Raw genomic sequence first — 144,179 nt, 5'->3', positions numbered from 1 at the left:
ACGTCCTTTAACATATTGGCGAAGAGTGTGTCTCACAGAGGAGCTAAGATCTTATTGTCGTGACCTTAGCTCAATACTAGCATTATGCACTTTTAAGAAGTTTCCTTGGCTTGTCTATATCGAGGAAATGTGCTTCAAGATTGGTTTGCCTGAACTTTGGACTAATCCTGAGGCATTTTCTTTGATGCTTCCTCGTGTAAAATTGGTTCAGGCATATAGACAGTACAGGCTAAGCGTACTACAAGGAACTAAAACTCTTGGCAGCCTTTCAAGACAATTCTTAACAATCAAAGACCAGTACTCCTTTGAGCCATTCCTGAATGAATTGCACGCACCTTTGGCGAGGAAATTATATATTCAATTCAGGTTGGGTACCTTACCACTCAGGGATTTTACTAAGAACTGGTCAAAACACACAGAAATAACTTGCCCAGCTTGCGGAAGGTCGACTGAGTCATTAATTCATGTATTATTTCTTTGTGTCGCATATAGAGCCCCTAGGAAATATTGGCTTATCCCTTTATGTAAGAGCTTAGGATTTACAAGATGTACTGAAGCCTATCGCATTTTAGCTAGTGACACAAGTACTGTTGTAGTATTCGCTGTCTCACGTTTTTTACATGTAATGTGGATTAAGCATCTTAGTTTTAAATAATGTCTTGCTGCTATATATATTCTGTCCTGGTCCATTTTAAATTAATTGCTTTTTAATGTTTTTTTATTAGCTGTCCAAATGTATTTTTTAATGTCTTTTATTAACTGTTTAAATCTATTTTATGCGACTTTTAGGATCTTTTTGATCGAAATAAAGTTTACAAATGGTAATGGTAATTGCCGAAGAATGGGACAATACTTTGCCTGCACATTTTCTAGATTAGTAACAAGTACTTTTTGACACATTTACAGCATATATTTGAAATTTAAAGCACAGTGAGACAAAGTGATTTTACACAGAATAGCATGATTTTTAGCTATGTACCACACCCGTGCATTAACCCGAGGTCTTTTCATTAGTCAGAGTAGGCTATCATAATTAATATTGCCCAAGCAGGACTGGTTATCAATGCACAAAGGTACAAAGCTCGAGATATTTTTGGCATATTGAGTATTTTTGTTCATATGAATTCTTCTGCAGGGAATCTTGGGTGCTGGTGGAATGAGGATAGGTGAGGGCTAGTCCACAAAGCATATTGAAATCTCTCAGTTCTCAATAAAACACTAAAGGTGGAACACCTAAGCAAAATAAACAAGCATTGGCGATTCAAATTGGATTGACCTTAAAGGAACGTTGTATGGTAATGTACCTTGCCTGACTAACGCCGGCTCTCTGCACGCCACGGATTTTCCTGTGCCCGATTCATTCGTCTGATAATCAGTACCCATTGACTGGGTTCTGAGCCGCCCTTCGTTTCACATTCACCGATTGAACACACGGAACTCGCAAATCCTTCCGAGGCCGTGTCTATCTACCTCCCCCGTGTGGCAACAACACTGCCTTAAAATTGTATGTAACCAGTCCTGATGATGGCCTAGATTTCTACAGGCCGAAACGCCGTCGACTCCAACAGCGTTAATTTTGGCGCTCTTATGTTTTGGGCATCCTATTTATTGTTCTCCATAATCTTTCATCATTGATTGTTTGGATGCCCTAATTCTACAAGACTTATTGTATCGCTTTACTCCCTGTTGTGCCCTGTTTCACCGCTGTATATACCACTTCATGTGTCACTTGCGCCGTCACAACCTTCACGAGCACTTGTGCACAGTATTTTATCGGTTACATTTCCAGTAATGTAACGCAGTGCTTCCTATCCATGTGATTTGTACATATGATGCTTAATATGTCCAACATGCTTTAAGTGTTTCAATATACCAAAACTTCAACTGATTTTTGTCTCCCTGTGTCTCTCCCTACGTTGAATTACTCCTTAACAAACATTATTTTTGTTTACTATATTTGTTCCTTAAAATGAAACCCACATTGAGACATTGTTGTTTGATATAATGTACAGCCCCAGTCTCACTGTGGTTTACGGGCTACCTCCTGTGGTCTGATATTGTATTGTAATGTAAGGCATAACATGTAGATACCATGAGAATGGAGATGTATTTGTGTGGAGGCAAATGCATGTAGACTATTAACTAAAAATCCATGTAGGTTAATGTAGAGTAAGGATTCTAGAATGTGTGCTTCTTTGTTTACGCTTAGGTAGATTTTGGCTCTCATTGTGCCATCATGTACTATGTATTTCTAACTGTTTGTGTTACATGCTGTTAATGGTTTGGCTTATCTTCCTCTGTGGTTTAATTCTTCAGCGCCATCAAGAGGTATCTGCTCAGGGGCATTGTGTACCGCCTCACTTCAGCAACTTGAGCAGGAATGGGTGGCATTAAGCAGTTCTGATTAATATAAAACCTCTCCATATTTTTTACAGCTTCATAGACTTGCCTTCAGAGGCTGCTGGTCTCTGAACAGAAGCTCAATAATGAGATTTTACCATTGATAAAGAGATTTGCTAAAAAATAAATTCCAAGGGGGAGCCGACAAGGGAGGAATGTCCACCGGGCTGATTAGGCGAGGTACTAGGGAGAGGCAGTTCAGAAGGCACTTTAGGGGATAACTTGGGCTACCAGACACTATGTTGTCTTGAGGTGACACGGTGGCTGGTTGTTCAGTCAGGGGTCCAGGTCTTTTTTGCAAGGCTCCCTTGTGCTAGCATTAATGGACCATAGTGTACTGGAGGCGCTCCGACTGCTCCGGTAAGCAGGCTGGACAGATTTCCCATTATGGAGGTCAGCAAGCTTGGAGGGGGCAAGGCGCTGCCTGCATGCCATGTTTTGCATGGTGAATGGTGGAAGGACCATAGCCGTTTTGTAGTTTTTTACATTAGTGGTGGCTTTGACCCTATGGCGTGATGATTTGGCTAACAAGATAGTACTATTGAATGTGGATAATATGGTGGTTGGTCTACATAACCAACTGACAGTCAGCCAGAGATACACAGATACACACTTGTTGGAAATGGCCCTTTCTACATGGTCCTCCCCAAACGTTTTGCCTTCCTGCTCCATTTTTCTGATCTCATTTATTCTGGCATTAGGACTCTGCACACTTTTCCACTGCTAACCAGTGCTAAAGTGCATGTGCTCCCTCCTTAAAATATGATAGTACTGGCTTGTCCTCAATTGGAAACTTCAATTTACTTATAAGTCCCTAGTAAAGTAGTAATAGATGTAACCATGGCCTGTACATTTAATTCTACTAGTGGGCCTGCAGCACTGATTGTGACACCCACTTAAGTAGCCATTTAAACATGTCTCAGACCTGCCAAAGCAGAACCTATATGTGCAGTTTTAAACTGCCATGCTGACCTCGCACAATAAATCTTTTGCCAGGCCCAAACTTTCCTTTTTTGTAGATTTAAGTTAGCCTTAGGGTAGGCCCTGGACAACCCAGAGAGCAAGGTGTAGTGTATTTAAAAGGTAGAACATGTACTTTTAAGTTTGACATGCCCAGGTAGTGAAAAACTCCTAAATTCATTTTTCACTACTGCAAGGTGTATCTAGTGTAATTTCCAAGTGAGAAGATATCCCCGGTTCATGTTTGATGTCTCTGGAATCCTAATTTAAAATCCTAATTTATGGTGATATCAGATTTTAATTTACTATTCTGAAAATGCTACTTTTCAGAAGTTGGCATTTTCTTGCCTTAGCCATTTAGTGCCTGCAGCCTGTCACTGGTCACATGACTGGGTGCAGTTTGCAGTTGGGCTTTGTGTATTCCTCCTAGACAGCCACACACAATGGAAGGTTGGGTGTCACTGTATGGGCCACAACTGGCAGGATGGGTGGGAGGCGCTGAGGCCAGCTCCACTTATACCTGACTAGGCTGTGTCCTGTCTCCACAGAAAATGCCTATCAACCCTGCATTGTCATTTCAGCCAGCTTAATGCAAGGGCAGAGGATGTAGGGAATTCCCTGCATTTCAAAGACACTGTCTAGAAGCTTCTCCCACCTTCCAAAACCTGGACACTGATGAATAAAAGAAGTCTCCAACTTCAAGACACTTTTGGACCTATAGAAACTCTACCAGGAAAAATGACTGCTGCACGGCTGAAAGGACTGCCACTCTGTTGCACAGCTACTCTGAAGGAGCTTCTGTCTTGATGTGCTGACCTGCTGTCTTCTTGCCTGGAGAAGAAAAATTAGACCTGCAACTCCATCCTGAACCCAGGAGCCCAGAGTGACTCAATGGTCTAGTCTGCTGGCCTAACCTGAGCCTTCAGGGACATAACAGGCTCCCCTACAACTCCAAGATCCGTCTTCACTCAGTTTCTGACCCCCAAGAGGCACCTCTCTGGTCTCGGGCCTTTAGTGTGGCTCTCGAGCTCTTGTCTTTAAGCTTTTTAGACTCTTCACGACTGTAAATGGGTCAGTTTGCCCCAGAACAGCGCTGCTTGCATGAAAAATGAACATGAGCTGCTGCAAATCTGCCTCTTCACATCATTTGCATGGACAGCCAATGTGAAGTTCCAGCCTGCCCTTCCGGGATGCCTGGCCTGCTCTGCGGGTCACACCGACCAATTCCAGCGATGCTCTCTTTGCTCCCGGCGACCTTCTTCCACACCAGTGTGACTCTTGACAAAAAACTTGAGAAAGTAAATCTTTAAAGGGACTAATGTGGGACTGTTTCTAACCTGCGCTCCATCGAGGTTGGCCAGATGTTTTGAATTTGACCAAGTTCAGCCCGAGCAGATAGCCGTGGTTGGCGCTTCATGGTTTAAGGTGCTATTTTACTGTTTATTCTTTAAAATATGTATAGCCCCGGTTCTACTGATTGTATTTTTTTGGGTTTTTTCATTAAAGAAAGATCTATTTTCTAACCTGGTGTGCAATTCGTTGTGGGTGGTGTTTTCACTGTTTTAGTGTTTGAAGTGTTGCACAAATAGTTTACACATTGCCTCTATGTGAAACCCGACTGTTCTCGGCCAAGCTAGCAGGGGGTTGAGCACAGTTTAATTTGGGGTTTGCTTGTGCCTTACCCAGACTGGAATTGTGGTTGTTGCTTGACAGGGGCTCACACGCGAGTCAACCAGAACCCTAATTTCTAACAAAACTGTTAATGTTATTTGCACTAGGTTGCTTGAAAAAAAATTGTGTTCAAATCAAGACATTTCCCGGGCATTGAAAACAAAATTGCAGATGCTTTGTCTTGTTTTCAGTGGCAGAGGTTCTGTGGTCTAGCTTCAGGCATGGACAAGACAGAAACACTGATGCTGACAGAGATGTGTCAGATAGGAGAAAGAGGATGCTGTAGTTGGTAGTGGGCTCATTAGTACAGTCAACGAAGTTGGCAGGCATGGAGGGAAATGTTTATGAGTCAGTGTTAAGAGGAGAGCATCTGAGATGGAGGCTTGGCTGCAACATGAGGATGTGGTTAAGTTCATAATGGCCATGATTTCGAAAGGATGGTTAAAGTTGACAATTGCATGGAAATTGGCAGGTATTGCCAATGTCTGTAAGTTTTTGTGGGGGTACACCCTATTGGCAGGAGAGCCTAGCCAAAGGATTCTGGAAGGATGGGCACGGGAGAGAGGCACAGCAGAGAAAGCCATTGGTGTGGACAGTATTGTGGATGCTTGGACCTGACCCACCAGCATCCCCTGCTAAAGCAAAGGGAAGTGGTCACAGACAGCTCATCTGTCCTCAACAGCCTCGTACTACCAGTAATTGGTCTCCCCCCAGCTTGCTGCCATTATACTGTGGTTTTGGTAGGGGTGCCAGACCTCAAAGGGTCAAACCTACTGACCAACTTATCAATAAAGTTACACAATGACTAAGCAAATATGCCACATTTAAAGTGCAAGACCATAGGCATATCTTGATGGCAAGGAGGGTCACTTGGATAGGTCGGTCTGAGAAAATATTTGGGGGTGATAGCCGGATAGTTCCATTCAGATTCCCAGAACTAGCTCGAAACATCTTGCAACAGACTTCCCAGTCCCTTTATTTAGAGTTAGGTATTAAGTCATGACCTTTAGGCTTTGTTACAGGCTCCCTCAAAATATCATAACCAACAATTACCCCCCCATTTCAGGGAGGAGCTCCGTCTTCCCTCGGGGTATACAGACAACACACAATCCTTATGCTCCCCTGAGGGACCTTAATGACCCAGACTTACTGCAGGAGAGTGAGGGAAACAGTTTAGCCACTGTTATGTCTGTGGAATCTCCATCCCAGACATCGGAAATCAGGGAGACATATCCTGGTACTAAGGTTGACCATCATCTTAGTTGTATAAGTGGAATTGATGGAGGATATAAGAGTGGGGAAAACTGAATGGGGTGACATGGAGAAGAGCGAGGTCTCAGTAGAGATATCACTAAGGATGTTCAAAACAGATAAAAGTGCAAAGGGATCAAAGGTGATGGGGTTTTTCTGATGCAGAATTTCTGCCCTGTGTCTTTGTCCCTCAGACTTAGACAGCAAGTACAGAACAGATCATGCAAGGCATTCTTGCATATGGATGGGGAGAGGGTTATGCCTTTCCAGTTACTGACAAGTCATTGGTGCAACTGTCACTTCAAGCAGCAAAATACGGAACACATTCATTAAGAATAGTGGCAGCGACAGAAGCTGGGAGGATCGATTGGTCGGGGATAAGATTATGCGGCTGGGGAGGTGTCGAAAAATTGTAAATAAATCTTGAGTAATACTCTGCTAATCCCAGAAATGACCTTAATTGATCTTTATCACGTGCGACGGGGGCATTTTCTAAATCTTCAACAAGTTTGAACTTGGGTTTGACTCCTTCTGATGATAGTGTGTGTCCTAGATAATCTACCTCAGTTTTACAAAATTTACACTTTAGTAAACTTATTGTTAAACCGGATTGTTCTAATTTGTTTAACACATTCTCCAAGAATTTGTCGTGTTCACTTTTATTTTTACCCCAAACTAATATGTCGTCCTGAAAAACACATACATTAGCATCGTCACCGAGTATGTTTTGCATGACTCTTTGGAATACAGCCGATGCTGAGGCTAATCCAAAAGGCATATGGACAAATTGAAAGGCCCCCTCTGGTGTGATGAAGGATGTCAAATGTTTGGACTCAGATTGCAATAGTATTTGGTGATAAGCACTTGACAGATCTAAGGTGGAGAAAAATTTACCGTTATCTATGCTTGATAACATTTCATTTATGTGGAGTAAAGGGTAGCGGTCTACCCATATGCACTGGTTTAAATCTCTCAGGTCCACACACATGCGGATACTGCCGTTGGGTTTGCGTGCAATAACAATTGGACTTAACCATTCCGATGCTTCTATGGGTTCAATAATCCCTTCCTTGCACAACCTCTTCAACTCTTCTTTAAGGGGACTCCTTAACGCCAATGGAACATTCCTTACCTTGTGTACTTTGGCACCGTTCCTTCTTTCAGAATTATACGATGTCTGAACTTTTTCAAACAACCTAATTCTTTTCTAAATAGATTGGGGAATTTAGACCTCCAAACCTCAGTATCTAATGCTTCCTGTTTGTGCAGTGTGCTTGCCTGAATCCTTACCGTCAGCGTGGTGCAGAGATTGCTGTCCTTGGCGCTCCCGCCCTCCCGCTGCCGCGCTTCCTATCGTGTGGCCGCTGTGTGGAGTAAGGAGGGGGAAAGGACTACAGTACCCAGCCTCCCTGGCCCCCAACATCCCGGAAGCTGCGCCAGGAGGCGCTTTAAAAATTGGAATCACTCCCCGCGTCGCGGTCTCGCGCGCGGTCTCCGCCGGGCTAAGCCCGGGCAAAGGGCGGGCCCTCTGTGGCCCTCAGAGGCCAGAAGGAGGCTGGGCTGGGCCTACCCTCTTGACTCTGGACTCTTGGCGGCATTGTAGTGATTGCGAGATAGACACTATTTGAGGCTGCATTGGTTCAAGTAGGTTTTGTGTGTTTTGCTTAGTCACTGTTAGATACGTATCTTAGGGGGGCTGTGAATTAACAGTTATATCATCATGACTAGTAATTCGAATAAGGGTACTCTTGATGGTTATGTTTGGAAAGTTAATTCTGGAGTTGATAAAGAAACGACTTTAGCCGAATTAAGGGCGAGACGTCGTAGCTCTATAGAGCATATAAAAAGCTTATCTCACACTCCCAACGTGCCCCACGAAGATATTCTATCTGATAATAGTGCCCTTTCTTACCATGACACCATATTAAGTTCGGACACTACCATTATGTCTCCACCCCCTGGTAATCCAACCATGTACGAACCGTGTAAAGACCTGTCTTCTACTATCATATCTTGTCCCATTGAGGTAACCTGCCACCCAGCTGTATTGAATAACTTACAAATAGTGGCTCCCCCGTCTCAAATTACTATTTCTCCAGGGGCACCTAAATTAGCAGGCCCGCTACCTAAGAAAAGGAGAAAGTTGGATCTAGTAGTTCGCAAGAATAAAGGGAATTATACAGCCTGTAATAAACCCAATCTGGCTCACACTGGTACTGGCCCCGTTCATGATTCTAATGACATGCCCTCTCCTGGTACCTCGTTATCTTGCTCTATAAATGACATTACAATAGTGGAATTAATGGGCAAGATAGAGAAACTGTTTAAAACTCATCTGCTACCCATTGTCGACAGCCTACAAACTATTGAAATCAGGCTGGCGAAAGTTGAATCTTTAATGGGTAACAAAAGAGTCATATCCCCGAGTCCTGCGATGTCAACAGTGCAGTCTTCGACTGTGTCTGTCCCTCAGGTATCATTTCCTACTTTACCTTTACACCAGACAGTACGACAGGGTGAGAGTAGTGCGATTAATCCGACGAATAATTGTGTAGCGAGAACTACTACTTCTATGCCAACCCAGCTAAAAAAGGACATTTTATGTCAGGGAGGGATTATTCCACCAACTGGGGTTGACAATTCTGACAGAAAGAGTCGATGCTCGGCTCCAATGGCAAAGTTGCACGAATCTCTTTCTGTCAACATTCCACCAGAAGCTGTCCCTCTTGCAGTGGTGCTTGCTGGTGTCCCTATCTTGAAAGGCGAGGTTATAGAGGGATACTCCCAATTAAAAAATAAGGTTATTCACTGGTTAGGACAAAATCGTCCCCTTCCCTCCTACATCAATGGAGAAATTTTACATATCAGGCGTTTACCATGGTTGGGCAACACACCGAAAAATATCAGTGGAGATATCATTTTGGTTAATTTTAGGGATTCCAGGGCTGTTAACTACATTTTAAACTGGCATATTGACTCTGGGAGGTCCGCCATTAGTACTTGGGAACTAACTTATTTTTATCCTAGACCTAGGTTAGTTTCTACCTTCAATTCTGGGGCCCCAACAAGGGCTCAACCAAATGTACCGATCCCGATGAGAAATCGATTTGAGGTGTTAGCTAATCTTGAAGAGGTAGATTGACTTGATAATAATCAGGTCATGTCAGCAAGCGCTGCTGAGCCACCGTCTGATCCTTTCCCTCTTAGCAATATGACACCAAATCATGAAAAGGAGGTAATTATAGATATTTGTTCTAAACAAACCTATGATCCTCTATCAACTGATACCCGCCCCAATAATGCACAGGGAACCAGGGGGAGTTTATTGTCTTGGAATATTGCTGGCCTGAATTCCTAATGCTTCAGTTAACAAAACTTGAGCAGGGTGATTGGGATTAAAAATAATATCTAACTTTTGCTGCTCCCTCCATCCCAGCAAGGATTTTCCCTTTTCCACTACATATATTTTAGCTTCAGTTTCTCTGTCCTGAAATTTAATTATAGCTGAAAAATATCCTAAAACAGGCAACCTTTGACCACAATATCCTACTGGATTAATATCTGTAGGTAACAAAGTTTTCGAACCTAGGTTTTCCCAATTTTGTCAATAAGAGTGAAAGGGGAACATGAGTCTGCCCAAATAGGTATTGTCGTGTTATCTATAGTGAGATTACATTTTGGAGGATTATAACTGTTACTTGATATTGTACTGGATGGCAGCTGTTGGGGGTTGCTTCACATATCTACAAATAAACCTTTCCTACAATTATTTTGACGTTCTTCCTTTAAAATTGGCGACGAGGATGGGATGTGCTATCCAGAAGAAGGTAATCACACGAAATTAAAGAAGATATGGATGTGGCATTATGAGTTCTTGGTGAGCTCGTAGCAGACCCCCAACGGCAAGTAAAGAGTCTGAGATTCTGCTTTTATGCTGAGATTCTGCCTTTAATATACGGATATGTCAAGTGATGTTCCTCGGAGATTTTTACTATTTTCTATCAAGACTGTGTTACGAGACTGTGCATAGCGCATTTTTTTTTCCTTTCACCGTTTGGGAAAGTAATGTTTGGAATTCCAATAAAATTGGTGAGCGGTTAAAAAAAAAAAAAGGATTCAAGTCGGAGGAGGCTTGAGCGAAGCATGTAAAGAGTACGCATCTGAACAGCGAAGGATACGAAGTGTACGTGTTTGGACTTTGCTGTTTGGAGTGCTGTAGAGAGGAACATTGTGTCGGTGAAACACTATTCTGGAAACCTGTCAAGAAGAGGTTAGTCATCAGCGTAATTTGAGGAGACTTTGATATGAGTGAATTGGATACTCACTGTTGCCGTTGAACGCATTATTCGAAGGAGATACCAGTGAAACGGACACGCGACCATGTTTTTCCTCAAAGCTGGTCTGGAACAATATGACGCATAATTCAACATGCATGCGTACAGTACGCATGTAAACGCGACCTCGCGTAAGGTCACGCTATACGTGCCGCCATCTTTATTTTTAAATCACCATCAAAACGAACACAGAGCAACGTAAATTCAGCAGCGTTATATTTGTGGGGGAAAAAAACATACAGAGAAGATGACAATTAGGTGAGCCGCTATTACGAGGACATTGTATTTAACAACGTGCTCATAGACAATTCATGTCATAAAAAAAAATATAGCCAATTATAAATAGTCATTGCTGACAAGAATAAGCAGTATTAATAGGAGGGTACAAGAAGGTGGTGGTCTATTAATAAAATAGCATTACATATTACTGTTCCGAATAGTGTACCATCAACAAAATGTCAAATCAGACAATTGTACCTCCCCCCACTTTTCTTCAAGAACCTGGTGCACCTTGCATGTCTTGGGAGGATTGAAGAGAATCCTTCATCACATATCTTGAAGCAATTGGCGCTGAAGTTTACATTGCCAGTAGGAAATTGGCAATTTTGAAACACCATTTAGGTGTTGAAGGTAGGAATGTGTTGAAAACTCTTCCAAAACCTGTGGCAATTGGAAGAGGCGGCAATAATAGCAATAACTCTGATGATGATGATGATGATGAAGATGTGTATGAGGTTGCCATGGCTATGTTGGAGGAGAATTACGGGAAAAAGTTAAGCATCGTAGTTGAAATACATAAATTCTTTTTGCGGAAACAGTTACAAGGAGAGAAAATTGAGCAATATGTGGCAGCGTTAAGGAAATTATTAGCTATTACCTGTAAATGTAAAGACTTATGGACGAAATTATTAGAGATCAATTAATCAATGCCACATGCAACAAGAAAATACAAGAAAAACTGTTAGCCTTAACGGATCCCACATTAGACAAAGCCATACAAATAGCCAAACGTATAGAAAACACATCACAATATGTTTACGCATGCATGTTGAATTATGTTCCAGACCAGCTTCGAGGAAAAACATGGTCGCGTGTCCGTTTCACTGGTATCTCCTTCGAATAATGCATTCAACGGCAACAGCGAGTATCCAATTCACTCATATCAAAGTCTCCTCAAATTACGCTGATGACTGACCTCTTCTTGACAGGCTTCCAGAATAGTGTTTCACCGACACGATGTTCCTCTTTACAGCAATCCAAACAGCAAAGTCCAAACACGTACACTTCGTATCCTTCGCTGTTCAGATGCGTACTCTTTACATGCTTCGCTCAAGCCTCCTCCAACTTGAATCCTTTTTTTTTTTAACCGCTCACCAATTTTAATGGAATTCCAAACATTACTTTCCCAAACGGTGAAGGGAAAAAATAATGCGCTATGCACAGTCTCATAACACAGTCTTGATAGCAAATAGTAAAAATCTCCGAGGAACATCACTTGACATATCCGTATTTTAAAGACAGAATCTCAGCATAAAAGCAGAATCTCAGACTCTTTACTTGCCGTTGGGGGTCTGCTACGAGCTCACCAAGAACTCATAATGCCACATCCATATCTTCTTTAATTTCGTGCGATTACCTTCTTCTGGATAGCACATCCCATCATTGTCGCCAATTTTAAAGGAAGAACGTCGAAATAATTGTAGGAAAGGTTTATTTGTAGATATGTGAAGCAACCCCCAATAGCTGCCATCCAGTACAATATCAAGTAACAGTTATAATCTTCCAAAATGTAATCTCACGATAGATAACACAACAATACCTATTTGGGCAGACTCATGTTCCCCTTTCACTCTTATTGACAAACAAAATTGGGAAAACCTAGGTTCGAAAACTTTGTTACCTACAGATGTTAATCCAGTAGGATATTGTGGTCAAAGGTTGCCTGTTTTAGGATATTTTTCAGCTATATTTAAATTTCAGGACAGAGAAACTGAAGCTAAAATATATGTAGTGGAAAAGGGAAAATCCTTGCTGGGGTGGAGGGAGCAGAAAAAGTTCGATATTATTCTTAATCTCAATCACCCTGTTCAAGTTTTATTAACTGAAGCATTAGATACTGAGGTTTGGAGGTCTAAATTCCCCAATCTATTTAGAAAAGAATTAGGTTGTTTGAAAAAGTTCAGACATCGTATAATTCTGAAGGAAGGAACTGTGCCCAAAGTACACAAGGTAAGGAATGTTCCATTTGCGTTAAGGAGTCCCCTTAAAGAAGAGTTGAAGAGGTTGTGCAAGGAAGGGATTATTGAACCCATAGAAGCATCAGAATGGTTAAGTCCAATTGTTCTCGCACGCAAACCCAACGGCAGTATCCGCATGTGTGTGGACTTAAGAGATTTAAACCAGTGCATATGGGTAGACCGCTACCCTTTACCCCACATAAATGAAATGTTATCAAGCATAGATAACGGTAAATTTTTCTCCACCTTAGATCTGTCAAGTGCTTATCACCAAATACTATTGCAATCTGAGTCCAAATATTTGACATCCTTCATCACACCAGAGGGGGCCTTTCAATTTGTCCGTATGCCTTTTGGATTAGCCTCAGCATCGGCTGTATTCCAAAGAGTCATGCAAAACATACTCGGTGACGATGCTAATGTACGTGTTTTTCAGGACGACATATTAGTTTGGGGTAAAAATAAAAGTGAACACGACAAATTCTTGGAGAATGTGTTAAACAAATTAGAACAATCCGGTTTAACAATAAGTTTACTAAAGTGTAAATTTTGTAAAACTGAGGTAGATTATCTAGGACACTCACTATCATCAGAAGGAATCAAACCCAAGTTCAAACTTGTTGAAGATTTAGAAAATGCTCCCGTCCCACGTGATAAAGATCAATTAAGGTCATTTCTGGGATTAGCAGAGTATTACTCAAGATTTATTTACAATTTTTCGACTTGTGTCTCTCCATTACGAGAGCTCATGAAAAAAAAGCAACCTTTGAGTGGTCTAAAATATGTCAACGTGCATTTGAAGATGTCAAAAAAGCTGTCACAAAGGCGGTGGCTTTAATGCCATTTAATCCTAACGACAAGAGTGTAATTGTAACTGACACTAGTGGTTATGGGATTGGAGCAGTATTGATGCAAATGCATGATGGCAAGGAACGCGTGATAGCGTTTGCGTCACGCACACTCAAAGGTGCGGAAAGCACTTATTCTACAATTGAAAAAGAAGCGTTAGCATGTTGGTGGGGCGTGCAACACTTCCGAAATTTTGTCTGGGGAACAAAGTTCGATTTGCACACAGACCATAAACCACTAATTGATATATTTTCCACATCTGGTGCTGGAAAAGCTTCCCCTCGTATAGCAAAATGGATTTACCGATTGCAAGAGTTCAATTTCAATTTGAAATATATGTCTGGTGTGAGGAATATTAATGTTGATTGTTTGTCCCGTCTTCCTGTAATCAAACCAGACAATGATAATCTTGATCTTGACATAGATGATTGGGTGTTAGCCAATTTATCAGATGTGTGTCAAGCTATCAATGAGGGAGAATGGAAACAGGCCATGTTAGAGGATGTATGCATAAAAATTTGATTGAGTGTTTCCCCGTCAAGGAGGGATGGAAACTCCAAGAGAATTTGTTACAATATAAGGAGGTTTGGAACGAATTATCAGTTGTGAATGGGATTTTGAGGAGATGTGGCAGGTTAGTAGTTCCCAACTCCCTAAGGCCAAGACTGACTTGCTCCATGAAGGGTATGGCGGAATGACTGCACTGAAGAAGAAAGCAAGAAATGATTTCTGGTGGCCAGGAATGGATAGACAGATTGAAAGATTTGTAAGAGATTGTATAGCTTGCTCGTGCAGTGATAAAACCCATATTGTACAAGAAAGTCCCATTTATCATGCAAAGTGGCCAGAACGTGTCTGGGAAAGATTAGCCATGGATATATGTGGTCCGTTTGAAATTTTAGGAATTGGCAATAGATATGCTATTGTGTTAATGGATTATTTTTCTAAAATGGCCGGAAATAACATTTGTCAGAGAAGTTAAAGCCAGTAATGTGATTGAATTTTGTGAGGAAATATTTCGAAGAGAAGGTTGTCCCGCTGAGATCCTCACTGACAACGGTTCTCAATTCACATCTAGCGAGTTTAGTGTGTTTCTTAAAAAATGGGGCATAAAACACTCCAGGACTCCAGTATATCATCCAAGGGAAAATGGTTTAATCAAATGCTTCAACCGTGTGATTGGTGAATGTATTCAGATGACCGGAAGAGTGAAGTGAAAAATATGTTATGGAATTATAGAATAACTCCACATTCTGTAACTGGTGAAACTCCTTTTTGTTTATTGAAGGGTAGAGCACCATGCTCCATTGCCATTCCTGCATGGATGGGTAGGTGTGGCAGAAGAGCAATAAATGAGTGTGAGATTAGGACCAAAATTGAGAAATATCAAGATTCCTATGAACGGAAACATAATGAATGTCTGGTAAAGAAATCAAGATTGTTTAAGGTGGGTATGTATGTGAGAGTGAAAACCGATTCCTTCCATTGTAAAGGAAGTTCAAAGTTATCTGATCCAAAAAGAGTTTTATTTGTCAAAGGTGATTCATTGAAACTTTCAGATGGTAATTGGTGGAACGTAAATAGAGTAGCCATATGCAATGCGACTGAAGTTCATGAATGGCTCAAAGCTAATCCAATTGAAGGTGAAAGGAGCACATCTGTTCCTGGAGTTGGATTAGCTATGGGAGAAAATGTTGTGTCCAATCACAACAAGTACAATGATTATCCAAACAAAAGCATTAGGCAGAGTGTGCGCAAAGTAACACCTCCAAGGAAATTACAAGATTATGTTTGTTCATAATAATCCCAATGTTATGTATTAATAATTGTTTATGGAAAGAGGATATGTTGTAATCTTGACATGTTCTTTCAGTGAAGTCACCATGTTTGTATTCCAGCAGCTGTATCCTAGCAACTGTGTTCTGCTACGTGAGGCCAGTCTGTTGGAGTCACGGAGACAGGACAAGTGCACTGGATGGCAGCTGTTGGGGGTTGCTTCACATATCTACAAATAAACCTTTCTTACAATTATTTCGACGTTCTTCCTTTAAAAAGGTGGTCATCTGATTGTTACATGGGGTGTGTAGGAAATTGGGATGAAGCATGATGGGGTTAGCATGTGTCAGTTTTTGTTTCTTTTGTAGGTTCTGTTCCTGGCCCATACACGTTGGTTTGAACATCTGGATAGTAAAATGAGCAAATAAACAGGCAGCAAGGAGAGATTTTGGGGAACATTTTGGTTTTGGTGAACATGGGATGAAGTTAGAATGGCTTGGAAAGGGGGTATGCTGTCAAGAGAATTGTTGCTGTTGTTGAGCAGGCTTGTAGAGAGAAAAGAATGCCAGACGTGTTAGCCACTCACTTAGGTGAGAATGAGTGTATGAAAAACGTTCGGCATTGTTAAAAACGATGAAAGCCAACTTGCAAGAAATTAAGGGCCTTTTTACAAATACGGTGATTCGCAGGACAGCTGTACTCATGGTGGCGGTCCTGCCACTACCACCACTCCGGCTCCGCCCGCAGTATTCAGAGTGTGGCGGTCAGACAACCACAGGACCGACGGGGATCCAAGATTCTGTGGCAGTCGCACAGCAGAAGGGAGCAGCAATATGCTGGTGGTGCCCCTGCGGGACCACCATGCATATTACGCGTTGCCTGTCCACTGCCCCTATTATGGGGGTGAGCCCACCATGAAAAGGGTGGCGGGGTGGCAACTAAGGGGGCCCTAACAGGCCCTCTGCTGCTCTTGGTTCTGGGGTTAATTGCGGGGGGGCATGTTTTGCCACACCAGGCAAGAATGTGCTGTAGGTGCTGTCACAGCGGAGTCTGCAGCTAAGGCTCACCTATGAGCTTTATACCGCCGCAGTGGTGAGACCACTGCAGCACTACCCGCCCACCATAGATTACAGTTGTAATCTGGCAATCGGGCACTCGACTGACTTGGCGGTCTTCCTGGTGGTGGGCCAACAGGAGGACCGACACACTCGTAATAAAGCCCTAAGCGTTTTTGAGATGGAACGTTTATTCTGGGGATTGAGCTGATACCAAGGGAAGTGTGGTGGGGCAAAGTTCGCCCAGGAGCCATAGATTTAGCACAGAAGTAGTTGAAAAGGGAGCTGAGAAGGCTTTGCAGAGAAGAAGGGGTAAGGTGTATTGCACATCCTGATCTGAGGTTGTGTAACATTTTAGAAGAGACATGGTGCATTTATCGATGATGGGAAAGGACCTCTATTTGTTGCAGTTGAATGAGGCCTTTGCAGGTGCACTAGGTGTTAAGTTATGGAACGTGAGCTGAGCAGAAACAGTTGTTTGAAGGGAGAAGGAAGAGTGGGGCAGAAAAAGACTGGAATAGCATTTCTGGTTGATGGTTTGCCAATGGGTTCTCAGGGGTTAAATGAGTTTTTATTGCTGTTGGGGTGAGTGGGAAGGCAAGAAGTTAAGGTGTACAGTTGGACGAAGTAAAGTTGGGTCAGGATATAGAGTACAGGTATAGTGACAGATACTCGAGTTCGAGGGAATTGTGGGGGAGTAATTATGGGTTCAGGGTAGAAAATGATAGGCAGGTATTGATGTATAGTGAGGTTGTTAATTTTGTAAGGCAAATTGCATAGAAATTTTTAAGTTTGGAGATGCATCTGGTTTATGAAAGCAGTATTTTTCATGCTAAAAGTTGTCACTGTCTGTGCTTCACTTTCTCGCCCATTGGAGGTTTGGGGGGGCAGCCGACAAAGGAGGTATGCCCCCCGGCTGTTTGGGCAAGGTGGTGCAATTAAAGAGGACTGTACTGACCGCGAGCTATAGATGATAGGGAGGGGTGGTTCAGTAGACATTTTAGGAGATAAGTTGGGCTATCAGCCACCATTTTGTCTTGAGGTGATACAGTGGCTGGTAGCTCAGTCAGGGTGCCAGGTATTTTTTGTATTGACCCACCAACCCACCCTGCTTCTTTAGGGTACAGAAAGGTTTTCTTCCGTGGAAGCTTATGATGAAACAGATTCACAAAAAAGGGTTTAGATAGGATGTTGTCGCTGATGAACAGGTGCTTAGCTGGTGGTATGGCCACAGGTCTTCAGGGTTTGAACGTTTCTTGTGCTATTGGGTTGGGTGAACCATTTTGAAGTGGGGGGAGTACGTTTATACTTGCAGGAGGCAAGAAGTTAAGGTTTACAGTTGGACAAAGTAAGGTTGGGTCAAATTGTAGAGTACAAATATGGTGATAGGTATTCACATTGGGGGGCAATTAAAGGTAGGGGTAGAAAATGTTAAGGGGGCATTGATGTATAGTGAGGTTGTTAGTTTGTAAGGCAAATTGCAGCAGAATGTTTAACTTTGTGACGTGCATCTGTTTCATTAAAGTGGCCTTTTTCACCCTACAAGTTATCAGTGTCTGTGCTGTGCCCTCTCGCCCAAATTTAAATCAACTGATTTATCCGCGTCGCCAGTCAGGTGAAGCAGCAAACAATGGGGACACCGACAAACTTTTTCATATTCTCACGGTATGGATGAAACATTTGCAAGTAGTGTCCAACCTTGAATAACCTCAAAAATATGCTCTTATCTTGGTCAAGATGGAACACGCTTTCAGCATGGACACCATTGTGAGGGTGCAGATGGAGTGGTTTCCATATCTGAAAAATACTTTCTGCATTCACGCATTCGAGTTGAGATGGTTAAATTATCATTTAAGTAAAGCAGCATTTACCTTAGATGACAGTTTAAGAAAGATGATGTTAATAAAACACATTAATTGTTAGCGCTTTTAAATCATGTGAAATTGGGTTATTTGTGCTCGTAAATACTCTGCTGATATTATGCGGTGTGAAAAGGCAACAAGAAAAAAAAACAGTTAATTATCGTGGCTCGGGTGATGACATGAAAAATGCTATTATTTTTCAAGTATTCATCTGTCACTCCCCCACAGTAATCTATTTTAATGCATCCAGCCAAGCTCGGAAAATTTACAATTTCTATACAAATAAAAATGTCTGGGCTGTGAAGGCCAGCTTCTGCTCTGGAAATAAATATTCCTCTTTACTTGTCTGCTTGAAATGCAGAGATAGAAGTTCAGAATTCCGACCCATATTTTCCCAGAGGGCTCCTCCCATCCCATAACCTCGTCTCCCTTGTGTAATCACAATGTTACTTGCTAATTTGCCCTCTTTAGCTCCCCCCAACCTCCAGATTGTAAAGACTGCATATAACTCACACACGGCGGAATACATTAACTAAGGAATATTTTAAGGTGAAATTCAAAGATTCAATTAAAATGAAAAGGAAAAGGTATCGCAGGATATGTGTGGATACCATGTTTAAATATCCACCACATTTGACATATTTTTTAAATTGATTAACCACAACAACTGAAATGTTGCTGTAAAAATCCACCATTGCAGCATAAATGTATTAGACGGTGTATCCCATTATTAACCTCAACCCTTGTGTTTTGGTTCTTTCTGCAAGAGTGAAACAATCTGCTGGTAAACCAATAAAAAATGAGCTGCATCTCACCTGTCGGCTTTATCTTTCTCACCTTATGGGCCGTTCACAGCCGAAAACAGCGAGATTCACAAAAAGATAACTAGGACCTGTAAATCGATATACTTGTGCGCAACTTTATATCACAGCGATGTACAATTATGCGTGTGGAACCCCTGGCTCTTCCGCACCCTGGTAGTGGTTGGATATTTGCTTTGGCAAAGGGCTGGGGTCAATTCCTTACCATGGAGGGGATGGGAATGGAGCACCCCCAAACCTCTTGGAAGTGCAGCTAGAGGGGCTTCGTCAAGACGATGGTTTCCCAATGAACAAAAAGAAAACAAGCATTGGCAAAGCCTACTGGTCTCAGCTCTAAAAGACTGATCAGTTGCTTTTGCCAATGTTTTTTTCCCTTTGCAGGTTGTATGCGAATGTATGTCTCATGATGCGTGATTTGGAGCTACTGGTCCGAGGCTAGGTTGTAAAAGATGGAAAGGAGGTCAAGCCGTGAGAAAGGAACCGCGGTACAGGCAGAGTGGTCAGGAGTGGGTGAGTGAGGTTGGTTAGGGAGTGCCCGCCACAGGAATGGAGGCTGCTAGAAAGGAGTTAGAAAATGGGCTGGTTGGGATGGTGGGGTGAAGAGACAACATATTTTGAAAACAACTTGAACACGAGTTGGCAAGGTGGAAATGGGACCTAGATACAAAGGGTGGAAGCGAACAATGACTAGCACTGAAGGGCAGGGGGAGAGGGGAAGGAGGAGGTGAGAGCAAAGGGCAGATGGGGCCAGTGCTTCTAGCCCGCAAACACCAAACAGCAGTCTCAGTGCACACAACCAAACACCAGCCAAAGAAAGAAACTAAGAATGCACACATTTGTAAACAATCTTACAATACAACTAATCAATGAGGATATAACAAACAAGGAGCCAGTCGTTCTTTTAAGAGTACACTGGTCCCAAGCATTATTTTCACACATTATTGTGTCAGGACACTAACGAAACTGACATTGCACTGCCACCATATTGATGTATCATAGAATTTAACTCTCAAACGCCACTGCATAAAGGTTGCCTATCAAGGGAAAAAAAATCATAAACTAAATTTGTATGGCTGATGGAACCCGTGCGCCAGAAGGGGGAACTGTGGTTGTTGTCCTGATGAGAATATACTGCGATACTAAAACTTTGGCCAGATGCTAAATATAACTATTCACAAGAATGGGGCCATTGCAGAGCCATGAAGTAATTAATGCGCCACTGAGTAGTGTGTACCGTGCACAAAAAAGGAGGTGGCATGCAAAGGCCAGTCTCATGTGTTTATAAAGGAGCCAATTCAGCCCAAGAACACTTTGCCAAGGCCTCAGTACATTTAATTAACGTTGGTTGGGCAACATCAATCAATCAAACAGCACTTGCAAAGCATGACTCATGACTTTTTTCTCAAGATTAGTTAAAGAAAGTTTGAGTATTGAACATAGCACCTGGGCTGCTGTCAGTTTCTTCAAGAGCGCTGATGACTGTTTGCTGGTTCCTGCTTTTTCTCTTTGTGACAATTTTTCTGTCTTTCTCTTTCTCCTTCTTTACTCTTTGTGTGTTCTTCTAGCTTCTTCTCCTGGCATATGTCAGATGAGGAAAGATAAGTGCCGATCCCCTAAAATGAGTGCTGGTGGGAGCCACCAGCAATCATTGGCTCACATTGGGCACTGGTGGCAGGATAAAGTTTCACTGCGGTGAATCGTGATACATTATTTGGTTTCCATATCCAGATGTGTAATTGCTCTTTCTCATACAACAATAACGAAGGAGAAAGGCGATTGGAACGAGGGGGTTGAGGTGGTACGTGGTTGTAAAGGATAATGCATTCCAATGTTAATCATGGATTCATGTTTATTAGCTATTTCAGCCTCAAATGAGTTTATCAGATCTTTGTAAGGTTGCTGAGATGCGCTAGAAGAATTTTGCAGTCTTCAGAATTGCATATTTCTTTAGAAATATTGAAAATCTTTGATTCAGAGCCTCAATGGTATGTTTAGCTAGATGGGCTTTTTTTTACTCACTTTATTGCCTTGTAAGAGGCAATTCTTTAAAACAAAATGGGCAAGTTAATCAGATACAGTTCAAGGAGGCCACCATTTGTGTTTGTGGAATTTTATTTTCATTTTATCCAAGATACAATTATACCACTTGTTGATGGTTTTAAATTTAGGGCCTTATGGAAAGTTTGGCAGATAGGGTGTTACGTCAAAACATGACCTACATCCCGTCCGCTGGATAACAACTGCACAGGCTATAATGCACTTGTAGTACAGAAGATGGACCAGCCGCCATGTTTCTGTCGAAATATCTTATGTGCCAAGCTCTAAATAAGGCCCTAAGTCTTTAGCCTTCTCAGTCAGAGTGCCACTAAGATATTAACAGGAGCAAAATCATATACAAGCAAACAACAAGGATTGGAGGAGGTTGCAAGTTTTAGTCCTGCTGCTTTACAAAAATTGTTTAACTCTTCTTTACTTTTGTTGTTTAGTTGCCTTGAAGAGAGGGACAAAGACTTTGGTTTGGTATGAGATTAAGGTTAGTACGTTAGATTGTTGAGGGGGAAGGAGATTATAGAAAGATATGATCATGATTGTATGTGCAAGCGATGGAGATTCGTTTTCAATGCTGGGTGAACACAAGGTCCAGAGAATGTTCTACAACGTTGGTAGGAATATTCACCACTTGAGTGATTTTCATTTATTTATGTTCAAAGAAATTATTGAGAATTTACATTTAAAAAACAAAAAAGGAAAACGTAAGAAACAAGTGGGAAAATAGAGGTGAAAAACATATTTGAGTACAACCTATGTTCTATGTATAGGACAAGGTGTACAACTACATGAGAGGTAAGAAACAGGAGGAATCCTGTAGATGATAGAATGAGAGCCATGATGAAAAACAGCAATAACAGCTATTCTGTTAACAATGGGGAAAAAGAATAAAAAATAAAGTAAGTATTCAGAGCGATTCAAAAGACACTTCATAGGAGATCAATAAAAGGCGTGAACGTAATGAAGTCATATGGTGGCAGCAGAGCCTGGGTAGTTTTTTGGTTTTTTTTGCGTCCTCGCTGCACCACCCTCGGTACATGGCAGTCGCCACTTGGATGGATAGATAGACCGATAGACAATATGACCGAGGTTGTTCTCAAGATACAGGTTCATGCTCCATCTTACAGTAGACAAGGCTGCAGCATCATGACCTTGCTGTTCAGGTTAGACCCCTCCTTCTTATTCACTCAATGCGGATGCCTCATTATCCAGGTTTGAGGGCTGCATAAGTTGACCCATTGACATGAATGATCATCCATCCACCTTCTTTTTTAGGTGAGCAGAGATTCCTTTGCTTACATATCCGCTTTAAGGTTGCTATTAAATGTGGGACTTGTGGAAGGTAGGTGTCCATTTCTCACTCGTTTGACCCACTTATATCGAATAAAGAGCGCATGCCCAATATAGGGAACCACTATGACAGGAGCCCTTCTCCTGTTACCACAACTCTCCTTCACTGTATCCTGACGCTTCTATGACGGGTGTTGGAGACTCAGGATTACACATTTTTGGGAGGGTATGTGGAATTAAAACTGTCATAAGTAACAGTAGGTAAGACTGTTAAGCCCTGGACCATGAATTGTCGATACTTTTTAAACTATGATAGTCTTCTGAACCCTGAAGAACTTAGTGACGCTAGTGAGCAGTGCACCAGGTGATGGTCACCTAGGTGCGCGGGTGCATCTCATGCAAGCAGCGTGAAGGGACCACAACTTTAATAGTTGCTGTGGCCCGGGCTTCCCATCACAGGTGCTCACTCACCCTTTAGGAAGCACTAGTGGTGACAAGAGGGTGCATCGCTTTGCAGTTGACCTTCTTGGCACCCTACTTCTGAGGGGCGGGACGAAGGTCTACCGATAACTAGTGTATCTCAGTGTGAAGTGTTGCATCTCCTCGATATTTTAAGGTGTGATTTATACATGGAATGGTTCAAATGTATCTAGGAGACCAGGGACTGTATTTCTTCATCCGCTGTACATATTAAAAATGTAGCACGTCAAGACCCTTGTGAGGAAAAGGTTGACATTTTGCATTGCAGGTACAGTCTCAGCAATTACGTCAGGACACGTGGACAAAGGTGCGAGGGTGTCTCCACTCTTGCATTTGATCTAGAGCATGAGTTCCTCAATAACACCTCTGAAATGATAGAGATATATGGCAGGTCTTGATAAATGTTAGCTTTTCCTACCCCTGCCATAAATCTCTATCATTTTCAGAGGTGTGGGACTCCTCTCTTTTGCTCTAACAGAGAATTGTTCTCAGGATTTGGAGTACCATGGTTACATGAATTAGCTTTGTTTCTCAGCACAGCTCGGTGAAGCTTCGCTGCAGATGGACATCCCTGAGCCTCTCATCTTCAGACGTGCTGTCACCTGTAATATTTATTACAAGGTCATTTCGCTGTTCTGTAACAAGCCACTAATGTGCAATAACCTTTCAGCTTTAAGAGTACAAGGGTCATCAGGGCCTGGTTGTAAGGTTGTGATAGCTCAAGTTAGATGAGCAGAACTGTGACTGATGTTTAGTCATCTTTCAGTTTCAATCGAAAACTTTGCAAATAAATGGTGCGTGTTGAAATGTATAGTTTAGTAGGCTGTCTATCGCTCGGCCTCCTCTCTTTAGTATAGCTTTTTCACACCTCTGCATCATTTTGAAGTGCTTAATATTCATGAAATGAAGATACTTTGCCTTGGATCAGGCAATTTCCTTTTGTGATTTCAGAGAAGAGAGCTGCCTCTCTATGGATTAATCTCATAAAACGAGGCAGGTAATCAGTGCTTAATTTGTGGCAGTGGTTGCTGGTTGAGTTTAATCAGATAATGTAATATACTTCTAATGAATTCCAGCACTAAAGTCTGCAGGGTACAGAGTCATCCACGTACATGCTTTGCATGATGATGACATTATGTAAGGATCAATGTGTTTTATTTGGGTTTAGCAGCAAGGACTGACACTTTTTCTTTTTTGGTTTATGCTAAGCTTTGCATACGGGCCAGTACTCTCGCTAACTGCAGCATGTAGCTAGTAACATTTCTGTACTGTCCCTCTAATTCCAGTGTGTGAGAAAGTGGCTTTTATTTGGTTGGAATGGTGCCCACAATAAGTAATAAAGTCACACCTTGTTAGGGCCAGTCAAAGGTTTCAGTTATTTAACCCAAAGCTCAACCCTTGGTGGCTAGTAGAGAGCAGACAGGCTTAAATGTGTAAGGCTTCTAGTACCAAAACAGTTTAAAAGTTGAAAACACAACCTAATTAATGTACTCCAATACGCAAAATAAAATAAAAATTACAAAACTCCAGTAAGGGAACCAGAGATATGAATTTTTAAACTTTTTAGGAGATAACATCACCAAAAAGTGCAAAGCACCAATGGCAGTTAATGGTCACGGTAGAAAGGGACTTGAGGCCGACTGCGATGGAGCCCTGGTTAAAGGTACCAATTAGATTAGTCCCGCTAGGTCTCAAATTAGGGACGTTTGAAAAAGTTTCTAAGTCCCAGTCTGAAAAGGCACCTGGTCGATTCTTTCTGAGGAAAAACTCTTCTCTGTTGAAGAAAACCCTGACATTTAGTCCAATGTCGTACAATGCCTGTCAGATATATTTTTCACATTTGGGGCCTTATGTAGGTGGCCTGGCATTTACCACTTCATAAATACCGAATCATACCAATTCGGTATTTATGAAGTGGTAAATGCTATGTAGGTATTCAATCGGTAAAAATTACCGATTCGTAGAAATTCGGTAATTACCGAATCGGTATTTACCGATTCGGTAATGAGGCATACCTTCCCATTGATTGAATCAATGGGAAGGTATGCCTCATTACCGATTCGGTAAATACCGATTCAGTAATGGGGGGAGCACAATCAAGGGTGGCAGGGTGTCACAGTGACACCCTGTTGCACCCCTGATTCCCACATGTGTGCATATGTGGCACACATGCATGCCCTAAGGGCATGTATGTCTGCCACATTGCATACTTCAAAGTGCATAAAAATGCTTTTTTGCAGCTATTCGTTATTTACCACCAACTATTAGTTGGTGGTAAATAACGAATCCACCCAACACCCACACACTCACCCTACATCTCATTTCATGATTCGGTATTTACCGAACAGGTAATATTACCGATTCGGTAAATTTACCGATTCGGTAAATACCGAATCATGAAATTCTCCCCCTACATCTCAAAAGCCTAAATACCGGTTGGTAACGGTATATTTACCGAAAATCGGCCGTTACCGACCGGTATTAGGCTTCCTACATGAGGCCCTTGGTCCCCTAAAAAAGCTCTGAGGAAACAGTTTTTAAAAAAGTTCCCAAATTTCGGGGGCATGGCTTGGCACGCAGCTAAAATGGCTGCTTTCTTCTAAGCTCCATTACACAGCCAGTGCAGCTCGCCGTCCCCGGGACCCCTGTCACGCATGATGCGGCAAAAAGATCTCCGCGGGTAGGGGAACCTTCTTAGACCCCAGAGGTGGGACAAGCAACTGATGTTCTTCATTGGAACAACGCTTTTTGAACCCTTACCTTTCGCATCGTCCATATCAAAATGGCGGCGCCAGTCCTTGGGTCAGACACTATGGACTACGACGCTCTTTGAAGCAGCTTGACCAGCTCTTTTCTGGTTGTGCCCCTGCCTGGTAAACTCTCAAAACGCAGACAGATACAGTAAGTTTGAACTTTTTTATGGTCCCCGGCATTATTGCTCTCCCACCTTGACACACTGCTTCCTCAGAATGGCAGAATGGTGGCCTTGTGATTTTTCCTTACCCTGTCTTGCGCTCATGGTCTGCCTTACCTGGGGAGTTCCTTACTGCCAGAACCGATCTTGTGCAGAGTGCAGAATGCCTGTAGGATACAGCATTGTTTCTGTCATCCACGTTGTTGACGTTGTGGTGCTGGAGCAGGGTTTTCTATTAACCCCTTCGCTGCTAGGCCTTTTCCCCTCCTGTGCTAAGCCCTTTTTGGGCTATTTGAGGTAGTGCGCGCTTAGGCCCCTGTAACTTTTTGACCACATTAGGTATCCGCGCCAAATTTGCGTCCTTTTCTTCCAACATCTTGGGGATTCTAAAGGTACCCAGGGTTTGTGGATTCTCCTAGAGGGTTCCCAGAAATTAGTCAAAATACAGCAATTTTTTTTTTTTTTGTGAAAAATGTGAAAAACGGGCTGCAAATGAAAGCTTCTGGGTTTTTCTCTGCAAATGGTATCAAAAAAGGGTTTGTGGGGCTGAAATCACAATTTCTCCAGCTTTTAGGGAATGACAGACTTTTGTTAGAAAACCAACATTTTTTAGACAGTTTTGGCATTTTTCTGGGACATACCCTATTTTTGCTATTTTTTGTGCTTTCAACCTCCTTCCAGTTAACGGTAGAAAAGGGTAGCAAAACAATAATGGATCCTGGAAAGCTATACATTTTTGAAAAGTAGACAAAATTCTGAATTCAGCAAGGGGTCATTTGCGTAGATCCATCAAGGTTTCTTTATAGAAATTTACAGGCAAATATAGGAAAAATTAAAAATTTGTTGAAAAAAGCAGCCTCTTGAGTCAACGTTTTTACCTGTAACTTCTTCGAATTATGACATCTCTTTGAAAGCAATGTACCGTTACATCCGGTAGACCTTCCTGGTTGTGGGGACATATAGGACTTGTAGGTTCACCAAGAGCCCAACGAACCCAGAGTAGAAAAATGAGCAGCATTTTGTAATGTTTTTTTTTTTTGGTCCGGGTATATAGCAATTATTGTGGGAAAATGTATACTTGGAAAAATCGGTATGAAAGTCACCTATGTATTTCTGAAATGGGAACAAATTACAGAGTTCAGAAACAGTGCATATTTGCACATTTTCGAAATTGGGAATACTCATATTTGCATGACAATTATTGGTCATTTTTCAAAATGACTTTTTTTTTACACAATGTCTTTCATTTGGAAGGGAGAAATGCATCAAAAATCAATAGGTAATAACAGTTGCTTTACAAATTTGAACTACCCTAAGTCTCCCGAGAAAAATGGTACCTCACTTGTGTGGGTAGGCATAGTGCCCACGACAGGAAGTGGCTCAAAACCTAAGGTGAACACACCACATTTTCACACTGAAAATTTACACTTTTTTTGCAAAGAGTCTAGCTGTAGTTTTTGAACCCTAGCCCTGCCGGCACCTAGGGAAACCTAGCAAACCTATACATTTTTGAAAACTAGACACCCAGGGGAATCCAGGATGGGGTGACTTGACTGCCTCCCACCATGGTCTGTTACCCAGAATCCCTTGCAAACGTAAAAAAGTGACAAAAAAAACACATTTTCCCCACATTTCTGTGATGGAAAGTTCTGGAATCTGCGTGGATCCACAAATTTCCACCCACCCCGCGTTCCCCAAAGTCCTACGAGAAAAATGGTACCTCACTTGTGCGGGTCGGCCTAGTGCCCGCGGCAGGAAACGGCGCAAAACGCAACGTGGTTTTGCAGTGAAAAAGGACCCTTTTTTTGGCAAAGTGACTAGCTGTAGATTTTGTACCCTAGCCCTGCCGGCACCTAGGGAAACCTAGCAAACCTATACATTTCTGAAAACTAGACACCCAGGGGAATCCAGGATGGGGTGACTTGACTGCCTCCCACCATGGTCTGTTACCCAGAATCCCTTGCAAACGTAAAAAATTGACAAAAAAAACACATTTTCCCCACATTTCTGTGATGGAAAGTTCTGGAATCTGCGTGGATCCACAAATTTCCACCCACCCCGCGTTCCCCAAAGTCCTACGAGAAAAATGGTACCTCACTTGTGCGGGTCGGCCTAGTGCCCGCGACAGGAAACGGCGCAAAACGCAACGTGGTTTTGGAGTGAAAAATGACCCTTTTTTTGGCAAAGTGACTAGCTGTAGATTTTGTACCCTAGCCCTGGCGGCACCTAGGGAAACCTAGCAAACCTATACATTTTTGAAAACTAGACACCCAGGGGAATCCAGGATGGGGTGACTTGACTGCCTCCCACCATGGTCTGTTACCCAGAATCCCTTGCAAACGTAAAAAATTTACAAAAAAAACACATTTTCCCCACATTTCTGTGATGGAAAGTTCTGGAACCTGCGTGGATCCACAAATTTCCACCCACCCCACGATCCCCAAAGTCCTACGAGAAAAATGGTACCTCACTTGTGCGGGTCGGCCTAGTGCCCGCGACAGGAAACAGCGCAAAACGCAACGTGGTTTTGGAGTGAAAAATGACCCTTTTTTTGGCAAAGTGACTAGCTGTAGATTTTGTACCCTAGCCCTGCCGGCACCTAGGGAAACCTAGCAAACCTATACATTTTTGAAAACTAGACACCCAGGGGAATCCAGGATGGGGTGACTTGACTGCCTCCCACCATGGTCTGTTACCCAGAATCCCTTTCAAACATAAAAAATTGAGAAAAAAAACACATTTTCCCCACATTTCTGTGATGGAAAGTTCTGGAACCTGCGTGGATCCACAAATTTCCACCCACCCCGCGTTCCCCAAAGTCCTACGAGAAAAATGGTACCTCACTTGTGCGGGTCGGCCTAGTGCCCGCGACAGGAAACGGCGCAAAACGCAACGTGGTTTTGGAGTGAAAAATGACCCTTTTTTTGGCAAAGTGACTAGCTGTAGATTTTGTACCCTAGCCCTGGCGGCACCTAGGGAAACCTAGCAAACCTATACATTTTTAAAAACTAGACACCCAGGGGAATCCAGGATGGGGTGACTTGACTGCCTCCCACCATGGTCTGTTACCCAGAATCCCTTGCAAACGTAAAAAATTGACAAAAAAAACACATTTTCCCCACATTTCTGTGATGGAAAGTTCTGGAATCTGCGTGGATCCACAAATTTCCACCCACCCCGCGTTCCCCAAAGTCCTACGAGAAAAATGGTACCTCACTTGTGCGGGTCGGCCTAGTGCCCGCGACAGGAAACGTCGCAAAACGCAACGTGGTTTTGGAGTGAAAAATGACCCTTTTTTTGGAAAAGTGACTAGCTGTAGATTTTGTACCCTAGCCCTGGCGGCACCTAGGGAAACCTAGCAAACCTATACATTTTTGAAAACTAGACACCCAGGGGAATCCAGGATGGGGTGACTTGACTGCCTCCCACCATGGTCTGTTACCCAGAATCCCTTGCAAACGTAAAAAATTGACAAAAAAAACACATTTTCCCCACATTTCTGTGATGGAAAGTTCTGGAATCTGCGTGGATCCACAAATTTCCACCCACCCCGCGTTCCCCAACGTCCTACGAGAAAAATGGTACCTCACTTGTGCGGGTCGGCCTAGTGCCCGCGACAGGAAACGGCGCAAAACGCAACGTGGTTTTGGAGTGAAAAATGACCCTTTTTTTGGCAAAGTGACTAGCTGTAGATTTTGTACCCTAGCCCTGCCGGCACCTAGGGAAACCTAGCAAACCTATACATTTCTGAAAAATAGACACCCAGGGGAATCCAGGATGGGGTGACTTGACTGCCTCCCACCATAGTCTGTTACCCAGAATCCCTTGCAAACGTAAAAAATTGACAAAAAAAACACATTTTCCCCACATTTCTGTGATGGAAAGTTCTGGAATCTGCGTGGATCCACAAATTTCCACCCACCCCGCGTTCCCCAAAGTCCTATGAGAAAAATGGTACCTCACTTGTGCGGGTCGGCCTAGTGCCCGCGACAGGAAACGGCGCAAAACGCAACGTGGTTTTGGAGTGAAAAATGACCCTTTTTTTGGCAAAGTGACTAGCTGTAGATTTTGTACCCTAGCCCTGCCGGCACCTAGGGAAACCTAGCAAACCTATACATTTTTGAAAACTAGACACCAAGGGGAATCCAGGATGGGGTGACTTGACTGCCTCCCACCATGGTCTGTTACCCAGAATCCCTTGCAAACGTAACAAATTGACAAAAAAAACACATTTTCCCCACATTTCTGTGATGGAAAGTTCTGGAATCTGCGTGGATCCACAAATTTCCACCCACCCCGCGTTCCCCAAAGTCCTACGAGAAAAATGGTACCTCACTTGTGCGGGTCGGCCTAGTGCCCGCGACAGGAAACGGCGCAAAACGCAACGTGGTTTTGGAGTGAAAAATGACCCTTTTTTTGGCAAAGTGACTAGCTGTAGATTTTGTACCCTAGCCCTGCCGGCACCTAGGGAAACCTAGCAAACCTATACATTTTTGAAAACTAGACACCCAGGGGAATCCAGGATGGGGTGACTTGACTGCCTCCCACCATGGTCTGTTACCCAGAATCCCTTGCAAACGTAAAAAATTGACAAAAAAAACACATTTTCCCCACATTTCTGTGATGGAAAGTTCTGGAATCTGCGTGGATCCACAAATTTCCACCCACCCCGCGTTCCCCAAAGTCCTACGAGAAAAATGGTACCTCACTTGTGCGGGTCGGCCTAGTGCCCGCGACAGGAAACGGCGCAAAACGCAACGTGGTTTTGGAGTGAAAAATGACCCTTTTTTTGGCAAAGTGACTAGCTGTAGATTTTGTACCCTAGCCCTGCCGGCACCTAGGGAAACCTAGCAAACCTATACATTTTTGAAAACTAGACACCCAGGGGAATCCAGGATGGGGTGACTTGACTGCCTCCCACCATGGTCTGTTACCCAGAATCCCTTGCAAACGTAAAAAATTGACAAAAAAAACACATTTTCCCCACATTTCTGTGATGGAAAGTTCTGGAATCTGCGTGGATCCACAAATTTCCACCCACCCCGCGTTCCCCAAAGTCCTACGAGAAAAATGGTACCTCACTTGTGCGGGTCGGCCTGGTGCCCGCGACAGGAAACGGCGCAAAACGCAACGTGGTTTTGGAGTGAAAAATGACCCTTTTTTTGGCAAAGTGACTAGCTGTAGATTTTGTACCCTAGCCCTGCCGGCACCTAGGGAAACCTAGCAAACCTATACATTTTTGAAAACTAGACACCCAGGGGAATCCAGGATGGGGTGACTTGACTGCCTCCCACCATGGTCTGTTACCCAGAATCCCTTGCAAACGTAAAAAATTGACAAAAAAAACACATTTTCCCCACATTTCTGTGATGGAAAGTTCTGGAACCTGCGTGGATCCACAAATTTCCACCCACTCCGCGTTCCCCAAAGTCCTACGAGAAAAATGGTACCTCACTTGTGCGGGTCGGCCTGGTGCCCGCAACAGGAAACGGCGCAAAACGCAACGTGGTTTTGGAGTGAAAAATGACCCTTTTTTTGGCAAAGTGACTAGCTGTAGATTTTGTACCCTAGCCCTGCCGGCACCTAGGGAAACCTAGCAAACCTATACATTTCTGAAAACTAGACACCCAGGGGAATCCAGGATGGGGTGACTTGACTGCCTCCCACCAGGGTCTGTTACCCAGAATCCCTTGCAAACGTAAAAAATTGACAAAAAAAACACATTTTCCCCACATTTCTGTGATGGAAAGTTCTGGAATCTGCGTGGATCCACAAATTTCCACCCACCCCGCGTTCCCCAAAGTCCTACGAGAAAAATGGTACCTCACTTGTGCGGGTCGGCCTAGTGCCTGCGACAGGAAACCGCGCAAAACGCAACGTGGTTTTGGAGTGAAAAATGACCCTTTTTTTGGCAAAGTGACTAGCTGTAGATTTTGTACCCTAGCCCTGCCGGCAACTAGGGAAACCTAGCAAACCTATACATTTTTGAAAACTAGACACCCAGGGGAATCCAGGATGGGGTGACTTGACTGCCTCCCACCATGGTCTGTTACCCAGAATCCCTTGCAAACGTAAAAAATTGACAAAAAAAACACATTTTCCCCACATTTCTGTGATGGAAAGTTCTGGAACCTGCGTGGATCCACAAATTTCCACCCACCCCGCGTTCCCCAAAGTCCTACGAGAAAAATGGTACCTCACTTGTGCGGGTCGGCCTAGTGCCCGCAACAGGAAATGGCGCAAAACGCAAAGTGGTTTTGGAGTGAAAAATGACCCTTTTTTTGGCAAAGTGACTAGCTGTAGATTTTGTACCCTAGCCCTGCCGGCACCTAGGGAAACCTAGCAAACCTATACATTTCTGAAAACTAGACACCCGGCGGCTTCCAGGGAGGTATGGCTTGCATGGATCCCCCAACGTTTCCTTACCCAGAATCCCCTGCAAACCTCAATTTTTGCCCAAAAAATCACTTTTTTCACACATTTTGGGGTGGGAAAGTAGTGGCATCACCGGGCTCACACAAATTTACCACCACCCAGCGTTCCTCCAGGTCTCCCGGTAAAAATGGTGCCTCACTTGTGTGGGAGGCCCAAGTACCTGCGGCAGGCAAGGGCCCCAAACGTAGTGAGGCGACATCAAGATGGCCTATCGCCAAACCACCTGGTTTTGCAAGGGGGGTCACTTTGGTTTTTGGCCCGGTGCGCGGCGGCCATCTAGGGAAACCTACCAAACCCAGGCATTTTTGAAAACTAGATACCCGGCGGCTTCCAGGGAGGTATGGCTTGCGTGGATCCCCCAACGTTTCCTTACCCAGAATCCCCTGCAAACCTCAAATTTTGCTCAAAAAATCACTTTTTTCACACATTTTGGGGTGGGAAAGTAGTGGCATCACCGGGCTCACACAAATTTACCACCACCCAGCGTTCCCCCAGGTCTCCCGGTAAAAATGGTGCCTCACTTGTGTGGGAGGCCCAAGTACCCGCGGCAGGCAAGGGCCCCAAACGTAGTGAGGCGACATCAAGATGGCCTATCGCCAAACCACCTGGTTTTGCAAGGGGGGTCACTTTGGTTTTTGGCCCGGTGCGCGGCGGCCATCTAGGGAAACCTACCAAACCCAGGCATTTTTGAAAACTAGACATCCGGCGGCTTCCAGGGAGGTATGGCTTGCGTGGATCCCCCAACGTTTCCTTACCCAGAATCCCCTGCAAACCTAAAATTTTGCTCAAAAAATCACTTTTTTCACACATTTTGGGGTGGGAAAGTAGTGGCATCACCGGGCTCACACAAATTTACCACCACCCAGCGTTCCCCCAGGTCTCCCGGTAAAAATGGTGCCTCACTTGTGTGGGAGGCCCAAGTACCCGCGGCAGGCAAGGGCCCCAAACGTAGTGAGGCGACATCAAGATGGCCTATCGCCAAACCACCAGGTTTTGCAAGGGGGGTCACTTTGGTTTTTGGCCCGGTGCGCGGGGCCATCTAGGGAAACCTACCAAACCCAGGCATTTTGAAAACTAGACACCCGGTGGCTTCCAGGGAGGTATGGCTTGCGTGGATCCCCCAACGTTTCCTTACCCAGAATCCCCTGCAAACCTCAAATTTTGCTCAAAAAATCACTTTTTTTACACATTTTGGGGTGGGAAAGTAGTGGCATCACCGGGCTCACACAAATTTACCACCACCCAGCGTTCCCCCAGGTCTCCCGGTAAAAATGGTGCCTCACTTGTGTGGGAGGCCCAAGTACCCGCGGCAGGCAAGGGCCCCAAACGTAGTGAGGCGACATCAAGATGGCCTATCGCCAAACCACCTGGTTTTGCAAGGGGGGTCACTTTGGTTTTTGGCCCGGTGCGCGGCGGCCATCTAGGGAAACCTACCAAACCCAGGCATTTTTGAAAACTAGACACCCGGCGGCTTCCAGGGAGGTATGGCTTGCGTGGATCCCCCAACGTTTCCTTACCCAGAATCCCCTGCAAACCTCATTTTTTGCTCAAAAAATCACTTTTTTCACACATTTTGGGGTGGGAAACTAGTGGCATCACCGGGCTCACACAAATTTACCACCACCCAGCGTTCCCCCAGGTCTCCCGGTAAAAATGGTGCCTCACTTGTGTGGGAGGCCCAAGTACCCGCGGCAGGCAAGGGCCCCAAACGTAGTGAGGCGACATCAAGATGGCCTATCGCCAAACCACCAGGTTTTGCAAGGGGGGTCACTTTGGTTTTTGGCCCGGTGCGCGGCGGCCATCTAGGGAAACCTAGCAAACCCAGGCATTTTTGAAAACTAGAAACCCGGCGGCTTCCAGGGAGGTATGGCTTGCGTGGATCCCCCAACGTTTCCTTACCCAGAATCCCCTGCAAACCTCAATTTTTGCTCAAAAAATCACTTTTTTCACACATTTTGGGGTGGGAAAGTAGTGGCATCACCGGGCTCACACAAATTTACCACCACCCAGCGTTCCCCCAGGTCTCCCGGTAAAAATGGTGCCTCACTTGTGTGGGAGGCCCAAGTACCCGCGGCAGGCAAGGGCCCCAAACGTAGTGAGGCGACATCAAGATGGCCTATCGCCAAACCACCAGGTTTTGCAAGGGGGGTCACTTTGGTTTTTGGCCCGGTGCGCGGCGGCCATCTAGGGAAACCTAGCAAACCCAGGCATTTTTGAAAACTAGACACCCGGCGGCTTCCAGGGAGGTATGGCTTGCGTGGATCCCCCAACGTTTCCTTACCCAGAATCCCCTGCAAACCTCAATTGTTGCTCAAAAAATCACTTTTTTCACACATTTTGGGGTGGGAAAGTAGTGGCATCACCGGGCTCACACAAATTTACCACCACCCAGCGTTCCCCCAGGTCTCCCGGTAAAAATGGTGCCTCACTTGTGTGGGAGGCCCAAGTACCCGCGGCAGGCAAGGGCCCCAAACGTAGTGAGGCGACATCAAGATGGCCTATCGCCAAACCACCAGGTTTTGCAAGGGGGGTCACTTTGGTTTTTGGCCCGGTGCGCGGCGGCCATCTAGGGAAACCTAGCAAACCCAGGCATTTTTGAAAACTAGACACCCGGCGGCTTCCAGGGAGGTATGGCTTGCGTGGATCCCCCAACGTTTCCTTACCCAGAATCCCCTGCAAACCTCAATTTTTGCTCAAAAAATCACTTTTTTCACACATTTTGGGGTGGGAAAGTAGTGGCATCACCGGGCTCACACAAATTTACCACCACCCAGCGTTCCCCCAGGTCTCCCGGTAAAAATGGTGCCTCACTTGTGTGGGAGGCCCAAGTACCCGCGGCAGGCAAGGGCCCCAAACGTAGTGAGGCGACATCAAGATGGCCTATCGCCAAACCACCATGTTTTGCAAGGGGGGTCACTTTGGTTTTTGGCCCGGTGCGCGGCGGCCATCTAGGGAAACCTAGCAAACCCAGGCATTTTTGAAAACTAGACACCCGGCGGCTTCTAGGGAGGTATGGCTTGCGTGGATCCCCCAACGTTTCCTTACCCAGAATCCCCTGCAAACCTCAATTTTTGCTCAAAAAATCACTTTTTTCACACATTTTGGGGTGGGAAAGTAGTGGCATCACCGGGCTCACACAAATTTACCACCACCCAGCGTTCCCCCAGGTCTCCCGGTAAAAATGGTGCCTCACTTGTGTGGGAGGCCCAAGTACCCGCGGCAGGCAAGGGCCCCAAACGTAGTGAGGCGACATCAAGATGGCCTATCGCCAAACCACCTGGTTTTGCAAGGGGGGTCACTTTGGTTTTTGGCCCGGTGCGCGGCGGCCATATAGGGAAACCTACCAAACCCAGGCATTTTTGAAAACTAGACACCCGGCGGCTTCCAGGGAGGTATGGCTTGCGTGGATCCCCCAACGTTTCCTTACCCAGAATCCCCTGCAAACCTCATTTTTTGCTCAAAAAATCACTTTTTTCACACATTTTGGGGTGGGAAAGTAGTGGCATCACCGGGCTCACACAAATTTACCACCACCCAGCGTTCCCCCAGGTCTCCCGGTAAAAATGGTGCCTCACTTGTGTGGGAGGCCCAAGTACCCGCGGCAGGCAAGGGCCCCAAACGTAGTGAGGCGACATCAAGATGGCCTATCGCCAAACCACCAGGTTTTGCAAGGGGGGTCACTTTGGTTTTTGGCCCGGTGTGCGGCGGCCATCTAGGGAAACCTAGCAAACCCAGGCATTTTTGAAAACTAGACACCCGGCGGCTTCCAGGGAGGTATGGCTTGCGTGGATCCCCCAACGTTTCCTTACCCAGAATCCCCTGCAAACCTCAATTTTTGCTCAAAAAATCACTTTTTTCACACATTTTGGGGTGGGAAAGTAGTGGCATCACCGGGCTCACACAAATTTACCACCACCCAGCGTTCCCCCAGGTCTCCCGGTAAAAATGGTGCCTCACTTGTGTGGGAGGCCCAAGTACCCGCGGCAGGCAAGGGCCCCAAACGTAGTGAGGCGACATCAAGATGGCCTATCGCCAAACCACCAGGTTTTGCAAGGGGTTTCACTTTGGTTTTTGGCCCGGTGTGCGGCGGCCATCAAGGGAAACCTAGCAAACCCAGGCATTTTTGAAAACTAGACACCCGGCGGCTTCCAGGGAGGTATGGCTTGCGTGGATCCCCCAACGTTTCCTTACCCAGAATCCCCTGCAAACCTCAATTTTTGTTCAAAAAATCCCTTTTTTCACACATTTTGGGGTGGGAAAGTAGTGGCATCACCGGGCTCACACAAATTTACCACCACCCAGCGTTCCCCCAGGTCTCCCGGTAAAAATGGTGCCTCACTTGTGTGGGAGGCCCAAGTACCCGCGGCAGGCAAGGGCCCCAAACGTAGTGAGGCGACATCAAGATGGCCTATCGCCAAACCACCAGGTTTTGCAAGGGGGGTCACTTTGGTTTTTGGCCCGGTGCGCGGCGGCCATCTAGGGAAACCTAGCAAACCCAGGCATTTTTGAAAACTAGACACCCGGCGGCTTCCAGGGAGGTATGGCTTGCGTGGATCCCCCAACGTTTCCTTACCCAGAATCCCCTGCAAACCTCAATTTTTGCTCAAAAAATCACTTTTTTCACACATTTTGGGGTGGGAAAGTAGTGGCATCACCGGGCTCACACAAATTTACCACCACCCAGCGTTCCCCCAGGTCTCCCGGTAAAAATGGTGCCTCACTTGTGTGGGAGGCCCAAGTACCCGCGGCAGGCAAGGACAACAAACGTAGTGAGGCAACATCAACATTGCCTATCCCAAATGTCGCCTCACTACGTTTGTTGTCCTTGCCTGCCGCGGGTACTTGGGCCTCCCACACAAGTGAGGCACCATTTTTACCGGGAGACCTGGGGGAACGCTGGGTGGTGGTAAATTTGTGTGAGCCCGGTGATGCCACTACTTTCCCACCCCAAAATGTGTGAAAAAAGTGATTTTTTGAGCAAAATTTGAGGTTTGCAGGGGATTCTGGGTAAGGAAACGTTGGGGGATCCACGCAAGCCATACCTCCCTGGAAGCCGCCGGGTGCCTAGTTTTCAAAAAGGCCTGGGTTTGCTAGGTTTCCCTAGATGGCCGCCGCGCATCGTGCCAAAAACCAAAGTGACCCCCCTTGCAAAACCAGGTGGTTTGGCGATAGGCCATCTTGATGTCGCCTCACTACGTTTGGGGCCCTTGCCTGCCGCGGGTACTTGGGCCTCCCACACAAGTGAGGCACCATTTTTACCGGGAGACCTGGGGGAACGCTGGGTGGTGGTAAATTTGTGTGAGCCCGGTGATGCCACTACTTTCCCACCCCAAAATGTGTGAAAAAAGTGATTTTTTGAGCAAAATTTGAGGTTTGCAGGGGATTCTGGGTAAGGAAACGTTGGGGGATCCACGCAAGCCATACCTCCCTGGAAGCCGCCGGGTGTCTAGTTTTCAAAAATGCCTGGGTTTGCTAGGTTTCCCTAGATGGCCGCCGCGCACCGGGCCAAAAACCAAAGTGACCCCCCTTGCAAAACCTGGTGGTTTGGCGATAGGCCATCTTGATGTCGCCTCACTACGTTTGGGGCCCTTGCCTGCCGCGGGTACTTGGGCCTCCCACACAAGTGAGGCACCATTTTTACCGGGAGACCTGGGGGAACGCTGGGTGGTGGTAAATTTGTGTGAGCCCGGTGATGCCACTACTTTCCCACCCCAAAATGTGTGAAAAAAGTGATTTTTTGAGCAAAATTTGAGGTTTGCAGGGGATTCTGGGTAAGGAAACGTTGGGGGATCCACGCAAGCCATACCTCCCTGGAAGCCGCCGGGTGTCTAGTTTTCAAAAATGCCTGGGTTTGCTAGGTTTCCCTAGATGGCCGCCGCGCACCGGGCCAAAAACCAAAGTGACCCCCCTTGCAAAACCTGGTGGTTTGGCGATAGGCCATCTTGATGTCGCCTCACTACGTTTGGGGCCCTTGCCTGCCGCGGGTACTTGGGCCTCCCACACAAGTGAGGCACCATTTTTACCGGGAGACCTGGGGGAACGCTGGGTGGTGGTAAATTTGTGTGAGCCCGGTGATGCCACTACTTTCCCACCCCAAAATGTGTGAAAAAAGTGATTTTTTGAGCAAAATTTGAGGTTTGCAGGGGATTCTGGGTAAGGAAACGTTGGGGGATCCACGCAAGCCATACCTCCCTGGAAGCCGCCGGGTGTCTAGTTTTCAAAAATGCCTGGGTTTGCTAGGTTTCCCTAGATGGCCGCCGCGCACCGGGCCAAAAACCAAAGTGACCCCCCTTGCAAAACCAGGTGGTTTGGCGATAGGCCATCTTGATGTCGCCTCACTACGTTTGGGGCCCTTGCCTGCCGCGGGTACTTGGGCCTCCCACACAAGTGAGGCACAATTTTTACCGGGAGACCTGGGGGAACGCTGGGTGGTGGTAAATTTGTGTGAGCCCGGTGATGCCACTACTTTCACACCCCAAAATGTGTGAAAAAAGTGATTTTTTGAGCAAAAATTGAGGTTTGCAGGGGATTCTGGGTAAGGAAACGTTGGGGGATCCACGCAAGCCATACCTCCCTGGAAGCCGCCGGGTGTCTAGTTTTCAAAAATGCCTGGGTTTGCTAGGTTTCTCTAGATGGCCGCCGCGCACCGGGCCAAAAACCAAAGTGACCCCCCTTGCAAAACCAGGTGGTTTGGCGATAGGCCATCTTGATGTCGCCTCACTACGTTTGGGGCCCTTGCCTGCCGCGGGTACTTGGGCCTCCCACACAAGTGAGGCACCATTTTTACCGGGAGACCTGGGGGAACGCTGGGTGGTGGTAAATTTGTGTGAGCCCGGTGATGCCACTACTTTCCCACCCCAAAATGTGTGAAAAAAGTGATTTTTTGAGCAAAATTTGAGGTTTGCAGGGGATTCTGGGTAAGGAAACGTTGGGGGATCCACGCAAGCCATACCTCCCTGGAAGCCGCCGGGTGTCTAGTTTTCAAAAATGCCTTGGTTTTCTAGGTTTCCCTAGATGGCCGCCGCGCACCGGGCCAAAAACCAAAGTGACCCCCCTTGCAAAACCAGGTGGTTTGGCGATAGGCCATCTTGATGTCGCCTCACTACGTTTGGGGCCCTTGCCTGCCGCGGGTACTTGGGCCTCCCACACAAGTGAGGCACCATTTTTACCGGGAGACCTGGGGGAACGCTGGGTGGTGGTAAATTTGTGTGAGCCCGGTGATGCCACTACTTTCACACCCCAAAATGTGTGAAAAAAGTGATTTTTTGAGCAAAATTTGAGGTTTGCAGGGGATTCTGGGTAAGGAAACGTTAGGGGATCCACGCAAGCCATACCTCCCTGGAAGCCGCCGGGTGTCTAGTTTTCAAAAATGCCTGGGTTTGGTAGGTTTCCCTAGATGGCCGCCGCGCACCGGGCCAAAAACCAAAGTGACCCCCCTTGCAAAACCAGGTGGTTTGGCGATAGGCCATCTTGATGTCGCCTCACTACGTTTGGGGCCCTTGCCTGCCGCGGGTACTTGGGCCTCCCACACAAGTGAGGCACCATTTTTACCGGGAGACCTGGGGGAACGCTGGGTGGGGGTAAATTTGTGTGAGCCCGGTGATGCCACTACTTTCCCACCCCAAAATGTGTGAAAAAAGTGATTTTTTGAGCAAAATTTGAGGTTTGCAGGGGATTCTGGGTAAGGAAACGTTGGGGGATCCACGCAAGCCATACCTCCCTGGAAGCCGCCGGGTGTCTAGTTTTCAGAAATGCCTGGGTTTGCTAGGTTTCCCTAGATGGCCGCCGCGCACCGGGCCAAAAACCAAAGTGACCCCCCTTGCAAAACCAGGTGGTTTGGCGATAGGCCATCTTGATGTCGCCTCACTACGTTTGGGGCCCTTGCCTGCCGCGGGAACTTGGGCCTCCCACACAAGTGAGGCACCATTTTTACCGGGAGACCTGGGGGAACGCTGGGTGGTGGTAAATTTGTGTGAGCCCGGTGATGCCGCTACTTTCCCACCCCAAAATTTGTGAAAAAAGTGATTTTTTGAGCAAAATTTGAGGTTTGCAGGGGATTCTGGGTAAGGAAACCTTGGGGGATCCACGCAAGCCATACCTCCCTGGAAGCCGCCGGGTGTCTAGTTTTCAAAAATGCCTGGGTTTGCTAGGTTTCCCTAGATGGCCGCCGCGCACCGGGCCAAAAACCAAAGTGACCCCCCTTGCAAAACCAGGTGGTTTGGCGATAGGCCATCTTGATGTCGCCTCACTACGTTTGGGGCCCTTGCCTGCCGCGGGTACTTGGGCCTCCCACACAAGTGAGGCACCATTTTTACCGGGAGACCTGGGGGAACGCTGGGTGGTGGTAAATTTGTGTGAGCCCGGTGATGCCACTACTTTCCCACCCCAAAATGTGTGAAAAAAGTGATTTTTTGAGCAAAATTTGAGGTTTGCAGGGGATTCTGGGTAAGGAAACGTTGGGGGATCCACGCAAGCCATACCTCCCTGGAAGCCGCCGGGTGTCTAGTTTTCAAAAATGCCTGGGTTTGGTAGGTTTCCCTAGATGGCCGCCGCGCACCGGGCCAAAAACCAAAGTGACCCCCCTTGCAAAACCAGGTGGTTTGGCGATGGGCCATCTTGATGTCGCCTCACTACGTTTGGGGCCCTTGCCTGCCGCGGGTACTTGGGCCTCCCACACAAGTGAGGCACCATTTTTACCGGGAGACCTGGGGGAACGCTGGGTGGTGGTAAATTTGTGTGAGCCCGGTGATGCCACTACTTTCCCACCCCAAAATGTGTGAAAAAAGTGATTTTTTGAGCAAAATTTGAGGTTTGCAGGGGATTCTGGGTAAGGAAACGTTGGGGGATCCACGCAAGCCATACCTCCCTGGAAGCCGCCGGGTGTGTAGTTTTCAAAAATGCCTGGGTTTGGTAGGTTTCCCTAGATGGCCGCAGCGCACCGGGCCAAAAACCAAAGTGACCCCCCTTGCAAAACCAGGTGGTTTGGCGATAGGCCATCTTGATGTCGCCTCACTACGTTTGGGGCCCTTGCCTGCCGCGGGTACTTGGGCCTCCCACACAAGTGAGGCACCATTTTTACCGGGAGACCTGGGGGAACGCTGGGTGGTGGTAAATTTGTGTGAGCCCGGTGATGCCACTACTTTCCCACCCCAAAATGTGTGAAAAAAGTGATTTTTTGAGCACAATTTGAGGTTTGCAGGGGATTCTGGGTAAGGAAACGTTGGGGGATCCACGCAAGCCATACCTCCCTGGAAGCCGCCGGGTGTCTAGTTTTCAAAAATGCCTGGGTTTGGTAGGTTTCCCTAGATGGCCGCCGCGCACCGGGCCAAAAACCAAAGTGACCCCCCTTGCAAAACCAGGTGGTTTGGCGATAGGCCATCTTGATGTCGCCTCACTACGTTTGGGGCCCTTGCCTGCCGCGGGTACTTGGGCCTCCCACACAAGTGAGGCACCATTTTTACCGGGAGACCTGGGGGAACGCTGGGTGGTGGTAAATTTGTGTGAGCCCGGTGATGCCACTACTTTCCCACCCCAAAATGTGTGAAAAAAGTGATTTTTTGGGCAAAAAATGAGGATTGCAGGGGATTCTGGGTAAGGAAACGTTGGGGGATCCACGCAAGCCATACCTCCCTGGAAGCCGCCGGGTGTCTAGTTTTCAGAAATGCGTGGGTTGGAAAGGTTTCCCTAGATGGCCGCCGAGCCCTGGGCAAAAAACCAAAGTAACCCCCCTTGCAAAACCAGATTACCTATTGTTACTACAGCGTGAGAATTTAGGAATAATACTGCAAAGAAAATGTGGCAGACAATTTGAGGTTTACAGGACAATGGGGATAAAAAATATTTTTCAAATCACTAGAGAGACATCACCATGAACTCCCAAGGGTTTTCGACAATATCTACAGTTGGTGGGTTATTCTTACATGGAAAGTGTACCTTGGCAGAGAAACAAAAGACAAAGATTCCTGCACAACCATCTATTCCTCAAACACACACACATACTGGTTGGATTTGGCACGAGGGCAAGTCATGGTTCAGTGTATTAAATTTTATTAACAAGAGATTTCACAAAAATGAAATGCACTGTCAATAATTAAATTCACAAAAAACCAAACCAATGACTTGCAGCTCGTGAGCTGTAAAGCCACGTCAAGGCACCAACCGCTTTACAGGCCATTCACACACCTTTCATACGTGATACAAACAAGACCATTCGCACCACCAGGTACAAAAGCAACACAGTACAAAAATCACCAAAAAGGGACAAGGTACACCCTGCTTCAGAAAGACAAATATTACTGCACAGTCATCTAACCTGCAAGCACACACACATACTGGTTGGATTTGGCACGAGGGTGAGTGATGGTTCAGTAGATAAAATTGTATTACCAAGTGATTTCACAAAACATGAAATGCACTGGTAATAATTGAAAGGGCAAGAAACTGAACCATTGACTCACAGCTCGTGAGCTGTAAAGCCACGACAAGGCACCAACCTCTTTACAGGCCATTCATACACCTTTCATACGTGTGAGACATACAAAACCATTCACACCGCCAGCCGCGGGCCCATCACATAACAAAACTCACACCAGCACACAGCGCCATTCAAGGGCCCATCACTTTCACACGCCCACAATCCAGACACAGCAACTACACAGGCTGAAGGATTGCGTGGAGTGGCACTCAGCTAGCAGTGTGTGTAGTGACCAGCAGAAAGTCACTACTCACACACAGCCAGCCAAGCACCAGTCGACACACACCGCTAGCCAAACGCCAGTCCACGCACACCGCTAGCCAAGCGCCAGTCCAGGCACACCGCCATCCAATCGCCAGTCCAGGCACACCGGCAGCCAATCGCCAATCCACCTACACCGCCAGCCAAGCTCCAGTCCACGGACACCACCAGCCAAGCACCAGTCCGCACACACCACCAGTCCACGCACACCGCCAGCCAAGTACCAGTCCACGCACACCGCCAGCCAAGCACCATTCCACGCACACCGCCAGCCAAGCTCCAGTCCACGCACACCACCAGCCAAGCTCCAGTCCACAGACACCACCAGCCAAGCTCCAGTCCACGGACACCACCAGCCAAACACCAGTCCGCACACACCACCAGTCCACACACACCGCCAGCCAAGTAACAGTCCACGCACACCGCCAGCTAAGCACCATTCCACGCACACCGCCAGCCAAGCACCATTCCACGCACACCGCCAGCCAAGCACCATTCCACGCACACCACCAGCCACGCACCAGTCCACGCACACCGCCAGTCCATGCACACCGCCAGTCCACGCACACCGTCAGCCAAGCACCATTCCACGCACACCACCAACCAAGTGCCAGTCCACACACACCAACAGCCAAGCGCAAGCCTACACACACCGCCATCACATTTTGGATTTTTTTAGAAAAAAATAAAAACACAAACAAATTGCAAATAGATACAAATCTTCTAACAGAAAATCAGCAACTAAATACATTGCACTAACACCAACCTTGAAACAGAATCATATTTTCCAAAGAATACAGACCAGGCAGTTCACTTTACCACTCATGAATGTTCCCAGAAATTTTTACGCGTGTGGTACGCTCTGAAACAAGCAGAGAGACACAGTGCAGGATGAGAGGGACAATCGGGGCAGTACATACGACTCTCCTTCCGCAAACCTCTTCGCCAACAGACTCTACATCTCCTACTGGGAAAATCTTTTGCGGGTGTGGGAGGAATGTGATCTGGAAAGTGGCGTTCTTTCAATCTAGCAACATCCTCCACCAGTCCAACTCTAGGAACACTTGCCTGTTCCACTACAACAAGGCTGCCTATTACAGACTCCTGAAACTTAGCAAAAGTCATCTTTGACTCAGGGCAAGAATCCTGGAACACAACAAAAGCATTAAACATTGCCATGTGGAAAAGATGGATAGCCAACTTCTTGTACCAAATGTAAGCCTTACGAAGAGCAGTGTAAGGTTCCAACCTCTGATCTACTCTGTCAACACCACCCATGTGCCTATTATAGTCTAAAATGCACACAGGTTTGCGCGCTTCAGCGACCTGACCCCAAACAGTCACAGGTGCAGTGCTTTCATCATGGATGGAAGTCAGCATGTATACATCTCTCCTGTCTGTAAACTTCACAGCAAGAAGCTCCTGGCAACGCAACGCACTGCACTGTCCCCGCACAAGCTTTTGACACACAAGTTCTTTCGGGAAACCTTTACGGTTAGAGCGGATTGTGCCACAAGCAAGAGTGTCCACTTTGGCCAATTCCCTGAACAACCGCACACCAGTGTAGAAGTTATCTACATATAAATGGTGGCCTTTGTTAAAAAATCCTCTACCAAGTTCCCAAACAATTTTCTCAGTCACTCCAAAAGTGGACGGACAACCAGGGAGGTTAAACCTAGATTCCTTACCGGTGTACACCCTGAAATTAGAGACATATCCAGTCCTACTGTCACACAGCATATACAGCTTTATTCCATAGCGTGCCCTCTTACTAGGAATGTATTGCCTAAAAACCAAGCGGCCCTTGAACAACACCAAAGACTCATCCACTGCAATTTCTCTACCAGGGGCATAAATCTCAGAAAATCGATCAACAAAGTGATCAAGGACAGGCCTAATCTTAAAAAGACGGTCACAATCAGGGTGATCTCGTGGCAACGCTAAACCATTATCAACAAAGTGCATCATCCGAAGCAGAAGCAAATACCTGTCACGAGTCATGACTGCCGGAAAAATAGACGTTGCCATCAAGGGACTGCTAGACCAATATGAAGCCAATGATGGCTTCCTTAGCAAGCCCATCAAAAAAGTTAAACCCAAGAACTTCTTCATCTCTTCAACATTTGTGGGAGTCCACCGGGTAGCTCTAGAGTGTGGCTTAAGACTGGCACTGTTGTCCCTCAAAAACTGTTCGGCATACAAATTAGTCTGCTCAACAATCTCTGCCAAAAACACATCGTCCATAAACAACTGAAAAAAATTTACAGGCAAAAAGTTCTCAGTATTCACTCTAGACCCTGGAACACCAGTAAACTCTGGAAATTCCGGCTGCACCATGCCAGGGGCAACCCAGAGGTCATCACTTTCAACGGGAAGACTTGCAGCCCCAGCCTGCAGCCCAGATGCCTCTTGCCGCACTACACCAACGGGAAGTCTTGCAGCCCCAGGCTGCAGCCCAGATGCCTCTTGCCGCACTATCGGCACATCAATCTCCTCCTCTAACACAGGCACTTCATCCGCACTAAGAGTATCTTCATCATCCGATGACTCCATACGGAGAGACAACTCACTGCCAGAATCGTCCCCTGCCTCCTCTCCCTCAGATGCAGAGTCAGTCTCTGAACCAATATCAGAGGAAGACTCAAACAGCAAACCAACAACCTGCTGAGCAGTCATCCTGCGGCTAGCCATTATACTTACTAAGATAGAAGACTGCACAAACAAGTCAACAACAACCAACAATGTGCAAACAAAGTAAGTAAAGAAATGTGTACCTTTATCACAAAGATCAATGTACTCAAAAACTATACAATCCAATTACAAGAGACAGCTGCACTCACCAGAAACCAACTCTGCAGTGACACAGCAAAAACCAACGATATCAAACTAGAAAGAAGAAAAAAAAACAAATTACTCACAAGACAACAAAATACACATCGAGCACCAATGCAAAAAGTTTTTGACACTCAAAAACCAAACATACTGCTATTATTACACCATTTGCAAAACAGGCAGAGAAATCAAACACATTTACATTGTACAAAAATAAGTCTCTTACCAAACTACACAAACAGCAGAACCACCAGTCACAACACTGCAACGTGAAATGAAGAAAAGCCTTCACCTAGAACAAAAAAGTAAACAAAAAAAAAACATTACAATTGGAATTCACAAAAAATATAACAATAAACATTATAACATGCTATGTCACTACCCAAATGGTCAATCGGGTTGTGTGCCAGAAAACAAATTACACCCTGGAAGCGAGGGGTCACTTCTATTTTTATTTGAACTAATTCCCTGGTGTCTAGTGGCCTTTTCTGCCCCCCCCTGGGAGCAGACACGGCGAAAAAATAAAACCTATCTGCCCCCAGAGGAGGCAGAAAAATCTACAAAATAATTAGGGGCCCAAGGAAGCGACCCTTGCCCAAGGGGTCGCTTCCTACAACAAAAATTAGATCCCTGGTGTCTAGTGGGCTTTTCTGCCCCCCCCCCCCTGGGAGCAGAAACGGCAAAAAAATAACACCGATCTGCCCCCAGAGGGGGCAGAAAAGTCTTCAAAAAATTTAGGGGGCCAAGGAAGCGACCCTTGCCCAAGGGGTCGCTTCCTACAATAATAATAAGATCCCTGGTGTCTAGTGGGCTTTTCTGCCCCCCCCAGGAGCAGAAACGGCAAAATAATGACACCGATCTGCCCCCAGAGGGGGCAGAAAAGTCTTTCAAAAATTTGTGGGCCCAAGGAAGCGACCCTTGCCCAAGGGGTCGCTTCCTACAATAATAATAAGATCCCTGGTGTCTAGTGGGCTTTTCTGCCCCCCCTGGGAGCAGAAACGGCAAAACAAACGACACCGATCTGTACCCAGAGGGGGCAGAAAAGTCTTCAAACAATTTAGGGCCCCAAGGAAGCGACCCTTGCTCAAGGGGTCGCTTCCTACATAAATAATGATATCCCTGGTGTCTAGAGGGCTTTTCTGCCCCCCCTGGGAGCAGAAACGGCGAAAAAAAACCACCGATCTGCCCCCAGAGGGGGCAGAAAAGTCTTATAATAATATATGGCCCCCAGGAAGCGACCCTTACCCAAGGGGTCGCTTCCAAAATAAAATAAAACACATCCCTGGTGTCTAGTGGGGCATCCCTGCTCCACGATCGCGACGCTGTGCGCGATCGTGGAGCAGGAATGCCCTGTATTGAGACATCGGGGGAGAGGAAATACTCTTTCCTCTCCCCCGATGCCTCAATACTACAAATTTCACCGCCGCGGCCCCCACCGGACTACAAAACCTACCTCTGCTCCCTTGGACGCGCTGGAAGAAATGGATTCCAGCGCGTCCAACGCTTCCTGGTGACGCCGGTGCGCGCTGACGTCATCAGAAAGCGTGGGGGGGCTCGGGGGGGCTCGGGGGTGGCAGCGGAAGCTCTTCCGCTGCCACCCCCGTAAAGGGGGTGAAGATCGCTGCACAAGGGGGGGAGCGCCAGCGCTTCCCCCGGGGGCTGTCCTCATGACGGAACGGTTCCGTCATGAGCACAGCCCAACCGATGCTCATGACGGAACCGTTCCGTCATGAGCATCGAAGGGGTTAAAACCCAAACATCAGTTTATATTTTTGTATGTCATAATTAAAATTACTAATGATTAATTATTAAGTACTAAGTTTTGTTGAGTTTTTTATTAACCAACCTTACTAATGAAAGAATTATACGTGGGAATGCAATTGCATGGCTAAATTAATAAGTGAACTAAGTTGGTGAGCAAATTAATTAAATAAGTGTGGCTTATGTAATATTTGTTATGTGATTGCGCTTTAAAATAATATGCTTTAATGCTTCTTTATGTTGCAAATGGCTAGATAAATACATACACATAAGGGTATTAGTGGGAATTAACACTGTATAATTAATACAATATAGTAACGTTGTTTTGTGGTTTTTTTTAAATTAAGTTGTCCATTATGGCCTGCTAAGAAAATGGCCGACATCTACAGCCTGCATTTGAGTAGATGAAATATGAAGAGAGGCTTCGCTGATTGTGACCTCGGCCTCTGCCTGAATTAAAAGTTATGAAAAAGATGACAACTCTGGGATGACCGCCAGTTATCCTTGGAAGAGAACATTTGTCACAAATGAACATTTTGATAAACTTGTGGTGGCTTCACTGCAAATGATACAATTCCGGAGAAGGGCATCCATGGATGTTACAAATTAGTTTTGGACTTCCTATTTCCTTATTTTCAATTTTGAGATATCCGAGAGCGGAGATTTTTCTAATGTTGCAAGCTGACATCCTTTCCTGCTCAATGGACGTTTTAGAGTTTGTTTGTAACTTTTAGTATGTAAATTTTAGTATAAATATTACTAGACTAGTGAGGGTCTAAGGCCGCTTCTTCCTGAACTTATGCTCAAGAGGACCGATGCTGACTGAGAGGACGGTGACTCTACATGACAGCTGAGAGACTTTAATTCTTTACCGAGAGACCTGTCCTGACTTAGAGTATGACATTTAGACAGAATAGGTAAATATGAGAATAATGATCTTGCAAGTTGAATGGCTTTTCATATGAATTAATTTAGATAAATAATTCTTGTTTGAATCACAGTGTCGGGTGGTTATTTCTTTGTCATGTTATTGAGATCTCAGATGTGTTTACTTGTTTTTATCAAGACTCAAGATAATTCAATTTGGTCGCATTGACCTCCAATTAGGTGCAGATTGATTAAAGAGTTCTCTCTTATATTCAGTGTGGATAGAGTAATAGAATGAATGTTGGTGTAATGGGCCCCACCAGCGAATGATGAGTGTATGTGCGCATGACTGAGAAATTACTCTGTCCGTGGAAGTAGGGGGAATTTATAAGATTTGATCTGCAGCAGTTTCCTGGTAGCAGTATGATGGTTTTGATTATTGTCTTGATCTGATAGATTGCTTGTACATAGGCTTTTGGATTTATTGATTGATGTTGATACATGTACTAACACTATATGTTGAAGTTGTATTGAGTTATATGTAGTGTGTACGGCTTCTGGGACGTAGGGAGTCGGTGACAGTTCCGTAGTAGGGCAGAGGGAAGTGAGTGCTGCTCTCGGGAAAGGCGGAATTGTTGGCCCTGTACGAATGCAGGGAAAAGCGTGTGACAATTGAAGTTGCGCCTCGCATTGTCTGGGTTCGATTCAGTGACATCGTCGTGTGTTACTACTAGAGACATATTTTCTGTATAAGAGAAGCGTGTATGGTTGCGAAGGTTATCTGTGAAGTTCTGGTCTTAGGTATCAGGGATCCTTTTTGAGATTGCCGTTAACGCTTATCACTGGGAAGGTAATAGGTATTCTCTGAGCTTGTTTGAAGGACAGAGCAGAGGTAAGCGCTGCTTGGTTAGCGTATGTTATAATTCTGTAGTAGGACAGATTGTTCGCTGTTCTCGGGAAAGACAGGATTCTGTGTAAATGTGCTACATTTTCTGGTGTGAAAGTGCGTGAATGTATGGGCATTTAGTTGATTGTGAAGCTCTTAGGAACATTCCGGGAGGAAACAGTTAATGAATGCATGTTAGAAGGGCAGAGTAGAGGGATGTGCTACTGTGTCAACGAAAGTAACAATTCCGTAGTAGAGCAGAGGTAAGCGCTGTTCTAGAGAGAAACGGGATTCTCGTGGGAAAGGTCTTTACTATTCTGTGGTTAGCGGAGCAGACAATGGAGATTTTTATATGTTGTAACTAATAGATTTGTAGAATCTGAAACAAAGTCTACCAAGAAGATTTTGTAAAGGAGGGGTAGACGAGTGACAGGAGACAGAAGTAGAAGCGACTGCAGCGACTGCTGACGTCAGAAAAGACCACGCTGTGACTGGACAGTGGGTTAGAACAGTGAAAGCACTGTGATTGGTGCGTTGGTGTGAGCCGCGCAGGGATTGGAAGAAGTACAGGGTGACGTAGACGCTCCGGGATTGGTGCGTTAGTGTAGGTCGCGCTGTTATTGGACAAAAGATCGTACAGTTGTAGAAAGGACTAGAGGGTTGTGGTAAACGCAAGAATGTATTACCAAACAGAGGAAAAGAAAAAGAAATCCTTGTTCAGTAAAATTAAAAAATGGTTTGACAAGGATAAGAATATAGTAACTAGAGAAGGTGAGTTACTACCTCCGACAAGAACCCCTGCATCCTTCATGGTTGCGAAATATGGGTATCATACCTGTATTTGGTTAGACAATTGGGCTAAGTATACTAGAGAAGATGGTGTTCTAGCATTCCTGGAACATGGTTCATTTAATCTGGCCGTGTTGAGAAATTTACGGGAGAGAATGATGAGTCTAGAGCCCAGACCAAGGCCGACACAGTTCGAGGCATTGGTAGAATGGGAAGATGAGGTGCATGAGCGAGAAAAACAAAGGAGTGGAGGTAATTATAGGTATATGTTCGGGAGGAAATATGATCGTGAAACTCATCATGATCGAATGAGGAGATGGCGAGATGCTAGTATGACAGAGGGACTATATGCTGTGAGAACTGTTGAGGAAACAGGAGAGAGGGAAGGTACGGAAAAGGTAAATAATGCAGAATTGAGAAGGTATGGGGCTAATGAATATGAGGACGAAGTCTTGGATGACATGATCTACAAGAGACCACCTCCATATAGACAAGAACCAGAAGTGAGAACACCAGTTGCCACCCCAATGAGAGATACTTTGAAAATAATAAAAACAGAAGTTGTGACACCTGATCTGAAAAGTAGTAGCTCTTTCGCGGAAAGGGAAAGAGAGAGAGAGCGAGAGAGAGAAAGAGAGAATGAAATCGAGGATGAAAAAACAAGAGAATTAGCAAGAACAACATTTGAGTTGACAGAGAAAATAAGGGAATTGACTAAGAATCTGGAAGCTGTTACAGTGCCTGTAACCATAGGTCCGGTTATGCCTATTTTTGATAAGCAAAGAATGGGTGAAAGTGGTTTAACAGTTCCATATGTAGGAAATGGACTAGTAAGTTCTCCAGAACAGTCAGGAATGAGGACGGGAGAGAATCAGTTGAGACATACCATATGTGGTGGAGAGTTAAATATACAGCCTAATTCAGGATTGAATACTGGTGTGTGGAAAGAAATGTTATGATGGGAGGATCAATTTTGGAACCACAGAGGATGACAGAACAAGTGAGTACAGAAAAATCTACAGGAATAACGGCTGAGGATTTGAATGATTGGTTGAAAGCTCTTCAAAGGAAGGATAAAGATTCTCAGGCAATTGATGTAGCCAGGTTGCGTATGGAATTAGAGGAGCTTATAGTGGGAACAATTCCTACAGAAACGTTAAAAAATCATCATGAAGGAGAGTTGTTATTCATGTGCAAGAGTATCACATGGAGGGCTAAGAATACACATGACAGGTTAAAAGGAATAGCGAGTGAAATGGGAATTGACATGGACAAGGTGAAAGCTTTACAGAAGCCTTACCGAGTGGATTTTACGGATAAGGATATTGAGAATCTAAATGATGTTGGCCGAACAGGGCAGATTAAAGAAATGATTGGATTATTGCGAAAATGGGGAGATGTGGAAAAGTGGAAGGATAGATGGTATAAGAAAAGAGAAGATACAGTGGACAGAACTTACTCAGCATTCCCCATGAGAGAAAAGGAAAAAACAGTTGAAGCTTATACTATGAGAGAGATTCCTGGAGGAGGATATGTACATGTCCCATGGACTAGGCAGGATATTTTGTCATTTACAAATGATTTCCCTCGACTGAGAGAGAAGCCTGTGGAGTGGTATAGGCAGGTTGATAGGTTTGTGAAATTGTCAAAAGTGCTGTGGATTGACCTGAATAGTCTGTTTGATATAATTGTTCCAGCAGACTTGTGGGCAGAGTGTAAAATAGTCATAGATTGGCCCACTAAAGAATACCCGAGAGATCAAAGAACAGGAGCTCCGGATCAGGATGTTATGAAGAAATACGAACAGGTCATAGTATTCTTGAAGAATAAGGTACCTCCTAAAGAGACAGATTGGGTTAAGATAGATCGAACACATCAGGAAGTAAAAGAATCAGTTCATGCCTTTTATGAAAGGTTAAAACTGGCTTTTAAACAGTTCAGTGGAGATGAACATCTGGGTGATAAGGATTTGAGTCATTTTGTATACAGATTTGTATATGGCTTGCGACCCGAAATCAGTGAAATGATACGTGAGTACACAGTTGATTGGCAGAGTAAGAAGATTGATGAGATCTTGAGACATGCGAAGTACTTCAGTGATGAAATTGAGGCGAAACAAAGAAAGCTGAAGGAAAAAGCGATGTGGGCACAGGTGAAGGTTGCAGATAGACAAGAAGCACAGCTGGTTGAACAAGCAAATAATCCAGGAAATAGGCCCAGATATGGTACAGGAAAAGGAAAGGGGAACATAGAGGAGGCGAAGAACAAATTTCCGTGCCACAACTGTGGAAAATTAGGGCACTGGAGATCCGAGTGTACAAATCCACCATTAGTGAATAATGACAATCAATCCTTGAATCAACAGGTGCAGAACGAGGGGTGTAATCATCCGCAGCAACTGCGAAAACAACAATTGATGGACAGAATGCAGAACAATGTCATACATTCACCCCAGTACAAAGATCTGGGCCTAAATCCATCGTTTTTTTGCTCACCATGCCGTTCCAGTTTGAACCCAGCCATATGCAAATCAGTCTTGACCCTGTGCCTCATGGGAACAGTCCAGCCCGAACTGCCAAGCCAGGTCCTCCCTGGACAGGAAACAAGCATCCTAGGACCGGTTTCGGGGTTTCACCCCTCTTCAGCCAGGATAGCTTGATTCCAGTGGCATGGAGAGCAAGGGACCCACGTCTGGGCATACCCTTCCCACTCGGGGTGACAAATGCGAAAACAACAATTGATGGACAGAATGCAGAACAATGTCATACATTCACCCCAGTACAGAGATCTGGGCCTAAATCCATCGTTTTTTTGCTCACCATGCCGTTCCAGTTTGAACCCAGCCTTATGCAAATCAGTCTTGACCCTGTGCCTCATGGGAACAGTCCAGCCCGAACTGCCAAGCCAGGTCCTCCATGGACAGGAAACAAGCATCCTAGGACCGGTTTCGGGGTTTCACCCCTCTTTAGCCAGGATAGCTTGATTCCAGTGGCATGGAGAGCAAGGGACCCACGTCTGGACATACCCTTCCCACTCGGGGTGACAAATGCGAAAACAACAATTGATGGACAGAATGCAGAACAATGTCATACATTCACCCCAGTACAGAGATCTGGGCCTAAATCCATCGTTTTTTTGGTCACCATGCCGTTCCAGTTTGAACCCAGCCATATGCAAATCAGTCTTGACCCTGTGCCTCATGGGAACAGTCCAGCCCGAACTGCCAAGCCAGGTCCTCCCTGGACAGGAAACAAGCATCCTAGGACCGGTTTCGGGGTTTCACCCCTCTTCAGCCAGGATAGCTTGATTCCAGTGGCATGGAGAGCAAGGGACCCACGTCTGGGCATACCCTTCCCACTCGGGGTGACAAATGCGAAAACAACAATTGATGGACAGAATGCAAAACAATGTCATACATTCACCCCAGTACAGAGATCTGGGCCTAAATCCATCGTTTTTTTGGTCACCATGCCGTTCCAGTTTGAACCCCGCCATATGCAAATCAGCCTTGACCCTGTGCCTCATGGGAACAGTCCAGCCCAAACTGCCAAGCCAGGTCCTCCCTGGACAGGAAACAAGCATCCTAGGACCGGTTTCGGGGTTTCACCCCTCTTCAGCCAGGATAGCTTGATTCCAGTGGCATGGAGAGCAAGGGACCCACGTCTGGGCATACCCTTCCCACTCGGGGTGACAAATGCGAAAACAACAATTGATGGACAGAATGCAGAACAATGTCATACATTCACCCCAGTACAGAGATCTGGGCCTAAATCCATCGTTTTTTTGCTCACCATGCCGTTCCAGTTTGAACCCAGCCATATGCAAATCAGTCTTGACCCTGTGCCTCATGGGAACAGTCCAGCCCGAACTGCCAAGCCAGGTCCTCCCTGGACAGGAAACAAGCATCCTAGGACCGGTTTCGGGGTTTCACCCCTCTTCAGCCAGGATAGCTTGATTCCAGTGGCATGGAGAGCAAGGGACCCACGTCTGGGCATACCCTTCCCACTCGGGGTGACAAATGCGAAAACAACAATTGATGGACAGAATGCAGAACAATGTCATACATTCACCCCAGTACAGAGATCTGGGCCTAAATCCATCGTTTTTTTGCTCACCATGCCGTTCCAGTTTGAACCCAGCCATATGCAAATCAGTCTTGACCCTGTGCCTCATGGGAACAGTCCAGCCCGAACTGCCAAGCCAGGTCCTCCCTGGACAGGAAACAAGCATCCTAGGACCGGTTTCGGGGTTTCACCCCTCTTCAGCCAGGATAGCTTGATTCCAGTGGCATGGAGAGCAAGGGACCCACGTCTGGGCATACCCTTCCCACTCGGGGTGACAAATGCGAAAACAACAATTGATGGACAGAATGCAGAACAATGTCATACATTCACCCCAGTACAGAGATCTGGGCCTTAATCCATCGTTTTTTTGCTCACCATGCCTTTTCCAGTTTGAACCCAGCCATATGCAAATCAGTCTTGACCCTGTGCCTCATGGGAACAGTCCAGCCCGAACTGCCAAGCCAGGTCCTCCCTGGACAGGAAACAAGCATCCTAGGACCGGTTTCGGGGTTTTACCCCTTTTCAGCCAGGATAGTTTGATTCCAGTGGCATGGAGAGCAAGGGACCCACGTCTGGGCATACCCTTCCCACTCGGGGTGACAAATGCGAAAACAACAATTGATGGACAGAATGCAGAACAATTTTCATACATTCACCCCAGTACAGAGATCTGGGCCTAAATCCATCGTTTTTTGCTCACCATGCCGTTCCAGTTTGAACCCCGCCATATGCAAATCAGTCTTGACCCTGTGCCTCATGGGAACAGTCCAGCCCGAACTGCCAAGCCAGGTCCTCCCTGGACAGGAAACAAGCATCCTAGGACCGGTTTCGGGGTTTCACCCCTCTTCAGCCAGGATAGCTTGATTCCAGTGGCATGGAGAGCAAGGGACCCACGTCTGGGCATACCCTTCCCACTCGGGGTGACAAATGCGAAAACAACAATTGATGGACAGAATGCAGAACAATGTCATACATTCACCCCAGTACAGAGATCTGGGCCTAAACCCATTGTTTTTTTGCTCACCATGCCGTTCCAGTTTGAACCCAGCCATATGCAAATCAGTCTTGACCCTGTGCCTCATGGGAACAGTCCAGCCCGAACTGCCAAGCCAGGTCCTCCCTGGACAGGAAACAAGCATCCTAGGACCGGTTTCGGGGTTTCACCCCTCTTCAGCCAGGATAGCTTGATTCCAGTGGCATGGAGAGCAAGGGACCCACGTCTGGGCATACCCTTCCCACTCGGGGTGACAAATGCGAAAACAACAATTGATGGACAGAATGCAGAACAATGTCATACATTCACCCCAGTACAGAGATCTGGGCCTAAATCCATCGTTTTTTTGCTCACCATGCCATTCCAGTTTGAACCCAGCCATTTGCAAATCAGTCTTGACCCTGTGCCTCAACAGCAGAAGGTTGTCAAGCAGCAGAATCAAGAGCCAAAACCGCCTTTGCCACAGAACAGAGGATCCCAGAAATACAATCAAGACTCGGGATTCTGCAATGAGGAACAGGTAAACAAACCGAGACGTACAAATCCAGTACAACAATACTGGCTAAAGAATGAGGGGAGTGAGTCTGAAGGGGACTTCTGACGGTGCCGAAGAGAGGAGGAAGAGTGCATACTTGGAGCAACTCTAGAAATAGACCAGGCAGGACCATTTGTAGATGGGAAAATAAATGGGGAAAGTGTTACTTTTTTAGTAGACACAGGAGCGACGAGATCAACTGTCAGGTCAGCAGATATAAGAAATCTTCCTCTCTCGGACGAAGCAATCCAAGTGGTTGGTGTGTCTAATACACAGATTAGGACTCGTCTTACTGAACCAGTAAGGGTAAGGATAGGGAAATTTTCAGATATGCACAGGTTCGTAGTGTGTGACACTAGTCCAGTGAACTTGTTAAGTAGGGATTTGTTGTGTAAAATGAATTGCACCATTTTTTGTACTCCGGATGGAATAGCCTTTGAGACACCGGATGAGGATGTCTTATACAGAGTAACTCTAGATAATAGAGAAAATGAGATTGTTGGAACATATGCTGTATTTAATCCAGATGACTTGCCTCAAGAGTTGAGACACACAGTAAAAGCTGCAGTTTGGGATTTTACTGGAGAGGATGTGGGATTGATGAATAATGTAGATCCAGTAAAGATTACAGTGAAAGAGGGAATCTCTTATCCTAATATCCCACAGTACAGATTGACACCAGAGATAATTGAAGGAATAACACCTATAATTGACAAAATGATTCAGCAAGGAGTCTTGAGGGAGTTACTGAGTAGCCCATGTAATTCACCTATAATGGGACTGAAGAAACCTAATGGGAAGTTCAGAATAGTACAAGATTTGAGAAAGGTTAACAAAATTGTGGTATCATGCTGTCCTATTGTGCCAAATCCATCAGTGATTTTGTATCAGATTCCCCATGATGCTGAATGGTACACAGTAATTGATTTATGCCATGCTTTCTTTTCAATTCCATTGCATCATGACAGCCAGCCGATTTTTGCATTTCGGTTTGGACAGCGTATTTTGGCATGGTGCCGAATCCCACAGGGGTATACAGAGAGCTCTTCAATATTCAATCAGTTGCTAAAGAAATCTTTGGAAAGTCTGACTATGCCTGAAAACTCAGTACTAGTACAATATATCGATGACCTACTTGTGGCATCGAAGACACGGGAAGCTTGTGAAGTAGATACCATAGCTTTATTGAATCATCTGGCTGATGGAGGATTAAAGGTATCTCCAGCCAAATTGCAATTCTGCAGAAAAGAAGTACATTATCTTGGTCACAATATTGAAAAAGGTCTAAGAAAAGTGACCATTGACAGGATCAAAATTATCAGAGGAATGAGAGCCCCAATGACCCAGAGAGAAGTGAGAATGTTTCTGGGAATGGTAGGTTATTGTCGTCAGTGGATAAGTAACTTTTCCCTGATAGCAAAGCCACTGATTAAATTGACTAAAAGTGAAGTAAAAGACCCATTGGAATTGAATGCAGAACAAATGACAGCATTCGAAGGATTAAAGAACAGATTATGTGAAGCCCCTGCTTTAGGAATGCCAGACTATGAGAAGGAGTTTGAGCTGTACTGTAGTGAGAGGAATGGATGTGCACTTTCAGTGTTAATCCAGAAACATGGACGTCTGAGGAGGCCAATTGCGTACTTCTCATCAACACTTGACCCAGTAGCTGTGGGTTTACCAGGTTGCCTGAAAGCAGTAGCTGCTACATGCAGAAGCTTGGAACAGAGTGAGGGTATAATAATGGGAAATACTGTACGGGTGTTTGTACCTCATGATGTGGCAATTCTTTTGACAAGAAGCAGAACTCAATATATGTCACATAGTCGGCTGACTAAATATGAGAAAATCATTCTGGGAGCATCAAATGTGACTCTTGAGAGATGTATGAATGTGAATCCAGCAACACTTTTGCCAGATGCTGAAAATGTGAGTGTGAGAGATGATGTTGATCATGATTGCTTGGATGTGCTTGATTACTGTACAAAACCGAGACCAGACATAGGAGATCTGCCACTGCCTGAGAGTGATCATGTGCTGTTTGTGGATGGATCATGTCTGAGAACAGAAGAAGGTGTGCTGAGTGCTGCATATGCGGTGTGTAAAGTTTCAGAAGTTATGGAAGCTTCACCTTTGAAAGGAGTTAAATCTGCTCAGGTAGCGGAATTGGTGGCACTGACAAAAGCTTGCAAGATTGGAAGAAATGTGAGAGTGACTGTAATGACTGATAGTCAGTACGGATTTGGAGTTGTTCATGATTTTGGCCAACTTTGGCTACAGAGAGGTTTCCTGACCTCGAGTGGAACTCCTATAAAGAATGCTGAAGTGATTGGGAAATTGCTTGAGGCGATACAGCTGCCTAAAGAGCTGGCAGTTGTAAAATGTGCTGCTCATGGACAGGGTAATGATTTTGTTACTCTCGGAAACAAGTTTGCAAATGACATAGCACAGTATTGTGCAAGGAACAATCATTCCATTAATAGGGGAAAAGAGAAAGAAATGTCTTTTTGTTCTGTGATGTTTACTAATGTGATGGAAACATGGGAGGAGGTGAGGCAGTTGCAGGATGAAGCAGGAGATGAGGAAATGAAAGATTGGATCAAGGCAGGTTGTGCACCAAGAGAAAAGGATCATGTATGGATCTATAGGGATGGAAGACCAGTCATGCCAAATGCTATGTTGTCAACAATGGCAAGAATGTATCATGGCCAGGGACACCTGGGGAGGGATGCTATGATTAGATCCTTTAAACAGACTTGGTACAATGCAAAGTTCAGGCTGATAGCAGAGAGCATCTGTCAAAGATGTTAGATTTGTCAGCAATTCAATCCTGGAAAGAAAACAGTGGTGAGCCTAGGAACAATAGGCAGAGAAGGAGGTCCTTTTACCAGAATGCAAATAGATTTCATTGAAATGCCCCAAGTCAATAGATTGAGGTATGTTCTAGTGGTAGTCTGTTTGTTCTCAAGGTGGGTGGAAGCATATCCAACTAGGAGAAATGATGGCATAACAGTGGCTAAGTTGCTGTTAAGAGAATTGATTCCTAGGTACGGGTTCCCAGTGACAATTGAGTCAGACAGAGGAGGACACTTCTATAATGAACTCATGAGTTTAATTTGTGAAGCATTGAGTATACAGCAGAAGTTACATTGTGCATACAGACCAGAGGCTTCTGGCGTTGTTGAGCAGATGAACGGTACAATCAAAAACAGAATTGGCAAGATGTGTTTAGCCACTGGAATGAAATGGCCTGATGTCTTGCCTCTAGTGCTGATGACTATTAGATCTACTCCAGACAGAACTACGGGGTTGAGTCCACATGAAATAATAATGGGACGTGCAATGAGACATGCATTCGTGCCTGTCAACAAGCTGATAACTATAACTGATGACATGATTTTGGATTACTGTAAAGGCCTGGCTGACGCAGTTCATTCTGTGTTTCACCAGGTTGGAGAAGACGCCACCACACTTGAAAAGAAGGCAGCCCATGATCTGAGCCCAGGGGACTGGGTGAGAATAAAAGTGCACAGAAGAAGAAATTGCTTGGTTCCAAGGTGGGGAAGGCCAAGACAAGTTATTCTGACTACGACGACTGCTGTAAAGTGTGCTAGAGTGAAGAACTGGATCCATGCATGCCATACTCTGAGAGTTCCAAATCCAAAGGATGGGACAGGGAAAGAGTACTTTGAAGAGTCAGATTCCAGTGATGATGCAGACACTGAAACAGTGAGAAGAAAAAAGAATCCTGAAAGGGGGGAAAGAGAGTCAGAAAAAGAGTCAGGTGATTCTTTTTTCTTACCAGAAGAAGTTTCAAGAGGAACATTGCGAACCTCAGAAGAGAGTTCAGATTCTGGAAAAGTGCCTGAAGTTCTAACGAGCAGTGGAAAAGATAAAGAGAAAGAAAGTAAGAAAAGAGCGATTCCACAGAGACTATACCTGAGTCAAATGAGGAAGTTGAGAGGAATCCATCTGAGATAATTCCTGAAGAAGTAGGGTCAGGAGAAGATAGAGAGGGACAGATTGCGGAAGAACCCCGAGGAGGTGTAGGGAACATTCATGATAAGCTAGGTGGAGGGACAAGTAGACAGCAAGAAGATTGCGTGTCGGAGACCCGAGGAGGGACAGTAGTAGGGAAATATCAATCGGTGGAGAAGAAGATTGTGGAAAAAGAGAGAATTGTTGATGAACAAGAGGCAAATGAGACAGAATCGGATGAGAGTGAGAATGAGATACCAGAGGGTCGAGTTCTGAGAAAGAGAACTTGGATTGGAGAAAGGAACAATAAAGAAGTAAAACAGAAAAGAAATGTAAAAGGAGATCTTTGGCCTAACAAGATAAAGAGGCTGAGATATCGACTAACACAAGTGAATTCATCGAAAGCTGAACAGGGGAATGAGGTGTCAAGCCAAAATCAAGCGAAAGAAGAAGAATGAAAAGAACCAAAGGAACCAGAGGAGATCAAGAGAATCAGAAAGCTCAACCAAAAGTATAGGTCACCAGAATGGACGTATGTGGCAGTGTCTGAAGAAGAAGAAGAGGCAGAGAGTCAAGGAAATCCAGAGGGGACCTTACTGAAAGTGGTTGAGGAGGAGGAAACTGTTGGAATCCTGAAAGTTATCTTGTCTGACATTGGAGAAGAGACAGATGTACAGGATCTGATACAATTTGATGTTGATGAAGAAGAAGTGAAAAGTGATGAAAATCCAAATTGAGTGAACTGAAGGAGTCACTTGGAGAAGAGTGAAGAAGAAGAAATCTAAAAAAAATTAACAAATTGTAATGATCTAGTGTTCTAGAGATTCAGTAGTGGAGTAGTAGAGGCTAAGTCAAAAGACACAGTCAAAGTAATAAGATGGCTAACACAGAAAGTAATCAAAGTAGATGTACCTTCCTGAAAAGATGGTGCAAAATGTGCTGCTGCTGTACAGGACTATTGATGTTACTATGGAGTGTGCTTGCTTTATTAGTTACTTTTAGAGTTACAGTAGACACTTTGGGAATACATACCGAGAATATGACTAACATAGAAAAAAGTTCACAGAAAGTAGTACCAACTAGAATTAGTAATATATACATACACAAGGATAGGTCAATTAATGATTTTTCTAGTAATGTTTTTTCAAAATTATTGTATGAATATTTAAAGACAATGGAGGTAAGGGATTGCTACGTCTGTATGCAGTTACCTGCATCCGTTTCAGAGGGAGTTACTTATCATCATCTCCCAGCTACGTATGGAATTTCATGTAGTGTGCTGATTAGTATTTTTTATTTATTAGGGAAATTAGATTATGATATGTCTAATAAAGATAATATTTTTGGGCAATTGCCTATGAATAAAAAACTAAATCCTGCTAAAGAAGCTAACATTTTAGGTGAGATTTTTATTGAAACAGAAGAATTAACATTAGATTACATTTTTAGAAACAATTTAACTTGTAGTTTGAAGGAAGAAGAAGAAGCTTTCTTAGACATGGTAAAGAAAAGGAGAATGGGTATGCATGAAAAGGCAGGAGGATATAAAATGAGTGAGACAATGTGGGACATTGAGATGGGAAAGGAGTTGAAGAATGGGGCCAGTCCAACTTTGGCTTTAGATGCACCACAGAAGGGTAAACTATGCATTACCAGAAGGAAATCCCAATATGATTATTATTTTGTTGGGACTAGTGAGTGCCATGATTGGATTGGATGTCGATTTGTAAAGCGCGAATTGTTGCCCTATACATACTTTATTGCAACAGGATGGGGATTCAAAGGAGGAGAGGATCCAGTTTTCCCGGGATTGTATTATATTTGTGGGAATAAGGCTTATTATATGTTGCCTGACCATTGGTATGGCACATGTTATGTTGGCCTGGTCTTTCCAAAGATTTTCCATATGGATAGAATAGAAGATGCAGAACAAATTAATTTACTAACACGCTTTAAAAGAGAAACTTGGACAGAAATTGTAGGAGATATTTTTGGAGCTTTGATACCAGCAGTGGGAATTTCACTAAATGCATATGGAATTCGGAAACTGTCAACAGTGGTGGATCGCTTATCGACAAGCACCACCGGAGGGTTTCTATTGGTAAATACAGAGATGGTTGCCTTACGCGTTATGTCTATGCAAAATAGACTTGCCCTTGATATTCTATTGGCAAAAGAGGGTGGAGTCTGTGGAATGCTGAAAGTTCAACATTGTTGCACTTACATTCCTGATGAAAGCAAAGATCTAAAAGTCTATATCAAAAATATTACTGATTTGCATGAAGAATTAGTACCACTGGAAGCTGAAAGTATCTGGACTAAAATGGCTAATAAGATGATTGCTGTTAAGAATTTTATAGCTAAGATAGGTAGTACCATTTTTGGTAAGATATTATTTCCATTGACATGTGTGATTGTTACTTTATTGATTTTAGATTAGGGTGTTTATGTTGTAGATATAGGAGGAATAAAAAGAAAATAATAAAAGAAAATGTTGAAAAGAGACAAAAGAGGTCAAAAAGAGACCCACAAGAAATAGAATTGGAAGAATTTAGGGAGAGCATGTACTTAGAAACAAAAAGAGATGATGAAAGAGAAACTGGAGTTTAACGAATGAACAAAAAGACATTTGGATTTTTCCTAAAAAGGGGAACTACATTTTTTGGGTTGGATTTTTGTGGTGATGATATATCACCAAAGGGGGGATTGCTGGAGCAGGGTTTTCTATTAAAACCCAAACATCAGTTTATATTTTTGTATGTCATAATTAAAATGACTAATGATTAATTATTAAGTACTAAGTTTTGTTGAGTTTTTTATTAACCAACCTTACTAATGAAAGAATTATACGTGGGAATGCAATTGCATGGCTAAATTAATAAGTGAACTAAGTTGGTGAGCAAATTAATTAAATAAGTGTGGCTTATGTAATATTTGTTATGTGATTGCGCTTTAAAATAATATGCTTTAATGCTTCTCTATGTTGCAAATGGCTAGATAAATACATACACATAAGGGTATTAGTGGGAATTAACACTGTATAATCAATACAATGTAGTGACGTTGTTTTGTGTGTTTTTTTTTAATTAAGCTGTCCGTTATGGCCTGCTAAGAAAATGGCCGACATCTACAGCCTGCATTTGAGTAGATGAAATATGAAGAGAGGCTTCGCTGATTGTGACCTCGGCCTCTGCCTGAATTAAAAGTTATGAAAAAGATGACAACTCTGGGATGACCACCAGTTATCCTTGGAAGAGAACATTTGTCACAAATGAACATTTTGATAAACTTGTGGTGGCTTCACTGCGAGTGATACAATTCCGGAGAAGGGCATCCATGGATGTTACAAATTAGTTTTGGACTTCCTATTTCCTTATTTTCAATTTTGAGATATCCGAGAGCGGAGATTTTTCTAATGTTGCAAGCTGACATCCTTTCCTGCTCAATGGACGTTTTAGAGTTTGTTTGTAACTTTTAGTATGTAAATTTTAGTATAAATATTACTAGACTAGTGAGGGTCTAAGGCCGCTTCTTCCTGAACTTATGCTCAAGAGGACCGATGCTGACTGAGAGGACGGTGACTCTACATGACAGCTGAGAGACTTTAATTCTTTGCCGAGAGACCTGTCCTGACTTAGAGTACGACATTTAGACAGAATAGGTAAATATGAGAATAATGATCTTGCAAGTTGAATGGCTTTTCATATGAATTAATTTAGATAAATAATTCTTGTTTGAATCACAGTGTCGGGTGGTTATTTCTTTGTCATGTTATTGAGATCTCAGATGTGTTTAATTGTTTTTATCAAGACTCAAGATAATTCAATTTGGTCGCATTGACCTCCAATTAGGTGCAGATTGATTAAAGAGTTCTCTCTTATATTCAGTGTGGATAGAGTAATAGAATGAATGTTGGTGTAATGGGCCCCACCAGCGAATGATGAGTGTATGTGCGCATGACTGTGAAATTACTCTGTCCGTGGAAGTAGGGGGAATTTATAAGCTTTGATCTGCAGCAGTGGAAGATACCGGGGGAGTTATAAAGCTCTTGTGAGTCACCTTGTTGCGCACTACATCCTCTGTCTGAGACGCGGCACGGCATTCAAGCATTCAGGTGATACATTCTCTCTACTTCAACACGAACAGGATTTTCTAGTGCCCACAGTGTGTTTTGCACACCGAGTGGTTTGGGCTAGATTACAGCCTGGGCTTTCTCTTAAAAGGAGCAATTACACTAGTGTGCTAGACGTCATAGATACAATACTGCGAATATACTGCACATAGAATTGAGGGATCAAGAACTTACAGTGTGAGCTGTTGTTTCCTCACGGTGTGTTTTCGCTATTCCCTGCTGTATTCTACTTTTTGGTCCTTGACAGTGCTGTGACGTAGCTGTGTGACTTTGTTAAACTTGTAACATCTGAAGCATTCATAACTACATCACACAACCAACGTCTGTCATCCTCGCTAGGACAGTGGGGGAAAGTACTAGTGGCCGTGCCAAAGACAAGGGTACTAAGGCAAATTTGAAACACTCAAAACAATCTCCTCCAATCCCGGAGTCTCCAGTCACAGGCAGCTGGGACTCTGCCTCCACTCTTGAGGCCATTCTGCTTCAACTGAGTACCATACATGATATCGCCCAAGGTACCAAAACCAACACAGACCTCCTTCAGGTGGAAGTGGCGGGAAGTCGTAAGGTTTTTAAGGAACTAACAATAAGACTTTCAAACACAGAAACGAGAATCAATACGGTGGAAGACTTCACAAACTCCCAGGCTAAACAAATTAAGAAATTGGAATGGTCTATTTCCTCTCTAACGGAGCAGGAGGACCACAATAGAAGAAGTAACCTGCACGTCTTTGGGGTACCAGAAAACATTGAAAGCTCTGCCCCTCCGGTTGCTGACCTTTTGGTAGCCTGGATCCCAGAAGTATTACAAGCATCCTTTATGGAACAAATCTTTTTATTCATTTTAAAAGGCACATCACCGAATGTACACAGCCAATCGCCTACAACCACAGGGGCCGGCGGCTAGGGAAAGATGCCCGGAATATATATGTACACACATAGCTACAATGCCTACATCCTGGAGGCCGGCAGCACTAATGATCAGCTGAAGGACTTGCAAGAGTTTGGGGCAAGTGACTTAACGGAAGGCTTTTGATAATAACTCAACGAACGGAGCACCAGAGAAAGACGTTCCATAGCTAGGGTCGCCCACAGTCTATGACGCCATCTCGTATGTTCCGGGACGGTGACAGTGCACTAGTGTACCAGAATCGCTTGACGTGCTGCGAGTAGCACTAATGCCATCTGTCAACCTTGCAACAACTGCATTGGGAAAGTTATTGTATTCAAGAGTCCTAGGAGAGTGTAGGCCAGGAAGCGAGGAATCTCAGTCTCGAATACCGCGTCAATATCATTGAGCACCTGCTCCCAGAATCTCTCCAGTCTCGGACAATGCCAGAGAAGATGTGCAAGGGAGCCTGTCAGGCCGCAGCCTCACCAACATTCCTCTGTATGGTTCTTGTCCCATTGATGGATACGAGCAGGCATGAGGCACCAATAAGATGCTACCTTATACACAGACTCGGCCCCAGCAGTATTGTAGGCTGTATGATGGGCTCTGTAATGGATGTTGTCCCACTCCTTATCCGTAAGAGCTCACCCTAGTTCCGCCTCCGACCGGATTCGGCATCTCGAGCGAATTCCTTTCTGGTTCGGCACAAGGAGAACATAGAGTTCTGCTATAAGATTCTTATCGTCGTTCTTGTTCGCTATCCATTTCTCAAAAGGGGTCAGTTTTCGCGAAACATGTGGTAAGTACACCCCTGATGTAGCCCAGTGCTGTAGTTGTAGGTAATAGAACTCGTCTATACGGGGAAGGCTGAGGTCCTGACACACCCTATTGAAGGGAATGATGCCGTGAATGTCAATTAGGTGGCCCAAGCGCTTACAGCCCGCTTCGCGCCAACGCTGAGCAATATCAGACCTTTGCAACGGCTAAGCTGGAGAGACACACTCCAGCGTCTTATCTGGCCGCCATCTTGGCCATGCCCAAATATCCTGTAAAAATGACTTTAAGATTTAAAGTTATGCGCTAGACTGCATTGAGGAGGTGGTCTATGTGTGGACTATGGGCATTCCTGCGCATCGACTCATGGCTTTTATTGCAAACCCTGAATTCCTACAGTTAGTAAACCTGCCTTGGTACTGTTGGACTTGGCCCTTTTTACTGGGTCATCCCTGAACTTTTTGCCTTCCTCCTGGTATTTTGACTGACCTGGTGTTGGTGGTTTTAGGACTCTATAATAAACATGGAAAGATTGGTCTACACCTGTTTGGCATATTTAATTTACCTATCAGTCCCTTGTAAAGTGGTATCTCAGATACCCAGGGCCATTAAATTAAATGCTACTAGTGTGCTTGCAGTGCTGCTTGCATCACCCACCAAAGTAGCCTTACAAACATGTCTCAGGCCTCTGCCATTGCTGGGCCTGCGCGTGGAGTTTACTGCCATTGTGATGTGGCACATAACGTGGTTGCCACGTCTGTGACTCCCCTTTTACTACATAACATTCACATCTAAGGTAGGCCCTAGCTAGCCCTATGGGCAGGGTACAATGTAAGTTAAAGGTCGGACATGTGCCTTAACTGTGTGGCATGTCCTGGTAGTGACAAACAGCCATTCTGGTTTCTCACTACTGTGAGGCTGCCTTCTCTTAGGAATGCATTGGGGGTTCCCTGATATGTGCTTCAGTGGTAATTCCTGACCTGACAGCAGTTGAGTGGTCAAGTTTGGTATGTTTGGAATAGTGGTAATAAATGCTGTGTAATGGTGTTTCCAGATTTATTATCACTATTTTAGAAATGCCACTTTTAGAAGTGGGCATTTCTATGTCGTATGTATCTGGCTCTGGAGTGACAGGGGCTGGGGAGTTGCAGTGGCTCCAGAGGAGCTGGGTGAGTCAGCGCTAGGCTGAATAGGCCGCTCTGTATTTGGAATAGTGGGAGGAGTAGCACCTGACCCTGAATAGGACTGCCTTCCACAATGCTCACTCTGGAATCCCCCTGCGGTGGGTCTGGGGCCAGAGCCTACACTAACAATAGGGACTGTTGTGCACTTGTTAAGTGCCCCCCAGAACTGGTTTGGACTAGGTCCAGTGCCCTGTGCCAAAGCATGACAAAGATATTATGGGTATAAGTATTGGGGCTGTGACCCCATTTGAAAAGGAAGGACTTGCTTGGAACAGAAGACTGCGTGGGACCAGGAGGAACCACCATTGACCTGGGCTGCAGGAAGTGCTGACTTGCTGCCTCTCTAGGGCTATGGGAGACCTATCACTCTGCTTGAGGGAATCCTTGTGCTGGCCTCCCTGGGGTCCCTCTGCTGGGGTGCCCCGTGTGGTTTTGGTGCAGCGCAGTGGGGAGTGCTGTGCTTTCATACCCTGTTGTTGGGGGGTGCGTGAGAAGCACTGGGGAGGGTTTGGAGAACGCTGATTCAGATAGCAGCTGCTGGTTCTTGTCTGCTGGCATCAGCGTGTGCTGAGAGCACCTGGATTTGCCCTGCCAGCTATTTCTTGTGTTGGGATGGCAGCAGGTACTACTGGGAATCAAGTGGAGTGCGTGAAAGCACTCTGATTCCATTCTTTTCCTTACTGCATCAGTGCCCCCTGAGAGCTGCGGGCTGCCTAGTCGCCCTCGGCACAAGCAGGCACCTGCCGGGTGATCTCCAAGATTTATGCTGCCGCATGTGGTGCGTTCTGCTTCACGGTCCTGTGGTCCCGTTCTTTGTGGCGGACTGCCACGCTGGGCTGGAGTAGTCTGGACCAAGCAGTAGAGGGGGCGTGGACACAGGAAGGAGTTGCCGACATCGCCCCGTGGGGCACCATAAGGTGTGAGATACGGCCAGAATTGTATGCGTCCTGAAGCCGCCTGCCCGCAGCTTCGGTGGTGAGTAGGGCGAGATCAAACCTCAGCGGAGGTCCCGCTCAGGTCCCTTTTTCCCGGCTGCCAGTTGCTTTCCTCATGTGCGGGAAAGGCCCCTTGTGTGGTGAGCAAGCTGGCGCACTCCTGATCAGTAGGTACACTGCTGGTCTGCAGGGCTGTCCGTGACCCTCTCTCAGGTGGAGGGGGACGGAGCGAGGTATGTTCGCCTCTGGGGGCATGCCTTTGGGATAAAGAACCATGTTCCCCAGTTGAGGCACACAAGGTAGGTGCCCCAGCGCCTAGTGGCGGCTGTAGTGCTTCTGCCTTCCGAAGACATTGGGACTACAGCGTTTTGGCATATGGTGGGCTATGTTCATTGCTGGTGTGTACGCAGAAGGCTCGAGACTGCATATGGCTGATTAGGTTCAGTGATGAGGATGTTTACGCCTACTGTCTTGGGTGGTGAAGTGACATATTGTGAAGTGTTTACCCTGAGGCACACATGCATTTGGTGTTATATTGCCAAAGTTGGCACCCTACGTACAGTGCAGTAAGGGTGGTGGGCCTACTGCTGGCATGATGTTTACTAATGGAGGCACCCTACTAGTACTTCCTATGGTGCCCTGCTGATGATGGTTATGCCTCCTAATTTTTTGTGCTAAGTACAGTGTCTACCAGTAGTTGTTGGTCGCCCTAAATGTGATATGTTATGACAGTGGCTCGATTGGCCTAGGAATGTATATAATCCCCTGTAAAGTAATGCCTAGTGCCAGTTGGCACAGTGTATATATGTGATTATGCTCTAATGTGTTTTATGGATAATACAAAGGCTATTTTTACATAACCTTGTGTGGAGTTTCTTTTGTGGGGTGCCTAGTGTCTCGCTGCTGTGTGAGTGTGTTGCGCAAACACTTCACACATTGCATCTAGGTTAAGCCTAACTGTTCTGCCAAGCTACCAAGGAGGTGAGCAGGGGTGATCTTCACCGTGTAACTCCCTTGCCCTGACTAGAGTGGTGGTGTTTGCCTGGCTTAGGCACTTGCCCTAGCCAACCAAAAATCCGATTTCTAGGCTGTTCTAATGAGGATAACTTTATTTATTTCTCCTTGTTACTTACTATTTCTATGAATGAAGAGTATGCCTACTTGGATTTATTTTGTGCAGTAAGGTGTTCCTTCCTGCACAAAAGGTATCCTGCCTATAACACAGGAACACTTGCACTGTGAAAACAGAGGTGCATGCATATGCACTTGGCAGCACAAATTGCACAAGTGCAAGAAGACACCTGAACTGCACCATATATTATCATATATTGTGCTGCTCAGCTTCTCTAGCCAGTTGAGGGAACACAGAACATTAAGTTGCAAAGGAGAGGATATGGCCTAACGGCTAGAGGGGTCAACCACGAATCTGGGGAACCATGTTCGAGTATCGGCAGGGACGCTCAACATCCTGTGATTCTGGGCAAATCACGTAATATCCCCGTGCCGAACAAAATGAATATGTTCTTCTGTAATGCAACTGGTGCTCATGTAAAGCACTCTGATACCTTCGGGTCGAGTTCGCACTACGAGTTTGCACTATATAAAATCCCCCCTCCCAAAAAAAGTTGCGCTGCTTAAAGTCAAATGTTATTGCATTTATCCCTCTTTGTCTGTATAGCCATAAACCCAAAACCATACACCTTTTATTCTCATACTTTTTAGTTAACAATAATCTTATAATAACAGTAATTTTTATAATTTGTAACATCCATTTAAATGTAATTTAATTTAAAACATTATTAATTCACACATCTATATTTTAGATTAATCAGATAGTGTCTTTTTGAAGTTGTGATGTCAAGGAAAGCCACATCCATTGCTGATATGCTCAGTGTTTATTCTAACGATGTCTATCAGCATCTCCATTGGGCAGCAGCAGAAGGGGAGAAGAATAGCAATTGCAGGTGAGCCTGTTCTGCCATACAAAAAGAATATCTTTCCAGGTGTCCCGACTCCTGTTTATTACTGGTTAGACCTTCTCAGAACAGAGTATCTACCACTAATTCCAGCATGAAGTGGGAATCACTTGGGCCATCCTAACCAGTGAACATATTATATATTTCAATCTGTCCAATCAACAGCACCCTTGCCTTAATATGTGAAGGCAAAGACAACACTGTTTTACAGTTATGTTAAATGATCGAGTTTGGCTAGGTGTTTAGTCATCTTCCTAGATGTTAACTTCTCCACATTTGAAAGTGATAATATTGAAAACTTTGCCATTAACAAAAGATATACTTAATGTTTAGATCATGTTGGAAAATACATTTTCTCATGATCAGCTGCTGATGTCTATGTGTGCATAAACATTATTCTTTGCCAGTATGGCAGTGGATCATCAAAAGAGTCTAATAAGAATCATTCCATTGGGTACCTTGATAAAAAATCAGAAAAGCTACATTAATTGCTGCTTCTAAATATTGCTGTTCATACTCCCCAGAGAACTTTGGGGAGTAAGGACTAAGAGAGCTTACATTAGCATCACTCATTGAGTCTTGTCTTGGAAGATCTGTACCAGAGCTATCTGCACTACAGCCCCTGGTGTTTTGTTTGGCCAACATTTGTTGTTTTGTTATTGCACTGACCTTCAGACACCCAAAGTTTTTTTGGCAAAGCCAGAGCGTTAAATCTAAGTAGTAATTTACCATCCAGTGAAGGGTAGATTTGCGTTGCCTGTGTGGTTGTGGCTTTAAAAAAAATATATATAAAAAAACCTTACCCTGTGTTACACTGCAGTGAGGATGTACCCACCCATGCATCCTTACACGCATCTACAAAATGTTTTGATGAATCATCTTTACTGCCCCATTTTCTCACTCTCATGCATTGTTGTTTCAACATTCCTTTTCTTTCCTAAAATCATTGTATCTGTAAAAAATTGATTTGTTGTTTTTTTACAATTATATTTATTACTATTATCAATAAAAAATAATTTGATAAATATTCTATAACTCTACACTATTCTGACTTCTAAACTAAACTAACTTAACTAACCTTACAATACTAAATAATACACTTATACTAAGAAATCCTACCAAATAACTATTATCCCACAACATAATCCTTCTCTATTAACATCTAAACAAAAATTATTCTTATACACATTCTAATATCTATAACTTATCTAATCAAAATAAGCATTCACTTAAGCATATATCCTATAACATACACTAAAACATGTACCACCTTATGTTTGTCTTATCCAAAATGTATATACTTACATATAAACATGTATAGTATATTAATGCCCAATCTAGTTAACTAATAAACTTATACTAAGCTAGTTGTAAGTACCTCAACTATTAAATTTACAAACAAGTAATTAGTTATGAAATACAATGTTAACAAAAAGATAAAAAATGGATTATATATATATCCCACCAATGTCCTTCCAGTCAAACATCCATGTACAATGAAGCTACAAAACCGGGGTTTCGTTTGATTCAATTAATTATTGTGCTACTGCTCGATGCGTTTTGGCCGCCATGCAGCCTTGTTCACAACAATGGGTGCCATTTTATCCTTCTTTTTAAAGTGTATATGTGCTCAAAAGTGCTACTCGTGGAAGACATATTGGCATTGTAGAATAACGTTAGTCTTTTTTCTGGTACTTGTTTTCATTTGCATTTTTAAATATCAAATTGCATTTTAGTTCACATTATTTGGTCAAATAATTCCTTTAAATCTTGCTTCATGCCAGAGTGGGCAAATATCTCTTCTCATACTCCAAGGAAAGTAACATTATACTTGTTGCAACTCTTAGACCAATGTAACTATATTCTTCAGATCTTATTCTTAAAATTCGTACAAATTATATTACATTACACAGGGAATTAAAATTATGCATCTGAAATTCAAGGGTAAATACACATCCACTTTTTGCGAATAATAAATGTCCACAGGAGTTACGCCCAAGTGGGTCATTGCTCATTTCCTATTCCCATTAGCTGAAATGTACACAAATTCATTTCCACCTATAATGTAAATGTGTCTTAAATATGTAAGCATCCCTTTAAACAATTTTTTGTAATACTACATAAAATGCTCGAACTACAGTGTTTGTTAAGTGCTTCTGAAAAGTGTATTGTGCATTAAAATTATTAAAATTCTTAGCATCACCCTAACATTTCTATTATAAAAGGAAAGGAACTCGGCATAAATCCTTTTATAGATGTGTGTGCAAGTCTTCTTCTACATTCAGTCCTGCTAGCATTTTTGTATTAAGCACTATTAAGTACCTAGATTCTAAACACCGTGGAGCTTTTACCTATCCCGCCTCTCTTTTTCCATTGCGTTGTATCTATAACATAGTAAGATAGCATTTCTGTGTTACTTCCATGATACTTGTCAAACTGTCTCATATTTCTGTTTGTCCTGATGTGTTGCAAAATTCCATTACCATTAAGTTCATTACTAGTGTATTTTTTACAGACTTCGATTTGCATATGAAGAGATTCGATTTGTAAATATTACCCAAAACATAATATGCCATTGAATGTATCACAATGTAGGACTTTATCAAATGTCCATGTAAATACCTACTTCTAAGACAAACAACTGTTTTGCACTACTGTGAGAACCCCCCAATTTACAACGCGCCAGGGGGCGTGTTTGCACACTTGTCATATCAGGCCCTTCCCCCTCCCTGCACCACTGTGCAAATGAGCCCCCTGGTGCGTTGTAATTTGGGGGATTAAATTCCCTTGAATCCTAAGGGTCCGTGGGGGGCCAACTAGCCCACCAGGTACCTCTCCAGTAAGCGCCACAGAGTTGTGTTGAAGAGAGGTGGAAAAAAGGGCGTGGCCTCGAACCACCTCTCTGCAACGCAGCTCTGTGGCCCTTACTGGAGGTACCTGGTGAGCTGGTTGGCCCCCAGGGACTCTCAGGATTGAAGGGGACTTAACCCCCCAATTTACAACACGCCTGGGGGCACATTTGCACATTTGTTATGTCAGGGCCTGCCCCCTCCCCACACCACTGTCCAAATGTGCCTCCTGGTGCATTGTTAGTTGGGGGATTAAGTCCCCTTGAATCATGAGGGTCCCTGGGGGCAACTAGCTCCACCATCGCTGCATTGCAGAGATGTGTAAAAAGGGGCATACCACAGACCAGCTCTCTGCAACACATCCCCTGGGGCCCACCCATTTTGTTTTTTTAATTAACGCAGAGGGGGGCTGCCTGGCCCCCCTCCCGGGCCACTCCTGGCCCCGGGGACCCCATCCCCCGGGGCCGACCCTTTGCATTGGGGACAGTGGGGGGAGCCCCAATGCCCCCATGGTCCTGCCGGCTCCCCGCCTCCTGCAGGAGCCGGCACTGCTTTTGAGCAAGGAGAGCTGCTGACATGCAGCTCCCCTTGCTCAAAAGCAAGCATCTGCTTTGCTGAAGCAAGTGTAGGTTTTCCTGTTCTCGCATCAACGAAGCAAAGCAGAGTTTGCTATGGCAGGGTGGGAGCCTGCAGGAGCCAGCCCTCGGGGTTGGCGGTCCCCAGGGCCATCAAGGGCTCCTGATGGGGGCCGCGTGGCCCCCCTTCCAACATTTTCAAAGCCTTGGGGAGTTGGTGGTCCCCGGGGCTGCGGGGGAGCCACGTGCCCACCCACATTAAAATGAATAAGCCCCGGGAAGGTGGCAGTCCCCGGGGCTGCGGGGGCCCCCACAGGCCCCCAAAAATTAATCAATGATTGCCCCCGGGACCAGGCCCACGCGGGGGCTTTTAGAAAACAAAGCGCGGGAGCCCGTGCTTTGTTTTTTTTTATTTTCACAGTAGGATTTGTGACCCCAATGCAAATTCTGCCATTTAAAAAGAAAAAATATGCTTTTTTTGGCCATGTATTGTGGGACCCCCTGAGCAGGCCTTTTCATGTTTTTCAACTTTTTTTCCACTCTTTTCTTGTGACTGGGTTACCGAGTCACAAGATGGCTGCCAACACTTCCTGGTTTGGAGTGTTGGCAGCCAATAAGAGTAAAGCACGTGCCCGGGAGGGTTCGCGAACCCTCCTCGGGGCTCAGATATCGATATTTTTCTTTTTTACATTTCACAGGAACTACTGAACGGATTTACACCATTTTACAAAAAGGGTGCAGTGTAAACTAAGACCTACCTTTTTGCCAAATTTTGTGTAATTCCATTCAGCAGTTTGGGCTATAGCCTGTAATAAAGTTCCTATGGAAAATAACATGGAGAAAATGCGCTTTAGGACCCCCCTTTTTTCTTGGCTCCCACTTGACAAATCACACCGAAACTTTCAACACACAAACTGAGTGGTCCAACCCTATTTTATGGAACATTTCGTGAATATTCGTCAAACGGCGCCAAAGATATTGGCAAATCAAAAAACGCTTTTCCTATGGAAACTAGTCCTAACTATAACTACCTACTGGCGACCGCCAGTAGGTAATATATATATATAGGATGAAGGGCGCAAAAGCCCGAAACGTGTCGGCGAGGAAAGAATGAGGTGATGTGTGTCCGTGCAGGAGCCGCCTGCACAAACAGCATACCAAGTTGGAGTGCGACTCAATACAAGGCAACCTTCTTTTTTCATATAATGTGGTCCTGCCTGGGCCACGAGCCGCACCATCACGAGATCCCCACGTGAGTCCGTTCCTGCTTATTGGGGCATGGTGCATTACGGAGCAACTTGGAGCTGTTTTGGAATTCAGGCGGGGGCTGTGACAGAACATATTTGAGCCTCCAAGAACTTTTTATTGACAATACTGTGGCAGCAACCCACAAGGGTGATATAATGACTACCAGTCCCAGAAATCAGTGCGTGATACTCACCTGTACGCAATGTTGATGAAAATAAAGGGGATATATCTGTTGGTCCTGCTTGCCATGGTTTTGCCTTAACCACGCCCAATGATGAAGGGCGCAAAAGCCCGAAACGCGTCGGCGAGGAAAGAATGAGGTGATGTGTGTCCGCGCAGGAGCCGCCTGCACAAACAGCGTACCAAGTTGGAGTGCGAAATAATACAACTGCAACCTTCTTTTTTCATATAATGTGGTCCTGCCTGGGCCACGAGCCGCACCATCACGAGATCCCCACATGAGTCCGTTCCTGCTTATTGGGGCATGGTGCATTACGGAGCAACTTGGAGCTGTTTTGGAATTCAGGCGGGGGCTGTGACAGAACATATTTGAGCCTCCAAGAACTTTTTATTGACAATACTGTGGCAGCAACCCACAAGGGTGATATAATGACTACCAGTCCCAAAAATCAGTGCGTAATACTCACCTGTACGCAATGTTGATGAAAATAAAGGGGATATATCTGTTGGTCCTGCTTGCCATGGTTTTGCCTTAACCACGCCCAATGATGAAGGGCGCAAAAGCCTGAAACGCGTCAGCGAGGAAAGAATGAGGTGATGTGTGTCCGCGCAGGAGCCGCCTGCACAAACAGCGTACCAAGTTGGAGTGCGACTCAATACAACGGCAACCTTCTTTTTTCATATAATGTGGTCCTGCCTGGGCCACGAGCCGCACCATCACGAGATCCCCACGTGAGTCCGTTCCTGCTTATTGGGGCATGGTGCATTACGGAGCAACTTGGAGCTGTTTTGGAATTCAGGCGGGGGCTGTGACAGAACATATTTGAGCCTCCAAGAACTTTTTATTGACAATACTGTGGCAGCAACCCACAAGGGTGATATAATGACTACCAGTCTCAGAAATCAGTGCGTGATACTCACCTGTACGCAATGTTGATGAAAATAAAGGGGATATATCTGTTGGTCCTGCTTGCCATGGTTTTGCCTTAACCACGCCCAATGATGAAGGGCGCAAAAGTCCGAAACGCGTCGGCGAGGAAAGAATGAGGTGATGTGTGTCCGCGCAGGAGCCGCCTGCACAAACAGCGTACCAAGTTGGAGTGCGACTCAATACAACGGCAACCTTCTTTTTTCATATAATGTGGTCCTGCCTGGGCCACGAGCCGCACCATCACGAGATCCCCACGTGAGTCCGTTCCTGCTTATTGGGGCATGGTGCATTACGGAGGAACTTGGAGCTGTTTTGGAATTCAGGCGGGGGCTGTGACAGAACATATTTGAGCCTCCAAGAACTTTTTATTGACAATACTGTGGCAGCAACCCACAAGGGTGATATAATGACTACCAGTCCCAGAAATCAGTGCGTGATACTCACCTGTACGCAATGTTGATGAAAATAAAGGGGATATATCTGTTGGTCCTGCTTGCCATGGTTTTGCCTTAACCACGCCCAATGATGAAGGGTGCAAAAGCCCGAAACGCGTCGGCGAGGAAAGAATGAGGTGATGTGTGTCCGCGCAGGAGCCGCCTGCACAAACAGCGTACCAAGTTGGAGTGGGACTCAATACAACGGCAACCTTCTTTTTTCATATATATATATATAGATAGATATTATCTACTGCTGGTCGCCAGTAGATAGTTATAGTTAGGACCTATTTTCCATAGGAAATCCGCAACATTCTATTCCCAATAAGTCTGGCGCCGATTGACGAAGCTTCGCAAAATTTTCCAAACTGTTGGCCAGCTCCACTCCGCTCCTACCCTGAAAGTTTCCTGGTGATACGTCAAGCGGGGGCTGAGAAAAAAGGGGGGTCCCAAAACGCGTTTCCCTATGCAATTTCCTATAGGATCTGTTGTCGCAGCTACAGCCCGAACTGCTAAACGGAATTACACCAAATTTGGCAAAGAGGTAGTCCTCAGTTCAGACTCGTGCCTTTTGCATAAATGGTGTGAATCTGTTCAGCAGTTCCTGAGAAAAATAGGGTAAAAAAGTTAATGATATCTATGGCCGGGGAGGATCCGCGCACCCTACCCGCACCGTAAGCGCACCCTCCCTGAACCGAGCACGCACCCTGATGATCACGAGCTGAATGCTAATTGGCTGTCGAGTGTCTGTCTACATTCGAAACCAGGAACTGTTGGCGGCCATTTTCTGCCTCGGTAGAAGCGAGGCTGAAGAAGCATGGGGAATAAGTGTGTAAAACATATAAAGGGGGCAGAGTGGAAATACTCTGACCCTCTAGATCTGCTTGGGGGTCCCAGAAGGACCCCCTGGGGCCCCCTTTAAGAAAAAAAAACCCGGCAAAATGCGCGCAGGTGCGTGCATCCTATCGCGTTGGGTGTACGGATTCTCTCGCGTTGGTTGAGCGGTTCCTAACGCGTTGGGTGCGCTGATCCAAGGAATTTATTTTTTACATTTTTGGGAGATAAACATCAAGCTTAAGTGTTTTATTCTTGAGTGGCTCTAAAAAGAGCCGTTGTGTTCATTGAGAGTTTTTGGTACTTATAAGTAAGTACCTATACAGAGTCTAAAGTTGTTGAGGAAGACTCTCTTTCCTTCATCAGTAAAGTGAACTCCATCTCTCCTATACATCTCTTGCATATGAAAGCGCAGATTGTTATTGAAAATGGACCCCATTCTATAGTCTCGGAGAAAAGCAGAAACAGATTTATTCACATGTTTCCTAGCTTTCTCAAGTTTGTGGACAAAAATGATCGGACCAGTTCCATTTCTGCCTTTGGCATATGTTAGAATACACAAAGGCAGTTTTGGGGAAAAGTGAAATCAGTTCTGCAAAGGTGTCCTTCATGAGCATTTCCAGACCTACCCCAGTCAAAGTACCTAGGTCATTGCCACCACAGTGCACTATTATGAGGTCAGGGTGTTGGATAGGCATGAAGGATTTCACCAATGGCATCAATTGGTGCCACTTTAACCCTCTCTGTCCAATCCATTTAATGTCTACATTTGGCAAACCTAGGTCTTTGTGAATGCCTTTGTTTTCTGCATACCTTTGGCTCCAGAAAATATAGCTGTGTCCCACAATCCACACTCTAAGCATCTTGAAAGGAGGTCTGGATGCACTCAGATGGTCTCTGTAAATGAAATGGCAGTTTGGAAAGTAAGATCTTTCTAAAATGGTGGCTAAGATGCAGTTTTGAAAAAAGACAAGAAATCATTGGTTGTTTGACAACCTTCTACACTGAAAGGTAGGGTGCATGTTTCTGTTTTTTAAACACATGATTCTTATTGGTTAACAAAAACTGATTGTAAGGAACATTATATATGATAAGCTGATATGTTGAAAAGTCAAGCACACTTGTTGTCTTGATTAGCAACATTGTGTGCTGAACTTGGGACCTGTGTGCTCAGTACAGTGTTCCATGACCTGTTTCTATGGTAACAGGCAGAAGGCAGATTGAGGGAAGGGTTCAAATTTATGTCATTTGGAAAGGGTTGAAATGTTTAACCAATAGAAATGTGTGTTTGCTTTTGAATTTATGTGGGAAGGAATGTGATTTGATGTTTACATGTATATGTGTGGAAAATGAGAGGGGAACTTTGCCATTCTTTGGTTTTGCTGAGAGGTGCACAGTGCAGAGATTCTGTATAAGAAAATCTGGTGTGTGACTGATATCTGGTGTGTGACTGATATACTTCTTAATCTACAAAACAACTTGAAAGGTGAGTTATTTAATTGTGAGGGGATGTATGTAGACTATTTTGATTTTAATCTGACTAGTGTATTTCTCCTGCTATAGTGTCGGGAGTACTTTTTTTGTCTACAATCTTATTGACAGCGTGTGTGCATGTAGAAACCATTATGTGATAAGCATTTGTGTTTTTCATGTGTTTGCAGACAGATTACTGTGCTGTTTTTATATTTTGGTAGAATTAGAAACCAGTCATTGTTTATGAATTTGTGAAATGAGTTATGTTTCTACACTAAAATGTAGTACTCCTTCTAGATAAAGAAATGTGTTTTGGTATAGTGCAAGGGATAGTGTTGTTTGTCTAGAATCACACAGTGAGTCTGTGTGCATTTGGGAACCACTGTGAGAGAAGCATTTGGTAACATCGTGTATTTGCTGACAGATAACTGTTTTAAAATCTGTCTTGTTGTCAAGTTTTAGTAGCATTAGAAGCCAGTCTTTGCTTATGCATTGATAAAATGAGTCATGCTTTGACACTAATGTGCTGTACTTTAATATGTAGATTGTGTGTAGTCCCCTTACCCCTTGCACAGTAGTGAATGAGGTTTGGTAAGCTGCTAGGGATAGTGTTGCTTGTCTAGAATCACACTGTGAGTCTGTGTGCATTTGGGTAAGGATTGTGAGAGAACCATTTGGTAACATTGTGTATTTGCTGACAGATTACTGTTTTAAAATATGTCTTGTTGTGAAGTTTTAGTAGCATTAGAAGGCAGTTTTTACTTGTGCTTTGATTAAATGAGTCAGGCTTTGATACTAAAGTGCAGTTCTGAAATATGTAGATTGTGTGCAGTTCCCTTACCACTTCCACAGTAGTGAATGAGATTTGGTAAACTCCTAGGGATAGTGGTTGCTGTCTAGAATCACACTGTGAGTCTGTGTGCATTTGGGAACCACTGTGAGAGAAGCATTTTGTAACATCGTGTATTTGCTGACAGATAACTGTTTTAAAACCTGTCTTGTTGTCAAGTTTTAGTAGCATTGGAAGGCAGGTTTTGCTTATGCTTTGATTAAATGAGTCAGGCTTTGACACTAAAGTGCAGTTCTGAAATATGTAGTTTGTGTGCAGTCCCCTTACCTCTTCTACTGTAGTGAATGAGTTGTGGTAAACGCCTAGGGATAGTGGTGCTTGTCTAGAATCACACTGTGAGTGTGTGTGCTTTTGGGAAGCACTGTGAGAGAAGCATTTGGTAACATCATGTATTTTCTGACAGATAACTCTTTTAAAACCTGTCATGTTGTCAAGTTTTAGTAGCATTAGAAGCCAGTTTTTGCTTATGCTTTGATTAAATGAGTCAGGCTTTGACACAAAAGTGCAGTCCTGAAATATGTAGATTGTGTGCAGTTCCCTTACCACTTCCACAGTAGTGAATGAGTTTTGGTAAACTCCTAGGGATAGTGGTTGTTGTCTAGAATCACACTGTGAGTCTGTGTGCATTTGTGTAACCACTGTGAGAGAAGCATTTGAGTAGTTAATTTCTTTGAATATGCATAACTGCTTAAAAAATGTCCTATTCCCAAGTCTAGGTAGAATTAAAAGGTAGTCATTCCTTATGTATTCACCGAGGAACTGTCCTTGCAATACTGTAAACATTCAGTTAATATTCAAGTAGTAATGGAGTGAGGCAGGCCTTTGCACTTGCATTGATTCAAATGCTTATCTACTATGCATGCAGTTCTCTAACCATCTACATAGTTCTCTTTCATACCTTTAATTCCACAGTCAGTATCCATACACTTCAAGCAAACACCCTGTCACTCCCCATGTACTCCTCTAGTGACCCGTTGAGCACCATGTACTAATCCATTCACTGCGCAAAAAACCAAACACTTATAAATTCTCCCAGGCACTCTCTTTGCAGTACTTTAATCATTCAGTCAGTGTCTAAGTACTCATGGTGTGAGCAAGGCCTTTCATCATGGACTGCTTTAAACCCTATACAGTATGCATACAGGCTTCTAGTCACATACACACTTGTCTTTCACTTCTTTAATTAACTAGTCAGTATCTATATATTTCAATAAACATCTTGGCAGTCATCTTACACTCATCCAGTGACTGATTCAGTACCATGTACTATTCTCTTCACTGCGACAGAACTGAAAATTTAAACGTTTTACTCAGGCACTGTCCTAGCAGTAGTCTGATGATTTAGTTAGTTTCCAAGTACTCATGTTGTGAACCATACATTACCACATAGACTGCTTCAAATGTCTGTGCAGTATGCATGCAGTCTTCTAACATACTATACACTTGTCTTTAACAGCTTCAATTCCCCAGTCACTATCCATGTACTTCCAGCAAACATTCTGTCACTTCCCTTGCACAGTTCCAGTGACCCATTCAGCACCATGTAGTAATGCATTCAGTGCGCCAAAACTGAAACACTTTTAAATTCACCCAGGCACTCTTCTTGCAATAGTATAATCATTCAGTCAGTACCCAAGTACTAATGTAGTGAGACAGGCATTTGCACATAGATTGATTCAAACTTGTTTCCACTATGCATGGAGGCCTCTAACTACCAACACAATTGTCTTTAACACCTTCAATTCCCCAGTCAGTATATATACACTCCAGCAAACACCCTGTCACTCCACTTGCACTTCTCTAGTGACCCATTCAGTACCATGTACTAATCCATTCACTGGCCAAAACCCAAACACTTATAAATTCACCAAGGCACTTTCCCTGCAGTAATGTAATCATTCAGTCACTACCCAAGTACACATTCAGCGACCCAGGCCTTGGCACATGGACTGCTTCAAACCCCTATCCACTATGCATGCAGTCCTCTAACCACTTACACACTTGTCTTTCACACCGTCAATTCCCTAGTCAGTATCCATACAGTCCAGCAAACATCCTGCCACTCCCTTTGTTGCACTCCTCTAGTGACCCATTCAGTACCAAGTACTAATCCATTCACTGTGCCAAAAGCCAATCACTTATAAATTCACTCAGGCACTCTTCTTGCTGTACCCTAATCATTCAGTAAGTACCCAAGTACTCATGCAGCGACACAGGCCTTAGCACATAGACTGCTTCAAACGCCTATTCACTATGCATGCAGTCCTCTAACCCCCTACACAGTTGTTTTTCACACCTTCAATTCCCCAGTCAGTATTCATTCACTTCCAGCAAACACCCTTTCACTCACCACTGAAATGTGAGGAAAATGTGTTATTTTGGACACATTTTTAGGTTTGCAATGGATTCTGGGTAACAGAACCTGGTGAAAGCCAGTGAAGTCACCCCCTCCAGGATTCCCCTCGGTGTCTAGTTTTAAAAAATGTACAGGTTTGCTAGGTTTGCCTACGTGCCAACTGCGCTAGGGCCCAAAATCCACAGGTATGCACATTGCTAAAAATAATTCGGAGCCCAGTGGGCTTTCTGCCGCCCTGGGGGGGAATCGGGGAAGGGGGTTTCATCCTGATATGCCCCTAGAGGGGCAGAAAGGCTATTTTTTGTGGGGGTGGGGGCATTGGTATGACCATTTTGGGCAGCCCCCACCCCCACGCATAAAAAAAGTCTGCGTACTCGCTGGCGCCTAGTGAGCTTTCTGCCCCCCCAGGGGGCAGATCAGGGGCCACTGCCACCATCTGCCCTCCCGGGGGGGCATAAAGACTGGAATTTCTCTGGGGGTGGGGTATTGTCATGCCCATTTTGGGGAGCCCCTACCCCTACACTAATAAAACAAAAAAATCCATGGTTTCTAGTGGGCATTCTGCACCCCCAGGGGGGGCCAGATTGGGGGCTACAGCTCCCATCTGCTTCCTGGGGGGCAGAAAGACTGTCATTTTTGTGGGGGGGAGGGTGGGGGCATTGGCGTGCCCGTTTCGGGCAGCCCACACCCTAAAAACAATTGCGCCAAAAAAAATCCCTGATGTTTAGTGGGCTTTCTGCCCCCCCAAAGGGGCATATTAGGGGCCAATGCCCCATCTACCCCCCAGGGGGGCAGAAAGACTATGATAATTGGGGGGTGTGGTGGGGGCATGGGCCTGCCCGTTTTGGGCAGCCCCCACCCCTATTTTTATTTTTTTTCCAAATCCCTGGTGTCTAGTGGTCTTTTTGGCCCCCCGGGGGGGGCAGATTGGGGGCCAATGCCCCATCTGCCCCCCAGGGGGGGCAGAAAGGCTGTAATGGTGGTGGGTGGGTGGGGGCATTGGCGTGCCCGTTTTGGGCAGCCCCCACCCTAAAAAAAAATGAAAAGAAATCCCTGGTGTATAGTGGGCTTTCTGCCCCCCCAAAGGGGCAGACTAGGGGCCAATGCCCCATCTGCCCCCCGGGGGGGGCAGAAAGACTGTGATAATTGGGGGGTGTGGTGGGGCATGGGCCTGCCCGTTTTGGGCAGCCCCCACCCCTATTTTTATTTTTTTTCCAATTCCCTGGTGTCTAGTGGTCTTTTTGGCCCCCGGGGGGGCAGATTGGGGGCCAATGCCCCATCTGCCCCCCAGGGGGGCAGAAAGGCTGTAATGGTGGCGGGTGGGTGGGGGCATTGGCGTGCCCGTTTTGGGCAGCCCCCACCCTAAAAAAAAAATGAAAAGAAATCCCTGGTGTATAGTGGGCTTTCTGCCCCCCCCAAAGGGGCAGACTAGGGGCCAATGCCCCATCTGCCCCCCAGGGGGGGCAGTAAGACTGTGATAATTGGGGGGTGGGGTGGGGGCATGGGCCTGCCCGTTTTGGGCAGCCCCCAACCCTATTTTTATTTTTTTTCCAATTCCCTGGTGTCTAGTGGTCTTTTTGCCCCCCCGGGGGGGCAGATTGGGGGCCAATGCCGCATCTGCCCCCAGGGGGGGCAGAAAGGCTGTAATGGTGGCGGGTGGGTGGGGGCATTGGCGTGCCCGTTTTGGGCAGCCCCCACCCTAAAAAAAAAAAATGAAAAGAAATCCCTGGTGTATAGTGGGCTTTCTGCCCCCCCCAAAGGGGCAGACTAGGGGCCAATGCCCCATCTGCCCCCCGGGGGGGCAGAAAGACTGTGATAATTGGGGGGTGTGGTGGGGCATGGGCCTGCCCGTTTGAGGCAGCCCCCAACCCTATTTTTATTTTTTTTCCTATTCCCTGGTGTCTAGTGGTCTTTTAGGCCCCCCGGGGGGGCAGATTGGGGGCCAATGCCCCATCTGCCCCCCAGGGGGGGCAGAAAGGCTGTAATGGTGGCGGGTGGGTGGGGGCATTGGCGTGCCTGTTTTGGGCAGCCCCCACCCTAAAAAAAAATGAAAAGAAATCCCTGGTGTATAGTGGGCTTTCTGCCCCCCCCAAAGGGGCAGACTAGGGGCCAATGCCCCATCTGCCCCCCAGGGGGGGCAGTAAGACTGTGATAATTGGGGGGTGGGGTGGGGGCATGGGCCTGCCCGTTTTGGGCAGCCCCCAACCCTATTTTTATTTTTTTTCCAATTCCCTGGTGTCTAGTGGTCTTTTTGCCCCCCCCGGGGGGCTGATTCGGGGCCAATGCCCCATCTGCCCCAGGCTGTAATGGTGGTGGGTGGGTGGGGGCATTGGCGTGCCCGTTTCGGGCAGCCCCCACCCTAAAAAAAAATGAAAAGAAATCCCTGGTGTATAGTGGGCTTTCTGCCCCCCCGAAGGGGCAGATTAGGGGCCAATGCCCAATCTGCCCCACGGGGGGCAGAAAGACTATGATAATTGGGGGTGGGGGCATGGGCCTACCCGTTTTGGGCAGCCCCCACCCCTATTTTTTTTATTTTTTTTATTTCCTGGTGTCTAGTGGGCTTTTTGCCCCCCCCGGGGGGTATATTGGCAGCTACTGCCCCCATCTGCCCCCCATGGGGGGCAAAAAGACTAACTGAAGCCAAAATTATTTGGGGGGAGCAAAGGCCCTTGCCCAAGGTGCCGCTCCCCCCTCCCTGGTGTCTAGTGGGTGGATCCCTGCTTGGGGATCGCCCTCCTGTGGCGATCCCCAAACAGGGATCCACTGGGGAGATTCTCCCCTTTCCAACGATACCTCTCCCGTCTTTCTATGTGCTCAGGGGGCTGAGATAGCCCCCTGAGCACGTACAAAGTGAAACTGAAATGAGCCTCTTGGCTCATTTCAGTTTCATTTTCAATGTATTGACGTCGGCGCGACGTGCGTGCCGATCGTCATTACACTGAAAGCAGGGGGGGGGGCCTCGGGAGCTGGGGAAGCTCTTCCCCAGCTCCCGAGGCTATTTTGGTTAAAAGGGAATCCCTCATGACGAGCTGGACTCGTCATGGGCACAGCGCGACTGTGCTCCATGACGAGTCCAGCTCGTCATGGGCACAGAAGGGGTTAAACAGAATTCGATCACTAGATAAACCAATCCATGTAATGAAGGCCAAAAGTAGGAGGAAAAGAGTTATTAATAAAAAAAATGTTGTGATGTTTTTTTGGGAGAATAGAAACACAGTTCCAGTTCAGAGCCTTTTTTTAACGAAGAGAGTTATTCGCTGAGCGAAAAATTATTGTATGCAGTTGACACCACTGGTAGAGGTTATGAGGTTAGCGACGGTTGTCCAATTGAGAAAGAGAAAATGGTTGAAAGAAATGCAGAAGAAGTGATAGCTGATGAAGTTTTAGGGAGACGTGCTAAAAACCCTGTGTACACTTGGGATTGCAGTAGTATTTGCAGTGTACGAAAGGAATCTATTGAAAAATTATGTAGTTTTTTACGAGCCTATACTAAAAAAAGTGTAAAACAAAAGATAAACCTGTTGCAAGGACTAGACCCTTGCAGAGTGAGAAAACATACTGGTTTGCAAGGTCATTCTCTGGCTTGTCTTTGTAGGAAAGTTTGTCAAAGTGTTTTTCACCATTTCAGAATGCTGGCAGTACATCATACTCAAATGCGGAAGTTAGTGAGAAGGTTGTATTATGCAAAAAGTCCAGCACTAAAGTTAAGTGAGTTGAACAGTGCTCTTTTGCGTGGGTCAGTATCAGATGTGAAGCAGGTCTGTGATGATATTGAGTTTTGTTACTTTGGTCCTCAGCAAGAGAGTGAAGAAACTGACACATTAGTAGAACAAAATGTTGAAGACAATGTACAACCCGTAATTACAGAAAAATTTGAGGATGAAATCACAAAGTTTAAGGTAATTTCAGGTGAAAGACCAAATGTTTCTTGTATTTGTTGTCGGCGAAGTCACTATAAAAATCAGACTAGGGGAGTCAATCTGTATTTAAAAAGTGAAATAGAAGATAATGATAAGTGGATGGAATTTGCAACTTATTTGTTGGTAGAGGATTGTTTTGATTTGGGATCTGAGCAGCGTATTTTCAAATATTGTTATAACAAATTAGATGAGAATAAAATGCCTGCTAGAGCTGTTCATAATAATCTAGAGTTGGTTGCTATTCCACCAGAGCTGATAGATTTAAATACGTATGAGTCTATTCTCATACAATGTGTTCGTGTGGAGCCCAAAACAGGTAAATTACCTCCATCTGAGTTGCAAAGAGGATTGAAAGGAAGAGTTGTGTATTTACCATTAGATTTAAGGAAAAATATTGAAACTATTGGTGTAGACCATGCAGAAAATGAGCCACTAGTCATTCTAGTTAATGGTGTTCCTACTAAGAATAAGAACATTTGGCAAGAGTTAGTGGATGTTAGAAAAGTGCAAAAGGCATCATTGTATCTGTTAAAAAATAATGAGTACTATAGAAATGTGTTTGTAGGAGAAAAAGAAATAGATTTAGCAGAAGATACTGAAACATTAAGTGGACAAAGAGAAAAAGTGGACATGTCCAGATGTGAAGAAATCTATGAACATTACAGTGTACATCCACTTCATTCCAAAGAGGTGATGGGGAATACAATTGAGTTGTTTCAAATGAAAAAAGCAACAGAAAGTCCCATGAGTGTATGGGAAGAGAGCTTGGAAGTTCGTTGTTTCCCGCAGTTGTTTTCAACAGGAAAAGTTGAACGATATGATGAACATACTGTGCAGATTCCTGCATCTGAATATCGGACAACAAGATTATATGCAGAAGATCCAAGATTTCGACAATGTATCCCTTATATGTTTCATCTTCTGTTTGAAAGTGACTTGTCTGGACTTTCATACGCAGTAAATCACATTTTAAAAACTGGACTGCATCTTCAAAATGTAAAGTGCATCAGAGAGATGATCATTTAGAATCTCAGTTGATTAATCTGATGGCATGTCAGCGTGGGACTAATGAATATTGGTACCATCGACATGGAGAACTGAATTGTATGCTACGGAACTTGAGAACTCCTACATGGTTTGTTACACTAAGCTGTGCTGAGCATGCTTGGGATGATTTACTTGAATTTCTTCGAGAGGTAAATTCCAATATAAAAAATATTGAATACAAGACACCTGGAGAGTTGTGCTCTTTGGATCCTGTCAATGTATGCAGATATTTCAATCATAGATTTGAAGCTATGATGTCTTTCATCTGCAATAAAAAGAATCCTCCTCTTGGAGAAGTTGTGGATTTCTTTTGGAGAAAGGAGTATCAAGCAAGAGGTGCTCCTCACATACATATGTTGTTATAGATCAAGGACGCCCCCAAATTTGGAACAGATTCAGATGAAACTGTTTTGTCTTTCATTGAAGATTATGCTACATGTGCTCTTCCCAATAGCAGAGAAGATAAAAACTTAAAACAACAAGTCTTACGATTTCAAAGCCACAGGTGTGGAAAATACTGTAAACGAAAGTACAAGTCAAAGGATAAGTTCTATACCAAATGTCGTTTTGGATTTCCACGTCCTGTATTATCCAAAGAAAGGGTGAACAGTTTTATGTTAGCTATGCGACATACCATCACAAGAAAGTCTATGAAAAACACCTACAACTTAAGAAGAAGCGAAGAATCGAAATACATAAATGACTACAATCCAGTTATTTTATCCATGTGGAACGCTAACATGGATATTCAGTATGTTGCGGACAATTCCATTGCTGTTGCTCGATATGTAACGTCTTACATTACTAAATCAGAAAAGACTGAATTGAAAGAAATGTGGAAAGAGATTTCTCACGAGAAGACTCTAAGTAAGAAATTATACAGTTTCAGTTTGAAGATGTTATCGCATCGTGAAATTGGAGCATATGAATGTTCAGATCGGTTATCATCTGCAAGTCTATATTCCAAAAGTAGAAGAATTGTTTGGGTGAGTCTCGGTCTTGCAGGAATGCGAAATCGGGGACTGAAATCTGTTCAAGAAATTGAATATTTAGCAGAAAATGAACCAGAAAGTACAGATATTTTGAAAACGAAAATGTTGGACACATACTACCCAAATAGAATTCATCATCTTGAGAACATGTGACTCTATGAAGTGCTGCAAAACTACATTTTTAAACGGAATATTACAGAGAATATCAACAATGGAAAATATGCAGTGATTGGATCCGAAGGATGTCTGGTGAAACAAAGGAAAGGAATTTTAATTAATCACAGGAAACTGAGTTGCGACGCTGCTGACAAAAGGGAATTTTACTATTTAGCCCTTTTGCAAATGTTCAAACCATGGCGTTCAGAACTGGAATTACTTGGAGATTTTCCCAACTATAAAGATTCATTTAATGCTTCTAAAGATAGCATACAATGCAGTGCTTTCGCAAATTATGTCAAAATGTTGAATGATGAAATTGATCAAGAAGCTACAATTGCAGCTGAGATTGCTAGAGACAGTTCTCAAGACAGTCAAAGTTCTGCTGCACTGAGTCAAGATCCACTAGGACAACCAATTGTTGAAAATGAAGCAGCGATTGCAATGAATGAGGTGGAAACAGCAATGTATCAAGCTCAAGAAGATGCAATACAGTTAGGAAACTTGGAAGAACAACGAAATGTTGAACAGAAACAAATATATCAGCAAGTGAAAGAGCAGATTGACCATGGATTACTTCATGAAAAGAGAGGGTGCTCATGTACATCATTTCAACCTATCCGAATGTATGTGAGTGGTCAAGCTGGAACAGGAAAAAGTTTCTTAATTAAAGTAATTACAAGTTATCTGCAGAAAACAACTGATTCGCATTTGTCTTGTGTTGTCACTGCTCCAACTGGGTTGGCAGCACATAACATTAAAGAAATTACTTTACATCGTTTACTAATGCTGCCAGTAGAGCATGAGAACAAATTGGAATACCACAAGCTATCTGGAGAAGCTTGTTGTGAAGTTTCAAGAGTTCTGAAGAAAATGAAACTTCTCATCATTGATGAGGTGAGCATGGTCTCAAACTTGATGCTTGCCTTTGTGCATTTAAGAATGCAGCAAATTCTTAAAACAGAGTATGACGTGTTATTTGGAGGAAAACACGTCATAGTTTTGGAGATCTACTGCAACTGACTCCGGTAAAAGGACAACCGGTATTTAAAACACTATCCCATGAAGATACCAGAAAGTCTCTTGGCAGTGTTGGTAATGTGAACATTTGGACTCATTTTGAATACAAAGAACTGACAAGAAATATGCGACAGGCAAATGATGCTGAATATGGAAGTATTCTTCAAGATATGGGAATTGGAATTCTTTCAAAACAAGGCAAACAAGCTTTGGAGAGTTGATTACTTTGTAATGTCTTTCCAAATGAAGATGCAGTTCCTGCAAAAGTGTACGTGGAAATTGCTAAAAATAAATCAGTGATTTGTTTAATGCCAACACTGCGCGAGTGTTCCATATTCAACGAAGAACTATTGAAACTGGAAAATGAAGAAATTGTAAAAATGGAAGCCATCGATAAAATACAGCATGAAGGAATCACTATTATTTTGACGGGAAAGTTGAGATCAAAACTGGATTGTTTAAAAAAAAAAAATATCTAAAACTGCTGGTTTAGAAAAGACACTATGGTGCCGATCACGATCCGGTAAAAACCGGGTACGAACCGTCGGACGGAGCATATTCTCCGTCCGACGCGTACCCGGTCGTCAAAACTTACAAACATGGAATTACGATTCGCACGGAAACTCCATTTCGTACGAATCGTACAAAACCCCGACCGACGAAAAAAAACATACAAATGCGATCCGGGAAAGCGCCGACGTGACGTCGGGACGCACGCAGCCTGCCATTCACGAACCAGGAATTACGATTCGCACCGACGTCATCCCGCACGGACAATATTTTCCAGCTGCCAAAAACTGCCGGGAAATCAGGACGACGCGAACAATGAGGACCTGTACGCGCCGGACAGACATGGACCCGAACCTACGTGTCATCCCGGCCCTCATAGCAGTCGACCTCCTCTACAGGTTCCGCCACAGACGCCGCAGAAGGTCAGAACAACTAAGGGAGGGGGGGAAAGGGGGGGGCAAGACCAGGGGCAGGCCACAAAACCACCACCAAAGTCACACAGCACACATGCCCTGGACATACCTGACCCCCATACCCTGGTCACCACGAGGGGGTGGGGGCGTGTCCAGCAAAGCCAGCGTCCGCCACAACGGAAGTGCCTGACGACGCGAACCGGCAACACAACTATACAGGTACGTCCCGTACCCACGCCTTAAGAGCGTGGGTACGAGTCGTACCATGCCCACACCTACGTCACCCCAACAATGGCGGGACGGCTCGTACCCACGTGGCAAAGGCCTGGGTACGGCCCGCACAAGCATTCCACAGCATGGGTACGGATATGTACGGACCGTACCCCCACCCGCGTATGCATGGAGCGTACCCCCCATGCCAACAGTGTTTGTACGGACCGTAACCCCACCCGGGTATGCATGGAGCGTACCCCCCATGCCAACAGTGTACGTACGGACCGTAACCCCACCCGCGTATGCATGGAGCGTACCCCCACCCCAACAGTGTAAGTACGACCCATACCCCAACCCGCGTACGTATGGAGCGTACCCCCACCCCAACAGTGTAAGTACGACCCATACCCCCACCCGCGTACGTATGGAGCGTACCCCCACCCCAACAGTGTAAGTACGACCCGCACCCCCACCTCGTATGCATGGAGCATACCCCAACCCCAACAGTGTATGTACGTACCGTACCCCCACCCCAACAGTGTAAGTACGACCCGTACCCTCACCCGCGTACGTATGGAGCGTACCCCCTACCCCAACAGTGTAAGTACGACCCGTACCCCCCACCCGCGTACGTATGGATCGTACCCCCACCCCAACAGTGTAAGTACGACCCGTACCCCCCACCCGCGTACGTATGGAGCGTACCCCCACTCCAACAGTGTAAGTACGACCCGTACCCCCCACCCGCGTACGTATGGAGCGTACCCCCACCCCAACAGTGTAAATATGACCCATACCCCCACCCGCGTACGTATGGAGCGTACTCCCACCCCAACAGTGTAAGTATGACCCGTACCCCCACCTCGTATGCATGGAGCGTACCCCAACCCCAACAGTGTATGTACGTACCGTACCCCCACCCCAACAGTGTAAGTACGACCCGTACCCCACCCGCGTATGTATGGAGCGTACTCCCACCCCAACAGTGTAAGTACAACCCGTACCCCACCCGCGTACGTATGGAGCCTACTCCCACCCCAATAGTGTAAGTACGAACCGTACCCCCATGGAGCGAACCCACACACGTGTATGTGCTAAGCGTACATATTGTTAAATAGGAGGGGTGTGTGCCTATCACTCCCAGCAGTGCCCAGACATAAGAGGGGTTGGTGCCTAACACTCCCAGCAGTGCCCAGACATAAGAGGGGTGTGTGCAGAGTCCTCCCAGCAGTGCCCAGAGACAGGAGGGGTGGGTGCCTAACACTCCCAGCAGTGCCCAGAGACAGGAGGGGTGGGTGCCTAACACTCCCAGCAGTGTCCAGAGATAGGAGGGGTGGGTGCAGAGTCCTCCCAGCAGTGCCCAGAGACAGGAGGGGTGGGTGCCTAACACTCCCAGCAGTGCCCAGACATAAGAGGGGTGTGTGCAGAGTCTTCCCAGCAGTGCCCAGAGACAGGAGGGCTGGGTGCAGAGTCCTCCCAGCAGTGTCCAGAGTCAGGAGGGGTGGGTGCCTAACACTCCCAGCAGTGCCCAGACATAAGAGGGGTGTGAGCAGAGTCCTCCCAGCAGTGCCCAGAGACAGGAGGGGTGGGTGCAGAGTCCTCCCAGCAGTGCCCAGAGACAGGAGGGGTGGGTGCCTAACACTCCCAGCAGTGCCCAGAGACAGGAGGGGTGGGTGCAGAGTCCTCCCAGCAGTGCCCAGAGACAGGAGGGGTGGGTGCAGAGTCCTCCCAGCAGTGCCCAGAGACAGGAGGGGTGGGTGCCTAACACTCCCAGCAGTGCCCAGACATAAGAGGGGTGTGTGCAGAGTCCTCCCAGCAGTGCCCAGAGACAGGAGGGGTGGGTGCAGAGTCCTCCCAGCAGTGTCCAGAGTCAGGAGGGGTGGGTGCCTAACACTCCCAGCAGTGCCCAGAGACAGGAGGGGTGGGTGCCTAACACTCCCAGCAGTGCCCAGACATAAGAGGGGTGTGTGCAGAGTCCTCCCAGCAGTGCCCAGAGACAGGAGGGGTGGGTGCAGAGTCCTCCCAGCAGTGTCCAGAGTCAGGAGGGGTGGGTGCCTAACACTCCCAGCAGTGCCCAGAGACAGGAGGGGTGGGTGCCTAACACTCCCAGCAGTGCCCAGAGACAGGAGGGGTGGGTGCAGAGTCCTCCCAGCAGTGTCCAGACACAGGAGGGGTGGGTGCCTAACACTCCCAGCAGTGCCCAGAGACAGGAGGGGTGGGTGCAGAGTCCTCCCAGCAGTGCCCAGAGACAGGAGGGGTGGGTGCAGAGTCCTCCCAGCAGTGTCCAGAGACAGGAGGGGTGGGTGCCTAACACTCCCAGCAGTGCCCAGACATAAGAGGGGTGTGTGCAGAGTCCTCCCAGCAGTGCCCAGAGACAGGAGGGGTGGGTGCAGAGTCCTCCCAGCAGTGTCAAGAGTCAGGAGGGGTGGGTGCCTAACACTCCCAGCAGTGCCCAGACATAAGAGGGGTGTGTGCAGAGTCCTCCCATCAGTGCCAAGAGACAGGAGGGGAGGGTGCAGAGTCCTCCCAGCAGTGCCCAGAGTCAGGAGGGGTGGGTGCAGAGTCCTCCCAGCAGTGCCCAGAGACAGGAGGGGTGGGTGCAGAGTCCTCCCAGCAGTGTCCAGAGTCAGGAGGGGTGGGTGCAGAGTCCTCCCAGCAGTGCCCAGACACAGGAGGGGTGGGTGCCTAACACTCCCAGCAGTGCCCAGAGACAGGAGGGGTGGGTGCAGAGTCCTCCCAGCAGTGCCCAGAGACAGGAGGGGTGGGTGCAGAGTCCTCCCAGCAGTGCCCAGAGTCAGGAGGGGTGGGTGCAGAGTCCTCCCAGCAGTGCCCAGACACAGGAGGGGTGGGTGCCTAACACTCCCAGCAGTGCCCAGAGACAGGAGGGGTGGGTGCAGAGTCCTCCCAGCAGTGCCCAGAGACAGGAGGGGTGGGTGCAGAGTCCTCCCAGCAGTGCCCAGAGTCAGGAGGGGTGGGTGCAGAGTCCTCCCAGCAGTGCCCAGACATAAGAGGGGTGTGTGGCTAAAACTCACAGCAGTGCCCATGGAACGCAAAGGGTGGAGTAGCCACAGATACCATGCCCACAAATTTCAGTCAGGTGCACAAATACCCTGCAGTACATGTACCACATGTGCGCGAGGCTGGGAGTATACGAATGCATAGCGCAGAAAAGAAACCATTTCCACATGAAGTCATGGCAATAGTCCACATACACAAGTACAATGACTACCAAGGATGCCACGAATGATGCAGGTGGAGACATCGCTCTGCATGCATGTGCAAAGTTGAAGGACTCCGTCACACACCCAGCTAATGTACACACAGCTCAGCGCTAAATATTGGGAACACCCTGCAGGGAAGATGTCAGGGTACACAGAGGAAGGAATACACCTTGGGACAAATTCACCATGCAGCAACTGCTTACATGAACACAGAATCCTAGCTAACACCGTGTGATGGCACACAGATCCCAGGGTCCCCCCTATGACCAGCACACTACTACATTTCCCACACACCCAACACATGAACACCACCCAAAACCATGTAGCAGCCCCACCAACAGCAATACCAGCAAAGCAGTAGTGTTCCAAGGGAAAAAAATAAATTGCTTTATTCAGCATGAACCAAAAAATCTTGTTTGTAGGAAGTTCAATATTTACAAAGCCCATAGGGCAGTCCAGAAGTCACAGCTGGATGGGGGACACAGTAGGATGCGTGTCCCCTAGCTTGCCTGCACAGTTACATTCCGTCGTCTTCCACAGGGGTGAGGGCATCATGTGGGGGGGAAGAACCAGGCACCGCAGGGACAGGAGGGTGAAGGGTAGGCGTCGTGGGTGCAGGGATGGAGGACTCCACCACAGGGGGTGGGGCAGGGCCAAAGGCGGAGGCCAGGATCTCGCTGCACACCTTAGCAAGGTCCTCCAGGGAATCCCCTGCACCCGAAGGAACCACAGGCCCCAAGGAGGGGGAGGGGTCAGAGGGATGGGTCGCAGCGCCACTGGGGGAGGGTGTGGACAGGGGGGGAATCAACCACCCTGACCGGGGACTTCCTTGACCGCTTACGTGGTGGTGTCACTGTGGGGCTCAGGGACAGAGCGGCCATGAAGGAGTCTTTGGGGGAGATGTGGCCAGGAGAGCTGAGGGGAGGGGATTTGGAGGGAGTGGATTTGGTGGAATGCGGACTCCCACTCTGGCTGCGTGTCACACGTTTGCCCCCCGACCCAGTGGGTGTGCCTACTTCACCCTGTGTGTGCGTGTCAGGAGGTGTGCGGTGGACCTTCCCTGCTGGTGTGGTGCCTGTGTGTGTTGTGGTGGGTGCATGCTGACGTCTGGGTGTACGTGGGACAGGCATGGGAGTGGGAAGTGTGGATGAAGCAGGGGTAGGGGGTGGGACGTAGCGCTGCAGGAGACCCACTGCTGCAGTCAGTGTCGAGTCTATCGACCTCAGCAAGCTGCGTTGGTCAGCCTGCGATGAGTGAATGCCCTCCAAGTATGCCTCCATGTTGTTGAGGACCTGGCTGTGGCAATGGAGAACATTAAGGATCGCAGCCTGACCAATCTGCAACTGCCGCTGGATGTCCACAGACTCGGCATTAGCGGCAGCAGTGGAGACCGGGGCAGGGGGTGCGGTGCCTGGCAGGAAGGAGACATGTAGTGACCGGGCACGTTGGGAAGGGACACGAGCAAGTGGGAGGCGGCTGATGGCAATGGAGGGGGCGGGGTGCGATGTTGTGCCGCTGTCAGATGGTGGTGCAGCCTCCGCCCACTCGGAGAGATCATCCTCGGACCAGTCAGCTTCATACTCTGTTGTGCCAGTCGACAGGTCCCCGGCTTCACTCTCCTCCGCCTCAGTCCCACTTGATGTGCCAGCCCCGATGTCACCGCTGGCACTGGTGCTCGGCCCCTCTGCTCCGTCTGTGCCCATGTCTCCCTCCGTGTCCCCCGACGATGCTGTGGGCAGGGTGAAGAGACAGAAATTAATCATACACCTGTATACATATGTCACATGAGTCCAATCTACATAGGTTACAGTGCATAGCCTGAAACAAAAGAAGAGTTACATCTACAAAACAAGGTACATATGTAGGGCATGCAAGACACAGTTGTTTGACCCACCATGCCACTGAAAAACTATGGAGAGCATGACACAATAGCAAATGAGATGGAATGGAATTTTGACTGAGGAGCAAGGCCCTGGGGACAATCCAGCACTGCATATGCACCACACAGCGTGGCAGGAAATAGGGATGAGCAGGGACCATATCCAGGAACAAGAGGCACATGCAGCATAGGTTATACTGAAAACATGCCCACCATGACTGGCTCACTGCACCTTGAGTGCATGTCCAGACAAACATCACACACTGGCCAGTCCTAGCAAGGAGATATCCGGTTGTGACATGAAGGCCATGCCCGCACCACCCACCCCCTACATGAGACAATTATTTGGAGACACAGGAAGCACTTACAACCCTTAGTCTGGGTGAAATACACATGGGATGCAACAATTCAAGATTGCACACAAAATACCCAAGGTGCGCCTGTCCAAATAATCATGTACAAATGGGCATCATCAGATGATTGTAACAAGACACACAGGCAATGTCCACCGTGAGTATGAACAAGGAAAATCAGGTCAGGCTGTACAGTGGATACTTGTACTACATTTCACGTCAATATACATTTGGCCAGGGGACAATGGCACAGAGCACAACCTATGCTGTAGACACAGAGATTGTCGACATATTCGGATTACACACATGATACCTAGGAAAATATGCCCCTGGGGACAGTAGTGGCCACACAACTCCATGCACCTGAATGGGAATGACTGCAACACACGCTACCATCCCCGCACTATGCGAACAGCACACTCATGCACATCATGTCACAGGCCACCACATAGAACATGCGTGCTGTAAGGCCTCACACTTGAGAGACTAACTCCCATGTCTGGACTCAGCATTAGTGCCGACTGACATGGAACCCACAAGACCGGAACTGGACAGGGCACAGGCAAGGTCCCAAATCCTGTTACACACCACCCCCACACATGATGCTGCAGGCATTGTACACGTGGAGAAGGTGCCAGGCTACATAACCTTGTGACGGAGTGACGTCACACAGACCAGGGAACACATTGCAAGGAGGGGAAGGGAGGCAGGAGAGCACTGCAATACTGTGGGTAACAGGATCTGCACCGCACCATTAAACCCTGGCAGTGTATCCATGGAACAGTGCACTTACAAATGCTGGTGACACACAACAAACACACATGTACCTACCCCCTTCCTGCTGCTGCATCTCCTGTAAGCGCCTGTCCAAGTCTGGAAATACCACCGCCAGCACACGCTTGTGGATGTGGGAGTGACGGCGGTGCCCGCGGTTCTTATGGCTCTCAGGTGAGTCCCCCAGCAGGACCCGTGCGATCCTCCGCGTCCAGCACCGGATATCCTGCCAGCGTTTCCTCACCTGGGACAGGCGCCGCTTGCGACCATCCGCACTCCTCACGGCACTGACAGCGGTCAGCCAGATCTGCTCCTTGGCAGAGGCGCCTACCTGTGAGGATGAACAAGTGACACTACATCAATACACCTGCAACATGTCACAGAGACACATATTTGGACAAATTAGCTGGTTACAACAAGGCATGTCATGCAGCCAACGCATTGCACCTTTGCCATAGGGACATACTCATCTGGGGAAGGGCAAAAGCAGTATGTGCCAGTGAAAGTACACAGGTGGAATGAGGGCAAAGACACAATCAATTATCAAGGCTCACACTGTGCATCACACCCACCCCTCCTGACTCTGGGCACTGCTGGGAGGACTCTGCACCCACCCCTCCTGACTGTGGGCACTGCTGGGAGGACTCTGCACCCAACCCTCCTGACTCTGGGCACTGCTGGGAGGACTCTGCACCCACCCCTCCTGTCTCTGGGCGCTGCTGGGAGGACGCTGCACCCACCCCTCCTGACTCTGGGCACTGCTAGGAGGACTCTGCACCCACCCCTCCTGTCTCTGGGCACTGCTGGGAGGACTCTGCACCTACCCCTCCTGTCTCTGGGCACTGCTGGGAGGACTCTGCACCCACCCCTCCTGTCTCTGGGCACTGCTGGGAGGACTCTGCACCCACCCCTCCTGACTCTGGGCACTGGCTGGGAGACATCAGGCATTCCCCCCCCTGGGACCCCCCTACAGTACATAGCATGTGTGTGACACCTGGACACAATGGCAGAAGTCACAGTCACAAAAAAGGGACACAGTCTGTGCTAGTAGCCTCTGCACTCACCTGATACCCTGGTCGCCCATACAGCAGGGGGTACTGTGGGAGGATCAGATCCAGCAATGCCAGGTTCTCCTCCAGGGTGAATGGCTGTGACCTCTCCACAGACCTTGACATGGTTCCAGGGAATCAGGAGCAGCAGCAGTGTGGTAGAATCAAAATATGTGCAGGCAAGTGATCCCTCATGGGACCTGGCTGCCTTATATCAGCCTTGCTGTCCTGTTTCATGCACAGGAGTACAGAGTGATTGGTCACTCACATTTGCATCCTATGTTTCCTCCAATCCCTTCAAACCTAGCACAGTCAGTGGGTTCTTATTGTGTTTTTTTCTTCAGCATGATGTCAACCCCACAAACACATTGCAACAAAGTAGATTCATTCCAACTGACTTCTGCTGTGCACCTTCCAGAACAAATTCAAACTTCAAACTTGGTCTCCATGACAACCAGCATGCATGTAGGCCTTAATACTAGTCCCTCATGTGTCCCCTATGTGAATTTGAGCTTCACACACACGTACGGTGCGTTCCGGGGCCCTAGGGCACCCCAAATGCATAGCAACGGCCCGTACAGGCGTGTGTACGGGCCGTACCACTATGAGTACGCATACGCAAGAACACCCATAGTGGTACGGCCCGTACACACGCCTGTACGTTCACTATCACCATGGGTGTCCTCGCGTATGCGTACTCATAGTGATAGTGAGCGTACAGGCGTGTGTACGGGCCGTACCACTGCGAGTACGCATACACAAGAACACCAATAGTGGTACGTACCACTGCGAGTACGCATACGCGAGGGTGTCCTCGCGTATGCGTACTCGCAGTGGTACGGCCCGTACACACGCCTGTACGTTCACTATCACCATGGGTGTCCTCGCGTATGCGTACTCGCAGTGGTACGGCCCGTACACACGCCTGTATGTTCACTATCACCATGGGTGTCCTCGCGTGGGTGTCCTCGCGTATGCGTACTCATAGTGATAGTGAGCGTACAGGCGTGTGTACGGGCCGTACCACTGCGAGTACGCATACGCGAGGACACTCATGGTGATAGTGAACGTACAGGCGTGTGTACGGGACGTACCACTGCGAGTACGCATACGCGAGGACACCCATGGTGATAGTGAACGTACAGGCGTGTGTACGGGCCGTACCACTGCGAGTACGCATACGCGAGGACACCCATGGTGATAGTGAACGTACAGGCGTGTGTACGGGCCGTACCACTGCGAAAACGCATACGCGAGGACACCCATAGTGATAGTGAACGTACGCACGCGTGTACGGGCCGTACCACTATGGGTGTTCTTGCGTATGCGTACTTACTGACCGTACACATGCCTGTACGCTCACCATCACTATGGGTACACATACGGCAGCACTCCCATAGTGATATGGGAACGTACTCAGGCCCTCTTAGCAGCAGTACAGTGGTTTTCACACATCACAGTGGTGACAGGCAGCACACAGGAAGGAATAGGGCTAACATACTTGTCCATGGATGGACATCAAGGCATTGCCTGGGCAGTGCTACATGTGTGGGGCACAGGTGTGAAAGGCTGTGATGTGGCACATTACTCCTGAGTCGAGAAGGCACCAGATGTATGATGAGATGTGTACACATGTAATGTGTGACGGTGCGATGTGTGCCAGGCATGCCCTTGACTCTTTTGACATGTGTGCATGTCATACTGCACACTTGTGATGAGCGTCACTGGCATGGCACGGACACCAACACACGGAAGTGTCCCCTGAGGCCCGGTACAGGGGTTACCACACCTGACATGTCACTACCCACGATGCGACTATGTCATGTATGTGTGGGGGGTTCAAATTAGGTTGATGTTGGAGCTCCCTCAAAAGCTGCAGCTGTTGCAGCAACCAACATGTGTCTGTGTGTAGATTGACATTGCACACTGTTCCGCACACCATGCCACATGTGGTATCGGATGTGAGGTGCGTGGGTATGCATGGGACACGGAGTAGCGTAACAAGGACATGTCTGCATCCTCTCTATGAATGTGTGGTGAGTCATGACATGTACACCTTCATGGCAAGGTGTGTGGGCTGTCCTAGTGTAATGTCATGTGACCTGTGGCTCTAGGGTTCCGCTACCAGTCTCTGCAATCTACATCCTACTTCTGCTGATGTGTGGATGTATGTCACTCCTGTCTTGCGTCTGGCTGTTCACTTGCACTGGGACACAGCTAATCCCATGCCATGGCATGTGGAGGTTCACAATCTCCGTGTGTAGCTGGGTCTTGGTAGGAGTGTCACCTGGCAGCCATACGTGTCCAGGGCATGTGGCACATACCTGACTCCGTATGTAGCATATGTGTATAGACAGATTAACATGTGCTCAGTAATAATTAATTGTTGTTGCGGTACACTCACTCTTCCTTGTCACTTCCAAATTACTGCAGAGCGCCGCCTCTTCCCCGACCAATTCCGGACTTGGCTGCCATGCGGGAGAATGACTGTATCCGGTGCTACCGCTTCCTCCAATGGTTGATTCTGGAGTTGACGGCGAGACTGGCACCACACCTGCAACCGCTGCACAGGTATCCTACGGCACTGACACCCAAGCTGAAGGTAATGGCAGCCCTACATTTTCTAGCCACGGGTACCTTTCAAAATACCATAGCTCATGTTGGTGGCATGTCCCAGAACGTGTGCTGCATGATTTCTTAGAGGCCATGTTGATTCACCTGGATGACTTCATCCATTTTCCTACCCCTGAAATGTTGACTGGGGTCAAGCGTGGGTTCTATACCCTTGGAGGGATGCCCCATGTCATTGGGTCCATAGATGGGACACATGTGGCTTTGGTACCACCACAGGCACAGGAGGTAGCGTACCGGAATCGCAAGCACTACCACTCCATCAATGCCCTTGTGGTGTGTCTGTCCAACATGGTGATTTCACATGTCTGTGCTCGTTTTCCAGGATCAGCACACGATGCCTACATCATGAGGCGTAGCAGGGTGCCTGAAATGATGACGCAGCTGCGGTACAGTCTGTCTGTCCTGTATTTTGCGTAGACTTCCAGCACGACCGCTTCTCCTGTCCTGCTTATGTCCATGTGCTTTCCATGTAGGGGACGCTGGCTATCCCAACATGCCATGGCTATTCATCCCTCTCCGCAACCCCATCACGCCGGCCCAGCTCCGCTACAACACCGCCCATGGCCGGACAAGGCGAGTGATAGAGAGGACGTTTGGCCTCCTGAAGAGCCGATTCCAATGCCTCCACAAGACCGGCGGCGCCCTCCCATATGCCCCGGCGAAGGTCTGCAAAATCTTCATGGTCTGCTGCATGCTGCACAACATGGCAGTTGAGAAAGCTGTGCCACTCATCCTGGATCAAGATGACCAGGACCATCCACCCGTGGAGGACGAAGGGCTTGGCAATGGGGCTAGTGATGTGGAGGATGTGGAGCCGCAAGAGGACATCCGGACTCGGCTCATACGCGACTTCTTTGCTTAGTGGTGAGTACCAGTGTCTGAGTGTGCACACATTGGTCCCCGTGTGGCATGTGTTGCGATGTGTGTCTCCACCTGCATGTATGGCACGTGAGTCAGAGGTGTGTGTGGATGTGTCACTGGAGTGATGGTGCCAGTGATGAGTGTATTTCCCCAGTCATAATTGTGACCTAGCATGTTGTCATCCATACATGTGTCGAGTACATGCACATGCAAGTGGCTGTGCTTTTTGTGGCTGACTTCTTGTGTGTCTCTCTTCCCCAGGTACTTGCGCATGCCGTCTGCTGGTTGCATTGTTGTGGCACTGCTATTCCTCATGGACACGTCATCGTGTGCTGACTCAGCGTTACAGGCACGGACACGTTTGGAAGTCACCTTAGGGTAAGGGATGCATCAGGGGTGTATTGGGTGTGGCAGTTGTTCACGATGTATGCACACTGCCCCTGTCGATGTTTGGTTCCTCTGCAGACATGTAGCATCACCATGGTACACATTACATGCAGCTGAGTACACCTGAATAGATGGTAAGACTTGTTGACAGTCATCAGTGATGGGATTGTGGAATGTGATGATGGCATCAATGTGTGTAACACTGCCCTCGGACACATACGGTTTGCATTGGCTTGACATGCTGTGGGACTTCCACATCAGCGGATCAATGGTGTATGGCAGGTTCTCCGTGAGCAGCTGGGGGTGTTTAGCTGTTAGCCGACACTTGTGTGCCAGTTCCATGGCTATCACGCATTTGTGCTGCAGAAGGGGGGTGCCAGTGTTGGACCCACATGTTACTCCACATGAACTGTTCATGTGTACTTCGAGTTGCCTCTGCAATCCTGAATACATGACTAATAAAGGTGTCCCTATGCCTCCAAGGTGCCTCTTCTCAGTCAATGCTGGTGTGTTGCCACGGTGCATCCGGCATGTCTGGCATGGTTTTCCGTGATAGTGGCTATGTGTCTATGTGTCGAGTAGCAAGATGCAAGCTGGTTGTGTGGGATTAGACTGTGTATTGTGCATGATGTCCATGACTGTGTGGGTATTGTGACATGTGCGATCCCCATGCATCCAACGTTGGCCAGGCCACCATTCTCTGCATCCACCGGACTCAAGCTTGCAGGACATGGTTCTGCCACCTGTCTACACATACCTGGGTGCCCCCCAGGACACTCCACATGATCCCTGACCTCTGCGAATGACTGTTGCTGTACTCAATATGTCTGTCGGCACGGTTGTGCGGCCACCCCCTCAGCTGGTTGCGCACATCACGGGTGTGTATGGTGCTCCATGTCTGTCTTGCCTAATACACTGTGAACCATGTGTGTCCTGTGCCAGACTCAGGCCCCAGGGTGTGGATGGTTGAAGTCAAAAGAGAACTCAGGCATGGTTAGACTTTACAAGTCACATGTAAGGTAATAATGCAACCAGCAGGCATCTTCTCTTCATGGTGTGACTTTTTATTTTAGTGGGGGGGGGGGTTTGACATGAGGGGCTCTCCGGGTGTGTGGAATCCAAAGTTCACTAGGAGAGTTGGTGTCCTTGCCATTTGAAATCCTCAGAGTCCATGCCACAGTCTTTGTCAACATTGGTCAGACAGTGACCATCAAGGCCATGTGGCAGAGAATGTCTTTTGATGCTGTGATGCTGATGCTCCAGTGGGCCAGGTGCCAGGCCAGGTGTCCTGGGAGATGGTGCTGTAGCGCCGACCCTCACGGTTGTTTCCGTGGACGACCCAGCCTCCTGCGGGGACCCTCAGAAGCAGGCCGTGACGATGTTTGGGATGCTCCATCGGATGTTTCCTCCTCCTCCTCCTGATCCCTCCCTGTGGGTGGTGATGTTCTACGCCTTCTGGCACAGGGAGGGTTGCCCATGTTGTCGGCCATCCGACGGAGTGTAGTGTGAATTCCCGTGAACACCGTCACGAGCTCAGCCTGTCTGTCCTCCATCCTCCGTTGGTGTTGCAGTAGACAGGCATGTAGCTCCGCATGTTGCTGGGCCTGCTGGGTCTTGATCCCCTCGAGGACGGTCACAACCTGGGCCATGCCCGTGGTGTCCTGCCGGTATGTGTCCAGGATGTTTCGGACATGGGCATATACCGGTTCCCCAGCCAACTGGTCAGGCTGGCGCCTCCGCCGTCCTCCACTCCCACCACACCTGCCCACTTGCACCTGGCCTGCCGTTGTGGGCACATCGGGTCTCCGGGACCCCTGAGGGGTGGCATTTGCGGTGTTGCCTGCCTCCTCCTGGGTGCCCGGAGAACCTTGTCCCTCCTGGACAGACTGGCTGCTTTGTGGTGGTGGGGCAGGGATCCTGGGTGTCTCCTGGGATGTGGCAGGAGTGGGGTGGTGGTTGACCCCGTTGTACCTGACGCAGGTGCTGCAGGTCGTTGGACACCAGAGGGGCCAGGTTGGTCGGGGTTGTCCACAGAGTGGTGAGAGTCGTCGCTGCCGGTGGGATCGGCCTCCCGCAGAGCCGGGTCCTGTGAGTCTTCCTCCCCAGTGTTGGGGGGTGAACCACGACGTTGACCTGTGTGTGAGAGAGACAATGTTAATTTTGTTCCATGCAACATCCATGTTTCATTTAGTTTCAAAGTTGGAACATTTCCTCTGGGAATTTGGATCTGTCTAGCATTCCACTCACAGTGCACTTGTGCATGGGTATGTCCCTTGGGCACAGCTTTGGCGACTTTAACTATGTGTGGCACAGTCTTACTTGCTGCGTCAAGTGTGACTGCAGTCAGCAGTGGAGTGGGCAGGTGTGGCGAGCCATGCATTGCCGCCTTCCGTGTTGCACTGTACGTGGGCACATGAAGTTGTTCCACACACTTCAATGATGCAGGTAGCTGTCGTTGTGCTCGTGCACAGGTTGTGACATGGCCCAGTGTTTTGCCATGGAGGAGAGGGGGGGTGCTGGCACTGGCCACCCTTGTCTACATGCACGCAGTCCACCTGCTGACGAGCAGACATTCCCACACACCACAAGGCTGATTTGCTCTCCCTGTGTCTCCCTCCCTCTCTGTCCCCCTCTCCCTCCCTCTGTGTGTCGGCCTCCTCCCTCTGTCCATCTCCCTGTGTCTCCCTCCCTCTCTGTCCCCCTCTCCCTCCCTCTGTGTGTTGGCCTCCTCCCTCTGTCCGTCTCCCTGTGTCTCCCTCCCTCTCTGTCCCCCTCTCCCTCCCTCTGTGTGTCGGCCTCCTCCCTCTGTCCGTCTCCCTGTGTCTCCCTCCCTCTCTGTCCCCCTCTCCCTCCCTCTGTGGGTCAGCCTCCTCCCTCTGTCCGTCTCCCTGTGTCTCCCTCCCTCTCTGTCCCCCTCTCCCTTCCTCTGTGTGTCGGCCTCCTCCCTCTGTCCGTCTCCCTGTGTCTCCCTCCCTCTCTGTCCCCCTCTCCCTCCCTCTCTGTGTCGGCCTCCTCCCTCTGTCCGTCTCCCTGTGTCTCCCTCCCTCTCTGTCCCCCTCTCCCTCCCTCTGTGTGTCGGCCTCCTCCCTCTGTCCGTCTCCCTGTGTCTCCCTCCCTCTCTGTCCCCCTCTCCCTCCCTCTGTGTGTCAGCCTCCTCCCTCTGTCCGTCTCCCTGTGTCTCCCTCCCTCTCTGTCCCCCTCTCCCTCCCTCTGTGTGTCGGCCTCCTCCCTCTGTCCGTCTCCCTGTGTCTCCCTCCCTCTCTGTCCCCCTCTCCCTCCCTCTGTGTGTCGGCCTCCTCCCTCTGTCCGTCTCCCTGTGTTTCACTCCCTCTCTGTCCCCCTCTCCCTCCCTCTGTGTGTCGGCCTCCTCCCTCTGTCCGTCTCCCTGTGTCTCACTCCCTCTCTGTCCCCCTCTCCCTCCCTCTGTGTGTCACCCTCTGTCACCTCAGCCCAGCTTCCTGGGCACACACTGTTAGCAGTTCTTTGAATGGCCCTTGGATTGTTGCTGTGAGTTTGTTTCTGATCTCCAGGCACCCATTGGGTGTAGTGTCTGTGTCTGCGCTGCTGCTGTGGTGGTGTGTGCTGCCACTCTTTCACAGTGTTGGCTGTTCATTAGCTGCTGTCATGTGCAAAAACGTGCCTTCACCCCCATGTGTTAATGCAAGGCGTCCGCCATTTGCTGGCAAGTCTTTCCTGTGTGGGGACACACTGTTTGTCTGGCTGTGACCTAGGCCATATGGGCAGAGGGCATTGTTGTCTGCTTCTGAGTTGCACTATGTGATTTTTGGGGCCCACCCTCCCGCCATCCGGGTTACCGTGTCATGTGTTGGTGTCTTCTGTGGCCTGTGACTTGACATTGTCCAGCTGGGTGCATGGGGCATGGTGGCGCCAGTGGCATGTGCGTGTTCATGGAGTGTGGTTGAGTCATGCGATAGCTTGGGGTGGTTGCGTGCCTGTTTGTGAGTTTGGTTGTGGATGACGTTCCCCCCATGTGAGGTGCGTTGTTTGTGTACTTACCCGGGTCTCGGAGTCCTGCTAATCCTTCGACTGCCTCCACCGGCAGTATGGCCATCACCCTCTCCTCCCAGGGATGGTAGTGTACGGGTCTGCGGGATGGCCCTCCTCCAGTGACGTTGGCCTGGTTGTGTTCATCTGTCATCTTGGCTCGGACCCTCCTCCGCAGATCGTACCACCTGGCTTGGCATTCCTGCTTGTTCCTTCTGGTGTCCGCAACAGCATCGACGATGGTCTGCCACATGGCTGTTTTTGCTGATATGCTGGTCTGTCTGACCAATGTTCCAAAGAGGTGTGGCTCGACTCTGAGGATTTCATCGACAAGGACCTCCAACTCTCGGTTAGTGAACTTTGGATTCATGTTAGTGGGCATGGTGAGGGGTGTGGGTGTGGATGGTGGGGGGGGTGTGTGTGGATGGTTGTGGGTGTGTGGGTGTGGTTGTGCAGGTGTGTGTGTGAATGTGATGAGGGGATGTTTGTGAAGGTGTGTGTGTGAAGGTGTGCAAGTGTAAGGTGTGGTGAAGCTTCTAATATGGTGCTGTAGGTTGTCTGTGGGGTCTGGCAGCAGTGAGTCTGTTGCAAAGGCTCATGGTTTGTGTGTGTTGGCCCTTTTTATTGGTCCATTGGTGGGTGTGGCTGTGTTTGAACTTTGGGTGGGTGTGTTATAAGGAGTGGTGGTGTTTTGGGCCTCTGTTTGTTTTTGGCAGTTGCAGGTCAGTGAATGTGTTGTTTTAGTGGTTGTTGGACATGTTTAGTGGCTTTGTGCCATTCGAATGGTGTATTTTTGTGTCGTTTTGGTTTGTCCTGGTTGTGTACGTACGATTTTAGCGTGTGTACGGTGTGTACATGGGCCATTTTGTTGTACAGTGCTGTCCTTGTGTGTGGCTTGGTACGACTCGTACATGCGGTTGTGATGTTGGGTCCTGGGGTGCGCGCCGTACTTAGAATGTTGTGGTGGGGGTACGCTCCATGCATACGCGGGTGGGGGTACGACTCTAACGTACACGGGTGTAGATACACGGGGGTATGACACGAACGTAGAGGGGGGGTAGGACACGTACAGGGGTGTACATACACGGGGGGTACGACACGTACAGGGGTGTACATAGACGGGGGTACGACACGTACACGGGTGTACATACACGGGGGGTACGACACGTACACGGGTGTACATACACGGGGGTACGACACGTACACGGGTGTACATACACGGGGGGTACGACACGTACACGGGTGTACATACAGGGGGGGTACGACACGTACACGGGTGAACATACACGGGGGTACGACACGTACATGGGTGTACATACACGGGGGTACGACACGTACACGGGTGTACATACACGGGGGTACGACACGTACAGGGGTGTACATAAACGGGGGTACATACACGTGGGTACGACACGTACAGGGGTGTACATACACGGGGGTACGACACGTACAGGGGTGTACATACACGGGGGGTACGACACGTACACAAGTGTACATACATGGGGGTACGACACGTACAGGGGTGTACATACACGGGGGTACGACACGTACACGGGTGTACATACAGGGGGGGTATGACACGTACACGGGTGTACATACACGGGGGTACGACACGTACAGGGGTGTACATACACGGGGGGTACGACACGTACACGGGTGTACATACAGGGGGGGTACGACACGTACACGGGTGTACATACAGGGGGGGTACGACACGTACAGGGGTGTACATACAGGGGGGGTACGACACGTACACGGGTGTACATACAGGGGGTGTACGACACGTACACGGGTGAACATACACGGGGGTACGACACGTACACGGGTGTACATACACGGGGGGGTACGACACGTACACGGGTGTATATACACGGGGGTACGACACGTACACGGCTGTCCATACCCGGGGGGACGACACGAACATACACGGGTGTAAATACGGGGGAGGTACGACACGAACGTACACGGGGGGGACGACACGTACACGGGTATACATACACGGGTGGGGGTGTACATACACGGGGGGTACGACTCGAACGTACGGGGGCTGGGGGGAGTGTTGGGCGCGTATGCGGGCACATGTCTCCATGGTTGCTATAGGAGTTCGGTGCGGACGGTGTTTTTTCCATACGGTTGTAACATCGGACGCACGGGATGGATCGCGATTCCGTGGTCGGACTTCACTTTTCACATTTGTACGACCCGAGGACGTGTGGAGAATAATTCCCAATGCGATTCGTATGGTCTTTTTCCCATGCGAATCGTAATTGGCAGTTTGTACGGCACTTGTACGATTCGTACGGTAAAAAGACCGGATACGAGTCGTACGGCCTATTTTTTTACCGGACCGTGATCGGCACCTAAATGCGTGTGTAAACTGTCGGGTAATTTTAAGGTGTAATTTGGATGTAGAGAAAGGTTTAGTTAATGGTGCAATGGGTAAAGTGGTGGATTTTGTGAATTATCAGAAAAAAGAAGGAATTAAATTTAAAAAAATTAAATTTGATCAGATTGATGAAGTTAAAGAAATTGATCATTGTTCAGTTCGTTTTTTGCTTGTTAAAGATGTATATGTCCGTAGGAAACAATTTCCATTTTCTCTGGCATATGCAGTGACTATTCATCAATCTCAAGGATTAAGTGTAGACAGTGCATTGGTGAACATTGGATCTATCGTATTTAAAGAGGGTATGGCATATGTTGCTTTGTCACGAGTCAGAACATTATCTGGTTTGTTTTTGATTGATTTTGTTGAGACGAAGGTTACTTCAGATGCAAACTGTGTAAAAGAGTATAATAGGTTAAGAAGGGTGTATGCTCCCAATTTAGGTCAATATCCTGTATTTGAAAAGCGTGTGGTTGGTCGAAAAAGAAGGTTTGAGAATATCTGTACTGAAGATGTCAAGAAGGGAAAAGAACAAGATAATGTTGTGATTGCAGGTAAAAAGAAATTGGACACTGTTGAAGAGATTATTGGTTATCGGTTTGAAAATAGTTCAGGTGTCAACTGCTATGCTAATGTAGTGGTCAATGTTGTTTTTTATCTGGAAGGTTTGCGAGAACAAATTATGCAGAATCGGCAAAAAAGATTTTGTTCTCAGTTGCATTCTGTGTATGAAAAATTGACAACAGATACAAGTAAAATACAATCTGTTTCAGATGTTCGTAGTGTTTTCGATGTGTGTTCTGGTTCTACACAATTTTCACAAAATATCCAACAAGATGCTCAGGAATTTTTAATGTATATGCTTACCATTTTTGAAAATGAAGGTGTAGAAATAGAAAATATTTTTGGCCTTTCTTACTAATGGGAACATGATTGTGAAAATTGCATGTATACATGTAGCACCAATGTAGACACTGAGAGATTTCTGTATTTACCATTACCAGACTGTAAATCAGTGCCTTTCAATAAATTAGTTAAAGGTGCAAATCAAAACATGAGTGTAGCCAATGTAAATCAGAAATGTTATCCACATTATTCTTAACAAAATATGGAAAATACATAATTTTAATGATGCAACGTTGTACAGCTGACGGAAGAAAATTGGATACTTTAATAAAGCAATTTGTAGCAGCACAACTATCAATATCAGGAAGGACTTTTGTAGCAACTGCTATAATTTTCCATGATGGTCCTTCCACCACATCTGGACATTACACTGCCTATCTAAAATGTGACAAAGGCTGGACACTTTGTAATGATTCTCAGTTGGTTTTTAAACAACGTTTGCCTAGGGAATTACAAAATTCCTACCTATATTTTTAAAGTCAAAGTTTTAGGAAGATAATTCATTCTCTGAGGAATTTATTATTCTAATTTAATAGGACTACCATTGTACAATTTACATAAAGAAGGAGTGCAAAAATACCATTTGGTCTCAAGGAAAGATATATTTTTGAATTATGGACTTTTTGGTGGTCATTGATTCGGTGAATGTTTTAAAGCGGCAATATTTACAGTTTTTATAAGTTAAAGTTATAAAATTTTGTAAGCCGTATGCATTTCATATATGTGTGATATGTATTTTCTGGTATTTTACTGATAATAGCATGTTGGGTTTTTTTTAACAATCTTTCTGATGAGTACGATTGAAATCACTATTTCTAGTGAAATTCAATATATTCTGAGAACAGCAAAAAAGGCAAACAAATTACTTTGTGGAAATTATGCTGTGTTGTAAAAAATTTATTATTACATGTTATAATTTTTTTTTCTTTTCTTTCACAGATCCAAATTTTAAAATAAGCAATTTATATAAATTTAGATTGCAATGAAAATCTGAAAAAAATGTATACCATTTTTTATTCCTATTACTGTGAAGGTAAGTTTAACTAAGTCTCAATATGCAGAATGAGGAGGTCGGCAAGAAGCTACAAAGTTGAAACACGTTTCTCAAAACACTCTGTTTATACCTATGTAGTTTTGAAATCTGACCATAATCAGATATCATGTGACCTGCAAAAAAAGAGATGTGAGGGGTCATAATATTTCCCATTGTACCTAATGAAGGATCACAGTCATTTCAATCATTCTTCTTTGAACATCTTTGCAGACAAAACTCTGTGCTTACCTTCTATCATTCGCAAGGAATTTTAAAACCGGAAATATGTCACTTTTTGTAACATAGTTATTGCACAAGACACTCTTTCATATTTACAAAGAGAGGAAAAGGCACTCTGTGCACTTTTTCTACTCCATGTAAATACAACTTCATCATGCACACCACTTTGGGTTGAAAGGGTGTTCTATAAGTGTTGTTGTGCATGATTGCAGTGAATACTCATAAAACAAGACACATCTCTAGATTTATCAGAAATTATAAATTTCGATATGTGTGTGAATGCTGCACCATTCTAAAATTGGTGTAGGAAAGCACAACAGGGAAAATTGTTTTCATTTCTCCACATTTTTATATCTTCAATGCATGGTAAAATGTTCAGCATACATTGAAGGAGAAAAATGCCTTTACTGATTGTTTTTGTGCAGGAAGGTGTGTCTTCCTGCACAAAAACAAACACTACATGACACAGATATCCTTGCACTATGGTGCAAGGGTGCCTGTATCACCACATGGCTGCAATTTAAGCAGCCCTGCAGAGAGAAGCATAGATGTGCAACATGTTTATGTACATATGTTGCATCCCTGTGCTGCGGAAGTACTACAGCTCACTGTAGTTAAAGAGGTTACTGTGTGATGCTGCAGCACTTCCTCATAGTTCTGCACTCATACATTCACCATACACTACTAATGCATTTGTTCAGTCAATTACGTACTACACATACATTCATCTCAACTTTCACAGATAAAAAAACAAATATAGCTCTTTTTTTAAACCAGGAAAGTTAGTTCTTAGAAGAACTTTTTTTTTCTTTTTTCTTTTTTAATTTTTTTGTACTTTTTGGAACAATTTTGTTATTTTTTTTTTTTTTTCAAAAGGAAAAAAAAGACAACAGGAGGAACAAAACAGTCAACTTCTGCAACAAAAAAAAATAAACACAAGTTTAGCACTTGTGGTTTTGCTGCGTTCGGCAGATTAGTTCAAGAGACTGCTCGCCGTAACATAGCAGTTTGTTGCATTTAATGCAACTAATTTTTAGTTTTCCAAATTCTGGATGTATGTCCGGGTGAGTGCTCGATGGTGATGCTGCAAAAGTGCTTGCCACTGCTGGCTGAGGCTGCTGTCGGAGTCTTCTGCATTCCTGCTTGGCCAGGTTCATGGGATGCAGAGTCTTCAGGTGTTTTAACATACTCGCAGTCCCACAAGAGTATTTTTTTGATGGATCTCCTCTGGAAAGCACTCTTTGACATATTTTACATGTCACTTTTGTAGAATTAGTTTTATTTTGTCCTTCTGGGAAGGTAAAAAATTTCCACACCACAGAGGTGTATCTTTCTGTGCGTGGAGGTTCCACAACAAATTCCTCATCGGACGAATGGTCTGAATCTAATGGTGGCTGCTGTGCAAAAGGCATTGTCTTCAGAAAAATTGCAGCTGTGGAAATCTTCCCCAAAAAGTTTCTTCTAGTTCTAAGGTGTGAGATGTTCCTCAAAAAAGAAGCTCAAAGAAGAATGATTGAAATGGGTGGGGTCTTTCAATAGTTAGAATAGGAAGTGTAATGAACCAATCGAATCTCTTTTTTCACATGGGATCCGCGCACCATGCGCTTACGCAGCACGCACCCAGCACACATTCCGCGAAATTGAATTTAAAAGGAATATAGGATTAGATGTAAAAATATATTACTTTCATGAGTAGTTTACAGTCTGTGTTCAATTAGTATTCACATGAAATACATATATATATGTTTTTTTAAATGTTAATTATTTCGCCGGATCCGCACACCCATCGCGTCATACACGCATATGACGTATTGCGGAAGCGGGCACGCATCGCATTAAGTACATCGTACGTGTCGCGTATAGGCTTGGAGTCGCGTACCGGTTGCATTGCAATTGTGCATCAAACACGTACCCAACGCATACCATGTGCGGATGCTTTCGCGTAGGGATCGAGAACAGTGCGCGAATCCCCAAAAAATAGAAGAAAAAAAATAAAACATAAAGTTTTGAAAATATAGTTAAAAAAATAGTTTTAAAAATATGAAAAAATATGTTTTAAAAACCCAATAAAAACAAATCATATTTTTTAATTTTTAAAAGAATTAATTGAAAAAATAAGTTAAAGAAATGGTGATAAAATAGTATTTTAAAAAAACATAATGAATGAAATTGACACACTGAAATTGAAAAATATAGAAATCCAATGAAAATCATTAAACATGATATCTATAGAGATAAGTTATAGATAGGAATTAGCATTTACAAAACCTTTGAAATTCAGTGAAAAAACTATAGGTTTCATGCACGTTAGAGTTAGGAATTGGCATTTAAAAAACCTTTGAAATTCACTGAAAAAACCATAGGTTTCAGGGGCGTTATAGTTAGCTGGACATTTCCCTTGTACAAAACCCTAGAAATTCCCCCGTTATAGTTAGTTCAGCTAACTATAACTCGCGCCCCCGCAATGCACTGCTGATGACGTCACATATTACATCACTCATGACATGGTCAGTGACATTACTGATGACATCACTGATGACGTCATCCAGTGAGTGTGTGTTTCTGTAAATTTTAAATATGTTTAATATATATATAGGGAAAAACCTATGGAAGAATGAGTGGGTGTATAAGTGTGTGAATGGATGATTTAGTAGGTGCGTGACTGACTCTATAAGTGAGTCATTAAACGTATCTTACTGCAGACTAGTGACTAAACTGTGTGAATGTCTGTATCTGTCTGTCTGTTGGTGTATAAGCGGCTGCATGGTTTTGTGAATAGCTATGAGTGTCTCTATGGGTTATTGATTGGTTGTCTGAGTATCTGTATGGGTGCCTGAGTGTTTGTGTGGGTGGGATGTGTGTGACTCTGTGCATACATGTGTGAGTGGGTGATTCTATGGGTGCATGGTTTTAAGAGTGCATCTGTGATGGACTGTATGATTGGGTGAGTGTATGTATGGGTGTGTTAGGGATTGAATGTATATCTCAGTGGTACATGTGTGACTAACTACATATGTGAAAGGCAGTATATATGTGTGTAAGAGTATATAAGTGGGTATGTGTGAGAGTGTGTGATTGTGAGAGTGGCTGAATGGATGAGTGTGTGCTTGTATCAATGATTGTATAAGAGCGTAAGAATGTCGTACTATTTTTATGAGTAAGTGAACTTGTGAGTGTATAACTGCATAGGTGAGTAAATGGGAGTGTGATTAATTATTTGCGTGACTGACTAGGTGTGAGAGTACCTCTATGGATGATTGGTGGTGTATGAGTGTCTATGTAGGTGTATAAATGCATATGAAAGTCCTGTACTGAATGACTGTAAGTATGAGTGACTGTACAGCTGAGTGAGTGGATGTGTGTGTAGCTCTAAGAGTCAATGAGTGGGTATGTAGTTATTGGTATTGGAGTATCAATGGTTTTGAGAATGGACGTCTGAAATTTTGATTGAGTATATCAAAGGGTGTGAGAAGATGCACTAATTTATCACATGGATTACATCATCAGTGATATCATCAGTGATGTAATTTCAGATGTCATCAGTGATGTCACTGACCATGTCATGAGTGATGTAATATGTGACGTCATCAGCAGTGCATTGCGGGGGCGCGAGTTATAGTTAGCTGAACTAACTATAACGGGGGAATTTCTAGGGTTTTGTACGAGGGAAATGTCCAGCTAACTATAACGCCCCTGAAACCTATGTTTTTTTCAGTGAATAGATATATATATATATGTATATAAGATATGTAGAGAGTATCACACTGGCAGCCAAGAAAAGAGTACTCAAGCATATGTGAGCTATCAATAACAAAAACACACTACCCTGTGGCTACGCACTTTGAAGAATACCATCTGTCCAATAGCTCATTGCTGAGGTATTTCGTAACAGAGCAGGTACAACAAAACCCTAGGGGTGGCAACAGGATCCTCCAACTGAGAAAACGTGAATCATGGCATATTCTGGGCTGTTAGAAATGGGATTTCTGTTTGGCTAGGGCTTGCGCCTAAGCCAGGCAGAAACCACCACTCTAGTCAGGGCAAGGGAGTTACACGCTGAAGATAACCTGTGCTCACCCCCTTGGTAGCTTGGCACGAGCAGTCAGGCTTTTCCCAGAGGCAATTTGTAAAGCGTTTGTGCAACACACTCACAGCAGCAACACACTAGGCACACCACAAAAGAAACTCCACACAAGGTTATATCAAAATAGCCTTTGTATTATCATGAACACATTAGAAACATAATCACACAATCTACACTGTGCCAACTGGCACTATGCAATATTCACAGGGGACTTTATACAGGACAGGGCCAATTTTGACGTTGTCAGAACCGTCACAAAGCACAAGTAGAAAATGTAAAACACAACCAGTAACTACTGCCACAGTAATGACATCAGCATTATATTTAGCAACATAAACATATTATGTCTGCATCATAGTCGGCATAAAACACACATTAGGCCCAAACCTTATTTGCATAAAAACATTTCGCAATAGGCATCATCTAAACACATCATAGCATGACATTAGGTCACACAAACATAAACACATTACTCAACAGGCCTCACCAGCCCAAACACATTAGGCAATAATGATGGTGCATAAATCACATTTCCCAAAGGCACCACATCAATCACATTAGGGCCTTGCGCCCTACCAACCTACAACTGACCCCCTGGCCAACTGGACTTCTCTCTTGGGCTCAAATTCCCTATGTCCAAAATGTCAGGGCTTGGCTGCCAATGCAGCAACATCCAAGGGCGCTCAATGCGCTCGGGCAGGGCAGGAGCTTATCTCATTCCTTTCTCATCAAAGGAATCAAAAATGTCCCTAAAGAAATAAGGGCGCTGACACTACTGTGCCTCCTGGGTCCCCACTGGGACTCTCAAACCAATGAGCCCAACGTTGTAGTTGCCGTCTACGGCGGCGCAACTGAAGTACAAAAACGGTCACTGGCACTCCAGTGCCCTGAGTCCCCCACTTGGACTCTACCAAACAAAAGTGCCCCCTTGGTGCAGCCGCCCGCTACGGCGGTACAGCTGTGCAGGAAAAATGGCACTGGCAACATGTGCCTAATGAGCCCTCATTTGGAGCTCCTAAATGGCAAGTGCCCCAACTTTGCAGCTGCCCACTGTCAGGCGGGGCAGCTGTGGCAATGGGCACCGACAATGTGCCTCAATCGGCACCAACAAGGTGCAACACCAAGCCCCCACTCACTGGGGCTCTACGTTGCTGCTCTCATCCACCTTACTTCATCAGGCAGCTCCTCCTAACGTTGCCCGGTCCCCCTTCCTGGGACCGGGACTTCAGCATGGAGCTCCAGACGTGAGAGTCTGCAGGCCTCACCCGCAACCAGGACTTCCTCTCCCTGCTTCTCCTGAGGACTCCTGAGTCCTGCCCACAGTCAGGTGGACTCTGCCTGGCTTCCGGGTCAGGCCAGTGCTCTCTCCTGGGCCGGACAACGGAGCGGGTGGGCTCCCACTTCGGTAGGCAAAAACACGGGGTGGGCTTCTGCCGCAAAACAAAGACAATCGCGGGGTGGGCACCTGCTTTAATTCAGGATAATTGCTGGGTGGGTACCCGCCATTGGCACCACAATGCGGGATGGGCACCCGCTCTTTAAAATACGTACAAAGAGGGGTAGGCACCAGCTAGAGCAGCAAAAACGCGGGGGGCTCCCACTAAATTACACAAATGCGGGATGGGCACCCGCCTTTCAAAACTGGCATAAACGCTGGGTGGGCACCCTCTTTTTGAAGGAACTTGTGGGAATCCCTATGCCGGGGTTCCCTCTAGCAATCTTGGCAGCAGCACGCTGCAGGCCACCCACGCTCCTCTCAGTAGAAGAAAAGTAAAGCGCTCTCAAGGCGCTAGAGTCTCAAAATCCAGGGGGGGCAAAGGCTGGGTCCAGGCAGGCCAGCACACAGGGCCCTCCAGCAGGGAGGTAGTCCCTCGTGGCGGTTCCTCCTGAGGCCCAGCAGCAGCAAGACCCCAAGCACAGGAACAGCACACCTTTCATGGGGTTACAGCCCCTATATTTATATTACATCTTGGCTTTGTCTGCCCTGGCACCGGGCTTGGGCGAACCAGCCAAAACTGGTTCAGGAGGAGAATTGAAGCACTTTGTTTGCAAGGCTCCTCTTCCCCTTTGTCAGGTGGGGGCTCGTCATCAGACACACCACAGGGGGGCGGAGCCAGCATTGTACAGGCTAGGCACAGACCTATTCAGGGACTTCTCCTCCCACTACTCCAAATGCAGATGTCCCATTCAGCCTAGTGCTGACTCACCATGCCCCTCCTGAACCCACACACCTCACCAGCCCCTGTCACTCAAAAGCCAGACAGGCAATTCACATCAGACAGGCAGACACATGGCACACAGAAATGCCAACTTCTAAAAGTGGCATTTCTCAAATAGTTATAATAGATCTGCGCACACCATTGCGCAGCATTTATTATTACTATTCCAAATATACCAAACTTGACCACGCTGCTCCTCTCATATCAGGAATTACCACTAAAACACTTATCAGGGAAGCCCCAATGCATTCCTATGGGAGGGCCACCTCACAGTAGTGAGAAACCAAAATGGCTGTTTGTCACTACCAGGACATGTCACGCACTTAAGGTACATGTCCTACCTTTGACCTACAATGTACCCTGCTCATAGGGCTAGCTAGGGCCTACCTTAGGGGTGACTGATATGTAGTCAACGGGGGTCACAGACATGGCACACACTTTAGGTGCGGTGTCACAGCGGCAGTAACACCGCGTGCACAGGCCCTGCAATGGCAGAGGCCTGAGATAGGTTTGAAAGGCTACTTTGGGGGGTGGCACAATCAGCGCTTCAAGCCCACCAGTAGCATTTAATTTACCGGCCCTGGGTATATGCGATACCACTTTACAAGGGACTGACAGGTAAATTAAATCGACCAAACAGGTGTAGACCAATCTTACCATAATTAACACAGAGAGCAGACACACTTTACACTGGACAGCAGTGATAAAGTGCCCAGAGTCCTAGAACCACCAACACCATGTCAGAAATAAGGCTAGGAGAAAGGCAAAAAGTTTAGGGATGACCCTGCAAAAAAGGCCAAATCCAACATGGACCTACAAACTAAGAGTCCATGGGGTCACAACAACCTGGACGAGGAGTTTTTAGGGATCCGTTTGCATGAGAACTAACGCCTAGGTGACTTTTTATTTATCTGTATAATTTTGGCTATCTGCCCATAATGTTATTTCTTTCTTCCATTCTATGGAAAATATGGAAAAAATAGATAAGAATTTAGTTGTGTTTGAAGCATACATCCCGTGAATTCATTATGATTGACTCTTACATGATTTTAATCTAAACATTCATTTTATGTTGTTTTTCACATTACAGGAGGAAAGGAAAGGACCCACTCCTGGAAGGAGATGCTGACAGATGTCCCTACCCTTTTCTTCAATATCACGTCTCTGTGGTAGAGAGCACATCACAGATAAGAATGTTTATTTCTTGATAGTTCAAATTTTGATCCTTATTCTTTGCTATTATAGTTTTGTTGTGTCACGGGGTGAAAGCAAATTAGCAATTTGGGGCTGGTGAATATCACCCATACATACAGAAGAACATTTGCATAGCGGGATACTGTAAACTTTATTTACATATGTACCACTAGGTTCATACTATCAGGTATATATGATGGTTACCTCTCTCCGTCCCTTGTTCCTAGGTTGTACTGTACTTTGAGATGACTCAAGCTATTTGCTGTGTTAACGATACAACGGAAATGACATTTTGTCATCTGATGAATTACATTAGATTTTTCTTCCGTACCCACTGCTCATTTTTGCAATTTTTTGCCATCTGCTGGAACAACCAACTTGGAATGACTTTATTTTAACTATTGGCCACTTGGCACAAGCAAAATCGTGGCGGTATCATATCGCTTAAGATTATACCAACAGATAGCCCGTTTCTGTACCATCATAAGATATGTACTTTGTAGATAAGATATGGGGAGAACAATAACAAGTCTTGTATTTCAGGCATCATATATATAATATTACATTCATATATGGTCGTATAGAATTACATCAGAACTTGAGCCACATCACTAGTTGACATAAAATGCTGACTCAATATGGCCACCGCTCAAACTTGTAATTCCAACAAGAGCTTGCAATCTGAAAACTCTTGATTCCGTACGCCATTTTAAATAACAACCATAACACACTATTGTGATCCATTAAAATCATGACACACAGTGACTGTGAAATGTTCCTCAATAGGCTAACCTCTTTCCCGGTTAACCTGCACACTCGCGCCTCCTCTAAGCCCGCTTCTGCCTCGCGAGGGAAGCCGTTGACGAACGCTGACGAGCGCCGAACATCGAACGCCGACCAACGCCGTGGTGGAGTAGAGCTTCCGCCGGCTTGTGTACCAGCGTCCTAAGGATTCGGGAGTGGCGACGGCGGATTCGGGGAAAGAACCTTGGTTGCACAGGCACGGAAGGGACAGGGTGAAGGCCCGGGGAAGGTCCGAGGAAATTAATTGGAAGTCTGTGCAGCTCATACGTCCATGCGCCGAGAGGCAGAATTTGACACTGTCTCGGACCGGCCAGAGGAAAGTGGTGCTACAGCATTTTAGCGGGTAGAACATCTTATTCTGCGTAATTAAATAAAGGACAACAGGAGAGCAGATGAAAATCAGCAGTGCATAGCCGAGTAAAGCAGGAGACTGTGCCAGGAAAAATATACAAGCAGGTGATAATAAGGGGCTGGAAAGTGTGCAGGGGAAAACCGTGGGAATAGAGGTAAGTGCCGAATAACAGTTATTTTATGCTGGAGCAATCTGTAGTGGTTTAAAGATTTAAAAGTTATCCTTTAAGGTCAAAATTAACCAACATTTAATCGACGTCGATAGCCCTAAGGTACATAATCTAAATCTAAATCTAGTGCCTGGAATAAGAGACGGTGTACCCCCGGTGTACCCCCAGAGGAGGCTTGTACCCAACGAGCCGGATATTCTGGTAATCCTAACCCAGCCGGGGGAGAGTAAAGTTAAAGCTAGAGAAGAGAAAATGGCACCGGCAAAAGCCCCGACCAAAGCGAGAGCTCGTAAGACTGCAAAAACAGGGAAAAAGACTGAGAAGGATATTGAGGAGAACCCTGTAGAGCCCAGTGAAGGAAATAGAGTAAACAATAAAAGGGGGGTGGGAAGTGACCCAATTGAAAGGAAAAAGCGACGAACAAGAAATGCACAATCACTGACCCTAACCCCTAAGCCAGTCAATCTAAGAGCAGAAAAAGGTGGCGTATCAGTATCAAATTCAATAAAAGCCTTCCTTGGAAGACATTTAAAGGGGAAGGACGTGAGGGAGAAGGAGACAAGGGCAATGGATTATTCAACCTCTGGAATAGCGGGCAAAGAGGATTTAATTTCCATAAATCAGATTGCACTTAATTTATCTGAGGCCTCCTTAAACCCACGGCTGTCTTCCTCACCGAAGATGACTCAGTGGCCACTTGAGTGAGAAATGAAGGTGAAGAAAGAACTATCTGCAGTATGGAGCTAAGCTCAAAAGACTTAACTGGCTCGATGACCCATCCAAATGAGAAGGAGGGAGATGTTTATTCTCTTGGTATGGAGAATGTTCTATCACACTCCCCGCTGTGTGGGCTTGAGGTTACAGGAACTTCAAGTACCTCCATGCTTGAGGTTATGTGGGTCCTGCAAAAAACCCTGCAAGGCCTACTAGAGGTCTCGGTATTGAATAATGACCTTTTAAAAATACAAGGAGAGCAGTACAAGGCTATGCTGGGTGAGCTGACTCAGATTAGAGGTTTAATGTCCGCCTTAGCGAGCCCGATTGATGTAGTTCAGGAGGGGATAGGCTGTAAAAAAAAGGAGGAAGTAGGGTTGAGTGCCCTAAATTCAAAGAATGAGGAACCCTCTGTATATATATCTCGTCAGCCAATGATTGTAAAGAAATGGGGTGAAAGGAGATACTATGCAAGCGGAATCCCGAGGTTAGGAGGGGGTGGGGTAGCCCGTACTAAAAGACACCTAACCAACCGTCACGTAAGGAATAAGAGAGAAAACGATGGAGGAAAGAAAGAACATAAAGGTAAAGAAAGGGAAAAAATGCAAAATTTAAAAATGAGGAAAGCAAAGGTAGAAGGTGAAAGAAATCATACAAAGTTAGAAAAACCAAAGAAAGGTAAAAGTGACTTGGTACGAACATCGAGGGAGATGGAGATGAAAGAAGGGAAAAGGATAAAAGGGAGATCGATGATGCAGGGGGGACCAGGAAACCTAAATGGTAGCCAGGTACCCATGGGGAAAGATAAGGGAGAATATAAATCAAAGGAAAAATAATTTAGAATTAATGGGGATTTGTATGGGAAAGGGAAAGTCTGCTCCCCAGACCTATGGATCTTCTTAGAACCGTATAGGGATGTTAAAGGTGGGAAAAGGGTAAGGAAACTAAAACCTCTAAACCGATCCCAACTTCTCTCCACAATGGCTAAATGCGTAAGCCTCAGTAGCATTGGCACAGAGGATCTTAAAGAAGTGGGGTTTGTCACAAGCAGCAAAGGGGGAGATGTGACTAAAGTTCTCTTTCACTCAGCCATGGTAAAAAATAATGTAGAAAAAGCCAAAACTGAGCTGCAAAGGGAGGTAATTAGACTGGTAAGAAAGGAGGAAATACAGGGACAGTACTTCTTGATGAAGCATGCGGGTCTAGGTCTACGGCAGATAAGACTAATTAATTCAAACTGGAATAGGAAGGAAGATATTGCAATAACGATAACAGAGAGCGGATCCGCGAGCTATGAAACAGACCTATTAATAGGAAATAGATTCAACCATCTAGCATCCCCAGATTTTAGGTTGGATGATGAGGAGGGCTTCCTGAGTGAAATTGATTAGGAACCTGGGACGTCACACAGCCTATCAGCCATTTCATGGAACATAAATGGTCTCAAGAAAATAAGTGTAAACACAGATTTTGTTAAATTTATAAAGAGTAATGATATTGTATGTTTACAAGAGACTTGGGCGTGTGACGATACCCAAGAATCACAAGCTTTGGAAGGGTTTATCCAACATTCCAAAGCAGCAAAGAAAAAATTTTGGGGAGACCATCTGGGGGCCAAATAACGTTGATTTCTTCACAGATAGCAAGGAAAATCGATAAGTTAAAGCTATTATGTGATTGGGCATTAGGTTGTAGGGTCCTATTACAGAAGACCGACCCCCGATACGAAGGAATATGTGTCATAAATGTATACATACATAAGGGGAAGGATAATGATTACAAAGTAAATTTGGGAAATTTGAAAGAAGATATAGCGGCAATTTGTGTAAAGTATCGGAAGGATTTAGTACTGGTGGTAGGAGATTTTAATCACAGATTAGATCCTCGAAGAGTGGATAAATGGTATAAAGAATTTTTAGACTCTTACACTATAGAAGCAGCTATCTTTCCAAAAGGTGAGATCTCGGCACAGGATATGACATTTACCCAACTGATGGGCTCATTGAGCATGATCTGTACAAATGGGAGATCTCATCTGGATCGACCATCAAGTCGGACCTTTGTGAGGGGCCAGCAATTTTGCCCAATTGATTATATGTTCTGCCAGGCCTGGTGTTTTGAGACAATTCAAAATTTTGAGGTAGTAAACATGTCAGGCAGTGATCATTATCCATTGAGGGCAGAAATCCAACTATCAAGCAACAATAGAAATAGAGAAAGGGGGTTGCAGATACATGCTGAATATCCAAAACGGCTGAGAACATGTATAACTGAAGAGCATGTTAAAAAGCTATTGTTAATCCAGCAGGAAATTTCTATGGAAGAAATGTATGTGAATGTTGGAATAACCTGGTATGAATCATCCTTGGGAAGGTTGGTGGAAACCCTAAAGAAGAAGTTTAGGGCAAAAAAGTCAGAGATGGGTAGGAATAACTCTGTAAACTTGAGGAAGACCTGGTTTGATGAAGATTGTAGGAGGGTAAAGGCTGAGATTAGACAAAAGGAAAGAAAATTAAGGGTTAAATTTAAGCTGGATGTATATCAGTCGCTCTAACAAGCGAGAAACAAATATAAAAAATTAACTCGGGAAAAAAAAAGAAGCTATAAAGATAAGTGCTGGACAAATATGTTGGAGGTAATAGAAACCAAAGACATTAAAGGGTTCTGGAAATTAGTTCAAGAAAGTGTGGGTATGAAAACCGGCTCCCTGATATGTAAGGTTGCAGAAGATGATTGGGTAAGTTACCTGGGAGAAATTTATGGGCAATGGCCAATGCAAGAAGATCTAAGAATTACTGACTGGACGCCGTTGTCAGAGGACATAAAATAATATTTTTCCTCAGAAAATAGAAAAAGTATTATAGCCAGTTTGAAGCTCACTGGTGCAGCAGGCCCAGATAACTTACCGGCTGTAATAATAAAAACAAGACCGGAATGGTGGGCTGACCTTTTTACAAATCTGTTCCAAATAATCCTGGAAACAGGAATTATCCCAGAAAGTTGGAAGGGTGCTATTATAAGACCCATACATAAAAAGGGTGATTATAATTTACCGAAGAAATTACAGATTCATAAATCTCCTAGTTATAGGGGAAAAGGTCTTCGCAAAAGCATTATTGAATTTATTAAAAGACTAAACAGAGGAAAAACAGATCATCCTGCCGGAACGGGGGGGGGGGGTTTAAAGCTGGTCACTCAACAATTGATCATTGTTTTGCGCTATGGGCAATAGCACGGAAGTCGATGGAAACACGGGGAAATTTTTTTTGTTGCTTTGTAGACTTCCAGGCAGCTTTCGATCTGGTGGATCGGAAGCTGCTATGGGAGGACCTAACTAGCTATGGGATCCCAAATGAACTGTTACGCTGGATACAAATCCTGCATACCAAAAATTGGGCCCAGATAATTCTAGATATAGATGGTAGTCTATCCAGGAAAATAGAGATTGGAAATGGGTTACGGCAGGGATGCGTATTGGCCCCCCTGTTATTCTCTTTGTTCCTGGCAGATCTACCTTCGATTCTAGGGGAACCAATTGGGGCTAGCCCAAAACTAGATGGGAAGCATATTGCCTGCTTACTCTATGCTGACGATCTGATAATTATGGACCAGACCGAAGTGGGCCTGCAAAGGAAACTGAACTCTTTTAAAGCTTATTGTTTGAAGAAAAAACTGGTGATTAATATGGATAAGACCAAAACTATGACTTTTGGCTGAAAGAAATCCGGCTTTACCTGGTGGATGGGGACCGAGAAAGTGGAAGCAGTTTCCGAATACAGATACCTGGGGTTATGGTTTGAGAAGAGCATGAAGTGGTATACCCATTTAGATGCATTAAAATTGAGATCCTCAACAACAATCAGTGGCCTGAAAATATTTAACAAAGCCTATGGTGAAATGTCGGATGGCCCAGTGCTAAAAGCTTATTCCGCTATGGTACCTCCACAATTTCTGTATGGTGCTGAATTGATATATTTAAGTGGGAAGGTGACCTGGGACCTGGAGGAAGGTACAAATTTAAAAAAACTTATTTACGCTCCCTCAACCGTCAATGGTTCAGGCCGTAAGATTGGAATTAGGACTGACTTCATGGGGTATGTTAGCTGGTATGGCCCTGCTTCGCTTCTGGCAACGATTAGGGGTCGATGGAAACATAAAAGTATCCCAATGGTGTAAAAATGAAGTAGAGAAAAGCGAGTTAAGATGGGCAAAAGAGATCAGGGCAACCATGAAGAAGTTATATCGTAGGATGGAGGTTACCCTGGGCCCTAACGATTCTGTGGTAAATATTGACAAAAAGATCCTCAAATCGCTGGGGAAGGAAATGTCTATTGTAGATGATCGAAAGTATCTTGGGAATAAACCATCAGTACATTTCATGACTGTTGCTTGGGAAGATAATCAATGTTTTCCTTAAATAGATAGGCTACCAGTTTGTGGATTACGGAGGGAGGTCCTTAGGGTAAGAATTGGGGTAAACCCATGTTTTACAAATCATATGATAAAAAGCGCTATGATCGACAAGATGGGAAGATGTACTTGCACTTTGCACACACATTGTGATCTGTTACATATATTATTAGATTGCCAAAGGCTTTTAGAATTACGATGCATGTTTTTAAAACCATTATTTAAGTTATATGAGATAAAAACTAGGACACAGGCTGTCGCACTGATAAACAAAATGACTAATTTAGATATTGCTGTTGCTATGGGGAAGTTTGTGCAAAAAGTGAAAGTATTTTTGAGTACTTTTATTGAGCTGTAGCAAATAGACTATGTGCAACTTAGGTTATAAAGGCGTTTAAATGAGTTTTTAAGATGTATTTTATTGTTTTAAAAGAAATGAACTTTTTAAGATGTAATTTTAAATATTGTGTGTTTTGTTTATGGATCTACGGTCCAAATAAACGTGAATTAAAACTGACTCCTCAATATTATATCGAATCGGCTGCCTGTATATGTTTGTAAAGTTTTGTATAGAGAATTGCACATTACAAAATGGATGCCCAGATGCACTGTCTTACAGCACTTAAGTACGTGTTGTCCCTTTTCTATGTTGAATTTTCTGTATGTAAATGTGTGGTTTTCCAAAAATCCAGTGTATAAACAAGACTGCGTGTCAGATGAAACACGTTACTGGTAATAATATCCGTGGCTCGTAAATTAACCCCTGAGTGTGCACTTACTTCGTCTAATTTGGAATATTTATGTCTGGTGGGCTTTGCTAGCTACCAATGGGCATGTGGGGGCAAAAGGAGCACAATGACAATTTCATATATTACCTACTGGTGGTCGCCAGTAGGTAGTTATAGTTAGAACCTAGTTTCCATAGGACAAGCATTTTTTGAATTGCTAATAACTTTGGTGTCGTTTGACGAATCTTTGTGAAATTCTCCCCAAAAAAGTCTACCCAGGTCAGCTCCTATCCTGAAGTTTGGGGGTGATTTGTGAAGCGGGGGCTGAGAAAAAAGGGGGGCCCAAAATGCGTTTTCCCCACGTTAATTTCCGTAGGAACTTTTGCGACGAGCTACAGCCCGAACTGCTGAACGGAATTACCTCAAATTTGGTAGAAAGGTAGAGCTTGGTTCAGAAAGTGACCTTTTTAAAAAAAATCAATTTCCCATAGGAAACTTTGTGCAAGGCTACAGCTGAAACTACTGAACAGAATTACCCCAAATTTGGCACAAAGGTAGTGCGTGGGTTAAAAATTGACCTTTTTTTTAAATGGTGTAAATCCGTTGAGTAGTTGCTGAGAAATTAAAAAAATAAAAGTTTTGATATCTGGGCGGAGCCTAAGTGCCGTGCATGAGCTATACTGTGATTGGCTGCAAACACTCCAAACCAAGAAGTGTTGGCAGCCATCTTGTTTGTCGGTAGAAGCGAGTCGCCAGAAAATAGAGAAACAAAGGTAGAAAACAAGAGAAGGGGGCAGCGTAGAAACACCCTGACCCCCTAGGCCTGCTCAGAAGGTCCCAGAAGGACCCCCAGGTCCAAAAAATCATTAAAAAAAAAAGAAATCAGTGCAATTCACGCTGGGGTAACAGGTTCCTGCGTTTTATTTTAATGAGAACCCAGGTTGGGCTAGGTATCGGGGGAATTTTTTTGAAAAAAATAGCGAGGGCTCCCTGTGGATGCACAGGCCCGCTTTGGTCTGCGCAGTCCTGGGGCTCACTGGGGTCCCCACAGTCCCGGGGCTTTACTCATGTTGGGAGGGATGTTGCGCGGCTCCTCTCCTGGAGCCCTCCATGTGCTTACAACTTTTCATGGGTTCCTGCGTTTTATTTTCATGAGATCCCGGGGTGGGCTAGGTCTCGGGGGAATTAAAAAAAAAATTGTAGGGGCTCGCTGGGGCTGCGGGGGCCCGTTGGAATCCCCGCAGACTCAGGGCTTTACTAATATTGGGAGGGGTGTTGCGCGGGCCCTCTCCTGGAGTCCTCCATGTGCTGATAACTTTGGCATGGTTTGATGAATGTTTACGAAATTTTCCAAAAAGTTTCCCTTTTTTGATCAGCTCCTATGTTGACAGTTTAGGGGTGATTGATCAAGGGGGGGTTGAGAAAAAGGGGGGTCCCAAAACGTGTTTTCTCAATGCATTTTTTCATACGAAAGTTTACACAAGGCTACAGGTGAAACTGCTGAACGGAATTACGCCATATTTGGCAGGGGGAAAGGTCTTGGTCCAGAAAGCACGCTTTTGTAGAAATGATGTAAATCTATTCAGTAGTGTTGTGAGATATTAAAGGGAAAAATATATATATCTGGTCGGTGCCTAACTGCTGAGCACGAGCTTGTGTCTGATTGGCTGCTGACACTTCAAACCAGGAAGTGTTAGCAACCATCTTGTGCCTCGCATCGAGTGAAAATCTAAAAGAAAGGTTCCAGGGCAATTTAATATAGCGCAGCACTGTGTAATGATGATTTGGACGCAGTTAAGGTTTAAGATTTATTAACAATAAAGGAGAAACAGGTGAGCACCAGGCAGTACGACTTCCACTCCAGGAGAGCAGTAGGAAGATATCCCTTTCACGCTTCTTGTGCCCAACATCACCACTTCGTAGCTATGCCGTTAGAAGTCAGTCCGTCGGCTCGCAGCTCTCTACCTTTGTGAGCTAGTACGCTGCTGTGCCTGTACCTCTGCGAGCTACTTCGCTGCTGTTCCTTTGGGAGCGGACGGCTCGTAGTTTGCGTCTGTGAGTCGAGCGGACAGGCCGCAGTTGTCCCTCTGCGAGCCTGGGTGGGAACTGTTCATAAGTCAAACTACATAAGCATTGAAAAGCCATTTTGTGATTCAGTCCGTCAGCTGGCATCTGTCTGAGGCATTTCTGAAAACATGCCGGAGTTCTTTCTGTGAGAGATACCCCTTTCATGCTGCCTCTTCCCACATCAGCACCCTCTTCCCACATTACCAACATACCCCCAACAACCTTCTTGGGCCCGGAAGTGTCCCTGTGCGGTTGGACAAACAAGAATCTTAGTCATGTATAGATTTACATATAAAACATTTTATTTAAACAAAACAACAACAAATAAAACTATGTACAGCCATGGCGTGTTATTGCTGGTCCATTTGTGATTCACAGCCTGCAACACAAAAAGAAAGATAAGATGGTGTGTCATGCGTCTAGAAAAGGAGATAGAGAGAGAGAGAAAGAGTGAGAGAGTGAGGGAGAGGAAGAAAGAAAGAGTGAGAGAGAGGAAGATAGAGAAAGAGAGAGAGAAAGAGTAAGATACAAGGAAGAGAGGAAGAGAAACAGTGTGAGCGAGAGGAACACAGAGAGAGAAAGAGTGAAACAGAAGAAGAGAGAAAGAGTGAGCTACAAGGAAGAGAGAAACAGTGTGAGAGAGAGAGGAAGATAGAAAAAGAGAGAGAAAGAGAGAAAGAACGAGATACAAGGAAGAGAGAAAGAGAGAATCAGTGTGAGAGAGAGGAAGAGAGAGAAAGAGTGAGAGAGGAAGAGTGGGAGAGAGGAAGCCAGCCAAAGAGAGAAAGAGTGAGACAGAGAGGAAGACAACAAGAGAATCAGTGTGAGAGACAGGAAGAGAGAGAGATAGAGAGAAACAGTGTGAGAGAGAGGAAGAGAGAAAGATAAAGAGTGAGAGAGAGGAGGAGAGAAAGAAAGAATGAGACAGAGAAAGTGTGAGAGAGAGAAAGGAACAGATGGAGAGGGAGTGTTGAGACTGGAAAAATCTTTGCAGCTCACCTTTGTGCCACCGGTGTGTCTCCAACCACATGCCAGGAGATAGTGCAGACCTCATGTTTAGTGATCTGACAGATAAAGAGAGAAAGAGTGAGAGAGAGAAAGAGAGAAAGAGTAAGATATAAGGAAGAGAGAAAGAGAAACAGCGTGAGAGAGAGGAAGACAGAGAGAGAAAGAGTGAGAGAGAGGAAGAGAGCAAGAGTGAGCTACAAGGAAGAGAGAAACAGTGTGAGAGAGAGGAAGACAGGGAAAGAGAGAGAAAGAGTGAGATACGAGGAAGAGAGAAAGAGAGATTCAGTGTGAGAGAGGAAGAGAGAGAAAGAGTGAGAGAGAGGAAGAGAGAGAGAAAAAGTGAGAGAGAGGAAGAGAGAGAGAGAAAGAGTGAGAGAGGAAGAGAGAAAGAGTGAGAGAGAGGAAGCCAGCCAAAGAGAGAAAGAGTGAGACAGAGAGAAAGACAACGAGAGAAACATTGTGAGAGACAGGAAGAGAGAGATAAAGAGAGAAACAGTGTGAGAGAGAGAGATGAAGAGTGAGAGAGAGAGAAAGAATGAGACAGAGAAAAAGAGAAAGAGTGAGAGAGAGAAAGGAAGAGATGGAGAGGGAGTGTTGAGACTGGCGAAAATCTTTGCAGCTCACCTTTGTGCCACTGGTGTGTCTCCAACCACGTGCCGGGAGATAGTGCAGCCCTCAAGTTTAGTGATCTGAAAGATAGTATAGAATTAGTAATTATAGAGTACATACAGCTGCACACGCGTAATTCTATTTTTCGGTACTGCGTAATAAGGGTGGTGCACCCCATCCACTCCCACTGCTTGGAGGTGTCTGTGTGCTCTTGTGCGCACAGACTGCTGCACACTATCCACTCCCACCGCCCAGAGGTGACTGTCCGCTGCTGCGGAAAGAAGTCTCTCTGCTCACCTTCCGCCACCGGCATGTGTGTAAGAGGGTCCACCACGTGCAGAAGCAACCTCCTCAGCCGTTGCGTACATGCGGTCCAGCTGAACTCTCAATTCGGATTGGATGTTGATTGTCTGGATGGCCACGAATCATCACAGGTTTTTCGCGCGTTCAGCTCTGGCGGTGTTGGGGGGTGAACGTTGATTCGTGATTCACAGCCTGTTAGATAAAAAGCAAGATAAGATTGTGTGTCATGTGTCTATGAAAGGAGAGAGGAAGAGAGAGAAAAAGGGAGAAATAGTGAGAGGAAGAGAGAGAGAAAAGAAAGAAAGTGAGAGGAACACAGAGAGAAAGGGTGAGAAAGACAAAGAGAGAAAGAGAGAGAAACAGTTAGAGAGAGAGAAATAGTGAGAGAGAGAGAAAGAGAGAGAGAGAAAGAGGGAAATAGTGTGAGAAAGAGGAACAGAGAAAGAGAGGAAGGGTGAGAGAGAGAAACAGAGAGAGAGGAAGAGAGAGAAAGAGACAAACAGTGTAAGAGGGAGATAGAAATAGTGTGAGGTAGAGAAATGAAGAGATGAGGAGGGATACTGAGTGCGCACACTGTGTACAAAATCGTCACAGCTCTGCTTTTATGCCACCGCTGTGTCTTCAACCATGTGCCACGACCTAGTGGTAGTCTCAAGCCCCCACATCTAAAATATAGTACAGAATTAGTAATGGCAAGGTTGGTTTAGGCTTCAAAATCAATCCGGGCACGCTAAAAAAAATGGCCCACATTTGCATATTGCCTTTCCTCAAAACACTGCTTTGGAGAAATTTTATTTAAAAAAAGGGGGGGGGGGGGGAGATACAAAAAAATGCACACATTCGTTTACACTGGTGACTTAAAAACAAGTGAGGCCACTTCTGCTCAGGCCCCCTTCTCTGGTAGGTATGTATACATTAATGGGCCGGCCCTGTGAGAGAAAGAAAGTGACACCTCTGTCTGTTGCTAAATGTGAGGTAATGACGCCCAAATACCTCCAGAAAGGCCATTTACACACCCACTGGGCCGCTGGCTGTATCCAAGGATCAGCGACATTGCCCAAATCTGCCCCCCAGACTGCTCCAAAAAGCAGCCCACAGTTGGAACTGGACACCAGCCCCACAGGCATTGCAGACTTAATTTTAAAGACTTTGGGGCAGATTTACAAGCCCCTTGCGCCTCATTTACGCCGCCGTTGTGTCACTTTTGTGACGCAGTGGCGGCGCAAATCCTATGCCATGGTGCGGGGTACTTACAACATGACGCATCTGGGAGCTGCGTCACGTTGTAAAGCCCTGTGCCACATGTAGGCGTTCCTGCGCAGAGGGGGGCGTTCCGGCGCAGGAACGCCTCCTAAATGTGGCTGAGTGAAATCTACAAGATTTCACTCAGTCACTTTTAGGCCCATGCTTCGTCAAAACCCTGCGCCTGCCTGAAGCAGGCGTAAGGATTGACGCAGCATTAACAAGATAGGGCCCCCCAGAGCATTGCTGGAGCTGCGTCGCGCTTGCGACGCAACTCCAGCAATGCGCCACTTTTACGGCACAGATGCGTCATGCATCTGTGCCGTCTTTGCCCTATGGTGCGCCGCATTGTAAATGCGGCACATCCATGGTGGCGGAGCTGTGGCGCACAATAACTGGCGCATCCCTGCTGATATGCAGGGATGCGCCAGTTATTGTAAATATGCCCCTTAATTTTAATTGTGAGCCCTGATGACCGCAGTGTAGGCCAGAGTTAGCAGTCAGTAAGGGCCCATAGCCACGTGGCGTTGAGTTGAGGTGCACAGTTAGTGGCACCAGAAGCATTGAGGGTGTATGAGCCAGTGATGATGCGGACGGGGCGCACTGGAGCAATGTCTCTTGTCTACTGGACTGCGTCATCTGTAATCGCGACTCTATCTGAATTGTGAGCCCTGCTGATCGCAGTGTAGGCCAGAGGTAGTGGTGAGCAAGGGCCCACAGCCACGTGCATAGGTTGGTGGCCCCACCGGCCTGTGTAGTTCAGGTTCAGTGGCACCATGTGTCACCGGCCTTCCATATGCCAATACACCTCACTAATCAGAGGGAGTCTGGTGCTGTGGTTGCTGCCACGAAGTTGGGGTCACTGCCATTCATGACTCAGGACACAGTTCCACATGTGGGATTGGCTTGTGTTGAACAGGTTTAGTGGCACCACGTATCGCCGGCCTTGCATCTGGAAATATGCCTCACTGACCGAAGGGAGTCTGGTGCTGTGGTCGCTGCCACAGACTTGGGGTCACTGCCATTCAGGACTCAGGTCACAGTGCCACATGTGGGATCGGCTTGTGTTGAATAGGGTTAGTGACACCACGTGTTGCCGGCTTCTGTTGAACAGGGTTAGTGGCACCACATGTCGCGGCTCGTGTTGAACAGGGTTAGTGGCACCACATGTCGCCGGCTTGTGTTGAACAGGGTTAGTGGCACCACGTGTCGCTGGTCTTCCATATGGAAATACACCTCACTGATCGAAGTGAGTCTGGTGCTGTGGTCGCTGCGACGGACTTAGGGTCACTGTCATTCAGGACTCAGGACACAGTTCCACATGTGGGATCGGCTTGTGTTGAACAGGGTTAGTGGCACCACGTGTCGCCAGCCTTCCATATGGAAATATGCCTCACTGATCGAAGGGAGTCTGGTGCTGTGGTCGCTGCTATGGATTTGGTGTCACTGCCATTCAGGACGCAGGACACAGTTCCACATGTGGGATCTACTATGACGATGATGCGTCGTCCGGGCAGGCCGTACTAGTAACAATGTCTGTTGCCTACTGGACTGCGTCATCTGCAATCGCGAGTCGCTCTGAATTGTGAGCCCTACTCACCACAGTGGTGGCAGGAGGCAGCGGTGAGGAAGAGCCCACAGGCACGTGGCGTTGACTTGAGCAATGTCTGTTGTCTACTGGACTGCGTCATCTGCAATCGGGACTCGATCTGAATTGTGAGCCCTATTCATCACAGTGTAGGCCGGAGGCAGAGGTCAGGAAGGGCCCACAGGCACGTGGCGTTGACGTGAGCAATGTCTGTTGCCTACTGGACTGCGTCATCTTGAATCGCAACTCGATCTGAATTGTGAGCCCTACTCACCGCAGGGTAGGCCGGAGGCAGCGGTCAGGAAGGGCACACAGCCACGTGATGTTGACTTAAGCAATGCCTGTTGCCTACTAGACTGTGTCATCTGCAATCTCGACTCCATCTGAATAGTGAGCCCTACTGACCGCAGTGTAGGCCGGAGGCAGCGGTCAGGAAGGGCCCACAGCCACGTGGTGATGACTTGAGCAATGTCTGTTGCCTACTGGACTGCCTCATTTGCAATCGCGACTCGATCTGAATTGTGAGCCCTACTCACTGCAGTGTAGGCCAGAGGCAGCGGTCAGGAAGGGCCAACAGCCACATGGTGTTGACTTGGCCAATGTCTGTTGCCTACTGGACTGCGTCATTTGCAATCGCGACTCGATCTGAATTGTGATCCCTACTCACCACAGTGTAGGCCGGAGGCAGCGGTCAGGAAGGGCACACAGCCACGTTGTGTTGACTTAAGCAATGTCTGTTGCCTACTGGACTGTGTCATCTTGAATCGCGACTCAATCTGAATTGTGAGCCCTACTCACCGCAGTGTAGGTCAGGGGCAGTGGTCAGGAAGGGCCCACAGCCACGTGTTGTTGACTTGAGCAATGTCTGTTGCCTACTGGACTGCGTCATCTGCAATCGCGACTCGATCTGAATTGTGAGCCTTGCTATCCGCAGTGTATATCAAAGGCAGTAGTTTGTACAGACATAAGTCTGCAGTGCTGTGCCATTGGGGGCCTGTGTAGCAGAAGCCAGTGATCGGCTGAGGAGACTGGCGGTCACAACAATGCCGTCATGGCAGGGTGAGGGGGGCCGCCCTGGCAGATGCTTTGGCTTTCCCACAAGTGAACCACGCCCAGAGCTGCAGCCTATTTATTCACACTCCTACGCTGAAGTGGCGTACGACGGACCAGCCCACTCCGGTTACGCTTATGCTTACAGAGGGGGGGACACAGCTACATGACTGAGATCTTCCCTAGTGTTTGATGTAACATGGTTGGGTCCACTGTCCACAACACTACAAGCACCAGTAGTATTTGTGCACATGGAGAGGTGTGTGTTCTGCATACTGAGATGTGTCCAGCACATCACCGCAACACTTTGTGTTCATTCTAATTCATGGGTGAATTGCTTCCTTCACATATAGTTTGTTCACACCTGTCCCAATATTCAGCTATTGTGTGTCTGAGGGGCCATACCATTTTCGGAAAGTTTGCTGCCTTGTTCTGCGCTGCCTTGGTGGTAGAGGGGGGGTCCTGGGGGTGGTGGTGGGTGTTGTGGCGTTCTTGGGTGTCGGAGCTGCTTGATCAGTAGGTCTATGACATGTGTTGGCCTTCAGGTATGGCTCTGGGCTGGGCTCCCTTTCATACTGTATGTAGTTGTTTAATATTAAAAAAACCAGAAGACATTATATAGTTTAAATAACAAATAAAAAATATTACAAAAACTACTTTTAGGATATTAAAGTTACAAAATATCACTTTTTGTTTTCAAAATTACTGAGAAAAACATAGATTTTATGAACATTATAATAAGAAATTAGTATTTAAATAACCTTTGAAATTCCCAAAAACACATAGGTCTCAGGAACATTAAAGTTAGAAATTAGTATTTAAAAAAAACATTCAAATTTACTGAAAAAACTATTGCCACATTTCCCAACATTGAGCTATTATATGGCTGAGGGACCATGCCATTTTTGGAGGGTTCGCTGTCCTGTTCTGCACTGCCTTGGTGGTAGTAGGGAGAGGGGTGGTACGGGGAGAGGTCCTGAGGGTTGTGGCAGTGGGTGTTAAGTCCTTCTTGGGTGTCGGAAAAAACTAAAGGTTAAATGAACATTATAATTAGAAGTTAGCATTAAAAAAAACATTGAAATTCACTGAAAAAACCCATAGGTTTCAAGGCATATTATAGATAGAAATTAGCATTTAAAAAACCTTTCAAATTCACAGAAAGAACATAGGTTTCAGGCACGTTATAGTTAGAAATTAGCATTTAAAAAAACCTTTGAAATTCACTGAAAAAAACATAGGTTTCAGGCATGTTATAGTTAGAAATTAACATTTAAAAAAACCTTTGAAATACACTGAAAAAAACATAGGTTTCAGGCATGTTATAGTTAGAATGTAGCAGTTAAAAAACCTTAGAAATTTACTGAGAAAAACATTGGGTTTCAGACATGATATAGTTAGTTGGACATTTCACTCGTACAAAACCATAGAAATTCCCTTGTTATAGTTAGTTTAGCTAACTATAACTTGCGTCCGCGAATGCACTGCTGATGACATAACATATGACATCATTCATGACATGGTCAGTGACATCAATGATGACATCACTGATGATATCTCAAATAACATCACTGATGACATCATTGATGACATCATACATGTGGAAATCTGATGCACCTCCTCACACTCTAATATAACTTTTGATACATCCACTATAAAATATAGAGTATCATTTTCAAAACCATCGACACACCAATACCAGTTACTACATATGAACTCACTGATTCCTAGGCCTAGACACACATCCACTCATTCACCCATACAGTCCCTCATACATGCAGTCACTCATGAATACAACACTATCATATGCACTCATACACCTATACAGACACTCACGCAGCGCCAATCATTCATGGAGTTATTCACACACCTTGTCAGTCATGCAAAGAATCAATCACACTTCCATTTACTGACCTATAGAGTTATACACACAACAGATCACTTATTCAAACAGAAACAAACACATAATTTCTCTCTTCTGCAATCACTGATACAAGTAAACACTCATCTATGCAGCCACTCTCAAAATCACTGACTCTTACATATAGTCATTTATATACTCCAACTCTCACATACACTGCCTTTTACATATGTAGTTACTTGGACATGTACCACTGAGACATCCATTCACTCAGTAACACACCCATACACACACTGAGCCACCCATACAGCTGTTTCCACATGCACTATTGAACCCATACAGCCAGTGAATCAATCACTCAAACATGTATGCACAGAGTCACGCACCCACACACACACTCAGGCACCCATACAAATACTCTGGCAACCAATCAATAACCCTCATAGACACTCATGTAGCTACTAACCAACCCATGGAGCAGCTTATAAAACAGCAGACAGACTGATACAGACATTTTAGTCACTAACCCATGCATTCAATAAGACACATGTAATAACTCACTTAAACAGTCAGTGACGTACCTACTAAATCCTCCATCCAGACACTTCTACACACACTCATTCTTCAATACACCTTGGCATATATATAAAACATATTTAAACTTTATAGAAACACAGTCACTGGATGATGTCATCAGTGATGTCATTTGAGATGTCATCAGCGATGTCATCAGTAATGTTACTGACCATGTCATGAATGATGTAATATGTGACGTCATCAGCAGTGCATTGCGGGGGCGCGAGTTAGAGTTAGCTAAACTAACTATAACAAGGGAATTTCTATAATTATGTATGAGTGAAATGTCCAACTAACTATAACATGTCTGGAACCTATGTTTTTTCAGTGAAAATATATATATATATATATTTTCACTGAAAAAACATATATATCCATATGAAGCTTCCCTGAAATTGAGGCGCCACACACGAGCGTTTGTCAACCTTTTATTTTGTAGGTAGCAGGGACAACAGAATCACCACAACCGCTGAGTTGTAAGACCAAACGCGTTTCGGGCTTCCTTAGCCCTTGTTCACTGGTGTCAGCAGGATGCACAGCTAAACAGTCTTGCGCCATACTTGCAGCGCTTGAATTTCAATCTCGCCATGGTGGGCTTGGCTATATTGCGTTGTGGTCTTTGTAGTCTCTATAGTTTTAAAATCCTTAGTGAAGTGCAGCAATGTCTCCCAAGATTGATTTAAAACCTTTAGTAGGTTGCTGTTGGTAGTTGAAACTGGGTCCCAGCCATTATTTCCCCACAGAATTATTCACGCTGTTCCAATTGACGCCGCCACACTTCACAGCGTACAGGAGCTGCTCTTCCGCAGCGGGGCACCTTGCGACCCGAGCCGGGCCGCTAACTCATCCATATAAAGCTGCCCTGAAATTGACGCGCCACACACGAGCGTTTGTCAACTTTATTTTGCAGGTAGCAGGGACAACAGAATCACCACAACCGCTGAGTTGTAAGACCAAACGCGTTTCGGGCTTCCTTAGCCCTTGTTCACTGGTGTCAGCAGGAGGCACAGCTACACAGTCTTGCGCCGCACTTGCAGCGCTTGAATTTCAATCTCGCCATGGTGGGCATGGCTATATTGCACTGTGGTCTTTGTAGTCTCTATAGTTTTAAAATCCTTAGTGGAGTGCAGCAATGTCTCCCAAGATTGATTTAAAACCTTTAGTAGGTATGTCTTTTTTCAAGGTTTTTCACCGTGCGCGCACAGTGCGCGCACGGTGTGCGTGTATAGATATTTATATGCTTTTAAATGCTATTTTCTCAGGAAATACTGAACAGATTGACACCAGACCTGCAAAAGGCACTTCCCTGACCTGAGGACTACCTCTCTGCCAAATTTCAAGTAATTCTGTTCAGCCGTTCGGGCTGTACCTTCGACTAAAGGTCCTATGGAAAAATGCATGGGGAAAACGCGTTTTGGGACCCCCCTTTTTTCTCGGCCCCCGCTTGACGAATCACCCGAGACTTTCAGGGTAGGAGCTGAGCAGAGCGCCCCATTTGATTTGAAAATTTCGCGAGGATTCGTCAACGGGCGCCAAAGTTATTTGAAATAGAATTTTCAGATTTCCTATGGAAACACAGTCCTAACTATAACTATCTACTGGCGACCGCCAGTAGATAATATATATATGTATATATATATTTTTTTCACTAAAAAAACATTGGTTATAGATAGAAATTATTTAGCTTGACATTTCACTCATACAAAACCAGTGAAATTCGGCCGCTATAGTTAGTTCAGCTAACTATATCTCGCACCCCCGCAATGCACAGCAGATGACGTCACATATTACATCACTCATGACATGGTCAGTGACATCACTGACGACATCACTGATGACATCTCAAATGACATCACTGATGACATCACCCAGTGACTGTGTGTTTCTGTAAAGTTTAAATATGTTTAATATATTTTGGCCAAGGTGTATTGAAGAATGAGTGGGTGTATGAGAGTATGATTTAGTAGGTGCGTGACTGACACTATAAGTGAGTGATTAAACGTATCTTACTGAATGCATGGGTTAGTGACTAATACGAAAACTTACCTGCTGGGTAATACGACGCCGCCACTGCCAAGAGTCACAGGGGGATAACCTTGAACCAGAAACCGGCACTCTTCAGCGTCGCCGCCCCGCGACTTCATCTCCCGGTTGCCCCAGCGGCGGCGCGACGCCAGCGACGTCAGTACACGCAGCGCCAGGAGGCGCCTTGAAATTGCACTGAGGCCGGCGGAGCAGGGGGAGCAATACGAAAACTTACCTGCTGGGTAATACGACGCCGCCACTGCCAAGAGTCACAGGGGGATAACCTTGAACCAGAAACCGGCACTCTTCAGCGTCGCCGCCCCGGGACTTCATCTCCCGGTTGCCCCAGCGGCGGCGCGACGCCAGCGACGTCGGCACACGCAGCGCCAGCGCCAGGAGGCGCCTTGAAATTGCACTGAGGCCAGCGGAGCAGGGGGAGCAATACGAAAACTTACCTGCTGGGTAATACGACGCCGCCACTGCCAAGAGTCACAGGGGGATAACCTTGAACCAGAAACCGGCACTCTTTAGCGTCGCCGCCCCGGGACTTCATCTCCCGGTTGCCCCAGCGGCGGCGCGACGCCAGCGACGTCAGCACACGCAGCGCCAGCGCCAGGAGGCGCCTTGAAATTGCACTGAGGCCCGCTTCGCGGGACGCGCGCGGGACGTGCCGGGCGAAGCCCGGGCAAAGGGCGGGCCCTCTACGGCCCTCATCGGCAGGAGGAGGCAGAGGCAAGGCCACACACGCTGCAGGAGTCATCTTTGACATTATTGCACAAGTAAGCTGAGCCTATATAAGACCTTACGTTTATGCGCTGTCCCTAATTGTGGTTACATGATAAGCCATGCCTAAAAAACTTGTTGCAGTCCAACACAACAAGATGAACAATTATTTGGTTCAGACTGTACAGAAGATAAATACGCAAAGGAGGGAGTCTTTGGGGCTGAGCCAATCACCGGATTTGCTCTGTTTGTCCCCACCTACTTTTGCTACTACTTCGTCCGATGAAATTAATACACAAGATGTTTTTAGCGCAATCACGTCTGCTGACATTGTTTCCCAAGTCATACCTGGTATCTCGGACAATGTAACCCCGGCTTTAGAAGACTTGTTTGTTGAGGGCAATGCAAATAATTTTAATGATATTGATTCTGATCAAGACGCACAGTCTCAGACGTCCCTGGTGCCTATTCTTGACCAAACTCCTACAGGTCATGAAGTCAGACCCAAGCGTCAATGCACAAAGATCCCTCTAAAGTGGGGTGGTCTACGTTCTGGGGCTAAATGGAAGAGGGCTAATACCTCAAAATGCATACAAATGACCCATGCTGAGGATTCTTCTATCTGTTCTATTGAAGAAGCCCTTTTTGATAAAATTGCGGATCTTATTGAGACTAAAATTAACACTATTGTTAAACCCCTCATATCCAAGATTGATAAATTACAAGCAGAGGTTAAGAAGCTGGGTGGTCACCAAAACACAGTCGCAAGTGGCATTGAAAATTTAACCACGTTAGTTACTCTTTTGAGCAATAATCCTGGGGGAGCCGTTGACGGAACTGTTTTGGGTGTTGGAGAGGGAACTGAGCCTTCTGGGGAGAATCCATCGACATTGATTTCCAATGCTGTTGTTGGGGGCTCTACGTTCCAGTGTCCCTCAGCAAATCCAACGCCCACGGCGAATGTTCCCCATATGCAAACACAATTACAAGCCCATACTTCTACGTCGGATCCCCTGCAATTTATTGTTGAAGCCACACCCGTGGTGTTAGTCCTTGCAAATGCCCCTCCATTAGAAAGAGGCACGGTGGAAAGTTCTAACTCACTGTGTAGCAAAGCCCTACATTGGCTAACCAGTAATATGCGGCTAGCTCCAGGAGGACAGCAACACCTCGCAAGTGTAATTAAATCAGTAACTAGGGTTCCTTGGCTGGGAAATCGGCCCAAAAAATTTAAAGGCGACTGTGTGGCTGTGAGCTTTTCAAATCAACATGTTCTTCCTAATATTCTTGCAAACATCCTTCCCCCCCAACGAAGACAAGGTACTGTGGTTCCCCTCACTTTGAAATTCTTTTATGGGGAACAGCAGAACGTATCAATCCCAAGGACTCCTGCTTTAGGATGGAATACAAATTGGGATTTTCAATCTAGATGGGGACAAGATATAAGGAATAATGCACCAGTCCACCGACAACAACCCTTCGTGTTCAACCCTGTTACACAACCCTTAGAACTGTTTAACCGTTTTGCGCCACTATCTTTTATGGATCAAAATGATTGACTTTTGCCAAGTCAAACTAATGATGTTGAGGGACCACATCCCGCTTCTGTTTTGTCACCTCAGTCCTCTGCGGGCAACAGGGCGCGCAGAATTATGAGCTGGAACATTGCTGGGCTCAGAACCAAATTTAAAGATAAAATCTGGTTGGACAAAATCAGGAGTTATGACATTCTTGCTTTCCAGGAAACTTGGGAAACGTTAGAGTGTTTGGCCTTAGATGGCTATTCTCATTTTTCAGTACCTGCAGTCCCCAGTAAAGTAGGAAGAGCAAGGGGTGGGTTAGCTGTGTATATTTCACTTGACGTTAAAGGTAAACCTAGACACATTCAGTCTAAATCCAAAAATTGTTTGATGGTTGAATTGACTTCATCAAATTGTAAGCCCATTTTATTTGTTAATTTTTATAATTCTTCGACCAGTCAATTTCCTAACGAGCATTTGTTATCCTTAGAGGATCTCTTATCTACTCATATTGAGAATAGTTGTTACGAGTATGAGGTGATCCTTATGGGAGATTTTAACATTCATCCCTGCCTGGCAGGTTGTCAGAGGGAAACTGAGATATTTCCTTTTTATTCCTCATCCCCGCATTTTGAACACACCCCAAGCGGAGAGATTTTGGAATCGCTTTTGGCCACCCTCAACCTTTATGAATTTTGTACCTGCTCAAATGATTTGAGGCTACCAACATATGTAGGTCATGATTCCGGCACAATTATTGATTACATTTTTGTTTCTTTAAGAATTCTACCTAAAACATTTGTTTATAAGGTAGAAACTTCTGTTTTTAGTGATCACAATCCTGTGATTTTAGAGGTTTTAGCATATGGAGTCCTGGAAAATAGGAAGATTGACACACTGTGTGCGACAGGTCTTGCGCTAAAAGATCAAAATCGTAGGCTGAAATGGGACCAAGTTATTCCAACAACCTTTTTACAGGAAACAATGGCCAAAGTCGCTGATGAAATTGCCATCTGTTTAGATAACAAAAACCTGAGTGCCATAATGGTTGAGGCCTTTAGTGTCATTTGTCATCAAGTCAACTTAGATTTGACCGTAAAGGCAAAGTTTAATAAACCAATGGGCCCTAGATGGTTTGATATAAACTGTTCTAGGGCCCATTCAGCCCTTCTTAAGGCCTTAAAGTGTAAACCTAGAGACAGAGTATTGATAGCATTATTGAGGAAACAATATAATTCAGCCATTAGGAAGAGGAAATTTGAGATTAAAGATGAGGCTTGGAATGATTTGTTACTGCCCGAGACACAGAAAGATAGTGCTAAATTTTGGGCAGTCATAAATCACCCATATTTTGTGGGACTAGATAATCAGAGAGCTGACTGTATTATCCCAGATGAACAGTGGGTGTCACATTTTAGTAATATTTATAGCCAAACCCACACCACAATAGATTGCGAAACATCCGTACCAAAATCATTAACTCATATTCCTCCCTTTACTCAGGAAGAGGTGATACATGCAATTAAAGATACACTCTGTAAAAAAGGCACCGGGGCCAGATGGGGTCCCTGCAGACTTCTTTAAGAGCGCTCCTGAACTTAGCTCAAAAATGTTAACTAATATTTTTAATGCCACAAGGGAATTTATTTTCCCCCCTAGCTGGGCAATTTCGACCATTGTGCCAATCTTCAAGAAAGGACAGAGGACAGACCCGGCCTGTTACAGGCCTATCTCTCTTATTGATTCGAGTGTTAAAATCCTGGGGAGAGTCCTCTTAGGTAGATTGTCCCTGATTTTAGAAAGTAAGGGTATTTTATCTAATGCACAATATGGCTTTAGAGCCAATAGAGGAACTTTAGATCAGTGCCTAAACCTAGAGCTAATTATAAACAAATATGTAGTCGCTAGGGGTGGTTCACTGTACATGGCCTTTATGGATCTCTCCTCAGCTTTTGACCTGGTCAACAGGTCGAAGCTTTGGGGGATCCTTTTGGGCATGGGCCTTGACCCCCCTTTAGTCGATTACTTAGCTGAGCTACATAAGGATCTCATGACTTCAGTTAGAGTCACTAGGGAAGGAAGATGCACCTGCCTCTTTAGGTCAGAGAGGGGGGTTAGGCAAGGGTGCATACTTGCCCCCCTCCTCTTTACCTTATATATTAATGACCTTGAGGCAGTAATGTTAACATCACATAGTGATATTCCGCGTGCAGGGGAGACAAAGATACCTGTCCTCCTGTACGCGGATGATGCTGTTCTTCTTGCACGTTCTGGAGTTGCATTGAATAAACTCCTTTTATCTTTTGGAGCTTTTATGTCATCTTTGGACATGAAAATTAATACAGAAAAATCACATGTAATGATCGCTGGACCCGCAGCCAGGAAAAAAAAGATGCTAACATTTTATTGCGTGGGGAAGGAGGTTAAGAGAGTCCCTTCTTTCCCATACTTAGGTGTGACTTTTGACGAAAAGGGCACTTGGGGTCCCCAGCTTCTGGTTAAAAGTAGTGCCGTTGCTAGAGCGACCGCAGGATTGTTGGGTTTTGCCAAAAAACTGGGCGCCCGTCCCATGGAAAGTATAATTAAAGTTTATAAAGCAAAATGCTTGTCAGTCGCCCAGTATGGCTCTGTCATCTGGGGATATACTAGCTCCGCTAAAATACAGAATGTAGAAAATAAATTTTTGAGATCTCTCCTTTCTGTTCCCCAATCAACCCCGACATTCGCATTACACACAGAGGTAGGCTTGGGCTACATATCTGATATTTTAAAATTAGCCCCAGTGATTGGCTGGCTAAAAACCTGGCTTAACCAGGAGCTCACATTAAATCACATCATTTTAAAAGATTGTTTAGCCCTGGATAGAGCACTTAAAATCCCATGGGTAAGATATGTGAGAACCCAGCTGTCCTTAGCAGGCCGTCCGGAGCTCTTCTCATCTCCAGATGAAATAACTCATGAAGATTTAAAATTAGTTAAAAATACTTTGGTAAATCTATATGCCCTGGAAAGGGAAGCACTAGAGTTAAAAAAAACCCATGGTAAGGAAACACTATTTGCTTTCCTCTGTTCCTGGAATGGAACCTTACCTTCTTTGGGTAACAAATCCTTACCATCGTTTTCTCTTAACGAGATTTCGTTTTGACTCAATTCATTTTATATTGGGTAATTTTAGAACCTGGGCTAGACCTGATGATGCTGAACCATGCGATTGCGATCATTTTTCAATTCAGGATACGATGCATTTTATTATGTTTTGCGGTCATTATACTGAGATTAGAAAAAGATATTTGCTCCCTATTTTACGTACTCAGGGCTTTATTCAGGTAAAACCAGCCCTGTTGTTCTTGCAACTTCTTCCTAATATAAAAGTAGCCTTCTCTGTCGCTAGTTTTCTAGTGGCAGGAGCACGTTTAAATAAGTATCAAATAAGGCACAGGCACTTTATCTCTGAAAAATGAATTTCCTCTTTTTTTAACAAACCCTTCTTTTTATCCCTTTTAAATATTTATGTACGTTTTATTGTAAAATTTAATGTTTCTTTTTTTGATAATTGTATGCAAATTTTGTGATCTGATGAAATGTTGTTATGTATTTTTGCTCGATCTTGTATGATTTTTAATAATCGAATAAAGATAATTGACTGACTGACTAAACTGTGTGAATGTCTGTATCAGTCTGTCTGTTGGTGTGTAAGCAGCTACATGGATTGCTACATGAGTGTCTATATGGACTATTTATTGGTTGTCTGAGTATCTGTATGGGTGCCTCAGTGTTTGTGTGGGTGGGGGTGTGTGACTCTGTCCATAGATGTGTGAGTTGGTGATTCACTGGGTGTATGGATTCAAGAGTGCATCTGTGATGGACTGTATGGGTGGGTGGGTGAGTGTGTGTATGTGTACGTTGGTGAGTGAATGGATGTCTCAGTGGTACATGTGTGAGTAACTACATATGTGAGTGTTGGAGTAGTTAAATGACTATATTTGAGAGTGAGTGATTGTGAGAGTGGCTTTATGTTATGTTATATGTTGTACAGCGCACAGCTGCCCCAGTGAAGTGGCGTCCCGGCGCTAAGCAACAGAAGGAGAAGCTGCTGAAAATGGAAGGCCTACAGAGAAGGGAAAAAATAGGTCTTGATGGCCTTACAAAAAGCAAGGTAGTTGTTAATGCTGTGGATGGAAAGAGGCAGTGAATTCCAGAGTTTAGATGCCAGAACATGGAAGGAAGGCCCACCAGCCTGCTCCGTCCTTACCCGAGGAACAACCACCAGATAGTGACCAGTCGATTGGAACTGGCGAGTGGGAAGATAAGGTGACACCAGATTGGCCAAAATACCAGGGGAAGAGAGATTCAGAATATTAAAAGTGATGCAGAGGGCTTTGAACTCAACGCGTCTAGCCAACGGCACCCAGTGTAGCCAACAGATAGCATTAGTGGTGGAACAAATTCAATGAAGGCCGAGAAGAATTCTGGCCGCTGCATTCTGGACCCTCTGCAATCTCAGAATCTCAGATTTGGTGGTTCCCAGGTAGAGCGAGCTGGCATAATCTAGTCTCGATAGGACAGAGGCTTGGACAACAACCTGTCTAATGGGCAGATCGAAAAAGCCTAACAGCGGTTTGAGACCCCGCAGTGTGCCAAAGCACGTCCCTGCCACTTTTTTGGTATGAACTTGAAAACTTAGGGCCCGGATCTACCCAGACTCCGAGGTTTTTCACCACCTATTTAGGGACAGGCGCACAACCAAGGGCAGCAGGCCACCATCGCTCACTCCACAGCTCAGGAGTTTTTCCTACCAGCAAGACCTCGGACTTGCTGGCGTTGAGCTGGAGACAGTTGGCAGTCATCCACTCAGCGACGGCAGCGAGGCTGCTTTGAAACTTTTGGGCATCCCACACAGAGTTGTCGGAGAGTGCCACAACCAGCTGTGTATCATCTGCGTAAGACACAACTGTGAGCCCTCTGCTTGTGGCCACTGCTGCCAGTGGTTGCACATAAAGATTGAAAAGTGTAGGGCTAAGGGCTGAGCCCTGTGGCACACCTCGTTTGATAGAATAGATCATAGAGGTTAATGGGGGGGCCATTACCTGGAAGGTCCTATCTGAAAGAAAGGAGGTAAACCAATCCAGTGCAGGACCCACAATTCCTGCCTCCTCCAACCTTTGCAGCACGATCTGGTGGGAAACGGTATCAAACGTGACACTGAGATCCAAAAGAATCAGTGCCGAAGTGTTCCCCACATCCAGTACTGCCCTCAGATGTTCTGTCACAGCTAAGAGAGCAGACTCTGTGCTGTGGCCAGGCCGGAAGCCGTTCTGAGAAGGATCCAGTATGTTGTTATCCTCTAAAAAGCCTGTCAGGGTGGAATTGATGTAGGCCTCGGAGATCTTAGAGGCCCAAGGCAAGAGAGAGATAGGTCGAAAGTTGTCAGGTTTGGCTGCATCGAGGGTTGGATTATTAACAGAGGAATGACCCTAGCTTGCTTCCAG

The sequence above is a fragment of the Triturus cristatus genome, chromosome 3_1 (assembly GCF_964204655.1).
Source record: "Triturus cristatus chromosome 3_1, aTriCri1.1, whole genome shotgun sequence".
NCBI lineage: Eukaryota > Metazoa > Chordata > Amphibia > Caudata > Salamandridae > Triturus > Triturus cristatus.
Note: the sequence above shows the minus strand (reverse complement) of the source record.